Source organism: Salarias fasciatus, chromosome 14 (assembly GCF_902148845.1).
Source record: "Salarias fasciatus chromosome 14, fSalaFa1.1, whole genome shotgun sequence".
In the NCBI taxonomy this organism is placed as follows: domain Eukaryota; kingdom Metazoa; phylum Chordata; class Actinopteri; order Blenniiformes; family Blenniidae; genus Salarias; species Salarias fasciatus.
Genome location: NC_043758.1, coordinates 16,996,321 through 17,137,263, shown reverse-complemented (window position 1 = coordinate 17,137,263; position 140,943 = coordinate 16,996,321). Strand labels below are relative to the sequence as shown.

At 41.7% G+C, this 140,943-nt stretch overlaps 11 protein-coding genes across 18 annotated transcripts; 9 read left to right on the top strand and 2 right to left on the bottom strand.

The window, feature by feature from the left end:
- Positions 1-2,212: 2,212 nt before the first annotated feature.
- polr2i (RNA polymerase II subunit I) lies at positions 2,213-5,250 on the top strand. The gene is made up of 6 exons (XM_030108615.1): positions 2,213-2,382; positions 2,532-2,586; positions 3,291-3,364; positions 3,519-3,593; positions 4,380-4,431; positions 4,975-5,250. Exons 1-6 carry the CDS (start codon positions 2,321-2,323, stop codon positions 5,035-5,037), a joined length of 381 nt encoding a protein of 126 aa, XP_029964475.1. The 5' UTR covers positions 2,213-2,320; the 3' UTR covers positions 5,038-5,250.
- A 1,680-nt stretch (positions 5,251-6,930) lies between these two features.
- On the top strand, positions 6,931-8,017 carry pglyrp5 (peptidoglycan recognition protein 5). The gene is made up of 4 exons (XM_030108910.1): positions 6,931-7,072; positions 7,162-7,357; positions 7,453-7,571; positions 7,743-8,017. Exons 1-4 carry the CDS (start codon positions 7,057-7,059, stop codon positions 7,916-7,918), a joined length of 507 nt encoding a protein of 168 aa, XP_029964770.1. The 5' UTR covers positions 6,931-7,056; the 3' UTR covers positions 7,919-8,017.
- A 2,744-nt stretch (positions 8,018-10,761) lies between these two features.
- Positions 10,762-11,970, top strand: foxg1c (forkhead box G1c). The gene has a single exon (XM_030109107.1). It carries the CDS (start codon positions 10,762-10,764, stop codon positions 11,968-11,970), a length of 1,209 nt encoding a protein of 402 aa, XP_029964967.1.
- Positions 11,971-16,584: 4,614 nt separating this feature from the next.
- Positions 16,585-18,747, top strand: snrpd2 (small nuclear ribonucleoprotein D2 polypeptide). Its single transcript, XM_030108561.1, has 3 exons — positions 16,585-16,736; positions 17,695-17,874; positions 18,299-18,747. Coding segments are annotated over exons 1-3 (357 nt in total). The 5' UTR covers positions 16,585-16,734; the 3' UTR covers positions 18,474-18,747.
- Positions 18,748-29,298: 10,551 nt separating this feature from the next.
- vaspb (vasodilator stimulated phosphoprotein b) lies at positions 29,299-59,441 on the top strand. Of its 3 annotated transcripts, XM_030109150.1 has the most exons (15): positions 29,299-29,426; positions 29,731-29,800; positions 47,083-47,254; positions 50,311-50,491; positions 51,392-51,458; positions 52,766-52,863; positions 54,070-54,320; positions 54,507-54,634; positions 54,802-54,853; positions 55,247-55,274; positions 55,390-55,423; positions 55,608-55,667; positions 56,651-56,723; positions 57,895-57,952; positions 58,044-59,441. In XM_030109150.1, exons 2-15 carry the CDS (start codon positions 29,796-29,798, stop codon positions 58,076-58,078), a joined length of 1,242 nt encoding a protein of 413 aa, XP_029965010.1. In that variant the 5' UTR covers positions 29,299-29,426; positions 29,731-29,795; the 3' UTR covers positions 58,079-59,441. The 3 variants fall into 3 exon arrangements, with proteins under 3 accessions (XP_029965010.1, XP_029965012.1, XP_029965013.1); XM_030109152.1 differs by having other exon boundaries at positions 29,305-29,800; positions 54,510-54,634; XM_030109153.1 differs by lacking the exon at positions 55,608-55,667 and having other exon boundaries at positions 29,305-29,800.
- A 940-nt stretch (positions 59,442-60,381) lies between these two features.
- LOC115401019 (clathrin heavy chain 1-like) lies at positions 60,382-82,388 on the top strand. Of its 5 annotated transcripts, XM_030109148.1 has the most exons (35): positions 60,382-60,751; positions 62,565-62,772; positions 63,179-63,181; positions 65,577-65,845; positions 66,574-66,735; positions 66,870-66,983; positions 67,185-67,358; positions 68,244-68,441; positions 68,680-68,880; positions 69,256-69,408; positions 69,522-69,644; positions 69,799-69,936; positions 70,285-70,449; positions 70,581-70,761; positions 70,843-71,006; positions 71,096-71,221; positions 71,327-71,469; positions 71,827-72,061; positions 72,236-72,358; positions 72,452-72,597; positions 72,788-72,971; positions 73,132-73,324; positions 73,431-73,588; positions 73,703-73,867; positions 74,257-74,364; positions 74,988-75,155; positions 75,263-75,412; positions 75,531-75,662; positions 75,759-75,869; positions 75,988-76,158; positions 76,244-76,465; positions 77,356-77,376; positions 80,321-80,358; positions 80,470-80,545; positions 80,628-80,768. In XM_030109148.1, the coding sequence occupies exons 1-34, from the start codon at positions 60,710-60,712 to the stop codon at positions 80,498-80,500; spliced, it is 4,920 nt and encodes a 1,639-aa protein (XP_029965008.1). In that variant the 5' UTR covers positions 60,382-60,709; the 3' UTR covers positions 80,501-80,545; positions 80,628-80,768. The 5 variants fall into 5 exon arrangements, with proteins under 5 accessions (XP_029965008.1, XP_029965004.1, XP_029965005.1 ...); XM_030109144.1 differs by lacking the exon at positions 80,321-80,358 and having other exon boundaries at positions 80,628-82,388; XM_030109145.1 differs by lacking the exons at positions 63,179-63,181; positions 80,321-80,358 and having other exon boundaries at positions 80,628-82,388.
- Positions 82,389-84,540: 2,152 nt separating this feature from the next.
- slc37a4a (solute carrier family 37 member 4a) lies at positions 84,541-87,838 on the top strand. Its single transcript, XM_030109149.1, has 8 exons — positions 84,541-84,688; positions 84,916-85,148; positions 85,620-85,863; positions 86,230-86,388; positions 86,460-86,545; positions 87,236-87,349; positions 87,443-87,581; positions 87,672-87,838. The coding sequence occupies exons 1-8, from the start codon at positions 84,541-84,543 to the stop codon at positions 87,836-87,838; spliced, it is 1,290 nt and encodes a 429-aa protein (XP_029965009.1).
- Positions 87,839-88,227: 389 nt separating this feature from the next.
- Positions 88,228-91,729, bottom strand: trappc4 (trafficking protein particle complex subunit 4). Its single transcript, XM_030109154.1, has 5 exons — positions 91,521-91,729; positions 90,570-90,744; positions 89,278-89,381; positions 88,515-88,641; positions 88,228-88,431 (listed from the first exon to the last, which is right to left on the bottom strand). Exons 1-5 carry the CDS (start codon positions 91,693-91,695, stop codon positions 88,353-88,355), a joined length of 660 nt encoding a protein of 219 aa, XP_029965014.1. The 5' UTR covers positions 91,696-91,729; the 3' UTR covers positions 88,228-88,352.
- Positions 91,730-91,915: 186 nt separating this feature from the next.
- rps25 (ribosomal protein S25) lies at positions 91,916-94,921 on the top strand. The gene is made up of 5 exons (XM_030109155.1): positions 91,916-92,021; positions 92,581-92,670; positions 92,775-92,958; positions 94,685-94,783; positions 94,865-94,921. The coding sequence occupies exons 1-4, from the start codon at positions 92,019-92,021 to the stop codon at positions 94,777-94,779; spliced, it is 372 nt and encodes a 123-aa protein (XP_029965015.1). The 5' UTR covers positions 91,916-92,018; the 3' UTR covers positions 94,780-94,783; positions 94,865-94,921.
- A 4,695-nt stretch (positions 94,922-99,616) lies between these two features.
- Positions 99,617-112,515, top strand: sgcg (sarcoglycan, gamma). The gene is made up of 8 exons (XM_030109294.1): positions 99,617-99,869; positions 104,461-104,662; positions 105,222-105,326; positions 107,593-107,680; positions 108,360-108,479; positions 109,373-109,445; positions 109,667-109,790; positions 111,073-112,515. The coding sequence occupies exons 2-8, from the start codon at positions 104,468-104,470 to the stop codon at positions 111,238-111,240; spliced, it is 873 nt and encodes a 290-aa protein (XP_029965154.1). The 5' UTR covers positions 99,617-99,869; positions 104,461-104,467; the 3' UTR covers positions 111,241-112,515.
- A 1,288-nt stretch (positions 112,516-113,803) lies between these two features.
- On the bottom strand, positions 113,804-139,645 carry sacs (sacsin molecular chaperone). 2 transcript variants are annotated; one of them, XM_030107875.1, is made up of 11 exons: positions 139,612-139,645; positions 137,762-137,832; positions 137,458-137,563; positions 135,337-135,487; positions 132,045-132,135; positions 131,878-131,963; positions 131,120-131,231; positions 130,715-130,861; positions 128,407-129,892; positions 127,575-127,666; positions 113,804-126,203 (listed from the first exon to the last, which is right to left on the bottom strand). In XM_030107875.1, exons 3-11 carry the CDS (start codon positions 137,478-137,480, stop codon positions 114,655-114,657), a joined length of 13,737 nt encoding a protein of 4,578 aa, XP_029963735.1. In that variant the 5' UTR covers positions 137,481-137,563; positions 137,762-137,832; positions 139,612-139,645; the 3' UTR covers positions 113,804-114,654. The 2 variants fall into 2 exon arrangements, with proteins under 2 accessions (XP_029963735.1, XP_029963737.1); XM_030107877.1 differs by lacking the exon at positions 139,612-139,645 and having other exon boundaries at positions 137,762-137,996.
- Between the last annotated feature and the right edge of the window lie 1,298 nt (positions 139,646-140,943).

The following is a 140,943-nucleotide window of genomic DNA, read 5'->3' as shown; positions in this document are numbered from 1 at the left end:
GTTGTCAGCCACCATGTGTCTCCCTGCCTTCTGTAATATATCAAAGCCATTTAGTTGGAAAAGTTCAAATATTTACAAGCCTTGGATTTATAAAGTGAAAAACTATCTATGTTGAACACTGATGTGATTCAGTCATCAAAGTTTTACATATTTGAAGTTGCATGCCTTTATTACTGGCAATGCCCTTTGAAGATGCTGGTTTTTTGACGGTTGAAAGCAGTGTCAAAATTTTAAGAGATTCGTTTCATTGGTAGGGTTTTTTAATCATTAGCTACAACACCTCAGTTCATTTTTTTTTGTTGCACATTGCAACCTGAGAGACAAACTAACAGTTTTACTGAATCTTTATCACCGCATTTCCAATTTCCCAGCCATTCAACTGCTAAAGCAGTCACAAATATTTCACTCATTCTAAACATGCACTAGCGCCTCAACTAAGCCATTAAATGCTGTTGCCTCACATTATCCAGCAGATTTTGTAACTTTTGTCTCCATATTAGCATATTGAATTTTACTGAAGTGGGAATGACCATGTGTTCTCCTCCCACTGATCTTGTATAAGAAACACAGATACCTTTATTAAGCTGGAGAAATATGGGTGCACAATAAATGGTTGACATACTGAATTCAATCAAGCATGGAGGCCTTTCTTTGCACATATGGAGAACCTGTTTACTGATACCGCAGAGTGGCCACTGCATATATTGGTACACAATCCTATGTGATTTATTTACCTTTTCTGGATCTGAATTCCTCTTCACCATATGTAACAATTTAGTAGACACGACACATTGTCCCTCTTCATTGCCTTTGTTCTCAATCTTGAGTTCTTTGCTTATCTATTGTTTTGTATTCATTCATGACCCATAAAATACTCCATCCATCCATTTTCTACCGCTTGTCCTTTTCAGGGTCACAGGTGGGTGGAGCCAATCCCAGCTGCTGTGGGTGAGGGTTCACCTTGGACAGGTCACCAGTCTGTTACAGGACTGACGTATATATGTAGACAATAGACACAACCATTCACGCTCACATTCACACCTAGGGGCAATTTAGTGTGACTAAATAACCTGACATGCATGCTTTTGGACCGTGGGAGGAAGCCAGAATACTCGGAGGGAACCCACACACACACGGGGAGAACATGCAAACTCCACACAGAAAGGCCCAGAGCCCTGGCCAGTACATGAACCCAGGACCTTCTTGCTGTGAGGCGAGAGCGCTAACCACTGCTCCACCGTGCGGCCACATAAGATACTGAAACATATAATAAAGCACTTCAAACAGCTGCAAATTCAAGCAGAGAATAATGATGCTTAAGTAATCCGCAATATCAGCAATATGCATAACGGTACTCTGATTCATGAAATGTGGAAATAAAGACAGTGTGTTATTGGAGTCCAAGTGGTTTGAAAACATGAAAATCAAAACCTAAATCAAATTCTTATGTATGATATGTATATTTGTATGAATAGGTTGATTTGAATAACTATCATTTGGATTTTTTTTTTCTTGGTAAATATGTCAATAAAATTAAACTACCGAATCTGGTGCATCGATGCAGTATGTCATGTGATTCAGTGGATTAAGTATCCATACTAACTATTCTTTGGTTTCTCCAGCATCATTCTGAATCCTATATGACATGCCTGATAAGTTATCTGCTTACTTTCTGTCATTCTGTTTCAAAATTCTGATAGATCAGCAACCTGTCCAGTGTAACTCATGTCTTTCATGGTGAGCTGATATGACTCCATTTTAAAATTTATTGTGTGCAAGTTTAGAAAATCAATGACAAACATATAGCTTAAGTTGAAAACATGTGAGCACCTGATTGTGCTTTAATTTTGCTTTAAGAATTTGTCAAGAGAAACTTCACAGTTCAATGGGAAAGTTTCTGCTTTTGTCATATCATGTGATGAAACAGACGATGAAGACATGCATAAAATGACAGAATAAATTGAGACAGATGCGTACCATTTAGTTTCATTTATTGACATGCCTGATAAATGGTTTGACGATGTCTGATCTTAAAATGACCCTGAGCTGCACAACACTGAACATAAAATTCAAACTGACTTTTACTTTAAAACTGGAATATTTGTAAGCAGATTCTGCTCCATTGTGCAAAAAAAAAAAAAAAAAAAAAAAAAAAAATCCTTCAACTCAGCCTCCAAACCTCCAGGGGGCGCGCTCATAAGAAAAAGTCACGCATGCGCACAAGATCATGTTGTAAGACGCGGTCAGACAGCGGAGGAGACAAACGTTGGACCACAGTCACTTAAACTTTTAGTCTAGTCTTCTGTGAATATTTTATAAGATGGATTTAGACAGCGGGACCTACGAGCCGGGGTTTGTTGGGATCCGGTTTTGTCAAGAATGGTGAGTTTTCGGTTGTGGAGAGAATGGAAATGTTAGCCTAGCACGCTAGCAACGTGCTAATATAAGTACTTGCATCCATATCATTTCACAGTGAAACAAAAACACACGTTAGAACAAAATCCTAGTAACCATTTAACTTTTCTTTCCAGTAATAACATGTTATATCCTAAAGAAGACAAAGAGAACCGCATCCTGCTTTACGCGGTAAGTGTCAAGCTTGTGTGATTGAATGAATCTTGACTAAGTTGTAAACATTTTCAAAAAGATCATTACACCCCAAACAATGCAGACCAGCGTTCAAATCATGAAGGTTATCACCTACTTTGAGTCATTCAATCGGGGATGTTTGTTGTTGAGTCTGACTATCGCAACTGTGTTGCTGCAACAGTTATTTATTGTTATCTCAACAGTAAAGTTTGTTGTCCAGTGAATGTGGATCGTTGATCTTCTAATGTCAGCAGACACTGGGACTGCTCAATAAAACATCACGGTCATGTCTACATGACAACATATGTGGTCAATGAGACCCACTGCCCGAGGTTTTGTTGACAGCGGAGCTTATTTCACTTAATGTCTAGACAAGAGAAGCTGCACTATTGTTACAATCTAAGAACAGGCTTCAACATTATTTTCATATTATGGTATGGTGCTCACCGAATATGGTGCAACCTGTATGGATACCACTGTCTACATATATATGCACTGTTTATAAGGAGTTTTTATAGACTGCAACCTTTAACTTGAGAAAAAAATAGAGGCAATCCTGGAAAAGTTTCTTCATCTGCTCTGAGCACCATGTTCTTGTGCCCGTTGTCAGCCTTGTTCCCTTTGACTGATCTGTTTTGTGGAATCTTTGGTATAATAAACGTTTCTATTCTATATGTTTTCAACTTTGTCTCCATCTACAGTGCAGAAATTGTGACTACCAGCAAGAAGCAGACAACAGCTGTATCTACGTCAACAAAATCACTCATGAAGTTGAGTAAGTAACTGCTGTGCCTCTGTTTATTTATTCAATTAAATGAATGTGTTTTACTGCTTTAATGTGATGATATGACCGCTGGAAGTGAACTTTCTGTGTTGACTTAATAAAAACTGCTGCTGCCATCAACCATCTCACTCTCGCCATTTTCCAGTGAACTGACACAAATCATCGCAGATGTATCTCAGGACCCGACACTGCCGAGAACAGAGGACCACCCCTGTCCAAAGTGAGTTCCATCACTTGCGTTTGACCTCTGCATTACACTTGTTCTCCGTTGGTTCGGCTCACTCCTTGAAACAAAAATTACATTTTTAAAACTCTAAAATCATTTGTCAAAACAGTCTTGATGTTCAGCACAACACCACAGTTCACTTGCAATAGCTCACATCTCTCCCAAAACTGTTCACGCCACTGCCAAGGAAATTATAAACATTTTTCTTCACACACAAAGTAACTTCCATCCATCAGAGTTCAACATACTGTCATATAAACAAAAATTGAAACAAAAAAAATTGTATGTAGTCTACAGTGCTCTAAATTTCACTGCTCACTTCTGAACTGGTCCCCCTCCTCGCCCTCATGTAAACAGATTCATGTATGGTGTTCAGATTGCATTATGTTTTTGATTCATTTTAACAGTTCAACGACGATTTTGCAAGTGATGATTGATGCTTTGAAAATATGCCAATATGTTTTGGAGAATCATTAGACTGTCAATCAACCACTTTAGATCAACATGAAATGTTCGCTTGGAAATAGTGCTAAATTTAGCCTTACTGTGCTTCATCATTTGCAAAGATGTTCTGAGACATCGAGACATGTGCTGAGACATTTCAAATGTGATTAAATGAATGGAAAAAAAAACTGTTCTGTTGTGAGCCGTTGCAGAGTAGTTTGGAGGTTTGTCCATGTTGTTTTGAGAATGTAATTTCTGTTTCAAGAAATGAGCCAAACTAATGGAGGAAAAAAAAGAATAATGTAGTGTTCTCTTTTGATCTATTTTTCTCTTCAGGTGTGGACACAAGGAGGCAGTGTTCTTTCAGTCCCACAGTATGAACGCTGAGGTAAGGATTACGAATTATAAAATGCAGTCTACATGTTTCCAAGGTAGTTTAGCACCTTAACAAGGACAGAAGCATACAGACTGCATTTCAAAAGTGTATTCACAAAGCAGCCATCATTTTTTAATTAATACTTCTTCAAGTAAGAAACAAAAATGTTTCTTTTTTATTTAAATGTATATGATAAAATAATAATTGGTTCAAAGCATTTTTTTAATGTTTTTAACCTCTAAGTCATAAAAACGAGTGCATCTCAGGATATTAAAGTGATTTATCAGATGAGGATTTGCTTTTTTTCATCCAGAGCTCATAATAAATAATTCAGATTTTTAATGTTCTCATTTCAAAAATGTCTTTTGGATTAGACATATTTGCTTTGTTGACAGTTCCAGCACCTCACATCCAGATCATATATGAGATGATATGCTGTGATATATAATATTATAAACCAGTGTTATTTGTGGAACATTTTCTCTGTTTGGATTGAAGAATGAGCTGAAATCAGCTTTAAATTTGGTCTTTGTTTTCTCATTCTGTCTCATACAGGATGCAATGCGACTCTACTACGTGTGTACGGCTCCTCACTGTGGACACCGGTGGACAGAGTGAAGACGGACAGTTATGGAAATACCAAGCATTTCCAATTGTAGTGTTTATTTGTAAAAAAAAAAAAAAAAAAAAAAAAAGCACCACCACTCTATGCAGAGTTCAATTAGAGGAAGTTTTATTCCTACCATGCCAGACAGAGTCCAACACAAACTCATAATAATTTGCTGTAAAAAAAAAAAAATCATAAAAATACAACGGGTTTATGACAAAGCAGCACGTCTGACCACCGCGGTGACATTTCTCTGATTTCACACGGTGACTGTAATATGTGTCTTTAGCTATTGTTAGTTTCACTTATGTGTTGTAATAAAAACCTCAGCCTTTTTCTAATGTTTCCTGTTTTACTACCTCAACCATAAAAGATATTTCGACTGCTGTTTGTTTCAGTCTAACCTTAAAGGTACAGAAAGCCATCAGGACAATTCATAAAATGTGCACATAAAAAGAAAAAAAATCAGTGAACGTAATGAAGTGCTTGGTGAGGAAAAAAACCCTGTCATTTAATGGATTTGTCTCGATGACCAACCAAATGGTAGTAACATTCACTAAGAACAAACCCACTCTTCTTATTATACACAGAAGCGGTGCATATAATTTGAATAAAGAAAAAAAATATTTACCTTGTATTGAAAACCACAGTAAGGAACTGCAGTAGATTAAACGCCTCTTAAAATGTTTGTACATGTTAACCCTGTGGGGTTTATTCAAAGCTGGATTCCAGAATAAATATATTTATGATAAAAGTTCAAAAATACTCTTTTTATATGTTCAGAGTTAAATAATCAAGCTCGTTTGATGATATTCTGCTTCCTCCTCGTCGGCCTGCCAGTTCCTCCTCTGGGTGGGATTTGCCGTGGTCTCCGGTTCGTGGCGCTGTGGGGTTTTGGTGCTGTGAGCAGCTGTTCGGTTCAGAGACGAGCTGACTGACCTGCCTCCCGTTGCAGAAGGCTGATATTTCTACTTACACAAACACACACAGCAAGAAACTACACTGTAGTTTCAAAAGTCAGTTTTTTTTTACATATAAAATTGAGTAATTGTTAAGCCAAAAAAGTCACAAATAAGTACCCTGCCAACCACACATCTCCTTACATTGTGTGTTTTGCTGTTTGTTTTTAGAAAAGGACAGCAGTTAAAAACCGACTGGTTATTGTTACTCTGCCACGCCTGTCACCTTTAAATGGTTTCACTTTCCACAACCAGGTCTGCTGCCATACAACACAAATCAAGTCACTGAGCGAAAAGCCAGTGTTTAACCGACAAACACACGATGCTCTCAGGTGTTCCTGGGATAATTTTGGCAAAATGTCAACGCAGCTCTTAAAAGTCACTTTGGAATTCACTTTGCTGTGGGGCTGAAGACGCTATTTTTATTCACGACCTTGATGTATGAAAGTTGCACAGTCCAAGTAAAAAGTCCAACAGCCCTGAAATCCACAGTGCAACAAGATCCAACTGGAAAATACTGCAGTGAGTGTTACAGTGCTCCAGTTTGAATCTTGCAACTTCAGTCAGTCATCGCAAACAGCCACCAATCGGTCCTGTAATAGTAACAAAATTATTGAGAAATGAGGCACCAGGATGCAGCTGATCAAAAAGAATTGTCATAAAACATTTAAAATGGGTTTGCCTGTGGTTTTGTTTTGTTGTTTTTTTCAGTCTGGTAAGATAATTCCACCAGTGGTCAGTCAGTTTTCTGTGAAATGTGCAAAACTTGTCATTTTGTGTGTGAATTAAACTGCTACTGTATTTGTTGTGACTACAGTATTAGGACGCTGAACTATTCCATACTTCCTCCTTTTTCAGTCTTGTGTCTTCCACGTGAGGATGTGGTTAAGGGTTGGGCAACTGTGGAACTCAGATGCGTCAACCTGTTGGAAAAAACATCCGTGTTGATAAAAGGGACTTTGACATGTCACTGCAGAGAACAAGGAAGGTGTACTTCCCAGGGTCACGCCCTCTGTGAAGCAGGCATTTATAAGCGAGCTGCACAGTCTGTTGACACTCAGACGCTCAGCAATGGCCGGTCCGTCAGGTATGAATACGCTCGACGAGAGAATTACATTTTCAGGTGTGATTCGGGACAACCTGCGACACTGAGCGTGATTTTAATTCTGTTTTCAGTGAATTTTGTTTCAAGGGAATCCTGGGCTGCAGCAATTCCCCGAGCAACAACAGCTTTAACAGGTTCTGTGCAGGTTGTTATCATACATCACACTGCTCTGCCCAAATGCACCGACCTAAGAAAGTGCCAGGAGCAACTTGCCAGCATTCAGGCAAACCACATGGAAGACAGGTCCTTTGACGACATCGGATACAAGTGAGTATTGCCTGTTCAGCATGTTGAAAGAAATGATTGCTTGAAAAAAGTTTTGTGTGTGTGTGTTATTGAAATGAATTTTCTGTTTTGTTCAGCTTTCTGGTTGCAGATGACGGCACTCTGTTTGAGGGTCGTGGCTGGGGTGTGGTCGGGGCACATGCAAAAGGCCATAATTACAACTCACTTGGGATTGCTTTCATGGGAAATTATATGGGTAAGCGCTCCTTTTAGTGTCCTTACAACAATCCGAGCACGTCGAGTCAATGTATCAGCTCTCAGGACATGAAAAAACTCCAAATATCTGACTGTTTCTATTTATTCCAAGATGCACATTTGAGAAGTGTCATGCTTCGTGTAACAGTGATGCTGTTTGTTTTGTTTCCAGAGGATGAACCCAGTGTGGTTTCATTAAATGCAGTGAAAAAACTGATTCAGTTTGGAGTGAGCAAGAAGTTTGTGGATGACAACTATGACCTGAAAGGACATGGAGAGTTGACACAGACAGAATGTCCGGGGACCCATCTTTACAAAGCCCTATCACAGCTGAAGAGCACTTCTTAAAGCCAAAAGTAAAAAAAAAAAACAAAAACAATCATATCTACCTCAACGTCCTCAAATCTAATCGAAATGCTTGATTACTCTAGGTTAAACACTAACTCCCCTGTTGCTGCTGTATTTTCATAAGTTGGGCAGGGATTTCTTGTCATTTTGGAGTAATGTGAGTTTATTTATGGTAATATCACAGATCACTGTTCACTAACTCTGCCAGCAGAGGGAGCCATCACATGGGGGTAGGATCAACGCAATGATCACAACTGTCCCTCAGTTGACTTAAAGCTCGTGTCCGGAGTTTTGAAAGAGAGAGGGTTTTTTTTAATCCAACGTCTGGAGGTTCCGCCCTCCCTCTGCTTTCATGAGCGACCAAGCCACGCCCCTTTAATTGTGCACGCGAATTATTTGTCGGGTGAAAATGAGAGCCTCCGAGTCCTACAGCATCCTCCATGTTTAGCTGTTTACGGTGGATGTTCAGCAGACCATGGATATATCCGAGGTAAGCGGGCGGCTGCTGCGTTGCTAACTCTCCTCTGCCTGGGCGAGTGGCCGTGCTCTCTGGCTGCGCGCACACTTTGATTGACAACACGAGAATGCGGAAGCTCGAAATCTATTGGCTGACGCTGACCGGCGCTTTTTCGGATAACATGGGGGTCTATGAGACGAAGGCGGGGCTCATAAATAAATTTTTATATTGCTTTATGCTAATATTATGTTGTAGTTTCGAACCAGACTGACACATTTAAGCTCTGTTGAAAAATGATACATACATTGGAAACGAATGGAAACTCCGGACACGAGCTTTAACTAAAATAAAGGGATACAGATGAAGGCAAATACATTTACTTGTCAGTTTGAATGCATTGTTTTACAGTTTGTATAAACATTTTAGTGCCGTAAAAGTGCAATATTGCTCATGGCTGAAATTCATTCATGAGCTTTTAGTTCTTCATGGTGCAAGAAATATTGCAGTTATTTTAATCTTTTCAGTCTTTTATCACCACATCCATATCATCTGAAATAAATAAATAAATGAATAAAAACATTTACCAGAAACACTCTGACTGTTTTTATTTCCACTGTATTCATATTCTATTGTTGTTGCTCATCCCAGGACTGGTTTGGCCTCATTGATGTAGACTGTTGATCAAAAACTATTTGTGTAAGAGCTGTACCAGTGAGTTGTTTTTAAAATGTTGTCATTAAATAAACATGGCCTCCAACACAAGACAGGCAAACAAGCTCAAAATCCAGAGGGTGTTAGTGATGTTGAGACAACAAACCACCAAAAGTTTCCAACAAGAGCTTACTTGTAGATCAAATTAACTCAGAGAAGGTGTGGAGGTGTGACGGACTATTGTAGTTGTCTCGTCTGGCAGTTGGTCTCCGAACAGAGTATTACATGATGTTCCAGTCCAAAACAAAGATAGAACTTCACAAAACATAAACAGAGCTGCTTATGAATGTGCAAACTTGGACTAAAATGTTCCCCCATTAAGTAATTGTGTGTGTATAATTTCTTTTTCTTTTTCTTTTTTTTTAATTAAACTGGAACTGAAGTGCTTTATACATGCTTTCTTAACAAAAATACCATTTTCCCATCAGACTTTAAAGAAAATAAAAATGGGAGAAGAAACATCTGCAGCTTCAGACCTCCAGGTCACTAAGAGACGATACATAATCTGTAACATTTTAAACAATGCCAAATTAAGGTTTGTAGTGGCATTTTTTGAAAAGTGCTGACACAAGACATTGCCACACATTGTCCCCATAATGTCACTTTTCTCAGCATGAAAAAACAGGACTCCAGTAGACCATCGTTCTTACTATGACTGAAGACTAGAAGAAGTTTCACTTCACCACATCTCATGAAATCGCGTTTACCTTAATAATCATTGTAATTGTACATCGTGTATATTTACACAAAGTTACTTAGAATTGTTTCTTCTTTTGTTCTTGAAATGTGAGTATTTTCGAACAAATATGCATTGCATCAGGTTGCCGAAAGGCAGCATTGGACCTGCAGCACTTGATCAGTGCGGCCTTTTCCTCCCTCTGTGTGGTGATGCTGAGCCCAGGCCTGTCCTCCTGTCTGGTCAGCAATGCATCAAGTCGTGTAAGTACGCCTCTGAAGCTTTTTGAAACTGCTGGTGTTCACCTGGGATCATTCCAAAAGTTTTGGGCTGATACCGACCCAAAACATTTAGGCTCTGGCTCAATCTGATCTGGTGAGATTGTCGGTTAAGTTTACGCAGACAGAGCAGGGGAAAGAGATTTTAAAAGGAGCGAGGGATTATGGTGGCCCCAAGGGAACGGCGTGTGTGAGAGGATTGGATTTCGTGAGGCGCGGAAGTGTTATAATTGCACCTGAAAGTTCACAGATCAGTCACACAGATTGACAGCACACGTTTTCAAACGTCCCGCGACACGGAGCAAGCGCATGGAAAAATGTTGGCTTTGCTTTTTACTTTATAAAATATACATTCTCAACGACAAGTTTTTTTTTGTTTGTGTGTTTCACCACCGAAAACATATTTTAATGACATTTCGGCTACGTTGAGCAGAGTTTAGGGTACTTTTATAACAGGATAAAACTCAAATCAATGGAACGTGCGTAAATTACGCACGATGTGATTCACCTGCAGGTTATTGAGCAATGCGCTGTGCGTTTCGGGTAATGACTCCTGTGCAGCTTTGATCATGCGCATTTGTTGTGTCTGTTCAGCGGTCTTTGGCTCCCCACCGCTTTCATTCAGAGCGACTTTGCTCGGTGGGTTCAGTGACGCGCGCTCTCGCCATCTTCGGACGCAGCACCGAGAGTTGCAGGAGTGACTTTCACCCTCCGGGCGGAGATGGAGGACTTGAAAACTTCTAACCGACTGTTTCACAAGTCGTCGTTCAGCATCAGCAGCCTGTTGTGGAGGAGAGAGGGGGCGATGGGCGAGCAGGAGGCTCCATCTCCGTCCCAGAGACCGCGCCCCGCGCACACCGAAAGACACAGCCCAGAGGGAAACTTTTTCAACGAGAAGAACTGTGCAAACTTCAAACAGTGCGCTAAAATGGACAGCAAATCGACTGAGAATGGAGATGGGAATAAGGAAGAAGAAAAGAAAAGTGGAGGAACTGAAGAAAGTGTTAAACCTGAGAAACCTCCATTCAGTTACAACGCGCTCATCATGATGGCTATCCGCCAAAGCCCGGAGCGACGGCTCACTCTCAACGGCATCTATGAGTTTATCATGGGGAACTTCCCTTACTATCGACAGAACAGACAGGGGTGGCAAAATTCAATCAGGCACAACCTGAGTCTGAACAAGTGCTTTGTGAAAGTCCCGCGCCACTATGATGACCCTGGCAAGGGCAACTACTGGATGTTGGACCCTTGCAGTGAGGACGTCTTCATAGGAGGGACATCGGGGAAACTCAGGCGCAGAGCTGCACCCGGCTCCAGAGCCAAGCTTGGTCTAAAAAGAGGAGGAGGTCGTCTGATGTCCACTGGCGCCGCGGCGAGTGTTACTTTGGCCGCAGCAAGTTCTTTTTACTGGCCGGTGCCGCCGTTTCTACCTCTCCAGACGCCGGGGCGCACACACCTGGGCGCGGGGACCTACCTGAGCGCTCACCCCCGCATCTCCAACCACGCCACTTCGGTGGTTTCACAGCGGGCACGGCTCAGCGCAAGCGCCTCGGACACCGAGCGGTTCGTGCAGACGCACCAGGAGATGTCTTACATCGGAGTCAGCTGCGCGCAGTCGCGTGCCCATCAGATTGGCACGGCCTGCACCGCCTTCGCCACCTCCATCCCCGCCTGCACGCTGCCACTGTCGGATCCCTGCTCTTTTAACATGATTTCCGGGCAAGCCAGCTACTTTTACTCTCACCAAATACCGTGCGCCGCCGCGTTTAGTCCGTGCCAAGAGGAATGCGCCGTCTCCAAGACGTCTCCGGGACAGTTTTTATCCAAGAGCGGTCACTCGGACCTGGGAGTGTGCTGTAGTGACTTCCCAAATTACTACCCTCAAATCTGTTCAAGCCCTCCGTCGTCTTGGAATATAGAGAAATGAATCATCCCCCTCGCCGTGCAGAATTAATTAGATCATCAAATATGGAAAATTAAATGAGCAATCATATTTTACTCTTCAAATTCGAAATTGGGGTTGATGGAAAACCTATAAAAATTGTTAATTTATTTGTGCTACAAAGGAAACTGTCTGCAGCGAAAGAGGAGAAATTACAATGGTGCAAATTTGCGCATGAAATACTGGCCCAAACTAGAAAATGGGTCAAATGTCAAAAAAATGTAATTAGTGCCCCGCGCTGTCTGTTATAGCTGAAACTAGACTCAGTTCTTGTTACCCTTTCTTATTTTCCCACTTATAAGCTCATTACTGCAATACTGAAACATCATATTTGTGCACTTGTCGTTATTTTACGCCTGATGGACTTCAAAAAATATCTGCTAAAAAAGACTTTAAAGTTTGTTTGTTTTTTTTAATATATGATCAGGTAAGAATAACATTAACTGTGTTTGACTTGGTTAATTTAAGTCATGCAGCGGTTATAAACTTCAAATGAAATTGTTTGGGTAAAAAATGTCATTGGATTTGTGCGTAAATCCGAGATTACGAGATAAATTCGCCCAAATCAAAGACAGCAAATTAAACACATTTCCATTCTATGTAAGTTACCTCGGTTTGAAATTTAAATTTGCTATGAGACTAAAATACATGTTTAAATACTACTCCTGTGCTGCACGTATTGTCTTCCATTTCGATAATGTTGCATTTAAAATATTACATCCCTATTTTAATCACCTTACATGTAATTAACCAATAAATAATGCATTTTTAATTGTGTTTTCCTTTCAACTCATTAAAAGCCGCTGTTGTTGATTGTTCTTATTTGGCTGTGTTATTAAATGTTTGGAGGTTTGGGCCCGCACGGTGAGGACTGAACAGTGCGCGCAATACAGGACGTTTCCAGGCCCCCCTGATCTTATTGATCTGTCTTATGTTTCACCCTGCCCTGACATCACTGCCTGTTCAACTTTCCCTCACCTCTGCAAGTCGCCGAATTAATAGAAAAAAAAATAATTTATGGGGATCGAGATTAGAGCAGCTTTCTGGATGACTGCCTCCTTTAAACAAAAGCCTCTTTATATCAAAAGAGTGCAGCCAGTCGCCTCTCCTCCCAGCTCAGCCGGCTGTGGTTGAAGCAGACAGGTCCAGATCGGGTAACACCACTGTTGGCAAACTGGCTGTCTAAGACAGATAGGAAGATGATAATATTTTCATTTACTGCCAACAGTAACTGTGGAGGCAGTACAGAGAGCTGAATGATAAGAGCTGTGAGGCAACAGGTTCGTGGTGTGAGTTTTGTACCCTGGGGCAGAAGTAAGGGGATACTGTTTGCTGTTGAGTATCTGCATTTTTGACAGCTCTGCTCACAGGGTCATCCATCAGGCTGCAACACGTGGCTACGTTAAGGTGCTGATCCTTCTTATTGTCATCTGCTGGAAGTTTACAAGACGAACTTGCTAAGATATTTAGGAAGAATTTCTGGTCTTGATTGTCTAGGAAATGTATTTAAATATATAATCAGGCCTTAAAATTGATCTTAGGAGGAAAAAAAACCACTCAATTACAATGAAAAATTCAGCATAATAATGATAAAAAAAAACACTTTAAAAAGTCAATTTAATGTAGCATGGAATAAAATGTTGTGGTCCAGAAAAATAAATATGTGATGCTATGATATAAATGACAGGAGAAGGAGGAAGATGTGCTTTTTTTATTTTATTTTTTTAAGGGGGAGGTGTTAAATAATTTCAACATTCACTGAAATAGAGATGTTTTAAAGGGAAGATTAGTTCCACACAACTGAAATGTCTTGCTAATCATACAGTGTTCACAGTAAAAACAGACTAGAGGCCAAAAGAATTGTTGGTTTTTCTGTTATATTTTGTGCCAAAAGTCCAATGGAGAAACACAAGTTGTCAAATAAAAACAATTGGAAGATTTCTCCTTTAATTGCGATAAATTATAAGGACAAATAAACACAAAATGGAAGTGCTACAGTAAATTAAGTATGAGTGCTTTAAAGCCATGGTGGTGAAAAGAAGTGTTTAAATATAAGGCACAATAAATGGCAAAATTGTACAAAATTAGCAAATGAGTGATCTCTATCTTGAAAAGTTGTCATATCATATTTTTTAATGAGGCTTTAAATCTTTATGATGACAGATAATGCCTTCGTAGTGAAACCTGGTATTCTTCATAACAAATCACATTAAGCCATTAGTGTCTTTATGGTGTTTGAACCTCATTCAATAAAAGTACAATTAAATGTGTTGACTCTCACCTGTGCTTACTTATTATTGAACAGTGAAAGCATTTTTTCAATAAAACAAGATTAAAAATATGAAGTATTTGCATTAAACAGTTTCCTCCTTTAATTTGGCAGTTTCAAAGTGTTTTCAGATCACTTCTGCCCCCCCACCTGCAGGGGATTCTGAGTTTCCTCACACTAGGTGAGTCTTTCTGGCCAGAGTCGGTGCTCCTCATGAAGATCCAGTGTAGATCTGGAAATCAATCCCACACACTCACCTCACTCAGGAACACACAGGCTGCCTTTATCTGCAGCAAGTGGTTTCTACAGGTGGTTGCGCCACCCTTTGAAAGAAGGTGGGTGGGTTGTACACCCAAAGGCGTCTGGCTGTCTCATGACAGAAAGCCAATCCCTGAGCTTCTCAATGCTGTACACAGTGTAGCATGACACACTCACTTCCTATCTGACATGAACATCCTTTCACTCGTTTTATTGTTGTGTTAAAAAGTATTAAACAAAGACTTAATTGAGCTGCAAAAGCTTCTCCTGTGTTACATTGTTACTGCAATTACTTTAGCCTGCACTCATATTACAGTCGTGTAAAGAAGAACTCATCTGAATATTTGCTCTGTTGTGAGTAAGTTCCCCCCATTTTAAACTGGGGAAAAGCAACGCAAGATGCCACAAAACCAATCAATTCATCATCTTTTACACTTCCGTGCATCATTTTATCCAGTGTAAGGTCTTGGGGGGGCTGGGGCTGCAGAGTACCTTCTGGGCAGCTCACCTGTCATCTCAAGACGAACATAGAGAGACGGACAATGCATGATTTTGGACTATGGGAAGAAACTAAGGGAAAACTAATGCATGCACATGGAGAACATGAAAACACTGCTTGATGTTCTTGCTCTGTGTTTTGACTGTGAAGGTCAAATCTATGTTTCGCAGTGTTTTTGCATCATGATTCAATGACCCCTCAGGACAGGTAATTGTAATTCTAGAAGTGAGAAATTTGTCACGGGATAAAAGTAATGTGCACTGATCAACTGCTCTTGAAACAGTGTATCTTAGGGCCTAAGGCCTTTTATTTTTAATTCACTGAATCTCCTCGTTCAAGTTCCAAAGCATTTGAGCAACTCGCCCACCACCACCTTGTTACAAGAGAGGACTCCTAGACTATATCATGTTTTGTTCTTTTTTAAGCTTGTGGACGATTACGAGTGTGATGTGTTCTGTATTTGCATTGAGTCCTTATGGTGAGAGTGATCATATTCAATAAATTCCACACAACCATAAGTTCATAAAAGTCAGAGAAAAAAAAATGTGAATGTGTTTATTCCGATACTAAGCATACTGCCAGTGTGTCATATCTACAATATTTTTCTAACTAATACTACCTATAACTGGGATCCTATCACCTTTTACAGTGATAAATAGATAGCATTTATACATTTCCAAAATAAATAAATAAATAAATAAATAAATAAATGAAACACAATAAATGTATGTAGATGTCTGAAAAAGCTGCCTTTGAATGATCATCACTAGATCTCTGTCATGTCATATGACGCACTTTACACCAACACGGTTCCTTCTTTCTTTGTACAAGTTTTATGCTCCACCAGCTCAGCTGGACTCTGGAGGAGGAAAAATCAAGCTGAAAACGGTGAATTACGTTAGCAGAACCGAGCCTCAAATTATTGTCAGTGACAATAATGGCACTGTAACACTGGAAAAAGTGATTGGTTCGCTTACCCATTACTAAAAATAGTAGCACTGTTACTAACAGTGTTTATTTTAGAGCTGTTACTCTCATCACTGGCACTTGAGAATAAAGTTCATTTAACCTGGATATGCAAACGAGCAAGAATGCAAATTAGAAGATGACATAGTTTAGAAGTTTCCTGACTGAGAAGTTGGCAACAATGTATCAGTTTTAAAGCAACATTGTTTTGTTTTGTTTTGTTTTGTTTTGTATTATATTATACAACACAATAAAGTGCATCATATTTAATTTATTTAACAAACATTTGTAAATATCATTATTTCAGAGTATGCACATTTGATTGTAGCTGTTTTAGGTCTAAATATATAGGTGTGTGTGTGTGTGTGTGTGTGTGTGTGTGTGTGTGTGTGTGTGTGTGTGTGTGTGTGTGTGTCACTAATAACTTTTTATTATATCCTTTTTGAGCTTTGATCTTGATTTAATACATTCCGTTTGTGTTTCTGAGCTTAACAAAATCATCAGTCCTTTCTATTAGTAAAATAAATACAGATTAAGCACTATAATAGACAGTATGATCCTTTATTTAGACACTTAGGAGAGAAATTAATGAGTTTCCACAGGACGCAGTGACCCGGTAGTCTTTGGAACAAGCGCGGACGAATTGAACCGGAAGTGAATCTGTCCACGCTGGGAAACCAATCGTTGAGGAGACGAAGGCGCCGGTGGAGAGCAGACAAACGTGACCTGAAGAAACCGCTTTTATAAACCAAGAAACATGTAAGGACCCGTAATGATCGACCAGTGCTTTTGAACGAACGCTACATTCATTCGTCGAGTATGAACTCAGCACCGCAGAGGCTAATAGTTGCAATGCTAACGGGGTTAGCCTCGGTTAGCTTCTGTCGCTTAGCTTTTTGTACCTCCGGTCGATGCATTTTCTATTTGTGTTTACACGTTACTCAACTACTTCATTGTTATGCATGCAAACTACGTGTAGTTTTATATATTCAGTTGAAGAGCGAGAGACAAATTCCAAGGCATACAATTAATTAAACAGCGAAGTTGTCGAAGGCCAATACAGGCACGATACCGTGTGTTGATTCTCCGGTTCTGTTTCCTGACCACCTTCTTTTTCCAGCTACATTGTAGTTATCGTTCGTTTTGTTGGTTCATGTAATACAGTATGCGACATTTTGAGGGTAATATGTAAAAAGACTTCGAAAACAAATCCCAGTCCACTGATGGAATTATTTTCTTTCTGTTCGTTCAAAATACATCACGTTTTAGAAATGGGAACAAATTTTAGTGAAACAGCAGTGTCAACAAAACACATATGTTGCACAACGTGTGTATTATGTGCTGTAACGGCTTGGTTGAAAAACGGCATGTTTTTAAATTTTATGCATAAAGAACTAGTGTCCTGGACAAGGGATGAAGAGTAAAAAGTTTTCTAAATTTATCATCCAAAGGTTAAAACATAATGGACATAGCTAAGTTTTTTTTTTTTTAAATGTTTTAATCATCTGTAGCTTTTATGAAGTATTTCCGTGATTTTGCATATCATGTTAAAATGATCTCTTGGTAAGCCTCTATAGGTCATCAAAGTCCATAACATGTAGAGAATATGGTAGTTTTACCATCAATGTTGAAATCCATATGCATACTGTCCTAATGCCATCACACCATCATTCTCTACTCATGAAGGTTTACTGTGTTTGCTTGGTTTTATCATCAGGAGTCTGTTAACAAAGCCAAAGTCAGAGATGACTCCCGAAGAGCTGCAGAAGCGAGAGGAGGAGGAGTTCAACACCGGGCCTCTGTCGGTGCTCACCCAGTCGGTGAAGAACAACACTCAGGTCCTCATAAACTGTCGCAACAACAAGAAGCTGCTGGGAAGAGTCAAGGCTTTTGACAGGTACAAACACTGATTCACTGCTGGCTAGATTTATTATGTTGTTAAATGCTAGTTGATCATTTGTCTTGTCCTTCCTAATTTGGATGCCGTTTCATTTGATTTTACTTGATCTGATTTATTAAGATGTACCATTTAACATTCGTCCTGAATTGCAAGTTGAAATTAATCTCAAGTAGAAATTGTTGCAATATCAATTGGTTCTCACTGTGAATACTATGAATTGTATGATAAACTCACAGCACTTTTTCTGTGCTGAATTTAAATTGAAAGTTAACCTAATAAAATTTAGGCATTACTTTTTCTTAAATATTATGTTAGTAGTAAAATCACTGGTTGACTTTATAAAAATATCTTTTCAGGTATTTTTTTTTAAATGCTGTCTTTAATCTAATTTGAGCATGTCGTATCCTGACCGTCTTTTCAGGCACTGCAACATGGTTTTGGAGAACGTGAAGGAGATGTGGACAGAAGTTCCCAAGAGCGGCAAAGGAAAGAAGAAGTCCAAGCCAGTGAATAAAGATCGCTACATTTCCAAAATGTTCCTCAGGGGTGACTCTGTCATCGTTGTGCTGAGAAATCCTCTGATTACCGGGAAATGAACACTGGAGGCATCTACCTGAACAGCTGACACCGGCTTTTTTTTTCTTTCTTTTCTTTTCAAAGACTTGAAGTAGTCTATAATTGTTTTTTGTTTTTTTTTTTTTTTTGTTTTTTTCTGTAGGTGTTTTTTTGAATCTGTATATTCACTGACGAATATGTTGTCGGCATGTTGATACTGTTTTGACAGTCAGCTTGGCACAAACTGCCAGAATCTGCTTTGTCTACACAAGTCTTTACGTTTTTCATTTTAATAATAAAAGTAATAAACCGACTCAGATGTGTGACTTTTTATGGCTCCCTGCAGTATCTGTTGTGTTGCAGAGTTTACTCATGGTCTCATTTCGATCCGCCCTCTGTAGTCATGACTGACAGCATCTGTTTTTAGTATAGTTACAAGAATCTGGTCAATGACAGAAAATATTGAAGTGGAGTGTTGATCCTCTGCAGTATTCTGTGTTAAATTTGTCACTCGCTCACTCCACACCAGATGAGTTTTCTTGAGCTGTCTCCTCGTTTCGCTCTCCCCTGACAGCGTCTTCGGTGTCAGGCTTGATTTCAGTCAGCAGCAGCTCAATAAGTGACAAACTGCCGTTTAAAGGCGCGCTGCATTATTGATGAGACCAGATGTGCTGACTGTCACTTCACACCCTCGTCTCTCCATTTCAGGCTGTTCCTCTCTGCCGCTCAGCCCCTCCTGACCACTTTGTTAATTGTCCTAATAGCTCGACGGCTCGTGTCGCCTTACTTCTCTCAAGCAGTTGGCATCTAACCTCAGCTCTGTACTGCTCTCACATTTAGCAGTCAAAAGTGAGTAGATGAAATACTTGTTGCTGTGTTTTTTTTTAGTTTTTTTGTGGGGAAATTGAATGCCATTCATTTCTGTATCAGTGTGGCAATATATTTTATGAGACCTTATACACTGTATAAACAGAATTATTTAATTGTGAATGAAGTGGTTGAATCAGACCCCATGACACAGGTGTATAAAATTAAGCAATGTACCAAAACAAGATTTTAGACAATGTTCTGCTTTCAGCTTTGGCAGTGGTCTGTACAAACATGATTTGAGGAATTTGTAGTGTGGGAACTTGACTGGCTGGCATAGAGTAACTGATCAAGCACATTTAGAATGAACTGGAATCCAGATCATGTGCAAGGACATAACATCCAAAACCAGTCAACCTTAGGCTCTCCAATGAATGAGCAGAAAAACCTGCAGACGAGTTGGAGAATCTTGTGGAAAGCTATTGCTGCAAACCAGGAGTCTAGTTAATATTAAAACATATTTTTAAAACTGTCACTGCATTTGACTTTATCCTTTATGTTGTTCGAACATCTTGACGTCTGTTGTTTTGTCCCTTACCTTACACATTTCCCATGAGCGCCGCCATGCCCATGAGGCCAGCACCTGCGTAGTGTCTGTGTGTGTGGGCAGCCAGTCGTCCCTGATTTACAGCTCTCAGGTGAAGCCTGCTGGGTTCAGCAGGCGGACGGAGTCTTTCTGAACGCTGGATTCAAAATGCAGTCAGCTTTTATGACCTTCCTGACTAATACCTATTGCTGGGCTTCAGGCTAATCTTAACTTTCACGAAGCGTTGGAGGAGATCATATCACTGCGGGCTGGGAAACAGACAAGTCGTTGCATTGGCAGCCCAGGGATATCCAGCAGCTGCACTGGGTCACCATGAGGCCCCGAGATGAATCATCTGTTCACTCTTTCCACAATTCAATACAAGAGTATCTGTTCATGCTTTTCTATAAAATTTTTAACTAAATTATAAAATAACCTCCATGCATTCACAATCACTGTTGAACCTTCAGATCATGTACTGATAAACCATTTAAAGGGTTTTGTCTGTTGAGCACGTACTTGTACACGTCAGTGTGCTATTTAACCTTTGACCCACAGATGGTACCATCCACCATATCCAGGCCTGGTGATTTTATTTGGTAACATGATTAAAAATGTGAAATGACAGTAGTGACCCAGTATCAAACAAGGTTTACTTGAGCATCATTTTGAGAAATCATTTTGTTTTAAACTTTCCTCACTCTTTTTGCAAAGTCAACTGTCCATGCAAGTATTGTATGCTAAAGACATTTTGCCTTGAGTCAGCTGAGTACACGAAAGAAACCGCAGTACCAAGAGAAACAGTAGCCTGTCATAATCAATAATCAATATGCTTTTTCTCACAGCTAATCAATTTGATTAGTGTTGCACTTTTTATAAGTCACCTTTTAAATGTATAATAAAGCAGAATTTGACTCTTAGCTAAGCCCACTAGAAAAGTCATGAAAAGCATTTGCTGAATATTGATTAATCATGTGAAAGAAAAATTTATATCATCATGTTGATCTTGTTCAGCACACACACACAGGAAAAATGATTAGAAAAAGAAGAAGGTTCTTGTATGCTATTAAAACCAGAATAATTATAGAATGAAGAATTTTACATTTGGTAGTTAGTTTATGTTTGATTTCACATCGGCTTCAATAAAGACATAAGCTGTGACACTATTGATTGTCTGCTGCATTTTGAAAAATGCCAAATGATTTGTTCTGCCCAGTAAACATGTTAATTCAGCTCAAACACAATGTCTAAAGCATTCAAATGCAGTTTTCTTGCACATTTCGTTAACGAAGGAACATGATAAATCTACTTCCATTATTGCATGAACACTACTTCATTTCAAATTTGTAATTTAATCCTTGTACATGTAATCTACTTTTCTTTTGAAATCATAAACCATAGAGTGCATCCACAATTTGAATTAACAATCAAGCTTTTTAATGTGCATGTTAACCAGTGTCTCTCTTCTAGTCTGCTCTGTCACTCTCTCCCCTGTAGTCACCCCACCCCAACCCCCAAGTTCCCAACCCCTTTCTTTAAAAGAAAAGTTCCTTCCTTTCCTTATGCTTAAGCTTTCTCATGTTGAACTGTTGGGTTTTTATCTGTAACCTGCACAGAAATGGCTGTGTTGTACTTGTCAGTATATAAATAAAGCTGATTTAAATTGATCAATGAGTTATGTTATATTACAATATCATAATAATTTAAATGAAAGTACATAATGTGAAACAATTGTATTTACATTAAATGCTTCATAATTAAATAAAATGTAATGCATGCACTTTGTTCTGTCGTGTACCAAAAAAAAAAAAAAACGATGTTTCTTCAAAATTGATACATTGTTCAACATTGATACATTGTTCCTCACAGGATTTCGCAACAATGATTGTTGCGAAATCCTGTGAGGAACGTTCTAAATGACGTCATCGTCTAATTTGGAAAGCTGCTCATTTGCATATCTAGGTCAAATTAGATGATGACGTCATTCAAAAGCGATACAACTGCTCAGTCAGGAAAGTTCTAAATGACATCATACATTGGCGCAAAGTGTGTCGCGTGGCCTGACAGAGATACAGCCAGAGGCCTGATAATTCAATGGCAGCTAAATGGAAGTACAGACATCTATTGACATACATCTAATGTGTTTTATTATTCTTTTACAAATGTAGACATGCTATCAGTAATCAAATTTGATTGTTGTGTTGTCTCACATTATCACACATCTGAATAATTTACATTAAAGTGTTTCCTGTTTGTAATTAATTGTCAAGTGTCCATTCATTTCATTAGTCATATATTTAATTTTATAACAATAAATAACTGAATATACATGTAAAGTTTCATTCTCAAGATTACATATTACACAAACATATTTAATGCATTTGTTTAAATTAATGCAATAGTTACTTTGCCAAGTAGTTCGTTACTTTTAATATATTATAACTCAGTTACCAACTGAGTTACTTTTTAAAATAAGTAACAATTAGTTTTTAGAAGTAACTTGCCCAACGCTGTAGGTAATAATAGAGAAAATTCAACTTCATCTCTACATTATGTTTATCATAATGTCATTTTTAGGCATATTGTTGAGAGACGTGTTTTGAATGTGCATGTCAGGTGCAGGTAATTTGAATCAAACATCTGCCAAAACTTTAAAATAGAAAAAGTAATTTATAGCGCGAATAGTTTTTGAAAAGATTGTGTAGTGCCTTCTACTTTGGCACAATGCAGCAGTATCTGTGTTTGAGTACACATTTCCAGCACTTTCCCCCTTCTGCCTGAACTTATTTCGCATCAGGTGACTTCTCCCAACAGTGAAAGTCAGCTGCAGCGTCCCGGGACCGGAGCCGGTCACGGAGCTGGTGGCTCTATTTGGAGATGCCTGAGATAAAAACAACTTTAGGGACCTCATTTGTCGGGTATCATCGGACTCTTTTCTCATGTTACCCCGCTCATCCCAAAGACACTTCAAGAAGCCTCTTTTTCCCTCCAGATTTTGCGGAGGAGGGCCGGGGTGAGCGATCCACGGGCAGGAAGGCAGATGTTTTATTCAGTAGGTAAGCGATAAGAGGGGGGAAGTGTGATTATGATAGCGATCGGCCATGCATCGATACTCGAGGCTGCGCGCAACGCGACACCATGCGGCGCATCGACCGGGCTCCGGGAACCGCAGGGCCGCGGTGCGGGTGTCAGAGCCGCCGGGCCAGGTGTGGAGTGGAGGAGACCGGGGGGGAGAGCTGATGGAGGAGGTCTCCGCTCGGCAAACACAAACACTGCCTTCACTCGTCTCCCTTTAAGTGAGAGTGGCAGGACACATGGAGCAGCAGCCAAAACAACAGGATCAGGTGTATCTGACTTCACCTATTGACAAACAAGCTGCAGGAGGGAATGCTCTGCAGAAATACAAGATTACGAGATATTTCTCCATAAACTTAGGCTCTATTCAAACTATTTAAGGAATTATACGCTTATCTGTAATTGTGGGATTGGCTATATTTGATGGTAATGATGATGGTGATGATGATGATGACGATTATTGTTATATTCCTGCTAAACGGTTAAATGACAAAATCATTAATAAAAAAGACAAAAAAACCCAAAACAATTGGTATAAGGGACATAAAAGAACAATTTAACATCTTAATATGTTTGCTATCAAAAGAGGTACTTTATTTTGCATTTCAAGGCAGATTTAAGCCCATAATGTAACACATTTCTTAACAGAGTTGGAATCAAATAGACACAGAAAGAATCAGATTTTTAATCCTTTATATTTTCTTTAAAAATAAAAAAAAGCACCATGGAGACTGACTTAATACAATGTCTACATCAATTTTAGTTTTCAAATTGGGTAAAAAGTGCCATGCAGACCCACTTGTCTACTTGAAAGTTACATCTTAAAGAAAACGTTGCAACACTGTGCTGAAGCCAGTGCTTAGAGGTAGGAAACAACTTCTAAGTGTTAAGAGGAGTGAAGTAACACCATGCTTACTTTGAGAGATTGAATGTATCAGGTCATCCTTGTAGAAAAAAATGATAAAAATAATAGCACCATAGCAGAAAAAATCCCCACTTGAAATAACAGTAAGCAAGTGATCTCTAATTACACTGGTGCCACATTTGTTCTTCACTTTTGACAAACAGAACAGTCCAAAACTCACAGCCACAGTGATATTTGTGGCATTTTAAATTTTGAGATTCTGAACTGTCTGAGTTCTAATTTTCTTCTTTTTTTCTTCTTTATTGCCAACCATCTGATTCTGTGATTAATAATGATTTCAAAAATTAATATTTTGACAGTCATGGGGCTGTCATTAGTAATGAATAGTCATTACTAATCATGATTAATGCAAGTAAATGTGTGTGTGTGTGTGTGTGTGTGTGTGTGTGTGTGTGTGTGTGTGTGTGTGTGTGTGTGTGTGTGTGTGTGTGTGTGCCCCCTTAGGACCAGCATCTCTCCTCCCTGACATGTTTTCAGGTAATACATGTCTCTGTTTCCGCACAATTTGTGACTTCTGTGAATTTAGGTCATTTTTGAGGAACACTGGCCAAGATAACACAACAGGCAACATGGTAACAAGCAAGCTTTGTTTATGGACCTTAGAGGTGTCATTGAAAAAAATGGACATGCATGAGGCTGTCAAGGAAGTAAACCACACAGTTAATGCTTTCTGTTGTCATTTTGAGAAATGTCTTTTATAGTTTACTGTGATATCTGGACTTCTTTGTTCTCTGTATTGCTGGGATGGATGTGTGGAAGGATTGAAAGAGCTTCTGGGACCTGGCCTGTAATTCTGATACTTAATTATATTCAGGGGACTGGTTTTCATCTGAATCTGCTTTACCAGCACTGATTGGAAAACCTTTTATGTGACTGCATTATTTTAACAAAAAAATAAGTGACATTAAGCCCTACTTTAACTGAATATTGGCATTAGTGGAATAATCTTTCTTTAAAACAGACCCACTTTATGACATAATCTGTATTCACATAACATTATAATTATTATTTACTATGGACTATTGATTTTTTTTGCCAAGTTTCTATTGAACATCTGACTAAATCTGATTAAACAGAGGAGAAAGCAGCTTTAGAAATAAATGACAAATGTAGTTTTACTTGAACATTTGTACCTTGGATTATCTGTGCAATGCACTGATACCTCACAGTCTGTTATCACATAAGCTCTATTACTATTAATTTTAACTTCCGCTTGTTTACATGTCGTGGTTTTCAATTTTACTGCTGAACATCAGCTTATAAGTTTAAGACAGTGCAACAATGTGGCCCTGTCCTGAAAGGAGGCTTTCCAAGATTGGATTGCAGTAAATGTTCTATTTGTTCCTATCATATTGAGGTTGTGTCTCCATCTAGTGGATTACATAAGTAATGCACAGAGATTTTGTGCACTGCACATCTCGTCTATTTGTGTTTCCCCTGTGAAGGACTGGGGACTTATTCAGGGTGTGCAATTCCTTCTTAAATTATCAGCTGGGATCAGCTCCTCCCCCCCCCCCCCCCCCCCCCCCCCCCCCCCCCCCCCCCCGGACACTTATTTAGTTCTGTTTAGTTTGTGGAGGTCCAAATCCCAACAGATCCCTGTAGTCAGCCAATTTTCACATGAGGAACAATTCAGAACTACCACTTTCTGTTTGTTCGTCCAAAAAGTGTTCTGTGCAGTGCAGATTTGGAGTAAAGAGACTTTTTTTTTTTTTTCTGTACATACACTCGAAAATGTCTTCAAGTGCCATTGTGTAATAGCCCGAGCTTGTCTTGTGCTGAGTTCAGGGCCAGCATTTCAGGTCATGTCATTTGGACTCTCTAAAATCCATCTGCTGCCGTTTGCTTAGCTGGCCTGCAGCCCAGACCTCTTAATGAACAGTTGTGTCTTGCTCCCATTTACTGATCCTAGCCTCCTCCAGTCACATTCCTTCCCTGATGGAAAGAAGGGGGAGGTGGTTTAAAATGCTTGAACAATCCATTTTAATGACGGCAGTGTTCTCTTAAAGATGCTACCAAACTCCGTGTCATTGACAATGGTTACTTCACACTGTCACTGTTACTCCCTGACTGCTGCCAGCGCCAGTATGCAGACAGGCATTTGTTTCTTTAGCTGAAGATCAGCTGAGTAATTCCCTTTTATTTGTCTGCTGTTCAACCAAGACTGGACTAGGAGGCTTTCAGACGCTGCCTCAGGACTTTATGCTTTAGCAGGTCCTGGACTCTCTGATGTAAGATGGAACAGAAGTGCAGTCTGTTTACATAATAGTGTCTTAGAGCCAGAGAGATTTGTATTAGTGGAGTATGGTTTAACTACTTGGTTAAAACCAAGCAGCCTGGTGTTTCTTCGGCATCTTGTCCCCTTTTTACATGTCCTGAAGTTCCTTCACTCCCAGCAGCATCCACTGTAGCTCTGCTTCAAGTCTCAAGGAGATCTCTTTGCTTCTCTCAGCCTCTCAGCTGTGGGCACTCTTTGCCAACTGACATCAAGCTATGGAACTAAAGCTGTGGTAAATGGGAGGAGCACATAAGAAACCTAAAATTACTGTGTGACTGTTTCTAATTCTTTACAGACTACTTTCTGGGAACATTACCAACATTTTGAGCCTGATCTGCCACAAACATGTTGAGGCAGGAGCTCACACGGGAGCTCATGTTAATATAGTCAAAACTCGACAAGAAAACGGGCTTAACTCGCTGGTTAGAGCTTTAACCGACAGAAGCAGGGTTTAAAGGGGGACACGTGGCTAAAAAAAAAAACCACTGGACAAGCAGTTGCTCAGAGCACTCAGATGGTATGTCTTGCAGAGTGGGAGCAGTGAGACTACGGACACATAGCTTTCTGGGTGTTTACACATGCCATGCAGACGTAATGGTTTCCTTTCACATTCTCTAGTCGACTTCTGTCCTTGTCAGGAAGAAGGGGGGGGGGGCTTCTCTGTGTCTCCAAAACTGGGCCATGTGAGGCCTCACACCATCTTTTTCCATTCATTGTTGGGTCTCACCTAATATAACCTTTACAAAAACTTTCCATGGAGTCTACCTTTCATATCAAAGCAATGTTTTGTTTTCTTTTGCCACAAACATTATTCATCATGAGGTACAGATATTCTTTCTGCGGAATAACTATAAAAGCCACACATTTGTCAGCAGTAACCTGAAGTTACCCAGACAGCCAGTAGGGAAAAGCGGCTGAGCCCCTGAGTTGGACAAAATGCTGCGTTCACGTGTTGTCGGAAAATACACCTACCAACAAACACGTGAGTTGAAAACTGAGGAAATTCTGCCAGGGCCAGTTTATTAACTGTAGAGGAAGCATCTCCTGCCACCAGTTTATTTTGGGGGATATTTTGTGTCTGTTTTTGTTCATTAACAGTCGTTCTACTTGATGCCTATCCACGCTTCAATTTTCCTATTATTTCCAAAATCAAGTTTACACTTAACACATCTTTAAAACTGGGTGGAACATGATTTCAATTTCAGAACTGGTTTCATTCACAAAAGTACAGAAAACATTACTCAGAGATTAAACTCATTATTAACACGATTACACCACAGAGTTCCAGGACATATCAGCTGTTCATCTGTGATCTTAATCTCTATTTCCTCCTCATTCCAAAGGTGCTTTTTCACACTGAAAATTGATGACCGTGGAGACCATCTGAGCACTGAGTCAATGTTGTGAGCACACAATTATTGGAATTTTTGATGTTTGGTTTTAACATGATGTAATATTTTGCCATGTAAATATTAGAAGATAGAGTCATTGTGTTAAAGGGCAACATATGTTTGGACACAAGTTTCAAGCAGACTGGTGTTTATCAGAAATCAGTGAGGCGATCCACAGCTGTTCTTTGAGACAAACTGTGACGATGGGAAAAAATGTGGGAACCACTCTCCCACTTCATGGCAAAACCATCAGATTTAACCAATAATAGAAGGCATGATGAATCCTTGGCTTTTTATTTTTCTTGCCAGATTCTGATGTGTTGAAGTGAGTAGATGCCGTCTCGAACTCTGATCCTTGAGGGCCAGCGTCCTGTATGTTTTTAGATGTCTCCCTGCTTCAGCACACCTGAATCTAGTTTCAATGTGAGCGTTGAGCTTAAAAAAGCCCCCATTTAGCCCGTCATTGCAATCAAATGTGCTACAAATAGGAGAAACATGCCAAACATGTAGGACAGCAGCTCTCAAGAACCAATATTAACACGTTACCCTGTGTGTGCATGGGTTTCCTCCAGGTACTCCATTTCCCTCCCACACACCAAAAACATACATGTGAGGTTAATTGGTGACCTTAAATTGTTCATCGGTGAGTGTGAGTAATTGTCTCATTGTGTCTTCCCTGTGACGGACTGGCAACCTGTCCAAGGCGTACCCTGTTCCCACCCATAGTGAGCAGGGATCGACTCCAGAGCCCCGTGACCCTGCATAGAATAATCTCAGCATAGAAGATAAATGGATGGATTGAGACTAGTTGGTTAGATATTGTAATAGTTGAAAGTAAAATGGGTCCAACTGGTTGTTGTGTTGTGTGATTGTGTTCTGTAAATCCAAATATGTGTATTTGTTCATTATTATTTCTACATATGTCCAATTTATTATCTTCTATTTGTCACTTTTATTAATGCAGCAAACCACAACAAATGCATTAAAGGCCTGTATTGCCAAAAACTGCATTTATTTGTAGGACTGATGAAGGAAAATAAAGACTCTTCACATACACTAAGGCAGGGTTTGACAAACTGCAGCTCTGGAGCTGGCATCCAAGGAGTGACAGGTGGCCACTATAGAGACTTTCTTTTTACTGTATTTTTATTTTATTTGGTAAGACTGTGTTATATGATTCTATAACGTGGCTAAAATGGGGGTTAGAAAAAGATAAAATAGGTGAAAGTGGTTGAAATTGCCATTGATAAAAAAAAAAAAAACAGCTAAAATGACTAAGAACAACAGGCAGACAGGGACTGAAAGGAAAATAAATTAAAACACAAAGGTCGAAGCAACCGAAATAGCTGATATAGTGAAAATGAACTCCACTCAAACAGCTACAAATGGATGAAAACTTAAAAAAAGAGAAAAAGACAAACACTGAAATGAAGGTGAAAACAAGCTAAACAATATAAAAATGTAAAGTGTTTAGCAACAGTGTTAGAGTGACTGAATCCACTGAAAATGAATAAAAACTAAAAAAAAATCAAATTAAAAATACTGTCTGCAAAAGTCAAAACGTTTCTAAATGTCAACTTCATGAAGACAAGTATTTGTATTAATATTAAAACTATAAATACAACTTTATGAACTATATTTTCCTAATTCGAGAGTTTGGATGTATTTAATGTGGCTGCTGAATCATTTTATTTGGAGATAAGGGGCTTTCAGGTCGCGGCACTGGAGCGGATTTGTCCGAGCTGCACTTGAAGGCAGCACGGGATTGTAGCCTCCTTTGAAGCCGGCGGGTTGGGCCACACTCCGGTGAATCCACACCGTCCTACCGAGCGGCGGAGGGAGCGACGGAAAGCCCGGAGACGCTCTCTGTGTCTCTGCAAACCACAGCGGAACACCGGCCGGGAAGTCCGAAGGGAGAAGTTCTGCTTTTCGGTCGTCGCGCTTCTTCTCCTTTTTTTTTTTCCCGGCTTCGCCGCCCCAGTCGGGATAGTGATTGGAGTTGACAAGCTCGCTCCACTACTGTATCTACCCCCTTCCTCCTCCTCCTCCTCCTCCTCCTCCTGCTGCTCTCCTCCCGCTTCACACAACCAGGAAATCGTCGAGGTGTGCTCTTTATCCCGCTCGTGGCTACCCCGTCTGCGGGTGTAGATGCACCTTTTCCCTTCGTGATTTCCCTTTTTTTTTCTTTTTCCTTTTTTTTTTTTTTTTTTAAATTCCACTTGTGTGACTTTTGAAGCCGGGCTTTCCCCTGAAGTCAGCCGAAGTTGCCTGCGAGCAGAGGAGCTCCACTCTGGCCGAACAATGAGGTGGGTAAAGCGACTCAAATCCCTTCATCTTCATTGTGTTTCGGGTTTCGGCTGCTAGTTTCCACAAAAGGAGCCCGTGAACGCCTCTCCGGGTTCAGGCTGGCTGTTTAAAGCAGCTCCGTGTTTCTAATCGAGCTTCTCATTCACAAATATTTCCAACTTGTTCCATTTTTTTTGTTGTTGTTTGAGCTGAGCACGAGCATTTTTTTCTGTTTCAGGGAACGCGCAGACTTCTACCTGCTCCAGTGTGTTCCTCTTTAAGAAAATATCCACAAGTTAGGGTAGTTGAGCAGATCAGATGACAACAACATACCTTTGATTACAATGATTAACGGATTGATTAGACTTCCCCCGGCTCGTGTGTATTTTTCTCTAAATTAAAGCATAAGCATAATGCAAAAATAAACAATACTACCCCAAAATAGCCCTCATGCCCAAACAACAGGGCATTCATAACTGAGGTCAGAGGGCAGGTTGATTTATGGAGCATGAAAAAGGATTCAGTTTGTTGCTCAAAGGCACTCCAGCACGGTGGATTCGGGGCTTTCAATGGTGCTCCTTAAGCCACACAATGCTCCAGATGCATGTGCAGTTTATATCATGTCGCACATACCGCGGATGCACATCAGACATGCCCCTCTTGTACCAAGCTGCTCCTCCTGGGAGTGCAGTGGTTTGTACCAGCAACAAAATTGCTTATGTGGAAAGCTTGTGTCCACGAATTCTTGGTCTTGTCTCAGCCTGTGCAGCTGGCAATTACACTCTCATCATGCTGGGGCTTCTTCAGGCTAACTTTTCCCTACTTCTTTCACGTTTAAGCAGAATTTGTCTTTGCTTTAGGTCTGTGTGCGTGTGATCTTGGACTGTGAGGCGTCAACAGCGCGATAACCTGAGCGACTTGTTCTTTATCTCAGATCTATTGCTCTGCCCTTTCTCTGACAATATACCTCAGCTCTGGCGCATGGGTTGGTCCGGGGCTTGTATTTGTTTTTGCACACATTTCTGCCTGGTAACTTTTGATTACAGCAGGAACAGGAGGTGCTTGAGCCGCTTCAAATCCTGCCACAGTAATGCATTAACCCCCCCACCCCCACGACTACCACCACCACCAATGAGGCCATTAATTAAGTTAATGCAATAATCACCAAAGATTACTGTGGTAGCATACTTCGCATATGAAGCAGTGGAAACTATAGAATCAGCAGACGAGATGGCATCTGTTTTTTCTCTTGGATAAGCCTGTAAACTCAGCATGGACAAACAGGCATTGCCATGACAACACACTGTCCTGCCAGTATGGCACATCGTAAAAAATGTTGCACGTCATAACAATGAGATAAGCAAACTGCTTAATCATTGAATTGCTCTTGAAAAAGTTGTAACCAGAAACCACAACAGCAACCAGACCGTAACTGAAAAACCACCTCAATACAAAAAATGTTTGGATCAAAAATAAATCTCCATTCTTCATTTTGAAACAAATTATATTTTTGCTCAAGAGCTGCATCTTGTTCAAAGATTGTATTCCTTACTTTGAATGGGTGTTGCACTGATCGGCCCTCCATTGTGGTCGAAACCGTTCATGTCACCTTGTATAATAGGTAATGGCTGGTATGCAGCTCCACTCATGTTCATTGTCATTTGTCCCTGTGGAATGTAAATGTTGACACAGAAGTGCAGTCAGTTGGTCAAGAGTTCACCAACTGACCCAGATGAAAAGAAAAAAAAAACTTTCAGTGTGGCGTCCTAACTTAAAGATGCCTTTTTACTTTTGCAGTCTGTACAAACATCCTGCTTTTCCACTCAAGCAGCATTGCTGTTAGCGACGGCCTTCTCAGCACAGTTATGGGAGGAAAGCAGTTTACCCTGTGTGCAAATCAAGGCTTTGGTTAAGATGTAAAGAAGTTTTGTATGTTTGTCATTTTACCGAATGAGACTGGATTCACAGCTTTACTGCTGTCAATATGTAAACAAGTCCCATAATTAAAAACGGCACATCATTTTTAAATGCTTGCATTTGTACTTTTCTTGTCTTTAAGTCATCTGAGTTCAGATTGAGTTGATACCTGAAATGAGGATTTATGCTTCAGTAGCTTTTAACGCTCAGAGGCTGCCTGTTATTTTTGCACAGATGTACAACCCTATCAAGCTGCTACTTCAACTATTTATAACCATTTCACCCTACTCCTGATGTGTTGCTAGTATTTTAGTGGGAAAACTTCAGTTTCTTAGCATGATTTGGTGGGTACAGAAACCTCACTGTGACTGTTCAGCTTTGAGTAAGGATTGGTTAGGGGCGCCTTTCTTTGCGGAGCTTGCATCTTTATGTGCATGCTGCGTTTGTCTGTGTTTCTGTGTTTTCCTTTGGACCTGTTCCCGTTGGAGCAATGGCTCGGTTGAATGGATCCCCCATCTGTCCATGTGCCAAATTATTTTGCCAAAACCTCAACTCCAAGTTGAGCACCCTGTCACCCATAGTCAGCGGCGATTGGCTCCGGCATCCTGTAACCCTGAGTTGAACAAACTACTACAGTAAATAGATGAACGGAACTTTAGTCCAACTACACGGACAAGTTTGAAATAGAGTGGTGGTTGGAATTCAGGGTGCCTTCATGTACGTCACTTCTTATATACCAATTCAATCCAATTGTGGTTCCTGTAGTCCTGGAGCCAATTCTACCTTAGAATTTTTGGCAAGGTGCAGCCTTGAACCCGCTCGCACAGACAACATGCAAAATTCACATAGAAAGGAAATTTAATACTGGAAAAAAATTCATGAAGCAATGGAAAAATCCTTCTCTATGGACGTAAAAGTGATAACATCTGCATGAGCTGGCAACAACACCTCTTCAGCATTGTGAATGATCTCACAATGAAGAGGCTCCTTTCATTGCGTCACCGTTCCAGGTCGTCGTATCGCAGGTTTTGTCAGTGCAGGAAGTGCCTCCATCTGCATCATGACTCACTTCATTGTCAGCGGGTTGAGTCCCGTCTGTCCGTGTGATTCACCGGCTGGGTAGAGTAGTCCTGTGCTGTCTCACACCCGCGTCGTGGCTGCCTCCGGTTCAGGAATTAATACGCGTGATGGGATCATACGCACAGACAGGTGCAATGCAAATACTTAACACACAGTTTGCGTGGCCCGAGTGCAGTTTGCATGAAGCGTTACCGAACTGAGCTCCACCTCTTTGTTGTTTTTTTTTTTTTCTTCCGCTCCTCCACAAGCTTGTTATTGATTGGTCTTAAAAGCAAGAAAGCAGCCTTCCCCTGAGTCTCCTTCATGTCTCCACCGTAGCTTTTACTGTCTTGAGATAGGAATGCCTGTCCAACAGTGAACCTGAAGGTTTTGCTACCATATCATCTTCCTCTATTAAAATGATCAGCTCCATGACCCGCCTTGTCTCAGCAAGCTGGAAAGTGGTTATTTACAGTCTGTCGCAATACTCTTACATGTGTCCTCAGAAGGTTGCTGTTGTGTTGGGATTTTCAGTTTTCATGTCTGTACTTGCTGTTTTGTGTCCTTGCACCGTCAGGTTTTTCTCCCAAACTCTGATATCATTGGCTGAGGATGTGCAGCCTCTACTGCTAACAAAAAAATGTTGAATTAAAACTGTGACTAATTATCAGTCATTAATAAGTTTGGCATAGCCATCTTTTGCAACATGTAGTAAAGCAACTTAGGTATTTTTGAGCGCAATCAGAAACAGTCTCTTAAAGTAATTTATTTTTTTATTCTCGACACTTCCTAATGTCCTCGCTTCCCCTTTAGCAATAACAATTTGAGGTAATTGGGGTGTGCTTTTGGGATTCCTTATCTACAACGGATTAAAAATAATGGTTTTATTTCATGCCTCATAAGGGGGCTGCATGTTGATGCGATCTTCAAAAGGCTCCTCGGTGCGTCGCTGCACGGTCAGTATGACAGTGTGTCGAAATGATCACAAAGCCTGCGTGCTTCATCAGTTCACACACCGCGTTATTAAAAGTGGCCCTGCTTTGCTGGTCTTGTCTCTCACAACACCCAACCACTGCTAGCCCCCCCCCCCCCCTCCCCTGAAACAATTTACCCCTCTTGGTCCTCCCACTTCTCCCACTCATAAATAGGCCATTATGCAGGTCTGCCTCTCGGATTAGACGCTTTGCTACAAGAGTTGCTCAACATACAAAATCCTCTATTGTCTACTGGGTGACAAATCCAGTTTCCTTGGTGGCTGATATTTTTCGTCTTTAATTGTGCCTGCAGGCTTCTGCGTTCTGCGTCTGTTACTTTTTGTCTTATGGACTTGCTTGTTACAAATGTAACCTTTACCCTAACTAGTTTGTTGGCCATGTTTCATGCATATTAATGAGTTACTCCGTGAGGTCCCTGTTTTGAAAACAAGAGCTGTGGGGGGGGAGACTACTTGGAGTTTAATGCTTCCACTCTCTCTATTGAAATGCTATGTAATTGAAGAAGTAATCAAGATGTTGAAATCTATTTTTTTTTTTTTTTTTTTTGGAGGAATATCAAAGTTTGGAATGATTTGACGCTTGGGAGGTTCCCTTTGTTTAGGCGTTTTCACACTGAAACTGACCTCTGGAGTCAATTTTTTTTTTTTTTTTTTTTTTTTGAAAAAGAGAAAAGAAGGTCGGAGTCATTTTTCCACACTGACAGCTGACCTGGGTTCAAATCTGACCCGTCCCTTTCCCTGCAATTTGCAGCTAAATCTCCCCAGCAGAAGCTTGCTGTTTCGTTGCCAGTTCAGCACCGTATTTGCCGACTTTTCAAGACGTTCTGCTTGCTCCTTGGTATTGGCTGTGTTTAGATCGTGGTCGGTACACTCATTGATGTTTTTACATCTGTCGATGTTGGTCTGCAACATTTACTGGATCCGCTGTTCACACAGCTGCAAATTAGTAAATCTCCAAATTTGGTTGATCTTCTAGGCTCATTTTTTTGAGTTTAAAGATTTCACGTCAAGCTGTTCTAATAATTTGATACTAGTCAGATTAATTGTTGCAGTCTGGCTATTAAAGTATTGACATAAGTAAAATTAGCGTTTTATTCCTTTTTTAAGTTTTGTTCCTTATTCTTTTGTTTGTAGTCCTCTTAGATTTAGACAGTCATTGGCCTTAATAGCTGCCAGTTTGTCCCGTTTCTTTCCAAACATTCATTCGCTGCGGTGAACAAATCAATCCCTGTTGTGCTCCTTTCGTTGCTGCCAGCTCCTCCGTAATCCGTATTTATTTATCACGGGCAGAGATCGGTCACTGGGCTTTGTCGCAGAAATCAGCTAACAATGAAATGTCAAAATTGTGCATCTGAAGGTTCACAGTTCCTGCACTATGCTCAGTTTTTCTTGTTTCAGTTGGCCTGAAAAGGAGCTTTTTCACTTAAAACTCTTTCCTAAACCGTCTGTTGGAGAATGGCTTACTGTTTTTAGTGATTTCGTGGGATATTACAAAGCTGCTTCTGGCTGCTTCATCCCAAGGGCTCCAAAGGCTTTACTCTCAGCTTCAGTCAATAAATACCTCAAAGACCATGTTTCATTAAAAACACCATCCTCTATCAAGCTGTCTTCTTTTTTTTCTTTTTTTTTTTTTTTAAAGTGAGCTCACATTTATAAGGGTGAACAGTGAACTTCTATCCCTGATTCAACAAAACTTTAAAAAAAAATTAAAAAAAAATCTGCCAGCATGATCATGGTAAAAAACAGCAGTTTGTCCCGCTCATTCATCTGTTCATACTGTTCTGTTGATGAGGCTGGCGAGTATCAAGACACTTCCTGCATGGCCAAATGAGAATATGCTTTGACATATTTCCCTAATGTTTTATTACTGGCACTTGAATAACATGTTGAGTTAATGCCCTCAATTCCCCCGATGTGAAAGATAGCAGCGACACTGAGATGGCTTCAATATTTTATTCAAGGTTTTGACATCAAACTCGTGAGATATGTTGTATCTGTACTCCAGGGACGTTACAGCACGCTTAAACAAGAACCACTTAACTTTTTGTAGTTGCATCTCTCATCTGAGATGCGTATGGAAATACAAAGAGTTATTAAATTAAGTTAAACACACATGTCCAACCCTGCGGGCTTCTTTGCAGCAGTGAACCCAGTGATGTTGAAGCAGATGGAGAATCTGGGTGTAGTACCGTAGTGAAACCAAAGCTTGTTGTGGGCAGAAATGTTGTAGTGATAGACTGTTTGGTCAGCACTGCTAATGGGCCTAAAAGACACAGTGGGTTCATCTGGGGTCCACTGCTTAATGGGGCATAATGGACACCAGTTAGAATAAAAACAGCTTCATGCTGTCAGCCATTTTAAACATTTCTGTCTTTCAAGTCAAGGAAGATGATGCTGATGATGGTTTTGCATAGATGAAGGTAGTTTCAGGTAGAGCAGCTCAACCCAGCTCAGAACCCGCTTAAGCCGACTGTTGGACTTCTTGTCATTTTAATTGCAATGTTGAGAGCTAAGCAAGCACCTCATTGCCGTAAAAAGAAGTGGATACAAATTTCGAAAAAAAAAACAAAAAAACAGAAGTGTTAACAATGGCTGCATACATGGGAATGCTGAGAACCCCGTGGACTAAAGGGATACTTCAACATTTTGGCAAATTGGCCCTTTTAGCAAAATTCCTTAGTCATTTCGAACAGCATACTTACTTTTTTTTGTGAGGGCGAGCTATTGTTTATTCAGAGGTGAGTCAGGGAAGGTTTTCGGGATGGACACAATGGAAGTGGATGGTATTTTTGGTTCCCCTCGTCAAACTCATCAAATACAAAATCCAACAACCCCAAAACACTTTGGTGGACACGTTATAATCCGCACATTCACTACGCTGTGGAACACCAACAAATAATATTGTAGCTTTACGACACTGAAGCAAATACTGGGAACTACTTTTTCTTTTGAAATCACTACACCCAGACGCCATGTTTAGTAAGTAGTTCCGTCTTAGCAATCTTCACATTAACAACTCAATCTCGTAATTTTGCATTAATATTTCACAGCGTAGTGAATATGCGGATTATAACGTGTCCACCAAAGTGTTTTGGGGTTGTTGGATTGTGTATTTGATGAGTTTGATGAGGGGAACCAAAAATACCATTCACTTCCATTGTGTCCATCCCGAAAACCTTCCCCCGACTCATCTCTGAATAAACAATAGCTCGCCCTCACAAAAAAAGCAAGTACGCTGTTCGAAATGACTAAGGAATTGCGCTAAATGGGCCAATTTGCCAAAATGTTGAAGTACCCCTTTAAATGCCGTGCCACTTGTTGTCATTGTGCTTTTTGCAACACAGCATGCAGGGAATCATATGATGTGAACATTCAATTCAAGCTCCCTTTAGTTTTCCTTGTAGGTCCACTCAGTATCTGGTGTATACAAGGGAAGTGTGTTGGCCGATCCAGATGATGGTGCAGTAAATGTTTGCTTTGTCAGAGAAGCTCTGCTGAATTAGAAAAAAGGGAGTAGCACTCTCGGTTCTGCCTTTGGTTTTGTTGTCGGTCTACTCGCACCTTTGCAGCGGAACTGTTTACTACCGACTTAGTGGGCATGTGCAGTACTGCGCCTTTGAAAAGAAAGCAAAAACACCACTTTTCTCAGAGACTGTCAGTGCTGTTGCCATATAAGCAATCAGAACGCAATGAAGGTTTTCTATTTTCCCTTGAAAATGTTGAGTAAACAGGACCTAAGCCTCAGAGTATGTCTGCTTTCTGACTCGGGAAGGCAGTTCATTCTGTTTGAAAAGGTAAAAGCTAAATTTATGAGAACTAGATTTGGAGGTCAGGCGAATTATGTAAAAAGATTAAATTTTTGTCTAAGAGTCATCTGTTAAAAACGTTAATGCCAAGTGTTCAGCCATGTGTAAATATTGACCTGAATGTCACTCGTGCTGCTTTGTGCGGACATATTTTCGGTCTGTAACAGAATAATCATCGCTATGTGGTGAAGTCGGGTCATGTGGTGGTTGGCATTGCTGAGGACGTGCAGATAAGAAGATGGGCCTTCGATCACAATCTTTTTCATAATGTATCATTTAACTGGTGGATAAGGTTGAAGAATGCGAGCAATTTGATGATTTCAGTAAAAATAGTACAGTTTGTTCAGTATGTTGTGTGATTATTGTAGCGTTTTGCTGTGTTGCTTGTTAATAAATAGCTGCATGCCAGAGTTGTAATGTAACAGATATTTTTAGTCGAGGAGTTAAACACTTGACGTTACAGATGGATAAAGTCATTGGAAGTTAAAGTTCACATTAGGTGAACTTTAGGAATGTGTTGCCTATAAACTTGGCATATAACAATTGGTGGAATTTAGAGGTTAGAGACTTAAAAAAAACTTGTCTGTTTGAATTCAGAGACACTGACATCTTTTAGGACTAGTGGGAGGACTAGGATTAGAGATTACTTTAGATAGTTATAGTTGGTATTCTATACAAATTTGGGCTTTTGTAACCGTTACCAGTTCATGTTTCACTTCAGTGACTTAAACGAAAATTGTGCTGGTTGGAGGTTTAATTGAAACGAGGAAGAGACTTTAGTTTCCTGTCTTGGCGATAGTACCGGGTCTACCTGGTTACGACACGTCCTTTCTCTGTTGGCATCTACAGAAATGTTGGTGTTGGTGTTGGTGTTTGCACCTGTGAGCTAGCATCTCATCTCTGTTAACACTGCAGTTTGACTGCGAGTGTGTAGCTAATCCCTAATTTACAACAGGAGAGACCACAGTGTGATTCCGGCCATCCTGGGCAATGCTTGCTTATATACCAGATGTACCACCGCACATTGGAGACTCGAAGCACTTCTGTTCTCCACAAACTTACAAAGAAACATTAATTTAAAACTCTTATAACGGACGTGAAAACAAAACACATGACAGCAAATACAACCATGACAAGTACTCGGATGCCGATGAGATAAAGGAGGAGGAAAAAGAGTGTTGAAATGACAAAAGGCATTGCTTATGCAGAAGAAAAGGCACCTTCAAGACCTTGCATAATTGCAGAGATGCCACTTTATGTCAAAGCCTCCTTCATGTGCAGGGTCTGCTATGTCACTTTGAAAATGGTTTAAAGAATGATGTTTGCCCATAACTTATCAAACAGCTTCTCATTTCCTTTTAGTTTTAAAATTAAACCACTCCTTGAAAATCTCACCATACCTCTGGTTAATAGACGGTGATCAAGACTTAACTTACTGAGGAAGAACAAGAAGAAGAGAGAGTTTATTAAAGTTTTTGCAGAATATTTGAATCCATCCGCGGATGTTTTGATATAAGCTGGGTAGAGGCGATCATCCAAACACTCACTCGTCCTCAAAAGGCTGTGTGAATCTGTACATTTCCAAAATAAAGCAACTTGCGTTAACGAACAATGATATTTTCTATTAGTTTTGAAACATAACTATTGGGAACAGGCCCAATTCACACAGACGGTCCAAAAAGGACCAGAATGAACAAGAGGAAGATGGGCACTAATACATACTGTAATACAAACATCTGACATAGTGTTACTGTTGCTCTTGAAGTTATACTATCCTTGTGAGTGTACTACATTGAAATCTTTCTATTTATTCTCAGAAAGAGCTCCTTCATTAACAGCTCTTATGGAGGAGCCCATACAGTTTTGCCAGGAAAGTGCTCTCTGTAAGAGTGTTGAGGTTTGAATTATGAATCTAGACATTACATCTCGCTGTAATGCAACAGCCAGTCTGTCACTGCAAATTTTCTACCCTGTTGTCTATTTTAAATAATATGATTCACAAAAACTAAAAATAAACAATTGTAGTATGTCAGGTTTCAAGTGAACTTTTTAGATATCCTGCATCGGTAAGGTGCGAAGTATGTGCTATAGTAACGGCGAAGAAGCAGGAAGTGTGGTTGAGGTGCTATCTAGAGGTGCTATCTACTTTTATCAGTATGGAGCTCAAAGTTGATAAAATGAAACGGCCCGTCTTCCAAGGTAAAAAGATGTTAGGAGGATGTGCTCCAACCTGTAAAAGGAATTGAGCTCAGAGAGGAGGACAGAGGTGAGACGGTTCCAAATATGGGCATTTAGTGTGCCACTCATCTATACACACACACACACACACACACACACACACACATACACACATGCTAGAAGGACTTAATCTCCACCATTGAAGCGGTCTGACAATACAGTTAACTTTTTTTGGCCAAATGATCTATTTTCCACATTGCTCTAAAGACAGTGCCAGCCAAAGGATTAGCCAGCGGCTGAGGGGTCTTTCTTCGTACAGCAGTTTCGACTGGAAATGTCTGACTCCATTCATCTAAATGCATAAAGAGTTTAAGAATAGTTTAGAGATGGTATGGGTGAGTTTTTTCCCTGTGGGACTGAATCATAGAGGCAGACAGCAGTAGCCTGCAGCAAGCGTGTGTGCGTGCATAAGCATCGTGTTGCAACCTGTGTGAGAAGAAACAGGAATACAGAAAAGACTGAGGGCCGGATTCACTTAGAAGAATTAAAAACACGTAAGGCTAGCAGAGATATACATATTTTGTTCTGCTGTTGGTACAACCCTTATCCTCCATTGAGAACTGCCCTGGTGCAAAAGTGAAATGTATTGGGTTCTATTGGGCTTCGAATTTCAATTTTTTTTGTTGGTACTTAACCTAATTTTCTCCTGCTTCTCTTTTCACAACACTTAAGGTCTCAGAAAAGAAGTCCCTCTATTGTGAAACTGAAGCAGCATCCAGAATAATTTGAATAATCATCCACTCACCGAGTTGAAAGTGGAGCACCTCAATAGAAAGTTTGCACAGACTGAACGTTGGGCTACATATTAACATTTATGAGGCAGCTGTAGTTCTGAAGGCAGACTGTACTTTGCTGTTTGAGAGCTTATCTTGCACCTTGGGAACAGTCGGTTGACCCGTTCTCGCTACACGTGTTGTAGTTTAGTTTCACCAGTCATGTGGACCCGGCCGAACGTCACTGTCAGCCTTATACTACATGGCCTGGGGGGGTGACATGAGGACAGCATACAGTCAGATGACTTCTACCCAACGTCAACAGCCTTTTGTGTGGGCTCCCCACGTCCGAGTCTGCATCGGAGGTCAAGTGTTTAGCCATCAGCGTGACCTCAGATCAGAGTATATGTCACTGACTTTGTGAGTTGAATAATCTTTCTTTTGTTGATAACATAATTTTTACCTGTTTGAAACTGAGAGGTGACTAAAAGTGAAATTTGTTGCGGTTTGACCGCATCGCGCATAAAGAGAAGCATTCACATGGTGGCAGCTGCCTGATTTTCCTACATTGCCCCAATGATGATCACTTCCTTTTCTCACTTCTGTTTGCAGCTTTCTGTGTGTCTGGAACGTGACTTTCTCATCTTTCTTCAGTGGCACAACGTAACCCAAAATTAGTTTCACTGTATTTATGAATGAATTCTTATTATATGCTGCTTTTACAAAAGATTCACCTGACCTAATCCAAATCTCATAATCCCCAGGTTTCATTTTCTGAAAGCCTGAGGATATAAAAACTCATTCTCAGTTGACCATAGTATTAAGAAAGACTAACTCTGCCGCTATCTGATAATGTAATAATATATTTGAAATATTTCTGTATATTGTTTGAACTGTGACCTCCGTTTTCATTAGGCCAGAAAGTGCCATAGAGGAAGTGGTTGGGTTATACTCAGACATTAAGTGACTTATTGTCATTCTCTGTCTGGGTCGAGTGTGACGTTTAATAACATGCACAGTAGAAGATGAGTAATAACTGACTGACTCACCCTGAGGTGGAACAAAGCCACCTGATGCTTGTTTATTTGAATGGCACACCTGTTTCTCGTCTTGTTCCCTATTTACTGTGAGTTTCACATGAATCACTCCTCAAAGAAGTGAAAAACGATTTTAAAGCGCACAGAAGTGAACGAGTCTCATTGTCGGTCTGTTTTGCTTTTTTTTGCCTGAGTGTTGTCCACGAGGGACAGATTTCAGTTGTCTTTTGTCGCTACAACCGCAACGAGATGGAGACTTTTACTCCTGAGGGCATAAATAAATCACAAGCGCCTAAATGTTTACATATCGAGGTATTACGAACTCTTGAGAGACAAGAGACAGTTTAGTCATGACTGATGCGGACACAAATGTTAATCCTCTGCTTTGTGTGCTGCTGCTGTCTCAAGTCATCCTGATGACTGATGATTGTGCGTTGTTGAGTGAACATCACAGTAATGCACAATCTCAATTTGAGCTCAGTTATACCGATAAGTCAGATGTACTCATCCCCTCACCACCTCACTGTATTATGTAAGTCATATTTCCGCGGGGACGCAGACGAGAGAGAGACAGCTCTGTCCAGATTTCCTACTCGCCGAAGTCGTGTGATGTAGAGAGCGAGGAGAGGATGACAGAGCGGCGTGGTGGGAGGGTCAGGTATAGGGGGGGAGGGAAGACGCGGAGCCGGCGGGCCTGACCGGACTTGCCAGCACATTTGGAGAAAAGCTTTGAGAGCACGGCCATATACAGACATTTCCAAGAGAGCATGTGCCCCAGCCGTGCACTGTGATTTCCTGTTAACCCCTCGCTCACCATAAAGAACAAACTTCCTCATCTGTGGAGAGATGAGGAACTCATAGCTGTAATAACTAGTGAAGATGTACTCTTTTTTTTTTTTTTTTTTTTTTTTCTTTTGCTCATCATTGTAATGTTCATTTCTTTTGTACTGCTGGGAGTGTTTTTGTTCAGTCATGCTTCAGGGAGCAACAGCCGCTGACCCGTCTGCGCTTGTAGAGAAAACCTCCTTTGCTCAGCTGATCGCTGGTTGGCTTGTCCACATGGATCGGCTCGATGGCTGCTAACCTGGTGGTCTTTGTGCAAGGAGGGACAGGAATAGACTGTTTATGACCGTGCCCGTCGGTTTATTCCAGCACTTGGAACACAATCCAGACAAACCTCAGTCTCGATCCTTCTCCTGTGCAGCCTGTTATACCCGGTCGGCCAGGTCAACACGGACACTCGTGTTGGCAGGTTGACAGGTGGGGGGGTGTGTGAGCAAGCCCACGTCTCTATGCGCGTGTGCCGGACACGCTTTTAGAGTCTCGGTGTCCGACGTTCTATCAATAATGCAGCTGTTCACTCTCAGTCGCACTCTTGAGCCCTTGCTTTCTCTGCCATTAAATATGCATCTGTTTCCCAGTCCTGAGTCTCTGTCCCCTCCCAGTTCCCATAAGTCCTCTCTGCAGTGTACACCAACATCATGCTTGATGCAGATGAGATCAGGGAACATGCAACCTGAGGTGCTTTTAACCTGCTTGAACTGAAGTTCTTCAGACTATTGCCCTTGAAGAGTTTCTCACCAAAATGAAAACTTGGACTGTAATAACTTTGCCCATTCTTCCTTGTTTAAACTCCTTCATTTATATACCAGGGTTAAAACTGTTCTGCCGTAAAATACTAGATTTTTCTGTTTTATTTAAGTTAAAATACACAACTCTTCATGTTTCTGGATTGAAATCTGGCTTCTGTCTTTTTTAAATGTGTCATATTAATCATTTAATGCTTTAACACAAGATACGTGTTTAAGATTTTATCTGAGCATTGGGTTTTGAATTGCGAGTAGTTTAAACATCAATAAGAGTTGTTAACCTTAAACCACATAGTAATGCTGAAGCTTTGCATATATTAGGATTCTGGTTTATAGTCTCTTTTTAATCCGGCACCTTGAATACCTCCTCCATTATTGAGAACAATGTGCAAATTAAAAATAGACTTTCAGTTGGGGCTAACAGTCAACCATAATTTTCTCATTGCCTTATTTTTTTCAGTTATTGATGAGTTTTTTTTTCATATTTGGCATTAGTGGAAGAAATGAAGTAAATTAAAGCTAAGAATGAAGAGGTATACAGCCTAAACTGTGCCGGTGCCTGGCATCTTTCGTTGTCTTAGACAATTGATTGCTATGATTTCTATGACTGCTAAAATAAGTGCAGAACATCCATCATCGGCTGCCGAAAAGATGCAGACACAAAAAAGCAATTTGAGCAGCATTTAATGGAGATCCAGATCACAAGATGTCTTCCAGATAACACAATCACAGGAAGGCGTTTGAAACTGTATATATTAGACATCTCCGTGGTTGACTTCCAAGTTGCAACTATTTGCTGCAAAGTACAAAAATAAACCTGTTATACCTGACAGATCAATGTTTCTGTTTCTTGCCGACACACTTCTGGTCGTCGGGCTATTTGTCCACCTAAATATTTGAGTAGTACCAGCAGTCCGGACTGTCTGCTCCTGTCTTCGCTCTGTTTCTCCCTAAGCAACCAGCTTTTTTTTATTCACCAGGATGGAGGACATTCTTTTTTGGAGAAAGTTGGATTGATGTTTTGTGTGTGCGTGTGCGAGTTTGTGTGTCCGTGCATTGATTGTTGAGGCTGCAGCAGTCCTTATTAGGCTGTGCTGGCAGCAGGAAGTGGGTTGTGGCGTTCGGTGGCGTGTTGCAGGAAACGGCAGATTGTATCACTGGCGAGACAGATGGAAAGAGAGGTGGAATAGATGGATTAGGGCACTACAGGGAGTACATGGGGGCAATTAAGTACAGAGGGGGGTTAAAAAGTGTTTGCTCCTTCACAGGATATTAGCTGCATTTATTGGACTCTAGCTTTAAATGCCTATTGTTAAATCATATTATGTAGTTTATTGGAAGACGTGTGTTTATGTAGTTAACTGTCCAAACTGCCTTGTATCTTTTCTTTAAATTTCTGTACACGAGCATTATGTGGTGTAATTTTATGAGCAGTCTTACTGTTATTACTATGAGGCGTTTTGTCACACAAGTGTGTTTGTTTATTTCCAGCGCCTGTGTGTGCAATACAAACATGTAGGCACAGTCTTCAGCCTCACTGGTGGGAATTACCTGCACGGATCTATAAATGCATGCGTTGTCTCTGAGGCCTCGGAGCACATTGTGCCTGTTGCCATTCAAAGTGTGTGGAGGTGGAGGCTGACACAGAGCAGGTGGAGGAACCCAGCGCCTGGTCTGTTTGGCACAGCTCAACATGACTTCCTGTCTTTGTCGGCCTCCATTGTTGTTTCATTCCTCATTTTGTTTGGTATCAAACTAGCCTCTGTTTCTCTGAGCACAAATCAACACTTGACTGGACTTAATATGTGTTTTTCATGTGGACCCCATCTTTTTGTGTACTCTTATTCTTTGCACAGATGACTATTGCATCAAGTTATGTGATCGTTAATGTGCCCGGAGAAAACTTTAATCCATAAAGCCGAGTGTACTTTAATTATTTTAACCTTTTTTTTTTTTTTTTTTTTTACGAGCTCTCTAAAACAATTACTATTTTATGATCATGTCAATCTTGGCATGCTTAGAAAAGGTTAGATTGTGTGAGGACGGGTAGACGTGTCTAGATGGGCCAGCTTTCCTCCCTAAAATGGCTCTGTAATGGACTGCTTTTCATTCATTTGTCCGTCCGGTGTCTCCAGTTCTGCGCGCCTCCCCTTCCCTTGTGTTTACTTCCTCCATTCCAGCTGCAGCCCCCCTTGCATGCTCCACAGAAAAAAATCCAAACAGGTTTATCATCATTACACCTCATTAGTCTACAGCCTGACTTAAATACTTGGTGTGTTAATAATTAACTGAAAAAGCTTATTTAGACCGAACAAAAGGTTTTAAATATCCTTGGCTTCACCAGCAGTAAAGGCCTCGTACATGGTCCATCGCCGAGGACTTCTTGTCAGTTTACACCAGATTTCACAGTTTATTTTATTTAGTGCCACATTTCACTATCTCATCCTATGGTCAATTCAGAACCACACAAAAGCAGAAACCCTCATTGTTTTAAAGATGTGACCGCACGTTGGTGTAACGGTAATTTCACTGAAATTAGAAAAACATGATTAAAATTGTGACATTCACATGGCACAAGTATAAAGCCGTGGACATGTAATATTCCCACATTCTGGATTTTTACAGATATCATACAATTTATTTATTTATTTATTTATTTGCGGTTTAGAAAACACTAAATTCTATTGTTTGAACCAAGTACTCGGCGACCTTGACTCAATGTTCTAAAAACTCATCTGCTCTTTTCTGCTGAATCTTAAACACATTGTCATGTCAATGTAAACTCATTTCGCATCGTGAGCAGCTGTTGTGAAACTGTAAGCACTGGCAGCTATATGTGAGCAAAACTCACAACACAGATGTCATATTTTATACATCAGTCCAAACAAAACACACATGTTTGTGTGGAGGGGCCACATCGTGGAGTAGTGGTGAGAACAAGAACATCCCAGTTTGAGTGTCTGATGGCTTTTCTGTGTGGAATTTACATGTTCTTTCCATTTGCACTGGAGGTTAGTTGATGACTCTATTGCCTTTTGTTGTATCAGTGTGTGTGCTTGTGTGTCCTTGATTGTGTTTGCCCTGTTCAGAGTGCAATCTAATATGATATAAAATGTGAACAACTACAAGTGGTGCTATTGGACTAACTGGGCGTGATAAAAAGCTGGTTACAGTCTGTCCTGTAATCATGTTCGCAGTGCACTGATATTTCGTTATATAAACACACAGAAAAAACTTTCGGAAGCTTTGTTTTGCCCAATTTGTCCAATTTGTTCCTCCAGTTGTGCTCCTCTCTTGCCACTAATTGACACAATCATAAGCTGTAACAAATTGTTTTACAGTAATTGCAATCAAGTGCATTTTTCATATCGAATATTTTGTAATTCTAAATACACAGATTATGAATGCACATTACATGTAAGGATTTATATCCATTCAGTCTTTTCCAGTATATATCTTCTGCATGTTAGTACTGTGAATTCACAATGTGTAGTGTAGACCTAGTTCAGAATGCACATCCATCTACTGATGACGGTGAAATGAAGAGTCTGACTTTAGAGAATGAATTGAAGTGACAGTGATTATGTGTTTTTATTTGTTATGAAAGGGCTGAATGGTACAGAATAAGTTTGACAAGGCTATTTTTAAATTTACTACGGTACTTTTCTATTGACAAGGCTGTGTTATTATGCGGTGAATATATTGTCACTTGCTCTGTGTCGGAGCGTAGTTTGGCTGCAAACTGGTTTTCATAGTTTGATTTGAAAGTCTGCAATTTTGTGAAAGTAGTTTTATGTGTTGAGATTTTTGTTTTGGCTTTAGTTAGAAAAAAAGGTCTCTTTAAGGGTACTCGTGGGTTATGTGTCCCATGTGCAGGAGTGGAAGAGCTAATAAAAACCAAGTAACATTCACACTCATCCCATGTTTATCCTTGTGCTTTGTCTTTCAGTGAGTCGAGTATTTGCCAGGCTCGGGCCACTGTTATGATCTATGACGATGGCAATAAGAAGTGGCTTCCGGCCGGCGTTGGACCCCAGACCTTCAGCAGAGTCCAGATCTACCACAACCCCACCACCAATGCCTTCAGGATAGTGGGTCGCAAGATGCAGACAGACCAGCAGGTACTTCTGCTCGCTTCGGGCACACTGTGTCTCTGATGAACTCCGCACGTTGGCCGAGAGAGTGTGTGTGTGTGTGTGTGAGTGTGTGACTTTGCTTCTGGAAGTGTGAGTTGTGCGTGGAGTTGGTCTGTGTGCGTCATGTGGCCTGTGGGCGTCGGTGGAGCCTACGGGTGTCTGAGTAAGCGAGCGTGATGCAGTCTGTCTTTGTAAGTGAACATTCATTCACATGGGTGCTGTGGGTTTGATACCACACATAAAAACACTGTATTATAATTATGTGGAGCATTTACTGTAAATACTGTCAGTTTTTGTTGGAGATACGGTCAAGTACCTCGTGGATTTTAATGATTTTTATTCAAGCTAATGCGCATGTGACTGTGCGTAACACACTGTCTTCCAAGTCTTACAATATATATATATGAGCTATTCCACGAGAGGCAAAAGCCTGTAATCTGCTCTAATGTATTTTAGAGGTATAGTGACGAGCACTAGATCGGGGAAGACTAATGTAAGTTATTAGTCGAGACTAATTCTTATAGTAAATGACAAAGTTCAACCTGAGCAGTGAATCTTCAAAGTTGACTTAATTGCATATACAATAATGAAGCATGGCACCAACACAGTGAACTATAAGACAATATTTGTGGCACTATGAGACATCGTGTAAGATATTCTTTCATAGCCCTTGAATGAAGGCAATATTAGCTGCTGCTAAATCGGTCCCAGAATGGAAATATACACATTCACTTCTCTCTGTAAGAAAAACATGGATGCCGTCAACATAATCACCTCCACATTTATTACATGGGATTTTTTCAATGACTTCATATTAATTTGTGGTGGGGAAAAAAAAAAAAAAAAAACAATCCTGCCAATTAAATCACCAAACTGGTGGAAAATGTGTTTGCTAGTTGTCGTCGATCATTACGACTCCTCATCCCAGCCCTAGTTGGCTCTCTCTCCTACACTTCAAAAAACATCTACTTAAAATTACTCTTTAAAGTGACTCTTCGATTGTTCTTAGATGCGAATGTGAGCGTGTGTGACTGTCTGTGTTTACGCTGTGGGGTTAGCTGGTTCCATTGGTTTGCAGTGAGCTTGAGCCATTGTCTGAGCATGTGTCTGTACCACAGTTGTTTGTTTTAAATACTGCTTAACTCCGTATGGCAAGCTGCTTTTAAATTGCTTTAATTTGTCCGAACAAAGAGGACAGTTGTTCTTCGACACCGAGAAGCCGTGTGAATCGCAGAAGGAGAACAAGGAGGTTTTCTTGTCATCACGTTTTGACTGATAAAGGTGGGCAGGTTCTGAGTTAAAAAAGTCTAAACTGGTGCCGGGTGCTTCTATTCTTGACATCGGGACCGCTCCTCTCCCTGCTGCCTCGGTGTCTCTGTCCTTCTTTAAACATTCAGCACTCTAAAGTGTTCCCCACAGACGGGACTTAAAGTGGGAGATGTTTCCTGTGAGATAGTTGGCCTGTTCAACCATTTCCTGTGACAATTTGGGAAGAAGCGTGTGATACCCAATAAGGACTTTCTATTTGTGTCTGAGGGAGACATGCTTGTTTTAGGCTGCTGGTGGATGAGAGCAGCAGGGTGAGATGACGGTGGGGGTGTCACCGTTTTATCCCTCCTTATTTTGATGTTAAGTACCTTCTTCTCGTTGTTGCACTTGTGTTTTCAATTAGTTTTCTTCCTCTTGGTGTAATTGGATGATTTAGACAACGCCAATGAAACGGTGGCGTTAGGGTCGCCCTGCAGGCATTCCAGCTTGGCAGACACGCTACCTTTTATTACTCTGTTCCTATTCTCGGTGTGTTTCTGGTCACGCTCCTAGTGTTTGGCCTTTTGTTAGGATCGGGAAGAGTTTGGGAAAATACCACAGTCTGCAGTAGCAAGTTTTTTTTTTCCCTCCCCCAGAGCTTATTGCCCCCCTGCAATAGTCACCCTGACAGGGTCTCCTCTCCTCCCTCTGCTTTGTGGAATTCGGAGGCTGTTAAACAAATAGCCAAATGGCGCGTCAGCACATTCAAGCAGCAACACTCAAACCCAGACCCTTTTTTTTTTTTTTTTCCCCCTTTCTCCCGGTGCACGGGCTTCACGCCCCCTGCTGGGTGGAATATACACCAGGATAAGCCAACAAAAATAAATCAAATTCCATCATTTGTGCATCAGCAGGGATGTGGGTTTGTGGGCTTCTGTAATGGCTTTTCCAGTCTCCCAGTGAGGGATCCGGATTCCCCAAGCCACTGTTCACTTTTATGACCTGCTTCGTTTATTTATTATAAACTTTGAACTTGCAGGTTTTGGATTGGTCTAACAGCTTACAGTTTGATGTGTAGAAATTCAGCAGCTTGGACACGGTCAAGGGTTTGTCACGTTTATGATACTGTAGTAATAGATAGCACAACTAGATGAGTCTGAGTTTGGCACCTTTTCGTATTCAGTGTTCCAGATTATAAGTTGTGAAGTATTCTGAGAGTTTCATGGTCGAAGCAGAGTTTAATAAATGATCGACTGTTTCAAAACATCAACTCTTGAATTGAAGTATGAAAAATTTAGTTCAACAAAACTTTCTTTTTAGTTGTTCTTCTGTTTGGGACATATTTGTGGTTGAGTGTTGATTTCATCCTTTTGTGTTGTAACCCAAAGCAGATTTATTTTTAGTGGGAGTCTATTTTCTTATTTTACAAGCAGCTTTCAGTGTATCCTGTGTTCCAAACTATTCAAGTACTGGCGTAGCTTTCACTGCTCCCACTAAGCCTGCTGCTCCTGGTAAATGTCATTTGAACAGACTCTCAGCAGGACATTTTATGTTCATTTGTTGCCTTGAGAAAAGGGAAAAACATTCCCGTTCACTTTTGAAAATGACTTCTTCAAGAATATACCTTTAACCATTCTTTTTAAATATTGTTATGTATTTCCCTGTATAGTGCGTTTACTTTTTCTGATTAACTATGCAGTATGTCACACTCATGATGTTAACATTTGTTTAATTATTGACCACTGGTCTGTTGGAAGGATACCTGCTAATTCTCTGTTTTCTTCTTTCCTCAGGTGGTTATCAACTGTCCCATCGTGAGAGGTCTCAAGTATAACCAGGCCACACCCAACTTTCACCAGTGGAGAGATGCCCGGCAGGTGTGGGGGCTCAACTTCGGCAGCAAGGAGGATGCTGCGTTATTTGCCAATGGCATGAATCATGCTCTGGATGTCCTCAACTCCATGGCAGATGCAGGTAAATGAGTCCTGGAATGCGCTGATTTTGTTCAATTCAGTTTATTTCCGATTAACTTAATACTAAGTTACTCCAGTGTGGCTGTCTTAATATGGGCACAACTTGTGCAGTAAGTCACCACATACTAATACGTTTTTTTTTTAAATATCCCAGATCAGCTTGGTCAAAGTGCACTGCCATTCTGTGCATTAAAAAGAGCTATGGACATCTTCTGATCGCTGCTGTCTGCTGATAGTTTTCTTCCTCAGGATTAAGTAAGGCTGATGTAATTTAGCACCAATTTCCTGGAAAGTGCATCTAATTCCAGAGCAAACATGATTCACCACCTCCTTCGCACATGAAAAACAAATTAGTGGTCAGAGAGAATAAAACATGATGCATGGGAATGGCTCTTCCTGTTGTGTCTTTGGGAAGCATATGCTTTGTTTTATGTTGTGTGTTCAGTCTGTAATGACTGCGCCTATGGTTGTGCGTGGTGAGAAGCGTCATCAGTACTCTTTACTTTTCCTTTTCCTGTCTGCTTTTAGTAAAAGTTATTTTGGAAAGCCCTTTAATTCTCTATTCACCTCGGTATGATAACAAAAATCTCTTTGTCGGGTCTTTTAGTTCTTGTCCTTTGGAATGAATGTTCTTTACTCTGTATACAGACTTAAATCTGTTGGCTTTATGCTTGTTACCTTTTTATTTATACATTGTCTTTATTAAAATACAGTCTGATCTGTTGCATTTGACGTGCTGCTGGACCGTGAAAAAGTGAAACAGTTTTGTTGGACACATGTCAAGAACAAATTTCCAGCCTGTAATCCTCTGCTTCTCACACATGAGCGGCAGCATCTGAACTCATGCTCTCTGCTGTCTTAGACTGACATGAAGTGTGTTTCCTGTCCTGTGGTTTGGCAGGTTATGCGACTCTCCCTCGTCCAGTGTCAAATGGACCCTCTCCAGAAGAGCTTGAACAGCAGCGGAGGTACTTCCACTTCCTCTCAGAGCAACCCACTCTGATCCTTGCAGTCCACCATTGGATGCCTTTTATTGCTGTTTTATGGCCTCAGAGCTGACTCAGCCTAAACTGTAATGCTTATTGTTGATATCTTGGATTATACTGCCACCTTTTCAGTTTAGCAGGCTGGACTCAGCAGGAGATCCCACCAAATGTAGTTATTTTTTGGTGTTTGCCTACTTTATTGCGGTAAGCTGCACTGTGGAGTCATATGAACTTTATTTGTACCCAACAGAATCAAAAGTATCCCCTGGGTTTAGTTGCATAACAATCAATAGCAAGTCAAGCTGTCTGTGCTTTGCGGTCGTGCAGTTGGCAGAGTTTTGCACACACGCATATGTAGAGGATTTGATGGTATTAGCCTGACACCGCTAAACCCGCAGTCAGCCCTGTAGGTTAAAGGTTACACAGACAGCAAGGTGGACGCCTCTCAGATCAACCCCACCTTCTTTTCCTCCATCTAACTTGTTCGTTCGGCGAGACCCGCCGCTGTGACTCCATGCAAGTCTGCAGAGACGAGGCATTAACCTTTTAATCTCATTTAAACTAAGAGGTGATATGCTGCACAGCCAGGGAGGCTTTGTGGTTGGCTGCCGGGATTGTCTGTCAAATCATTTGCCGTCTTATTCGCTGATTGTGTCTCGTACCTTTCTGAGCCTTTAAAACCTTTGAAATCCAACATTAATGCAGTTGTTTGAGGTTGATATTTGCATTAATGCTCTGACGGCATTACTTTGAGATGTTTGTTTAAAAAAAAAACAAAAAAAAACAGTACAGTAAGTACAATTTCAAATGCACTGCTTAAGATTTAAATCGCAGCTCTGACTGTGTGTGTGTTTGTGTTATGATGTGTATTTTATTGTGTACAGCTGTAGTGGGGGGCAGATGTGACGAGGCAGACGGGAGCGAGCGATAGCAAAGTGAGCTAGAATTAGGCTGCCTCATCCAGATGCGGACTTCTTAGTCAGTAGGCTAATCAAATGCGATTTATTCTTGTCCTTTTATTGAGGAAAAAAAATAAAACATTGAATACACAACATGATTAAAGCTCTCCATTCAAATGTCATTAGTGTAATAGATTCTTGTGACACCATAGTCATTCTGTTATTCTCCATTACTACAATATTTATGCAGTTGCATACAGCGTAGGAGGTAGTATTGACAATGTCGGCGACAGATGACAGTCTGTTTACCTACCATGTTACAGATTTTAAATGATGTGATTTATTTTGGGTGTGTTTAAACATCACTGTAACAGATGTGTTTGTTTACAGGTTGGAGCAGCAGAGACTGGAACAGCAGGAACGGGAGCGACAGGAGCGGGAACGACAGGAGAGAGAGAGACAGGAGAGGGAAAGACAAGCCGCTGCAGGTCAGGAAACACCTGGGATCCTCAGCACTGAACTGCAGCTCTCTCCTCTCAAACCGCTGCTTTTCTTCACAGGAACTGTGACAGTTTGTCTTACACATGGAAAATTATGTGATATTTGGAACTGTTCTAAAACTATGATGATCATTAGATTTGTTAATGTCAAATGTACCGTTTTTTCTTGCTTTCTTAAGCAAACTAATGAACCCCGATACGGCTTTAACCCTTCATGAAGCAGGTTACCAATTTCGATAACTTGGATCTTTTTTTTATGTGTATTTTATATGATCTGTTCACATTAATGGGAACTGAGAATGCTTCCAGTCCATTTTAGACTTGCTTTTTACTGTTTATTCCTGACTTATCCAGCACGTGTTCATGTGGATGTAGTCTCAAAGATGGCATGTTCTTATTCATGTGTACTGAAGTTTTGTCGCCGACTCCGTTTCAGTGGAGAGAGCAACTGCAGTTAAACGTACAGTTAATTCCACCTCTCCCTCCACAGATATATCTATCCAGTGCAGAGTCACAGGGTGCTGGAGCCGATCCCAGCTATTTAAGGCCGAAGGCAGGGTCCACCCTGTAATCCAAGTCTCGCAATGTTGCAACTAATAAACGTGTAAAACTGCTAAAATCATCGCAGTCTATAGGAGCCAGTAGGGTAAAGTTACAGTGTTTAAAATTCTGGGCAAGAAAGACCTCTTCCCTACTCGGAAAAATAACCTCACCATCGTTTTCTAATTCACTCTGACAATCCAAACATCTTTTTTCCACTGTCTCCCTATATAAGTTAATGTGATACATCAAACTCTAAAAAGGGAACTTAGTCACACAATTAAGTATTTTAAATGTGGAATTGGGTGGAAAACTCCAGTAGCTTGTGGTTTTGAAGGTTGATTCAAGCATTTGTGGGTCCTGACATGAGAAACCTCTCTAAGTTCTTCAGTCCCAAAAAGGCTTCTATTCATTCTGAGTGTTCAGTAGAAAAAGATCAGGAGAAATAAAAGTTAAATTCTGGGAGCAGATTGACCAAACGATTGATTTTTTTGACAAGCGTTGTGGAAGGGTTTCTTTTTTTCCCTCTCTCCCCAAAAGCAAGTTCTCACCTCGCCAGCACGTCTCTGCTTCAGAAAGGAGAAACGCCGTGGGCCGAGGCCTTGAATAGTTTTTGAATGGTCACTGATGCTCCTTCTTCTCTTTTTCTTTCAGCCCATGTTCCTCCAGCACCACCATTGAATGTTGGCGGCGCTGCTCCTCCTCCAGCCCCTCCTCCACCCCCTGGCCCTCCTCCAGCTGCCGGCATCCCTCCGCCCCCGGGACCACCTCCCTCAGGACCTCCGCCAGCTCCGCCTCTGCCCTCTGGAGGAGGAGATGGCACCGGGGGCGGAGGCGGCGGAGGAGGCGGGGGCGGCGGCCTGGCAGCGGCCCTCGCAGGAGCCAAACTCCGCAAAGTATCCAAGGTGAGTGTGGAGCACATTTTGAAATCTGTGCGTCTTGTCAGCAGTGCAGCAGCTTCTGAAGGCCAGATTAACATAACAAACGGTCAGCGAATAAATTATGTGCAAACATGCAGATGGTGCTCTGCTGCTGTGTTGATCCAGCGTGAACCACTAACAGTCATCCCCGTGTTTATCTGCTGCCCCCAGCAGGAGGATTCGGGCCCTGCAAACTCAATAGCTCGAGCCGAACCCAGCCGCAGCAGCAACTCCTCACTTGGCGGAGGAGGTGGTGGTGGGGGTCTGATGGGGGAGATGAGTGCCATCTTGGCCCGGAGGTGGGCGACACCATGTTTACCATCATATTAAAATTATACTTATTCGTCAGTTTGCGTGTTAGGCGGATTTGATCTCCGCTGTTGCTTCGTGATTACATTCAATATTTTGATATTTGACTCAGCTTTGCCATTTATGATGTAACATAAAGTTACTCTCTTCACATCAGGAGAAAAGCAGCCGACACTGGAGAGAAGCCGCCAATGAAGACACAAGACAATGTAAGGTTCTTCTGAAGCATGGACAGACATGCCTCAATATTGAGAAATTGTTCATTTTACAAGTAATAGTATGAGGTGTCATGAAAGTTACTGCAATACTAGATTTGTTTAATGGTAAAAATGTAAACTGTTTGCAAATTTACCAATATTAGATATATAAATACCGTTTCAGGAAGATTCTAAGGTGCCATTAATCCTCTTTGCTCAGTCACAGTTTAACAGTTTAGGCAACAAAAAGGTCATTCTCACAAGCGAAGTTTCCCGTTCCTGGTCTATTGTTTAACAAACACTCAAACAGATAGTTTCTCCATGAGACTAAATGCTTGATACAAGAAAAAAGATAGTGTGAGGATGACTCACGCTTAACAGAAGGCCTTGTTCTTGTCTATGCAGGATGATTCAGAGCCTCAAGGTCAAAGCGGTGAGAACTAAAATCTTTATTTTTTCTTGTCAGTTGCATGCCACCTACTTGGTTGGAGTATTTTTTTTTTTTTTTATGAAATATAACTCATGTTTTTATTCATTCTCCCTCCCAGACACCTTGAGGAGACCGTGGGAGAAAGCGTCCAGGTAATCTCGGGCTCAGTCGTTTCTCCGCCGCCTCATGTTTGAACTCACCCTTCACCTTCAGCCTGTACACACACTTACGCCACCATGCTTCCATCTGCTTTCACCCACGGACATGCGTGTCTTTTAGTCTGTGAATGTCATCCATTTTCATTCTAAGAGACGAGTGTGTGTGTCTCACTAACAGGAATAACTCCATCGTAAAGAGCATGGACTCCACCCCTCCCTCACTGTCCCAAGCTTCCAGGTATACCTGCTGTCCCCATTCACCCATGACCTCCATGACCTCCACGCCCCCCCACCGCCTCACTTGTTGTTTGTCACAGGCCGACGCCAGAAATGTGCCAGAGTTGACCTGTTTTACAGATGATAGCACCCTCTATTGGGTCAGAATGGTGTGCATATGGGCAACTGTGTGGTACAGTAGATGGTTAAACATCAGTTTTTGGAGTGAAGTCTGGTACTGTTGCTGTAAATTCGACCAGCTCCTGATCCTGTTTTTTTCTCAGAGAGAATTCATCTCAAGAAATGGGGGGAAAAAAAAAGGCAGAGCCGTGAAATTTCTCCTGCAGTCAATTCAGTGATTTGGAATTCGTAGTATTTTACTTTTATAACGCATCACCTGACATATTGACAAGTTTTTTACTTTAATATTTAATTTTAGAGCATCAGTCAGAAAAAAAAAGAAAATCTCTCAGAACTTTACAATATTTTTAAGATAAGATGTTTTTCTGATCCCCCCAGGAGGCCACAGTTATAACAATTTCACAACCTTCAACATTCTGACTTTCATAAGTGTAGAAATAACTGACAAAACATTTCAATAGTTTTGGACAATTTCTTAAGATATGTATACAAGTACATCAACTTCGATGACGTCTATGTATTTTTAGTACCATGATTGATTTTGTTAAAGTTGTTCATGATAACAAATGAAATGACAAAGAATGACTGGAGAATGATTCTTATCAGCTTATATGAAGGGCATTTGTTTACATTTCTTTATTTCGGATGTATGGTGTTGGCTCACAAAGTTACTCCTTGCTCTTGTGCACCTTTTTTTTTTAATCAGCTGATATTCCATCCCTGTTGTATGATGACTGATTTTTTCCCCCCTGTTAGTTCAGTTTTTTTTTTTTTTTTTTTTTTTTTTTTTTGTGAAAGATACTTTTTTCTACTGTTGTCAATATTTCTTTTTTTTCTTCTTCTTCTTCTTTTTTGTCCTCTTAGGCCGAAACCTGTTTCCAACAACAACAATGATGCCAGTGGAATAGATGACTCCGATTTAGAGAAAATGAAACAGGTGATTTATATTTCTTCTTCACTAATCGTTTGTCTGGAGAGCTCAACGTACAGGAGTGTGACGACTGTAAACAACCAGTTGAAACTGTGTTCAGCATTAAAGTACTATGAAATCTTACGTTGAAGAAATAACTCCTGCAGGTCGGTATTGAAGTTTGTAACTGTCGCCACATTACAGCTTTCTGTAAGATTGCAGCACCTTGTGACTTTGAATTTCAGGATTGTCTCGTTTACGCAAGTGCTGCAGTTATCTGCACGATTTCCTCTTCTGTTCAATCAATTATCGAGAAACAACCGCTTGATTTTTGACAAATCACTTGGAGATTTCAGACTTGTAGATGTGATAGACAGGATGATACGGGTGGGCTCACTGGAAATTTGCTGAACAGACACATTAATGGGACTGTTTATTGAATTTTGATTCTCTTTGGCTTGTTTTCTCAGGTCTATGATTGGCTTTTTGATAACTCCTTTTTTAATTTAGGGCCATAGAGAAGTGGATTTGTACTCTGTTTTAGAAAAAAAAAACAAAAAACATTTGATCTTCTGTGTTTATTACAAAAGATTTTTTATTGACAGAGGTAGGAACTCATTAGGGCTGAACGATATGGGCAGAATTTCATATCTCGATATCCATGCCAGATATCTTGATATCGATACGATATATTACAATGGATTCAGTGAAAGTTAAGCATTTTTCAGAAAAATAAAAACATCATAATACAAAAGGATGTAAAAAAAAAATGCAGTTATATTTATGAGAACTCACTGCCACTACCACCAAACTCGTTTGTGCCGATTCTGCAACCGCCCTCTGCCATCAGCTGTCAACCAGTAAACGAGGTTTGTGGTTGGCTGGCCTTACCTGTGCATGGGCGAGCTGACATGCAGGGCAAGCAGGGGAAATCTTGATATCGTTGATTTTGAGAAACTAATGTCCTGAATGTTCATATCCCGATATCGATATAACGATATATCGTTCAGCCCGAGAACTCATTAAAGCAATAAATGGAATTCACTGATCTTCAGCACTTGAGCAGTGTCAAAGTGCTTCACAGCATTAGTGACCCTTTCACACACGCACGCACGCACACACAAACTACGTTCTCTGTCACAGTGATGCACTCTAAGACCATAAACTGACATTTTTCTTGTTTTTTTTTTTTTTCCAGGACATTTTGGAGGAAGTGCGGAAAGAACTACAAAAAGTCAAAGATGAAATTATCGGAGGTACGGTGATTTTCTCTCCAAAATGAAGTGTTTTTTCCCCTAATAGTGCAGTTCATACATAATGATTGGTTCTCCTCTTCTCCATTCACAGCCTTTATTCAGGAGCTTCAGAAGAGAAGCACATAGTTCTGCTGAGTGTCAGGTGTAACGGGGGGGATGCGAGGACCTCTCCTCCACTGTGCCCTCCTATGTAGCCCAGGGATTTCTCTTTCTCTCCTCCACATTTTCTCTTCCCTCTCTCTCCTACACAAATGCATGTGAGCATACTTGCATATTCACTTCGTGTAAATGATAACCCAGGGAAACTCCTCAGCGTCACCATCCGGCACTTTCTGACCGTCGCTCACCGCCGTGAGGCGGCGGCGATCCCCCTCTGCACCATCTTCTCCCTGCTCTGATTCAGCCACCCCGTCCCCTTTGTGTCCTCCATGTGCTCTGTTCATCTGAAGCTTATCAGAGCGCACAGCTGAAGCCAGACTCGCTCTTCCAGTTTGACATGATAACCCTTTCCGCTGCAGAAATCCTGCTCCTTGTGTCCTCTTCCTTCAGCTATCAGACACACCATTCACTGATAGAGCAGTATTCAGGGACAGTGTATTAGTCATATTTTTTACTGTAATAGCAAAATGCTGGCATGCTGGGATCCTTACTTCCTCTCATTCTCAGTCAGCAGAGATATCGTTGGGACATTTGCTGATAAGCAGTTGTCACTAATAGTAGTCTGAGGGGGGAAACCCGACAGCCGCCTCCACTGCAGCGCATCTCCATCAAGTGGACTTTAAAGCTCCCGGCGACGGCTGAGGACTGAAAGCAGCACAACACAAGCCTTCAGTGCTGCAGCGGTGGAGATGTCAGGAGGAAGAGGAGACAAGCAAAGGGAACCTGATGGACAACCTGAGTGCTTTGAAAGAGGAGTGTGTTGTAGTTTTGACGTGTGAGAAATGTATTCTCTTTGCATTGCACTTGTTCCAGAGGAAGTGTGTCTGTGCGCCACACTGCCTTGATAGACTATTCCCTCTCACTCAAAATGAGATATTATTTGTTGGCCAGTGCAGTGGTTCCTCTGTACACTGTGCTCCCCTAGTTGTTTTCTTCCATTCTAGATATTGTTTTCTAATTTTGAAACATGAAAAATGGCCATGATGAGGTCAAATAATTTGGCCATGACCAACTGCCTTGAGAATAAATATATAAATATCTATCTATATTATATATATATATAAGGAAAATATATATTTGTTTTGAGGGAAAATGTTAGCGAAAATGAAATGGTGTTTCTATTTTAATTGAAATGATTGGTGAATGGGGATTTCATTTCTTTTTTTTCTTTTTCAATGATTGTTTTCTTATGAAATGTTTTTTGGGGTTTACTGTTTCTTTTTTTTCTAATAGAATTTAGGCTTTTTACACTGAAATATAAAGAAAACAGCTTAGAGACACTGGATTAGAAATGCCTTTATAGTCGAATACAGCTGCTTCTTGAAATGCACAGCTTTGTCTCGAGTCGTCTTTTACATTTTCTTGTAAGATTCTTCGCATCCGGATTCAGAACCAAAATGTTATGAACTGTGTGCCGCAAGGCCATAAAACTCAAGTGTCATTAAAAACGTTTTTAAGTCCCAAATGGAAATGTTGTGGCGCAACGGTGGCAGAACTTTTCTGTGTGGCGTTTGGAGAGGAGACGATGGCGTTTGATCGACAAGTCTGAGTTGTGGGTATACATTTGTGACGTGTGGGTTTTAGTACTGTTCACTTGACATGGCTGCTGGGAAATTGACCAGAAACGACTCTTTGAAAGTCAGTGTTTTAAGGTGAACGATGTGCAGTGATGTTGGGACCCAAAGTATGATTTGTGAAGAATGATAAACTCCTCAGTGGATTGTGCTCATGCGTTATGTGGTCAGCCAAATAACAGTGCTTTCTCTTGCCTGTCATACTTTTGGTCAGTTATCCTTGAATTTTGTGTCTTACACTTATGCCGTGTTTCCCTCATGTATGAAATAGCTAGAGCTGTCAGTTCCTTTAGATTTTGTAATTGGTTAATGGCACAGTTTCTTAAATAATTGCTGCTAATCTACTTTAATCTGTTTAAGTGTCACTTTGAACATGCTGAATGCATGCAAACAATCTATCCCAGATGAGCCTTTCTCCTAAGTGTTGATATAGAGATGTGATAAATCTGAAGCAACAAATGTAATTTCATTGGTTTTCCCATTCTTTTCTAAGAGTAATACTTGGTGAGGTTTTTTTTTTTTTTTTTTAATTGTTACGGAACTGACGCACCTGATTGAATAATTAGTGGTTTAATCCAGATTAGAGGGTAATCTACAAAGGGTGAAATTGGCGTGATAGACGGGGTAAAGGGTAAATAAATGTGAGGGGCAGAGCGGTGTCCTTCCTCCGCTCCCCGATGCTTCCGGATGGGGAAGAAGGCTGAGAGCCGTTTCCGCCGCCATTGCGGATTTTGGACAGAAGATCAGCCGTAGCCACTGCTATCCATCGATGCAGTGCTGAAACCGGACACGCAAGGGGGCACAAAACCCGCGTTTCCATTGACGCCGGACTACGGAAACACGACTGCCTGCACCGTATTTCGTCTTTTTCGTCATTACTGTGCTGTTTTTTTTTCCTCCACTGACTGGCTCCGACCTACACACACCGTGAGGAGGTCGTAGCTAGCGCGGTGCTACTGCCGAGCCAGCCTGCTAGCTGTACGGCTAGGATTCCGCGACTCCGGAGAAGCTCAAGAAATCCACCATGGCTCAGATCCTGCCTATTCGGTTCCAGGAGCACCTGCAGGTACGTGCGGACACGTTAAAAAAATGTGCGCGACCTCCAGCATCCCTGTAATGTGAGGATTTCGTTTTGACAGCTTGCTAGCGAAGCTAACGATAAACGTCAATACCCGCAGCAAATGAATGACCTCCCCTCCCCCGTTTAGCTTCTCAGGCTAGCGCCGCTTATTCATCACACGGATGCTGCCGCCTGGTACTCTGGGCGCAAGCTCCCGTTAGCTGGCAGTCTGGTTCAGGGCGGAAGGAATAAACAATTCTCATCACAGCTGACCTTCAGCAACATTTTCCTCCCGTTATAACATTAAGACGGTAGCGCCGCTACGTGAAGCTAGCTTAGAGCCGGGGCATTAGCTCGTTCACGGTTCTGTGTCGTGAGGGATGCTGGAGTCACGTCATGTAATTTTAAGAGCTCTCCGGCGCTGACCTGGATACCGTCACAGCCGCCAGAACCAGCACACTTCGCCGCTGTTTTAAAATCAGCCGGGATGTTTATTTGTCAAGCGGGGCTCCGGCCAGTCGTGTGGCCGTTCGGAGCGGGGGGAGTCCGCGGTCAACTGCAGCCACGGTGCACCCTTTCCCGTTCCACGCCATACTCGAAGGTTATGTCACAACACGGCGTGTTAAACACCGAGATTATTCTGGAGAATCCTCCCACTGTCATCAAACACCAAACACCCTTCTATAGTATAGCTCGTCTTTGCTGTCCTTTCCACATGTTTATTGCCCCTTCACCGCAGGGACAAAATCACTCAATGTCACATCGAGGCAGTAAGTAACCACATCCCAGACCAATTAAATAAATAGAACATACAATTTAAAAGATATGAAGACCCTGGACGAACACTGCTCGTCAGACAGGGTTTGTATCTGACTGTATATTGCAAACATCATTTTGTGTGCACGTTAGGTATCTCCAGAATTTTGTGTTCACTACCAGTAGTTTTGAAGTGTTTTTTTTTTTGTATTTGATGGGAGTTTAATTAATTTAAGCCTTGATGACGGAGGTGTAAAATCCTGCTCCTCCACCTCATGCCCCCCTGCTCACACGCCATTAGAAGTGTGCAGATCTTCATGGTGAAGGTGAAATACAGGTGTGATGCTGAAGGATGGTGCTGAAAATGCATGGAAGTGCTCCTTCTACCTTACGATGTCCTGGATGATGGTGGAGTACACACTGAGGGACTAGTGTATTCTTTACCAAAGTAATGTGGAGAAAAGACAGCAATGTTTTGGTTATTATTTGAAGTGTAAAGGTACTTGGGTAATGAGTAATTTAGGACAAAATGGTTTGCGATCATGACTTCTGAACAATACACTTTTTTTGTGAAGAGACAGGGAAGCTTTGAATAGTCACACACTTCTTGATTCTTTAGCTTTTAGCATCCACCTGAGCTGAGTGCTGTTTTGTATATCTTCACTGTAATCATTTGTGTTTGGCTCACTCATAATGCTAGCAAAAAGGCTCTCCTGTTGTGGAAATCCCCCTTGGCCTGTTACTCATCATGATGCCTCGTGGACTCTTCCAGACAGAAGATAGTTTATTAAAATTTCCATGTTCTACTGTTACTGACATTTGAAGCTGTTATCTGATGATGGTATTAATATTGCATTCCTGCTGTGAGCATTGCAGCCTGAATGCCTTCTTTCCATGTTGCGTCCTTTTGTATTGATATTTTGCCTTGAATGTTTATTATTGTAAGTAAAGAAAACAAAAAAAAAGAATATATGCGTGCATGTGTGTATATATACATCATCGATGTCATTGTTTGTAGTAAACACTTAGGGCTGCCACTTAAGGTTTTGTACTCGTATCGCAGCTCCAGAACCTGGGAATCAACCCCGCCAACATCGGATTCAGCACTCTGACCATGGAGTCCGACAAGTTCATCTGCATCAGGGAGAAAGTGGGCGAGCAGGCCCAGGTTGTCATCATTGACATGGCCGATCCCAACAACCCGATCCGCCGCCCCATCTCCGCCGACAGCGCCATCATGAACCCCGCCAGCAAAGTTATTGCCCTCAAAGGTAAGCCCCAGCTGAAACACATGTAGCACTGTTAGTGTTTAGGTGTAACTGAGCACATGGACAGAGACAGTAACAGGGTTAAAGTTTTTGATTGGCCGTATATCTTTCTATTTTGATTTTTCTAACTCACTGGGTCTTTTGTGTAAAAATTTGTGTTGTCAGTCAGTTATGTAGCTGTCACAGTCTGCTTTTTTTCATTTTGATGTTCATATGTAGATCACCTCATTTGTGTTTGTCAAAAAGAAGTAGCTAAATTAGATGTATCCAGTTCAAATGTGAACTTTAATACTCCTAATAAATCGTAGCGGTTGTAGTGTTAGTGAAATGTCATGCTGTCATGAATATTTTGTCTATTTTGCTTGTTTTTGCTCTTTTTTCATTTCTTACTGCTTTCTTATGTTTGCAGACGGTGAGTTGAATTTTACATATCATGAGTTGTTAAAGTGATCCTGTATGCACTGTCTTGAAATGTGTGCACACTACCGATAGCAAGTTTAATGAATGCTTGAATATACGCCGCTAACAAAAGCAGAACACAGCAAAACTAAGTTCCTTATAAGAGTGTACTTTTTGTGTTGGTGTGTTTGTCCCGTTTGCTACACTGCACATATATTGTATACTATTAATGACCATCTAGTTACACTTCCCGTGCGTCACATGGACCTGAATGTCTTAATATTAGCCACATTACAAAAACCACAGAGCCCACATCAAATAGTGTGCTAATCACTGACTTCAGATCTGTGTGAGTTGCCTCGTAAATTAAAGTTTAACCTTCAGCATTTAGCTAGTCCTGGATTAAATGGAAAGTCGGGTGAATGTTCACAGACGTTATGAGCCGTGTAAAATCAAAAGTTGTATATGTCTAATTATTCAGTTCCTGATGTTTTGCAGAGATCTGCTTGAGTGCAGGATTGTTGATGTAGACAGTCTGTCTGAAGGCTTCAAATGCTGCATCTGAGGTGCTTTGTTTGGAGTCACTGGGACACGAGCTTGAAACGAAAGCTCGAGTAAAACTCATAAAAATGTAGAACTTGACTCTGATTGGAGAGTGTTGATGATCTCTGCATGTTACCCATGTCTGCTGGAGACTTGACACATTAACTGTTCTTAGAGCAGATAGAATATATTATATGTTTCTGATTGCACAATTGACAAAGCACATCAAAATAATGATGAATGAAAAAATAAAACTGAAGGACAGCATGTTATCTATTAGAGCTGGAAGATAGATAGTTTTTCTGGAAACAGAGTTCAAAATGACTTCAGTTTTCTACCGGATGCTGAAACATTCAGCGGCTCACCAGTTTGATACTCGGCTGTTTTTACATGGTGGACAATTGATCGTGGATTAACCTGTGACATCAGGCCCATCGACCCATTAAATGTGTCCCTGTTTTCATTAGCCCACAGCAGGGTACTAAAGAGAACAAAGCCAAACGTCAGCACTACTCCATTCCCCAAGTTTACCTTTTGGATGTAAATTCAGATCAATTTCCTGTCTGTTTTCAGAAGTTTCACAAATGATCACTACTCGGTATTATATTTTATGACTATATGTAATTAGCAATTATATTTATCACTTAGTTTCAGTTTGTTAAAGATTATAAATACCAACCTTAATTGAATTTAAAAATGATTTTTTTCTTAGTTTTCTAGTTTACCGTCTTAATTTTAACTTGGCTCACTCTATGTATTACATGTAGGTGGAGCCTTTTTTGCTTCACAATACACACACATCTTTTCACACACACATCTGTTGCTGTACTTTAATTCATATGTTGAATTAACTGGTACTCGTCTGATTTCATTTGAATGAGGCTTGCTTTGGCCGGATTAAATCTAAAATATATTTCTATATATCTTTAGCTCAGGCAGCTAGAGTCAGTGTGAGTGCATCTGTCCAGCATCCTTCTCATCATTACATCTGTTTGTGTGCTTTGTGGTCTTCTTTTGCTAATCTGCATTCAGACCCAACCCAAATTCTCACATCCCTCATTTTTAGGATTAAATTCCAATGCGACTCCGCTCAGAGCAGTGACTGGAGTTTCATCTCTGGACTCGGTGGCGGGCCCTCTCAGCTCACCAAATCCTCATTTGAACTTGCACAGAGCGGCCTTGTAATGTTTTTCTGCAAACGTCAGCCACTAAGCGATCTGGTTGTGGCTGAATAGGACGGTGGGAAAAAAACATGTAAAAACATTGTAGTTAATCACCATGGAAAGTTAGAGCCAGCTACGAAGCACAGACGGCATGGTAGTAATAGCAGTATTGTGTAAGTACTAAAATAGAACCCACAAAGGAAAATGTGACAAAATCCATCAAGGAAAAGCATAAACAAAACCAGCCCTGCAGAATCCTCACTGCAAGAATGAAATAATCACAAATGACAATCATTCCAGTTTCCTCTGCAATGATTGCAATGTCTGCAGCAGCAGCTTTTAAAATCTAAGCTGGCATCATTGGACGAGGCTTTAAGTCAAAGCGATCTCCATGAACAGCTTGTTGCATCAGGTCTAACTGAATGCAGATCCACCATTTAAGTGGTTGCTCCTTTTGTTGGTCTTGCACCTTGTTTTGAAGCTGGTACTGGCTTTTTGTAAAACCCCGACTGCCAGCATTTCTCCAGTTCCTGGAGTAAGTTTTCCCGAACAATGTGTTTCTTTCCCGAGTGTGCTGTGTGTCGTAGCTTTAGTCACTGGACTGGTTTTGTTGAATTCAAGAGGTTCTGAAGGGGGGTTTGTTGTGGGTCACATCTTTCCCGTGTGTCACCTCGTGTGAACTCGCCTCTCCCGTGTTTTCAGCGGCCAAAACCCTGCAGATCTTTAACATTGAGATGAAGAGCAAGATGAAGGCTCACACGATGACGGATGACGTGACCTTCTGGAAGTGGATCTCGCTCAACACTGTCGCCCTAGTCACAGACAACGCCGTCTACCATTGGAGCATGGAGGGTGACTCCCAGCCAATCAAAGTCTTTGACCGTCACTCCAGCCTGGCGGGCTGCCAGATCATTAATTACCGCACAGACGCCAAACAGAAATGGTTGCTGCTTATTGGAATTTCAGCACAGGTAATTCACCAGCTTGAGCTTTACATACTTATCTTTAAAACAGGTTATGACTTGTAGATTTATCGAACAAGTCAACAGTCAAAAGAAAAAAAAACATGACAAGTTCATGTCTGCTGTGCTAATTTTTTAACCTTTTTATCTGCCAAGTATTTGTCAAAAATGTCAATATTACAGTATATAAAAAATCTAATTGTTTGTTTTTTCACTTTTTTGAAAGTGATCAAATGTCTGACTCACCCTGCACTCGAGGCTGCTGCCTAATCCTGCCTGCAGTAGAAATGTGTACACAGCTTTACATGTCATCTTGACACTAATGGCGACAATCAGCTGCTGAAAATGTCAATAAGATGCAGAACTTGTCCTCTGTACTTTGAAATATTTTGATATAAACATGAGTATAAATGAAGGGTGTTGCTTCACAGGATAATTTAACCATTTGGGACCTAATCTCATTTAAATAAGCTTTCAGAATGTAACATTTTACCAGATCAGCTGCTTTCCCTCGTCTTAAAATACGATGCAGAATTAAAACATTGTGTGTGACATAAATTTCTATTTAACTGAAACCTAAGAAAACTTAAGATCTCATCATAAACTCACTGGTCCTGATGATACAGACTGCAGATGTATTGAAGAATCAGTCCAACTAAGCAAGTTCTGATAATGCACGGACACTCCTGACCTTTGACCCTGTGTTTTTTTTATTTGTTCGTTTCTCCCCCTCTTAGCAAAACCGTGTTGTCGGAGCGATGCAGTTGTACTCGGTGGATCGTAAGGTTTCTCAGCCTATTGAGGGTCATGCCGCCGGGTTTGCACAATTCAAGATGGAGGGCAACACTGAAGAGTCCACTCTGTTCTGCTTTGCTGTGCGAGGACAGGCAGGAGGAAAAGTAAGTACGAGTTGAGCTGCAAAAGACAAAAAAAAAGACTGTTTTGAAGTGCCGTCCATCCCAATGAACTACATTTGAGACCTTTCCTGAGACTCTGTAAGGCTCATTTTGTCTTCATGTCGTCTGTTGTCTAGCTTCACATCATTGAAGTGGGAACTCCGCCAACTGGGAACCAGCCGTTTCCAAAAAAAGCTGTGGATGTTTTCTTCCCTCCAGAAGCCCAGAATGATTTCCCTGTCGCCATGCAGGTGAAGAACCTTTTGAGGAAACATTTAAAACACCTATTTGATGTGTCTGTCACTCGTCTACGGGGATTAAAATAAAGACTCCCTTCTTTATCTGATGTTAAACAAATACTCCACCTCACCACTGCTGTTGTTTTGTCAAATTAAAAACTGCATGGATTTTGGAAAGCGTTCACTCAGCAGTCTTTCTTTCTCTTAATTTAGATCAGCTCCAAGCAGGATGTGGTGTTCCTCATCACTAAATATGGCTACATCCACCTGTATGACCTGGAGACTGGAACTTGTATCTACATGAACAGGATCAGCGGGGAGACCATCTTCGTCACCGCTCCCCACGAGCCCACAGCTGGCATCATTGGCGTCAACAGGAAAGGACAGGTGTGTTACTCATACTTTGAGTCAGTTTGTGTCGACATTCAACACACGACACCTTCATTAGCAATCGGCTCATAGCTCATGTTACATCACCAGTTTCTATATTCATTTTGTATTCATCAGTTCTTTGAATTATTAGACTTTTGGGTCAGTTAATGGTCATTTGAAGTGGGAAATGATTGCAATAGTGTTGAGTCAGAAAATCTCTTATTCACTAATGACAAACAAAATCACCTGTATAATAATTTCCATTGGTAAAAATAGGGTTTTATTTTTACATCTTAATTAGAAAATAAAGCTAAAGGTGAGTGACTTTTTAAAGATTTTATGTTTAAATAGTGGAAGCGATAAAGCAATGAACATCTGAATGTTTTGATCAAATCCTAAAAAAATGAATCTAGTTTTAGAAACAAATTGAAAATATTTGTTGCCGAGTCAGTGGCATTGTGAATTTGCTTCCCTCTTGTTTGGCCGTGACTCTTATTCGCAGATTGCCTTTACCTGTGGTGCTGCAGTATTTTCTCAGCGTGTTTGACCTTGACTGAGGAAATCTCTGAAAATATCAGGCTGAAGCAGCATCTTTAGTGTCGGGCGGCATGTGACTGTCACAGCAGGAGGGTTAATCTTGTCCAGGCAGGCGACACATGGAATCTAATCCTGTTATTGCTTTTGGCTCTCACCTGCAGGTTCTAACGTAGAGTTTAACACACTGCACGCCACGCATACACATGAAGCGTAACCCGATAAACAAAAACAGATGAGGTTTAATTCCGTTGAATCCATTATAGTTTGAGTAGAACTCATATTTGGCTTCAAATACAACTTAACCAATGTTATACTTGTCATCTTCAGTTCTGTGCAAATGATAAAGTGTTCAAATGTATCTAGGTGTTGTCGGTGTGTGTTGAGGAGGAGAACATCATCCCCTACATCACAAACGTGCTCCAGAACCCAGACCTGGCTCTCCGCATGGCCGTACGCAACAACCTCGCCGGAGCCGAGGAGCTGTTTGCCCGCAAGTTCAACACTTTGTTTGCTGCTGGGAATTACTCGGAAGCTGCCAAGGTGGCAGCCAATGCACCCAAGGTACTTTCAGTGTGCTCCAGCAGATTGGGCTCAAGGAACACAACGCATGAGTTCAGACCGGTTTAGACTGGCCTGATTTCTGTTTCGGAATTTAAATCGTGTTTGGATTTGCCTACAAATGTTTTGAATATGTTGCATTTTCAGTCAAACCACTACATGTTTATTTTGGTTTTATTGTGTAACAATCTTAAAAGGGTTCTATGATGACTACAGGTAACCTTTGGCCTTTCTTCTGTAGGGAATCCTGCGAACTCCAGACACCATTCGTAGGTTCCAGAGCGTTCCGGCCCAGCCGGGCCAGACGTCCCCCCTGCTGCAGTACTTTGGCATCCTGCTGGACCAGGGCCAGCTTAATAAGTTTGAGTCTCTGGAGCTTTGCAGGCCTGTTCTCCAGCAGGGCCGCAAGCAGTTACTAGAAAAGTGGCTAAAAGAGGACAAGGTATGTGTGCAGTTATTGCTTTTACTCCACCATAATCCCCTGATATATCACAGACAGAATGCTCTTCTCAGGCAGCTTAGTCTGTTTTCATTTTGGGTTTTTATTTCTAAATGGCAACATTAAGAAACTCTCCACACCTGTGCTGTGTTACAGTGGTATTGATCTACCACTTCCTCTACTTTATCCACATTGCTAGTTGGCGTTTGTGGTCATAACATGAAGACTGGTTTATTTACACAGTATCAAAGAAAATGAAGATTTTCGGGAATTCATTAACTTCCTATAATTTTAAACACTGCTGCTTCTCAATGTTTTTCAGGTTTAATAACTCGTCCTAACCTCATATTCACTTGATTCATTCCATTTGTCTTCCAGCTGGAATGTTCTGAGGAGCTGGGAGACTTGGTGAAGTCTGTAGATCCGACCCTTGCCCTCAGTGTCTATCTCCGAGCCAACGTCCCCAATAAGGTCATCCAGTGCTTTGCAGAGACCGGACAGTTCCAGAAGATTGTCCTCTATGCCAAGAAGGTCTGCGACTGTCTAGACTGTGTTGCTCTGTTGGTCACAGCTGCTTGTACATTACATGTTTTCATCACTGCATGAACGTAGATATTTTCCTTAAAGATCTGTCTGTGCTTCAGGTGGGCTACACTCCGGACTGGATCTTTCTGTTGAGGAATGTGATGCGCATCAGTCCAGAACAGGGCCTTCAGTTCTCCCAGATGCTGGTTCAAGATGAAGAGCCGCTTGCTGACATAACACAGGTAAAAAATGCTTTTGTGGTCGTTCCACCTCTTGCAAGTCGTCGACTGTTAAGGGAAGGTCGCAGTCATATTAATACGTGAAAAAAAAAGCGCTCAGGACAAATATCTTCCTAGTGTGACATTTTTTACCCATGTGTCTTATTTGTGCCCTCAGATTGTGGATGTGTTTATGGAGTACAACCTGATCCAGCAGTGCACATCCTTCCTGCTAGACGCCCTGAAGAACAACAGACCAATGGAAGGGCCGCTGCAGACACGCCTGCTGGAAATGAATTTGGTCCACGCACCGCAGGTACTCGGACACGTCAATGAGCCAGAGCCAGCTGCGCTCATCATCTCATTTGATCCAAAGCCTGAGTGACATGGCCATTTCCTTTATTTATCGCAACAGTAAAACCTAGACAACCACAGTTTATTTGAATGGAAATTATATCTGTATACATTTGGATTTTTTTTTTTTTTTTTGTTTTTCTAATTTGCCATTTTTATCACATTTTGATACCCTTCTATGCTGCTTCGCCTTCTGAAATATGTTCCTCTGTCTGTCTTCTTCCCTCTAAATAGTTTTATTGCTGTTCCTGCTGCAACACGTCATGTCAATAATGGTGTCAATATCAATGAAATTTTTTTTTTCTCATAGGTTGCAGATGCCATTCTGGGAAATCAAATGTTCACCCACTACGATCGAGCCCATGTGGCACAGCTGTGTGAGAAAGCTGGCCTCCTGCAGAGGGCGCTGGAGCATTATACTGACTTGTATGACATCAAGCGAGCTGTGGTGCACACACATCTTCTCAACCCAGAGGTACAACTCAGACTGAAAGAATATGCTGTCAAAAAGAAATGGCTGAATTACAGCTCTGATTCTGCTCCTGCATACATTTTTGTGTTTTGGTCCGTTATTGTTTGTCATGCTGACGGTTGATGTTTTTGCAGTGGTTGGTGAATTTCTTTGGCTCCCTCTCTGTGGAGGACTCTCTGGAGTGTCTGAGGGCCATGTTGTCCGCCAACATTCGCCAGAACCTGCAGATCTGCGTTCAGGTCGCCTCCAAGTACCACGAGCAGCTCACCACTCAGTCCCTCACGGAACTTTTTGAGTCTTTCAAGAGCTTTGAGGGTAAAACACTAATGTCTGAGCGATATTTACATTAATGCTCATGAGAGATATACTGGTAACACTTTAATTTTCTTCTTTTAGGATTGTTTTACTTCTTGGGATCCATTGTCAACTTCAGCCAGGATCCAGAGGTTCACTTCAAATATATTCAGGCTGCCTGCAAAACGGGACAAATCAAAGAGGTGGAGAGAATCTGCAGGGAAAGCAATTGCTACGATCCTGAACGTGTGAAGAATTTCCTGAAGGTCAGAATAAATATTTTTCCGTCAAAATATTGTTTTGGACTATTTCTGGAATAGTAGATTGAAACTTCTTGTTTTCCCCACCACAACAGGAAGCCAAGCTCACTGACCAGCTGCCTTTAATCATCGTCTGCGACCGCTTTGACTTCGTTCATGATCTGGTCCTGTACCTGTACCGCAACAGTCTGCAGAAGTACATCGAAATCTATGTTCAAAAGGTACTTTACCACACTAGTAAGAGTAAATAGAAACGTCTTTTCTTTACTCAAACAGATCTGTACCAAACCAGAAACGTGTTTCAATGTTTTGATCTTTCGTTCCAGGTGAACCCAAGCCGCCTGCCGGTGGTCATTGGAGGGCTGTTGGACGTTGACTGCGCTGAGGATGTGATTAAGAACCTGATCATGGTCGTGAGAGGACAATTCTCTACGGACGAGCTGGTCGCTGAGGTGGAGAAAAGAAATCGGTGAGAGCAAAACTCATTTGTAACTCAGAGTCACTGTGGTGTACTTTAAATGGAACCGGGGTTAGATAGAATTGTCATGTCTTCCCTCTCCTACTGAAATACAAGGATGGTGAAAGTACAAAGCAGGCAAATTAATTAAGTCTTGACAGCTTTGTAGAGATAAGAAGGTGTCACCTGTAAGGATATTTGCAGATTTCCTCAACCTGTGTGAGAAATGGTTGTACAGTCTTCTCAAGCTAAGCCTCACAGCTAATTTATTCCTCAGCGACTGCAGTTCTAGAGTATAGGCACGCTTAGAAGACACGTGAAAAATAAAAGAGGAACTCTGAACACTTCTGACAATGTCTCCCTCTCCAGACTGAAGCTGTTGCTGCCCTGGTTGGAGGCTCGTATTCATGAGGGCTGTGAGGAACCTGCAACTCACAACGCTTTGGCCAAGATCTACATCGACAGCAACAACAACCCTGAGCGCTTCTTGAGGGAGAACCCTTTCTACGACAGCCGCGTGGTGGGCAAGTACTGCGAGAAGAGAGACCCCCACTTGGCCTGTGTGGCTTATGAAAGAGGACAGTGTGACCAGGAGCTCATCCATGTGAGTTTGAACTAACATCTTTTTCTGGGTGGTGTAAAATGTTCCATGCATTTAAATTTTAGGTGTTCAAGTGAGCATTGTTTTTTTTGTTTTTTGTTTTTATGAAATGCTGTTGTTTGGATGATGTTGATTTTTAATGTTTTGATCTATATTTATTTTATTTTATTTTTTTAGGTCTGCAACGAGAACTCACTATTCAAGAGTCTGTCCCGCTACCTTGTTCGTCGTAAGAACCCTGAGCTGTGGGCAAGTGTGTTATTAGAGACCAACAACTACAGAAGGCCACTCATTGATCAGGTCAGGTCCTCTCTTAGACGCCAGCATTACAGACGTGGCCTGTTGCTCTGCAGGTATTTTAGGGCATCACATTTGTCGTTCCCACTGTCGCAGGTTGTCCAGACGGCTTTATCGGAGACTCAGGATCCGGAGGAGGTGTCGGTCACAGTCAAGGCCTTCATGACCGCTGACCTTCCCAATGAGCTCATCGAGCTCCTGGAAAAGATTGTTCTGGATAATTCCGTCTTCAGTGAGCACAGGTGAGAAAGTTTTTCAAACTCTCCCTTTTATTTTTCTCATGAAAGCACAGGGCCTTGTCCCGTCTGTTTTTCCTAGGCTTTAAAATCGGTCACTCTGCTGTTCTGCATTTCTTTTTGGCTGATATTCTGAAAGGTGTCGTGTTCGATGTTAGAGCAGATTTTTAGCATTTCCTCTCTTGTGTGTTTTTAGAAACCTCCAGAATCTCCTCATTCTGACAGCCATAAAGGCTGATCGAACACGAGTCATGGAGTACATAAACCGCCTTGATAACTACGATGCCCCAGATATTGCAAACATTGCCATCAGCAACGAGCTGTTCGAGGAGGCCTTCGCTATTTTCAGAAAATTCGATGTCAACACTTCTGCAGTGCAGGTGAGTCGGCTCTGTCTGCACTCTGTTTATAAAATCATTCACAGATATAAATCTTTCCGTGTTACCTTACACGGGCGTAAATCTTGAGCTAAATGATATTTTCCACCAGAACTGTTCTCAGTCTTGATATTGATGGATCTGGCTGTTTTCTTGTCTCCAGGTTCTGATCGAACACATCGGTAACTTGGACAGAGCCTATGAATTTGCAGAGCGCTGCAACGAGCCTCCAGTTTGGAGTCAGCTGGCGAAGGCCCAGCTTCAGAAGGGCCTGGTCAAAGAGGCCATTGACTCTTACATCAAGGCCGACGACCCCTCTGCCTACATGGAGGTGGGACAAGCGGCAGCCCAAAGTGGTAAGATGACTTGATGTATTTAGCTCCTGGCTCAGTGTGACTACAAGAGCAGTTTGATACGTATATTGTGGCCACAGTGCTGACATGAGCCGTTTACCGCCTGCAGGAAACTGGGAGGACCTGGTGAAGTTCCTGCAGATGGCCCGCAAAAAGGCCCGCGAGTCCTACGTTGAAACCGAGTTGATCTTTGCCCTGGCCAAGACCAACCGCCTGGCCGAGCTGGAAGAGTTTATCAATGGGCCCAACAATGCCCACATTCAGCAAGTAGGTCTTGTGAGCCTCACAGATGTCCAGAACGCTGACACGGGGCGATGCTTTCCTCTGTAAGCAGTCGTGTCTTTTCCTGACTTGACCTTTGCTTCTGTTGACCTCCCTCAGGTGGGCGATCGTTGCTACGATGACAAGATGTATGAAGCAGCCAAACTGCTTTACAACAACGTGTCTAACTTTGGCCGTCTGGCGTCCACTCTGGTGCACCTGGGAGAATATCAAGCCGCTGTGGACGGAGCTCGCAAGGCCAACAGCACTCGCACCTGGAAGGAGGTGAGGAATGTTACAACTCTGACCAGGTGTGTTCACACCAGTGAGGTTTGATCCCATTGAAGCGTCACCTTGGAGTGCGCCATATGCGGAATGTGTGTGTTGCCATCCAACCCCTGGAGGTCTAAATGCGGCAAAAACCAACAGCGGTTTGTGTTGTTGATGCTTGTGAGGGCTCAGCCTGTGAAAATACCTTGATAATCCAAGCAAGTTGCGATGTAGGTTATATCTATCATGGCAGCCTTGCAGCATGAGTTTTGTGTCGTTTGATCTGATTTTAAACTTTGGGAACGCAAGGTTCCCTTTTACTGTTTGAAATGTATCATCAAGCACCTCCGCAAGGCTCTCATTTGAGTTATTCACTAAGTTCTGTTTGATTTCTTCTCTTCCAGGTGTGTTTCGCTTGTGTCGATGGAAAGGAATTCCGTCTTGCACAGATGTGCGGCCTGCATATTGTCGTCCACGCTGACGAACTGGAGGAGCTAATCAATTACTACCAGGTACATCGCTGGCGATCAGCATGAGTGTTTCTGTCAGAAACACAGAATAATCTGTGGATCACATTCTCTTTAGTGCTGCTGGTATGAACAAAAATCTCTGTTTGAATTTTAGTTGCTACAGGTTTGAACTTTTAAATACAATTCAGTGATTGCATGTGTGTGAATGCCATGGTTATACACAGAAAATAATTGAATGTCATTTATTCAATAATTGTTGTTATTCTTAAATCCCTTCAAATGACATTTGGTCATTTTATACACCTTGATTTGTTTTAGTCCCACTGGTAGGTGGCTGATCATTTATAAAATCAAACTGGTGTGGGGTGTTGCAGTTTTAAAAATACATTAAAGCCTTTTCTAAATACCATCCGGCTTTTAACTGTGACGTCTGTGATATTTGTTTTGAGTGACAAAACTTTTTAACCAGTGGAGTCAGTGTTTCTGTCTTGCTGAGAACGGTGTGAGTTATAAAAATGTTTCTCCTGAATTGGACGAGTTAATGTGAAAGAAGCACCGTACTGAAATTATTTGTTTCCTTGAAGCCAAAATTGCCTTGAATTTAAATGCCAAACAAATCAAGTGTTAAAGAGTTCCTAAGCTTTGTGTGTGTGCGTGTCCTTCAGGACCGCGGCTACTTTGAGGAGCTCATCACCATGCTGGAGGCCGCTCTGGGGCTGGAGCGTGCTCACATGGGCATGTTCACCGAGCTGGCCATCCTCTACTCCAAATTCAAACCCCAGAAGATGAGGGAACACCTGGAGCTCTTCTGGTCCCGCGTCAACATTCCAAAGGTTAGCGTGGGATCAGAATGTTTGCTGTCGTCTGTTTCCCAGTCTGGATAAAGAAACGTTTCACCTGAGTTCATGAACTTATCGGCATCACCTTCTTTATCTGTAAGGTTCTCAGGGCAGCCGAGCAGGCCCACTTGTGGGCAGAGCTGGTGTTCCTCTACGACAAGTATGAGGAATATGACAACGCCATCATCACCATGATGAACCACCCGTCTGACGCCTGGAAGGAGGGCCAGTTCAAAGACATCGTCACTAAGGTGCGAAATGAACCAATCTTCAGTCAGTTGTAACGAGTCCGGCTGCAAACGGCAGAGGAAAGTCGTGTTAGTTCAAGAGAAACTGTAAATCTTCAGCTGAGTGCGTGTCATTTTGCAGGTGGCCAATGTGGAGCTCTACTACAAAGCCGTCCAGTTTTATCTGGAGTTCAAACCCTTGTTACTGAACGACCTGCTCATTGTCCTCTCTCCACGGCTGGACCACACACGCGCCGTCAACTTCTTCAGCAAGGTCGGGCTCTCTTCCTGCTCGCTGCGAACAGATGGGATCCCCTGTATGTAGTGATTGCTTGTGACAGTTTGCCTTTCCTCCTGGTTTTTTGTTCAGGTGAAGCAGCTTCCTCTGGTTAAACCTTACCTGAGGTCAGTCCAGAACCACAATAACAAGTCTGTCAATGAGGCCCTCAACAACCTCTTCATCATTGAGGAAGACTTTGCGGTACGATAGGATTATGTTTTGCTGTTTTTTGTTTTTGCTGCCTCCAGTGTGACGTGCTCAAAAATAGAAAATGTGATGCTTCCATCTCAGTCTCATCTTCCTCCCGTCCGTTGTGCAGGCACTGCGTACATCCATCGACGCCTATGACAATTTTGACAACATCTCCCTGGCCCAAGGCCTGGAAAAGCACGAGCTGATTGAATTCAGGAGGATCGCAGCCTACCTGTTCAAGGGCAACAACCGCTGGAAGCAGAGCGTGGAGCTCTGCAAGAAAGACAAGCTCTACAAGGTACGCAGCTCCTACAATTAACAGCAACCTAGAACTCTTCCACGGTTTTCAGCTCTGGTTAAGGGATCTGTACTTGTCGCTGCAGGACGCCATGCAGTACGCTTCAGAGTCGAAAGACATCGAGCTGGCAGAGGAGCTCCTCGCTTGGTTCCTGAAGGAAGACAAGAAAGAGTGCTTCGCCGCCTGCCTATTCACCTGCTACGACCTGCTGCGGCCCGACGTGGTTCTGGAGACCGCCTGGCGGCACAATATCATGGACTTCTCCATGCCATACTTTATCCAGGTCATGAGGGAATATCTCTCTAAGGTGGGTTGACCCGAGTGTGCCAGAGGTACACGTCCTTGTAAGAATCTTTGAGATGTGGTGGATCATTTGGTGAGGATAATTAGAATGATAAACAGCATATTGACTTTTTTTCGTCTTGTTGAAATGTGGAAAATTATTTGCAGACCTGTACTTTCCGGCTAGATAGCGGCACCTGAGGCTTTGTGTGACACAAAACCAAAAGAGACTATTATATCTTGTAGGTCCAAATTTGCTGTTGCAAATACTATTTGACACTAAGCAGTTTCTCCCTACATGGTGTCAAAGAAGGAAAGTCCAAATTCCCAGAGTACTGCCAGTTCTTTCCTCTATCCATGCTCATCCTCTCCATCATGTGTCGCCACCGGTGTTTTCCTTTTCATTTGGGTTTTCATCCCTCAAAGCTACTTTTCCATACAAATGTGTTACAGAGAAGGTTCATCAGTGCCATGTTGCCTTGTCATGTCATTTATCTCTGTTAAAAAAGCCAAAACATGACGCAGCTGCAGCTTTCATGACAGAAAGCAGACCCGAGGGAGGCTTGTCATGTGAGCTGCTACACTAACGTGCTAAATCAGGAAGCATTGACTAAATTGTAACATATTTACAGTAAATGGCTACATTGTTGAGTAGATGTTTTTACCTTTACCTTTAGAGCCTATTAAACTCTGTAAATTTACTCAAGGCGATGATTGACCAAATTAATCTCAAGTTTTGCATTTGTATCAAAAGTGGCGTTATCGACCCGCATCACTCTTAAGATTTTTGTGTTTCTTCTTTGAGTGACGAGTCCCGTTTGCTCTTTTTCTCTCTGTCGGTTTCTATTTTGGGAGATTCCCATTTGTTTTTTTTTTCTTTCCTCCTTAAGTTGCCTCTCTGAATTTCCTTTCCAGGTTGATGCGATAAAGGAAAAGGTGAAAGTCGAATCCATTTTCTAATCATTCTTTTTGACCCCTGTCTCCCCGTCCCCGTAGCCTGTAGTTTGGAGGAGTACAATTAGCACAAACTGCATGATCCCCCCCGTCCCCCCCCGTCCCCGTACCCATGTCACTCTGCTGCTTCTGACTGTAAAACTCCACGTCTTCACTCGTACCTCCTACCAACCCACGAAACTCCAGAGGGGGACTCTTCACACCCCTCCCATGAGGCCCTGCTCGGTTTGCTGGCCTCGGCCACAGCTAGGACATCGACAGCCTCTCGAATTAGACGCACGCCTCATAACAAGGAGGAAAACGTGTGAAAGTTCTCGCGGCAGTGTTTAATTCTGACGGCAGCTGTAGGGCTCAGACTGAGCCATGCGCTGCAGCCAGCAGGCCCATCGGCCGGCCTGGTGTGTGTGTTTGTGTGTGTGTGTGTGTATGTGTATGTGAAGAGTTCCTCTCTGCGCAGCTGCTTCACCTGCTGTGGTCAGGTCCTTTTCTCACTGATCAATAGGTGAATTTCAGTGTTTAAGCTGTCTTTCAACACCACTCAGCTGCAGTCTTAATGCTGAGCTCAACATTTCAGGAAGGTAAAGCCAATAATGTGGGACTTTTCAAAACGTCCAACATTAATCAACAGTCTCCAAAAAAGGGGGAAAAAAAATATATATACATATATAATGGCGATATTTAACTTCAGTGTAATGCTGCTGTATCTTCAAGTCCAGTTAATGTTATGCATCAATATTCCAGCAACTGAAAGGCCATTTTGCGTTCAGTGTTGCTTTAAAAAGAAACACCAGCAATGTGTTTTGTGATTCAGTGTTCTTTCCACTCCTACAGACTGTATCTTTAAGCAACCCGAGTGTCTGAGGAGAACTGTTTTGCATTTCAGTGTCATTTGCAGTTGCATTTAAATATAATTAGAAAAGCAATATAAAAGTAAATTAGTGACAAACACTAAACCCATACTCTCACTGCTGCTGCAAACTAAAAAAAGGTCAAACACACTACAATGAATGCAGTGCATTATTTAACATGGTTTCGAAATGGGCCGTCGCCATTCGGTAGTCCAGATCCATCAGCCGACGTGTCGACTGGGTCAGCCAATAGCTCAAGTTGAATCTAAAGGGCATCCCATATCACAGTTGTGCCAAATCCAACATTCGAATAATGCAATCATATTTTTTTACTTCCCTTATTCGGTTAAAATTAAATCGCTGCACATCCTGGTTGTTGACAGCAAAAAAAAAAAAACAAAAAAAAAACAGTTACTGAGATCTTGGATGGAATACTTATTCCTATTTATTTTTAATGATTCTGTTGTCGGGGGGACTGAATGTACCTGTTTACAGATGATGGTGGAGAAGCATAGACTGCAGTCTGTGAGGAGGACTTGTTTACAGTGACGGAGAAGCCACTGACACGTTACTTCATTATTATTTTATTTTATTTTAGACCTCTTGTTTTTTCCCTAATGTCCTTCCCATTGTAATTAACCCAAATACTCATAAAAGCCCAGATGAGGTGATAAACAAACACCGGCAACATAAAATTTGATGAAGGTTTCTCGTGATCCAGTATTCCTCTCCACTCCTGCAGACAGTCTCTTTAAGTGGCCCGAGTGTCTGAGGAGAACCGTTTTGCTGTTTGGTCGGAAAATCTGAAGTCCTCACACAGAGAATGAGCAGCATGCACCCCCCCCCCCCCCCCCCCCCCCCCCCCCGTAGCATCAGCAGCTCTCGGCCAGGCTAGGAGACGTCTCTGTTGGCTGTGCCTGCTTCTGGAAACCTTGAACTGGCTGTACAGAACCATCTCCCCCACCCCCGTTCTCACTCCCTCCACCACGGCTCTCTGCTGCTCTGCCTCTTCTCTCTCGTGCACTCCTCAAGACGACAGCGACCTAACTGCTGCTTCAGCATGTCTCTTAACCCTTTCTCTTCTCAAATGAAACCAACAAGCCTGTCTTCTCTTGAACGGCCTGCCTAACTAGACTGACTGTAGTGGCAAACCCCGCGCAGTATGTAGAGAACTGAACCCAAAGCCATCACAAGAAGGGAAGTTATCTCTTATCTCTTCGGCCTGCCCTCAGACTGATGAGAATAAAGGCTTTCTGCTGTCTGCTTTATTCTTTGATTTGTTCAATTCTGTCTGCTGTCCTCTTGACGTCGCTGTCTGCCGCTGAGCTGCTTAGCAAACGACTAAACTCAGACGGCTTCAGCAGCTCATTCGCAGCTTCTTACACTCTCCACAGAGCTGTGTGCACCAGCAGCGGCTGACTTTGAGCCACGAGGGACAGGTTGACCCATCAAGCCCTGGAAACACACTATTCTGCTAAAGATCTATGAAGCCAAGCTTCAGACTGTCATGTAGTGCTTATAGCAAGAGAATAAACAGGAAAAGATTTCTGTTTGACTCGATAGGAAATCCTTTGTGACGTCTTAAGAGTTTGAACTGTTGGTCACCCAATCTCCTTCATTTTCATGGCAGTGTTTGGCCTTGGATGAACATTTTGCACTGAATGACTCGTCTAGAAATACCCAGTCAGGTGTTGGTCTCTGTCTGTGAGAACTGCAGAACGAACGATCTGATGAGGCAGAGAAACATGCTATTCAGTGTTTTCACAGGCGAGGGGTTGGTTCTCTACATACTCTACATTTTGCATTTGTCCGTGTTGGGTGGCTGGATGGTGGGACCATTATTGCCCTGTAGCTGTTTGTCTTTTTCTCCCCTCCTTATTCCTTAACTCTCCACAAATAAGTGGGTAATTTTATCCGATTAGCCGCCGTAGCGGAGCTAGGTGGCGTAGCCAGTGCAGCTCTAGTTGTAGTTAACTCCTCTCACCTCATAGAAGGTCCCCGCCTCAGTTAGCAAAAGGCCTGCATCCTGCGGCCTCTTTTCATTTAAAATCTGGACTGTATTCGTCTTCGCCTGTCAGGAATGGTCCCATCCGTCAGCCAGTGAAATAACCCCGAGGTCAGTTTTTGTTTTTTAAGCCCGACGTCTTAGCCCTTTGCTCTTCAAGAGCCTCTTGAGGAACAGTCCACGCGGAGTCTTACATGGCCCCTGTTGTCGTGTTTTCCACAGGTGGATAAACTCGAGGCCGCTGAGTCTCTGAGGAAACAGGAGGAACAAGCTACTGAGTCTCAACCCATTGTTTACGGTAAAAAAAAAAATAAATCGCCCACAGCATTGTGACCACCGCCGCCCTGTTCGGACTCATCACGGGGGTCTTTGTGTTGCAGGCACACCCCAGCTCATGCTCACAGCGGGGCCCAACGTGGCGGTGCCTCCCCAGCAGGCGTACGGCTACGGCTACACGGGCGCGCCGGGCTACGGCCAGGCGCCGCAGCCCAGCTTCGGCTACGGCATGTGATCCTCCGGCGACCCCAAACCGCCACCTGACCCGCCATCCCCCTCCCATCTGTCCCTCTCTCTTTGTGTTCCTCACCAGCTTCCCATGGTCTTCTACTCACAACAGGGGCCACAAGCAAGCAAACAGCCCACTCTGGTTTTGAGTACTATTTTTTTATTACGTTGGCCTGTTAAATAAGTACACATTTAAATGCATTGAAGGACTTTTATTTGTATTGTTTGAAAGAAATTGGACCACATGTTTTGGGTTTTTTTTTCACATTCCATATTTATGACGACTTATTTAGATTTTTATGTGTGTTTCTGTTACTGTCATGTTGTTTTGTTGTTTGTTTTTTTTTTTATTGGTTTGTGCAGAAGTGGGCTTGCTAAAAGCTCAGCGATGAACCTTTGAAGTAGGTGGAGGAGCATTGGATTTTGCACTCATGAAGAAATCAATGTAGAGAAGCTCTTACTTTGAACGTACTGAACATGTGAACAGCTTACATCGTCTGGTTTGTCTGTATAATGCATTTCGTCATTGTATATTCTGAGGAAAAAAAAAAAGGTTACATATAATAATGAACATATATTGCCATTTCAATGGCTATAGCTAGCAACACTAAGTAATGATAGTATATTCTGCACAGGCGTGTAGCTTTATGGAGTTTTAAATGCATACAGATGTATGTCACTGTGTGACTGAGGGTGTGTTTGTGTGCGTGTCTGTATGTGTGTGTGTGTGTGTGTGTGTGACCTGAAGGTCTACATAAGAAATCTAAGCCCCTCTACCACCGGCCTGTCCGAGGCTACCTGACCCACCCTAGTAGATATTAGCTCTCTCTCATTGGCTCCATGTATTTAGGTGACCTCTTGTGCCGTGTACAGTGCTTGTGTGAGACTGTATCTGTGTATGTGCGAGGACGGGACCACAGCTCCCACCCTGCAGGGCCCTGAACTCTACCCTGTGTGTGCGTGTGTGTGTACTTACTCCGAACCCTCCCCGTGCTGAGGTCCGTGTATGCCAGGTGTTGTGGTGTTTCCCTCGGTCACCATTACTCTTTTCTTTTCTTTTCTTTTTTCTTTTTTTTTCTGTTTTTCTTTTTCTTGCGTGTACAGATGTGAACATGAAGAATTGAAAACTTTTAGATGGAGACCCCCCCCCCCCCCCCCCCCCCCCCCCCCCCCCCCCACCTCCACACACACACCGATCCGTCCGCCATCCCCACTCCACCTGTCCTGTTTCCTCCTACTTTGATGCTGAAATGGCAAGAAGGAGCAAAAGGAGGCCGAAGAACACAGGCTGGTGGAACCTTTGGTGTTCTAATAACAGCTCGATTAGACTCATAAACACTCCTGTAGGTTGTGTGTTTAGATGGTTATGATGAAGACATTTAGGTCTCCCTACATCCTGTTCTTTGTCAAGAATGGTATGAAATAAGAGCCTGTTATTTACCTTGATGTAATTAACTTCCTTACATGCTTTAAGCTGTGTGTGTGTGTTTAAAGTGTCATCCTAACCCTAACATAAGTTGAATTCCTTTCCGTTGTCATGCATATTGATAATAAAGGGGATCTGTCATTGATAAGTGGAAGATTATGACTTACCTGAAAGGGAAATAGCCTAAATAAAAGACTAAAAATTGTACCCATCCAGTGTGAAGTCACTCTGTTTGAGTCGGGTTGTGTTTTAAATCACTGGTGTCATTCAAAACACCAGCAACAGAATGGTGTCCAAGATCAGCACTACAAGGTACATTTAAGGAGGATTCCAGTCTTCGTTGCAGAGCAAATTCCTTAGCTACTGAATACAAATTTTCACACAGTATTTATTTTATATAGCACTTTTTGTACAATAAAATGCTTTACAGGTCAAAAAAATCCACCCACTTCCCCAATATGGACACTCTGAAAGGTAATTGAAACAGAAAAAGAATCATTTCTTGCATTCCAGTAGAGTCTTTGCATTCTCAGTGCTCGCACCCTAAATAATAACCAAGATAAATTCTATATCTTATATTTGCTACTTAAAACTGACGAAGATTCATGGCCTGTTGCACATTTACTGAGGTCCCATGATTTATTATCAGAGCTCTTTCATGGAGTTAGACCTGACATTCATAAAATATGAGCACGAGGCAGCTGCTGAACTGACTGAAACATTCAAAAATGGAGGAGAGTGTAGAAAAGTGTTCAGCCGTGGAAACTCTGTACCATCTTTGATGATGCAAGTTGCAGTAAAGTGTGTGTGAGTGAGAGTGTGAGTGTGTGAGAGAGCGAAACCGTCGAGCCCACCAACCGATGAAGCCACCTGAACACCATGCGCGTCCTGCATGCATGGCGGGATCATTTCCTACATGTGTCCACCAGAGGGCGCTCCTCTGCATCAACATCCGTTGGTCGCCATAAAATTTTTGACGTGTGGGCTTATATTTATTTGTTTTTGAGTCTGAAAACAAATTAATGGCAGATGTGTTACCCCCTTATTTACCACATATATCACCCAGAAGCTGTCATTTCACTGAAATTCAAATTCTAAACCAAAAATTAGTGAATTTATTTGACCACAGTTCAGATGCATTATTATTTAAAAAAAAACAACAAAAAATCAACAGATGTTTTATGGACTAAATACATTAAATATCTCAATTTATTATGAGCTTTTAAAATTAATACTTTTGTCTTGTGACTTGTGTTTCAACTTTTGTGATTTTTAATTTACGGACCACTTTTTTTTTGTCATTTCTATTTTTAAGTTTTCTAGAAAGATGTTTATGAACTGGAGAATTCTACCAAAGAGATGATAATTCTGCTAAAAATTCACACACAAACCCAAAGTTTTGAAAATGATCCAAAACTACTGTTTTTATCTTCTATAAAGCTCTTATGATAAACATGAATGCAGAGTAAATTGATTAACTATTTATTTGACAACATTTTTATTTATTTATTTATTTATTTATTTATTTATTTCTGCTTGACGTTATTTTCCCTCAGAGCTCGTGTCTGGATGAAGTTGCCTCCTCGTGCTGTCGAATGGGCGGTGCCACGTCACCCACATGACGCGGAAACTTTCCAATCTCAACTTGAGGCGCTGCTCCCTGATTCAGAAACGGAGCCAAAAAAGTATGCCGAAGCGAAGAGAGGTGCACAGAGAAGAGGAGCTGGACAGCTTGACGGTTTGGTCGTCTGAAATAGTAAGATGCTAGCCTTACTTGAACGTAAATGTCACAGCTGTATTTGTCACACTTTGTGAGATTCACTCGCTCCTTTGCAGACGTGTGATGTGTTTTCCTCCTCTGTCAGGTCAGTTCCTGATGTGGATCACTGCTGTCCCACCCCATCACTCCCACACCAGGCCCCCCCGGCGGTTCACTGCAACTATTGGACTCCCCAGTAAATGATTAAACACATCCCTGTGAGGTTTCCCTCCACACCGTCCTCACATGCTGCAAAGAAAACATGCAACAAGGTCATTTTTTTTTTAGAGTAAAAGCATTGCCAAAAGGAAACAACCATTCACTTTCATTTTTGAAGTCACAACCTGTATGATTCCCATTCCTGTGATGTGTCTGCATGCAGCATCTGCCTGGATTCGGTGGACCTCAGTGGAGAGAAGTTGACCATTAACCTCCCGGTGCTGATTGTAAACACCTCTCACACTTGTGAGCAGCTGCTTCTGTTCAGTGGATCCTGAAGCAAAGTTCACTGTCATAGGCAGACGCCAGGAGTTCGCTCCCTTCTCCGGACCGGCTGCTGTTTTTCCTTCTTTTTTTTTTTTTGTGGGACTGAATCTGCTCAACAATGGCTACAGCCAGTTATGGATACTACAGAGGGACTATATTTCTGGCCATGTTCGTGGGCTACACGCTGTACTACTTTAACAGAAAGACTTTCTCCTTTGTCATGCCTTCAGTCATGCAAGAAATCACGCTAGATAAAGATGACCTGGGTATGTGACGCTTGTGCAGACTCACTGATTGATATGTGTGTGTACTGTTAAACACTGACAGGAGTATTGATTGACTTTGTTCAAAACACAACATTTGAAGTTAAGCATGCACATGCTTTCTGTTATTTACGCAATTTAAAGTGTGTCTGAAGTTTGATAATATGCAGTTTTGCAAAGATATCATGCAAGATGATCAATTCTAACAGTGTGATTCATCTCCTGCTCAGGCATGATCACCAGCAGTCAGTCTCTGGCCTACGCTATCAGTAAGTTCATCAGCGGCGTGCTGTCGGACCAGATCAGCGCCCGCTGGCTCTTCTCCATTGGCCTGTCTCTGGTGGGAGGCATCAACGTGGTCTTCTCCTGGTCCTCCAGCGTGGCCGTCTTCTCTGCCCTGTGGTTTCTTAACGGTATCGGCCAGGGTCTGGGCTGGCCCCCCTGTGCCCGGATCCTGCGCAAGGTACAAAAAGAAAACATGTAATGGATGCTTTCATGTGAAAAATACACAGTTCAGGGTCCTTATTCTTTCTTTTTCTCACGAAAGACAATTGATAGTTCTTCTGGGGAAATTGAATATAATAGTTTAAACTGAGCAAACTTATACATAAAATTAACAGAAAATAATTCTCTCATTTATGGCGTGGTGTTTAGCAATCTTGTCTCGATGAAAGATTGTACCGGGCTCTATGTGGTGTTTGCATGTTCTCCCTGATAGAGTCACTCTAAAACACTCATTTGAGGTTATTTATTGACCCTACAGTAACTATAATTGTGAATGTGACTAATATGTTACTTGGAGAAGATAAGTTAAGTTCTGATATAAACTTATTGTTGGTTGTCTGCCACAACTCTATTGTAATTTCAACCATATATTTATGTATCAATCAGAAAGTAGAACTGAGTTTTCTGTTTCTCTGTTTTCCACCGTCAGTGGTTCGAGCCCTCTAACTTCGGGACGTGGTGGGCCGTCCTCTCCTGCAGCATGAACCTGGCGGGCAGTTTGGGTCCGATTGTTGCCACGGTGCTGTCCCAGAGCTACAGCTGGAGGACCATCCTGTCCACCTCCGGGCTCCTCTGCGTGGTCGTCTCGGTTGTCTGCTTGCTCGTAATCAAAAATGAACCCAAAGACGTGGGGCTGCCCAACATCGAGGCAGCAGCCAAGAAGAGCAAAGGAGGTGAGTGTCTTTTACCTGAAGACTGCTGATTACCAGAAGTGGGTTTTAACCAGCACCATTTTTTTTTTTTTTTTTTCTACTGAGTGTTTAAGCTGAGGCACTGTTCAGATAAGACCGGGCCGTGCATTGCCTGCGTGTGTATATTGTCATACAGCATGTGCCTCCGGTGGGGCGACTAAAGGTCGGCGAGTTGTTGGACTCTGCTCTCCGTGTGTCGCTCACATGTTCCTGATGTGCTTGTTGCCTGTGTCATGCACTGAGATCAGTAAAAGAGATGTTTTATGTCGGGATCTAATCTGAAGTGGTGACCTCTCACCTTGACCTCGACCAGGGAGTCACACCTTTAACAAACTGTTTTCCTGCCAGGATCCTCCAGCAGTGAGAGCACCCTGTCAGAGTTCCTGCTGTCGCCCTACCTGTGGCTCTTCTCCTTCGCCTACCTCGTTGTGTTTGGGGTGAAGTCGGCCTGCACCGACTGGGGCCAGCTGTTTCTCATTCAGGACAAGGGCCAGTCCAAGCTCATGGGTATGGATGAAGGGTACAGCCAGAGCACTGGGCCCAGCGCTTCCTGTCAGTGACTGTGTTCCTGTCCGCAGGCAGCTCATACATGAGCGCGCTGGAGGTGGGAGGCTTGCTGGGCAGTCTGGCTGCAGGGTATTTCACTGACAAGGCCGTGGCAAGAGTGAGTTTGCCTTTTATTTGCTATTTGATTTGTTTTTGGGTTGTGTTTGCAGAGCAATTCCCTCTGCAAATACACCGTCACTATCAGCTTTATGCATCACAACGTTATGCATAATGTTTTCGTATAGAGATGAAGACATCTCCATGGGGACTGATTGAAGAATGCACATATTTTTTTTAACATGCTGTGTGTCACTTGTATCTTCCAGTGAATGAGTAATGTGACATTGTCACAAACCAAATACTGACCATTTCCACATATTTTCCTTTGTTTTAGAGCGGGGAAGTGCGTGTGCGTTCTGTAAACTTCCACATTACTCTGATGAACAATGTAGAATGACTTTCTTTACAATATGAACTATAATGACAAATGCATATCGCTTGTCATAAATTCAACCTCAGATGTAATTTTGCAAGTGAAATAATCCGTTAGTTTTTCACTGCTGCAGTCTGCTGCTCATTTCAAGGGCTCAGTGATGTATTAGGAACCTCCAGGGAAAACTTATAAACAGAAGTTGATTTAATTATTTATATAAAGAAAGGTATGTAGCTGGTAGTTTACTGGTGATTTGCTGTTTAACCCAGGCTGTTTTTGATCTCACTATCGTCAACTTGACTTTCCTCAAAATTACACAGCAGCAGTAAAAGCTGAATCTTTGTTTGGCAATCACCTCACCTTCATGTTTTACAGCAAGGACTGAAAGTCTACGGCAATCCTCGCCATTTCACCCTGATCTCCATGATGGCGGGCATGTTTGTGTCCATGTACCTCTTCAGAGTCACAGTCACTCCCGACAGCCCGAAGGTGAAACCGACTTCCTTAATGTGCTGATCCTTCAAAGCAGCGTCACGCAGGTCAGACTTGTTGATCTCTCCTCTGATTTCATCTCTCTTTTAGGTTTGGATCCTCGCCCTGGGTGCTGTTTTTGGCTTCTCTTCTTATGGACCAATAGCGTTGTTTGGAGTAATAGCCAATGAGAGCGCCCCGTCCAACTACTGCGGGACGTCACACGCCATCGCTGGACTGATGGCCAACAGTGAGTCATCCTTCTGTACGGTTTCCTCTCATGACCAAACACTGATCTGTGCTTCCTTTTGTCTCTGTTCCACTTCTACACTGTTCTTAGTTGGCGGATTCCTCTCTGGACTGCCCTTCAGCACCATCGCCAAGCACTACGGCTGGGAAACGGCCTTCTGGGTGGCAGAGGTCATCTGCCTCGTCACCACAGTCGGATTCTTCCTGCTGCGCAACATCCAGACCAAGATGGGACACGTGCACAAGAAGGCGGACTAACAACACTATGCCTCCGGCCTCTGTGCCCCAGAGCCAAATACTGTCAGCCTTCATGCTATTTTCATTGTTTCTTGCTGTATTTTTTTTTTTTTGTACTGCAGTATTACTTAAAGCTAAATGAAACACTAGATGTTGACGTCATGTACAAGGTGTGTGAATTGAAGTAACTGGGGTCTCATACTGAAAGCCCACTCTGATAATTCACTGGCAAAAGCACAAAGTCCTGTTATATCTGTAAAATGAACCAGTGAATTAATTTACAAGAGATGCAATGTTGTTGAAGCAAAGCACAGTGTCCTCAGTCAGTCTTCAATAAACGATCCTTTATGTTCTGAAGTCACTTTCATGCTTTTTCTCTGTGCTGAACAGACCGCAGGATCACATGCTGCGGAGGATAGGCTTTCGTTTATTTACAATGTATTTACAATATGATGGGTGAGTGGGACAAAGATACAAAACAGAAATACACGTTTCCTTCCAGGCTTTGAACATTTCTGAAATATCCTTCTGTGGTTTACGATCCAACACCGAAGTTTCCGGCCTTTTCTGCGACCTCCAGCGCGCTCTTTAGATTCTGGTCGAACAGCTCACACCTGAGAGGCAGAAGAAATCCAAAACTCAATGTGTCGAACCAGCAGAGGATCTGAAATCACTCGATCCTGATGCTCTGTATTACCTGATGGGCATTTCCAGAGAATAGAATGGATTCTTCAGGGCAAAGTCTGAGTAGATCTCATAAATCTTCCTCAATAGTGCATCAATACCAGACTGTCGAGGGTCTGCCATCACAATAAACTTTATCCCTGAGAAAACAAAGAACAGCAATCAGATACAAGTAGCTATTAAATTTGAAGGGATTTATGAGTCTTATTGGCTCATCTGCTTTATTTTAATCAGTCACGACCAAAATGTAATAGTTGGTTCAGAGTCTCATACTGCCTTCAGCTAATCATTTATTATTCATTAAACTAAGAAGGAAAGGCTATTGTACAGCTGGCAATGCAATAAAACACATATTGAAAAATGGTTTTACTGCCTCATGGCTCCTAAACTGCTGCTCTGCATTCATAATAACTTTTAGAAAAATCACTTGTACATTTTATACATTTAAAGTGAAATACTCTGAAAACTAGATTTGAAGAAATACACTGCAGCTGCTTTAGAAATGTTCACACCAACAGATAAGTTGTCAAACTTCTTCTCATGATAGATTTTCATTGGATTCACATTTGAACTTCAGCACATTTTAGTTCCAGAACTTTTTTTTTTCGTAAGTTTCACTTCACTACTTCTCCCTAACTCTTTTTCACACAGCTGCCTGTGCTTCTACTCAGGAAATAATGTGAGAAATGTTGTCACCTCTACAGTTTAGACAGTTTGAACATTTTATCAGATTTAAAAAAAAGAAAAGCCTCTTCCCTCTGGTGTGAGACGCTGACCTGTGAGAGTCTGGAAGCAGTGCAGTTTGAAGACATCGGTTTCAAGCATCTCGATACCCGAACTGCCGACTTCAGGAGACAACTGGCAACCAATCGCAAACAACCTGAGGAAATAAACCAGGCTGGAGTTATTATGATGGGTTGTCCTTCATTCCTGTGATCCATCTCAGAACAGGACATCATCAGATCTGACCAAGATGCATTTGGGAAGGGTTTAGTTAACCAAGCAATGCATGTAAATCTTACATGCATGATGACCTTTTTTATTTTTATTTTTAAATTCTAACCCACATTTAAACAATTAAGTTTTAAACATGCATAAAAGCCCCTTTTCAGCTTGATCCATGCGAAACGGTGAATGTTAAACAGATTTCACTCACATAACACATTTTTATTGCTTGAGTAGTCTCAAAGTAGATGAAACTGGTGGTCACGTTCACCCATTCACACACCAACAACTTCCACGTAACATGGTTCACAAACTTCAGTGCAGTTTGGGATTCAGAGTCCAAAGACGGTGCAAAGGGGATCAAACCACCAGCATTATGCCTTCAAGATGATTAGTTCTAACTGGGGGGAAAAAAGACATTCCCTTCTGTTTTCTCACTGTAATGTTAGACCAAACAGCCCTGCAGATGCGATATCATTTGACCCGCCCCACTACAGAAGCTTTTACCCCTTCTGATTTCAGCAAACATGTTTTTCAAAGACTGCACATGAAGTGTTCCTTATTTTTTTGTCAATGGAAACTTCTGCTTGTGATGCAACCCAAGAAGAAGCAGGGACTTCCTCCAAGAAGGGCCAGAAAATGGGCTTATTGCCAAAATAGGGAAAATGATCAATCTTCATCATGAGAACAATGAAATGTAACATACAGTGTAGCTTTGCAGTTATTCTCTGGCTTCACACCAAGAGGAATCACTGGGGATTAATTGCAAAAAATTTTGGAGTATTGAAATGAAAAAAACAGTGAAGCTGTACAATCAGCAGCTATTTCATTGAGCACAGCATAACTTTCCCATTAATGAGGAGATGAACTTGCATTTTCTAAATTAATTTCCTGAAAAAAAAATACAACAAATCACATCAAAGTGTTAGAGGGAATTTTCTGCAGTCTTTTTTTCCAATGTTTCAGGCACAGAATGTTGGAGGAGCTGATGAAAACCTGTTTACCACCAACACAACTTTACTTTTATTTATTCAATTATTTCAGAGTGTGGTAAGTGGTATTCCTTTAAAAAAAAGAAATTCTTCTAACCATATTTTTCAGTTTACTGTTATGCACAACTCACGAGTGGAACATGGAGGCCAGCATCAGCTTCTCGTTGGAGCTGAGACGAGCCCGGCCAAAGCGGATAGACACCGGATAGTTAGCAGAGTCTTTCAGGTATTCGAGGATGTCTTTCCCATCTGCCGTGTTCTTTCCGATCACATCCACTCCATTGATGGACAACACTGCGTGGCCCACTGGGAAAGTAAAACACCAAGAGTTCAGAAGCGCAAACAGGGCTTGGAGTCTAGTCATGTCAGACTCAATCATTGTGTAAGGTTGCAAACATTTTATTCATTCATTCATTTTCCGAGCCACAAACGTTTTATTGCAATAATAAAAAAAAAACCCTTAATACTGAAAATAGTTTAAACAGGAATTAACAAGCCTATTTTGACTAAACCAGATAGTTTTCTTTTGAGAATATGCAATTTGTGCATCAAGATTCCAAAGGCTACAGATTGAAAAAATCTGGAGATAAAATCACACTGTTGAAGAGAAAAATGTTTCATATGACCTCTCACGTTTGAAATTAAAGTGAATGTTTATCCAATTTACATACGATGACGTCACGACACCACAGTGGGTTATCAATTTTGAACATGGGGCATTTATTTTAAACATAAATGTTGAGAGTTAAACATACACAATTGCACTTTCAACATTTTGTGTCTAAGAATTGGCGAGCATATCTGTTGGTTTCATTCGCTATAAAATCTGGGGGTTTAGCCCTGAATGCTGCTCCCCAGGATTCCCTTCCCCTGTTAGCACATCTGTACAACAGACTCACTCTGCAGCTACAATGAAGCGCAGCTAAGAAGAAGGCAGTGACACAGCAAAGCAGAAACAGCTTAGCAAACGCATCTAGTGTAAAACTATAACGAATAGAGTAACTAAACACGCACGCTCATTTAAATTATTCACTGTAGGAGATTGTAGCACGATGCTAATGGAGCAAGCTAACGGTGTTTACCTTTGATTCCGTCTCTTTGCCCGAAAGACACGACCACTTTCTCATCGTGGTGCTTTAGCACCAGGTCTAAAGGATAGCTGAAGGTCTTCTCCGCCTCTGCTCTCGGTACATAGTTGTCATACTGGTAAATTAAACCTCCGGCTTTATTCACCACGTACACACTGAAGATCACCATGTTTGCGGCGTCCTGTCCAGCTGACAGCGCAGTCACGTGACCGAGCCGTCACATTGGTCACATCATTATTATTCACTGAATAAAATAATACATCTAGTGAGTTGATGTTGTTTTAGTTGTAATAGTAATATCAATGCATTTTGATGTAACAGTGTTGAGATTAACGTGATAATTTTCAAAATGTTCTGCCATTAAAGGAAGGAACTACAAAACAATGAAAAACTCAAACTTCCATAGTTCCCTTCACTTCCGCATGTACGGGTTGTGTTAGGCGCTTCTGCACGGGCGAACTTCCTTTCGCTCCGACATCTTGACGAGGAAACATGGTGAGGGGAATTACTGCACGTTTACTTCAATAAAATCTAACATTTTCGCTGTAGGGCCGACATCTCCGGTGCTGTAGCAAGTCGGAATATGTTTCGCTAAGGCTGTGTCGTCCTACGATTTGCAAAATGACCTGCGAATAAAGCAGAAAGTACCGTCTTTATATCCGTTAGCTGAGTTAGCCGGGTTGCTAATCCCACCACGCTTTCAGCTTTCCTGAGTTCACCGTTCATGACCCGAGTATAGCCTATGAGCAAGACATCCAGACCTACAATAAATTACGAAACATTATTGATAATAATTCTCAACCAAACAATACTGTTTTATTGTTTACGGTTCAGTATTGATGACAATGTGACACCCTGGGTGCATAAGGCCGTCTCATGTCGGTCTGGCCAGCTCCTCTAAACCGGCTGGATGCTCTTCAGCTGTACATTTTCACCCCGACTCTATTCAAATGAAGCGTATTTATCTCGAATTTCAGTTTATCCTGTACGATCACGTTATGTCGCCTGAATCCAGTCCTAACAAAGATTTGAATTTCCTCCCTTCTGTTTCCAGCCTCCCAAACCAGACAAGAAGAAGGACTCTGGAAAGTCCAAAAAGGACAAGGACCCAGTCAACAAATCAGGAGGCAAAGCCAAGAAGAAGGTATGCACTGCATGATTGAATGACTTACCAATAACAGCTTAACAGTGAAACCGCAAAACTGTGCTGTTGAGCTTCTCTGATCTTGAATGTGTGTTTCTGAGCAGAAGTGGTCCAAGGGAAAAGTGAGGGATAAGCTCAACAACCTGGTCCTCTTCGACAAGGCCACCTACGACAAGTTGTACAAAGAAGTTCCCAACTACAAGCTCATCACACCCGCAGTCGTGTCTGAGAGGCTGAAGATCCGTGGCTCCCTGGCCAGGAACGCTCTCCAGGAACTGCTCGCCAAAGGTGATCATCTCAATCACGGTTCAGAGATCCATGGTGTGCATGTGGTGTATTCATGGCAGCAGGGGCAACAGCTTAGCTTTGACAGATATGTTGAGGCTGATAATTGAGTGAAGTATCCGACAGAAATGTGGTTTATCTGAATCAAGCTGAATTTCTGAGAATGAAAAATGGACAGACACTTAAATGTAAATGTTATGATAGACACATTTCATGACACTTACTACTGAATGTGACATATGAAAGAGATAAATGCTAATAATTCATGGTCATTTTTAAAAGTTATAAATATTGAGATTTTGTAGGAATTATGAAAGATAACAAGCTACATTATATTAAGACACATATAATCCAAACAAAGTACTCAAAGCTTTTGTGTAGTTTCTTTAAAAACCAGCTGAGGTTGCATGTCTACTCCTAAAGCCTGGTACACACTACAGGCTTTTTTAAATTTTCCCTGATTCAGAGATCACACACTAGAAGACAACAGAAGACGGATCGCTCAAGATTTTCCTCTTCTGATCTTCTAGTGTGTGCAGTCGACTTTGTGCGGTTTCCCTTCATTACCGTGCTTACATTCATGTCCACTATGAATAAGCAGAGAGTTCATTCCCTCATATTCATTCATTCAAATCAGCTTCGGTCCTTCAGCCCGATTATCCCGTAGTGTGTACTGGCCTTAAGGCATTTAAAGTTTTAGTTTTAGATTGGTTTGCTAACATAACTAAGAATATGATAAATTATATCTTGATGGTGAAACATGGACTTGACTTAGTTAGACTTAAGATTTTTAACAGTTAGCTTCTAAATAAAATGACATCTTTGGCTGCTGGTGCTCAGAAATATCTTAACTTAATAACAAGTAACTGCAGAAGATTCTAGTGAACGTCACCTCTATTCTGCGGCCCTGCCCTCTGGGTACCTGTCTCTGTGTGACCCTCAGTAAAGAGCATGTTGCAAATCCTCCAAACGTGACTGAAGGTCCCACCACACACACCTCTACTGCCTCAAATAAGCTGAATTACTGAGCGAAGGACAATTACTCTGCAAATGAGCGCTTGAAAAAATGTTTCCATCAACTCTCCTGGAAGGCCTCATTTCTTTTGCGTCGGAGTTGGAGCTGATTGGAGCATTTATAACAATGCAGCTTGTCAGCTGAAAGAACAAAGTGCCACATTAAGCTCGTTCGATGAACATTTCCCAAAGTCATCAGCAGACTGGCTGTGTGGTGTTTATAGGCGCACACTGTAAATGCATCCAGGCCAGAGTCGCTCCTTCGCTGTTCGTTAGTTTCAGTGACACTGATGTTCATTGTTATGCAGCGAGCCTGCTTGTAAGATCATTCGTTCTTCGTGAAAGCCGAAAACTTCACTACAGTAGTGGCTGTTTCTCAATGTCATTTTGTCACATGTTAGAGTTTTAAGTGTTGGATATCAGCAGCATAGACTCATTATTTTAAGATTTATTTTCATCTTTTACTCAAACCTGCTCATAGATTTAAATATTTTACATTTCGCTGTCTGAGGATTAAAACCAACTGCAGCATGACTTTGTTTTCACTGCAGTCTCATGAAACAAACACTATTCGTGTGACTTCTGTTGCACCGTCTAGTAGAATATTTTGTTGAATTGTTGCCTTTTGATGTTTTGGTCTTTATTTCTGCATCAGCTGAAGTTAATTACCTGGAGGAGAAGCAGTTTGATAGCATGCGTCTGTTTTGTCTTCCAGGCATGATCAAACTGGTGTCCAAACACAGAGCTCAGCTCATCTACACACGTAACACCAAGGGAGGAGACGAGGAGGCCGCAGCAGAGAAGGCATGATCAGGTAATTCAGAGCAAACAGCCTGTCTGTTCGTTTTAACTTCCGCCCCGACGGCAGCCATTAACATTTATTCTTTTCTCACAGGTTCCTCAATTGGTGTCCTGTGATGAGCTGTTTGTAATGAAAGGTGAATAAAAAATTTAAAAAACACAAGCTCAGCTTTTTCTTACTTTTCATGTGTCAGAATGATATTTATGAGGTACAAAATCTTCAGAGTGGTTTAATGTGTTGATCTGTCATGTTGCGTGGATCAGAAGGCGTCTCAATAGTTCTTAATATATTCAGCAGCAGAGGGAAATTGTAACATCCAGCTTTTAGCGACAGCAGTTCCTGAAAGTGATCTTAACAGGATCATGTCTGTGTCGCTTGTCATGAAGAGGCAGGAACATCTGGATCAGTTTACATCCACAGGAGATGTGTGTAGTTTTAATACAAGAGTACTCAAAAGTTTCTGGTCGCCTCTTTCGGTGCACTTTGTTACTGCTCGCTCGCCTCCTTTTTGTCAGAGGCAGAAATTTCTTCATGGGCTCCAAGGTTCCATGTGGTGTCCAGTCAGAGATTGTTGTATTTCAGTTTCTGGAATATTCAGATCAGTAACTTCCACAACATGTTTAATCATTTAATCTTTTTTCTTCCTTTCCCATCCTTGGTTTGAAGCTTGTGTGTTCCACAACATGAGTGTTGTGCCAAAATGTAGAACTCCTGCCACATAGTTTATAAAAACTCTGGTTTGTCCAGAATACGCAGAGATTAGGGTTAAACAGTAAATTTTCCAACTGCAGGTCAGTTTCTGTCTCATCCTGTGTCGTGACCTTGGGAAAGACTCTGAACTGTAAACTGCTGAAGTACCTTTGATGACACTGTTGAGGTGTGACTAATAGTGCAAAGGGCTTTAAGGCAGCAGCAAATGTACTACATGAGGGTTTTTTTTTTTTCCTACTCCCATTTGCACACACTAGAAAAAGCAGTTCATAGCTTAAATAACAGAATATTGTTTCTGTCAGATTAAAGTTCAGCTTCCAGAGTTGGACTGCTAAGGATGCTTTCATTCAAATTAGTCATGTTGTTTCTAATGCTCCCCAAATGGTGAAAACTGGAGACAGAAACTCTGGATGTTAAAACCGTGGTAACAAATCACATCTTCCACTTGTGCATTGATATTAATAAAGGGTAGAGATTATTGCTTCAATAAAGATCAGAAGTTTAAAGGTGGCCATTAATGTTGCTGCAAGATTCATGCTGATCCAGATTAATCTCAGTAATAAAGCTTTTAACAGCCCAGTCTTAATCTACCTGGTGTGAAAAAGGGGTTTTAACTCATTCAGCTGATATTCTTCCTTTCAGTGTGAACATTAATATTGCACCAGTATAAAAGCAGGATACATGCACACCACCTTTAGTGTGATGCCTTCACTTCCTGTCAGTAATGGAAATCTTCACTCCTCATGCAGCGCTGCTCGGTGTTGTCACCCTGACTCCACTGATCCAGTTTCTGGATTTCCAACTGTGTTTTGAGAGATTCATCATTTATGCTCTCCGTTTGTCTGCTGAAAGCTGCAGGCATCCGAAGGTTATGAGATATTGATAAGAACGGCGCTAAATGAAGGAGCTATCTTTGCTGCCAAACGTCTGCTCAGGGCAGGGAGACGCGCTGCAGCGTCGTGATGGATGCTGTCAGGCCGTCGCTTTGTCACAGCAGCACCTGAAGCGGCTCCAGCAAAACAAACTGCAGGTTTCACGCCAGCGACAGAGACGCCATCCGTCAGCCCGGGAGAGAACAATCACAATCCTATCGATATGCCTCACCAGTGGCTGTTCAGGAGCAAAAACTCTGACTCGGAGCATTAGGCGGAGGATTCCTCATTTCAAAGCCCTGTGTGTCTATATTCAGCTGTAAAGACACTGAATTTGTATAAACTTTCTTCACAAGTTCTTTTTTTAATGTGTCTGGGTTCAAGTACGCAGCAAGATTGTGTATTTTTTTGCACAGAAAGTAATAATGCATGAAAATCACTTCATGCAGTGTATCAAAAATAATTCATGAGGTTTTTTTTCATGTAAAACAATGCTATTGTGAGAAAAAATGACAAAAAGATTTGAAATGTTAAAAAATCCAATCAGAAGTTTGGATGTGTATCAAAAGCTTATAAAATATAAAAATGTATATTTCTTTATAAAAGCATTTTTTTTTTGTCCTTTGTAATATTAGGGTAAAAAATGTTAATATAGTGCAGGTAATAAAATACAGATTTAACAGAACAATAATCAAGTATTATCCACCTTAGTAACTTTTCAAAATGATACTGTATTTAAATAGAGTTGTAATGTGGATCAAAATGGCACTTTGGTAAAAAAAAAAAAAAAATGCTTGAAAATTTGAAAACATTTATATCACGTGTAAAGTGCTGAATTCCAATCATTTAATATGTTATTAGCAGAAAAAAAACTAAAGCAGTGGATGATGACTGATAAAGGTGTCAGAGTGGGGGGGCCTCAGACAATAGTATTATGTAATATTGTTTAATATTTCCCTTATTTAAATGACAGTTTAGTATCATGTCAGTCAAACCAAATGTGAAGAGTTACAGTCACCTCACAGTTAATCATGTCAACTACAGCTCTGTTCTTACTTATTTCTTGAATTAATAGAGTTTCTTGCTATATCTTCCGTTATAATTCAAAATTAGTAGATTGAATGATCTACTTGTGAAATCCTTCTGCAACTAAAGTCAGTTGCAGAAGGCTGTTTGAGTTGAAAGTGGCCCACTGAGGGGCAGAATGATTAGTTTAATCTCTGCTGTGGCTCTGAGCCAGCGTCTGATGCACCAGCAAAGGCACGACACAGGTGAGAAGGCATTAACACACACAGTAATAAGGTACAGGTTGCATTTAACACAAAACCACCGGCCAATTAAAAAAAAAAAAAAAAAAAAAAAAAAAATCCGACACCAGGTTGTCTTAGTGAGTTCATGTCCTAATTTACTAAAGGAGGGCTTGTGAAGGGAACCATAGGGGATAATGACATGTATTTTTCACATCCAGTTCCTTTAATTATGTTGTGTTTTTAGTTCTCTGAGTGAAAAAAAAACTTACATATGTTTGCTGAAAGGAATTTAAAAAAAATCCCAACTCATCCCCTCAGACCTCCCTTCAAAGCTTCAAGACACAGAACTGCAGCTGGAGCCGAGTTCACGGCAGACAGGACGCTGCTGCCATGTAAACAGAGGGACAACCCCAGCAAACAAAACACATTTTCAACGGTCCAACAGAAACCCAGCAACCACAACAACCAGGGTGTGACTTTTAAAGAAAAGACTCACACCCCGAGAAGCTCACAAAAAAGATGATAATGTTTGTATCTGCTTCATGTAATCTTCCTGCTTTTCCTCTTTATTTTTCACTCTTTGCATCTAGATGTAGTTTCAGATTATATCAGAAAGCTTTGTTTTTGGTTTTCACTTCCAGAGTGCTTCCCACTGATTTAGCATCCCCCCAGCACTTCTCACTGCTTATTCATTCATCCATTCACACACAAGGACACCCAAGGACACTTTGACATGTGGGTATTGGGAATTGAACCAGCAACCTTCTAACTGACAGTCTTTTCCAACCAAACCGCAAGAAGCACGTTGTCTCACCGTTTTTGAAATGGGTGTTTTCTCTAGTTTGCGTCTTTCCTCACTGTAGTCAGTGTAGCTCAGCATTGCAGAAACGTGACTGTTTCCTCAGAAAAAGCTCAGTAGAGTCTTCAGTTTATGGAAAAGTGAAGAGTTTAACGTTTGTTCTAGCATTAGCAGAAGCTAATCTTCATTCAAAGCATGTGCCGGCTGGTGAGTATACTTTTCTTTTGATTTAAATAGAATATCTGGAAATAGAAACACTTCTATTGCTGTAGTTTTATGGTTAAATAGTAATAGCGCCTCAGCAGTTGGTTATTGTAGAAATGAAGAGATTTAAAACAAATCATTGTTAAAGGATTTTTATATTAAGATTCGTGTTTATTACATTATATACAGTTTATTATATTTACTATACATGTTTACATTGTGAGTAATAATCATATACCTTGTGCGCTGAAAAAAGTCTGTGGTGAGCTGGAGTTTGCTGGTTTGAATCCCTACAGGTTTCATTAGGAAAGACATCAACGTGAAACATGTTCCAAATGAAACTAACTAGCATCAACACCATTAATTCAATGGTGCTACTTTGTGTTCAGAGATGACTGGAAAAAAGGAAATGAAATTCCTTTATTGTGTATTGTGTATTCACTAAGGAATGCTTAACCGACCTTCAAGTTTAAATAGGATGAGCAGGTCACCTTGAAAATACTCCACACTTATAGTCGAAGTTGTTATCATCTTACTGTGTCAGGTAAATTACAAATACACATGATTTAAAGGGATATTCATGAGTCACTGATATTTAATCACTCAGTGTCACTGTTAGTTTCAAAGTTTAAAAAAAAACATAAAGTGATTGATATAATTCAAAGGCCATAAAACAATTTCCGCGTTGCTGTGTTTGCTGAACGTCTCCTCCTCTGACTGACAGCCCGCCCTCCTCAAGGTCCACCCGTGGATAAGTGAAACCCCGCTCTCACTTCATGTAGCGCCCCGACTGGAGTCTGAAATTAGAGCAGTGGAAGGGACTCAGTGAGCCGCATGACAAACTACTGCCTTTGTTCATCCTGGGTGGATCTGAGGGTGTGACACCGATATTAAACCTCTGTGCTCATGAGAAACCCTTCCCCTCTGGCTGGGTGTTCCTCCCTCTCTCTTTCTCTCTCTCTCTCTCTCTCTCTCATGATGATGATGATGATGATGATGACATTTAGGTGTCTGCAGGATGGTTGAAAAGGCAGCGGCGGTGAGAGGGACGCAGCCAGAGTGGGGTATGCAGGGGAGTGGGAGCGCCGTCTCGTGGAGATTAGTCGGGGCTCTTCCAGGGCTGGATTTATGGCACGCAGCTGTTGAGTGGCTGACAGACGTGTGAGCAGCTCAGGCACTGCTGCCTCTCAAGCTGCCTGTGCCGGCTCCAGCTCCGCTCACTGGTGCGTAGGAAAGGAGGACTGCCGTGCCTCGACACAACGGTGAGTACTATTCTTCCCCGTCTCCCACAAATATCCATTTATGTCTTTTCTAACTCCTTTGAAGAAGAAGTCAAAGTGTTTTACAAGGCACAACCTTTCACCTACTCTGCATGCTTTCATGCTGTACGTCTTATTTTGTGTTCTGACCTCTTTCCCGTTTCCAGCACATGTTGTTTGGACCTATAGCAAAGTGTGTTTTCAGGCAACTTTCAGTCAGCCAGCTGCCGGGTGTTTTACCTTACATGGCCAACAATGCTGAAATACAAAAATAACTTGGTAAAGAGCTCCTCATTAATGTTGTATGTGTGTAATGAGTGAGACTTCAGGGTGCTGGCAGTGTGTCTGAGAGTTATATCAAGGTAGAGTTATGTGTCTCCGAGTGTTTCCTCTGTGGCTTTTTTAAATTTAGTTCACAATGTTGGGTCCTATTTTTAGAAGTTCAGGAGTGGTGGAGACTTGATGCCGGCCACTCACCAGACAGACGGACAGACGGACGGACAGACAGAAACTTCAGCAATATACTCAGTTTTCCATCACTTACGACTTGCCCTGCGAACATCCTGCACTTTAACAATTTGTGAGCCTTCACCGAATCGGGTGGTGTCCGCTTAGGTCAAGCCTCGGCTCAAAGGGAAGCCTGGATTCTCAATTATAGCCGGACCCTGCGGATTGTTAGGCTCGCCCAGTGCAGCTATCACTAGAATTCAGAGGTCAGAGAAAAAAAGGAGACAGGGCTTCACGGCGAGATTTACTTGTTTGGGGTTAATTAAGCGGATGCTCCAGGATCAAAAGCCTTGCTTACAGTGCTGAACCAAGTCATCTTCATCTCAGACCGCAGAGGATTTATAGTTCTCTGTTCTGTGCAGTAGGATTCGCACAGAAGCCTGAAAAAAAAAAGAAAGAAAAAAAGAGGCATAAAGCTATTTTCTCTGTGAATCAGATTGTATTTGAGCATTCCTGGCAGTGGAGCGGCAGCCCTGCTCCGGGAGTGTTTATTTGGGTTGCTATGGAAGGATCTGCCTGTGGCTGAGCGGGCCGCTGGTAAAAACTGAAACCAGAGCTGGAGGACGCCTTTAAAGATCCAACCTCAAATCTTTCCTGCTTCCTCCTGCTGTCACTTAAGTATGGAGGCCTGCTAATGGTTTTACTGAAAGAGATTACAGCAAGTTGGTTAAAATACATTAACATTATAATGAAGAAATGAGGAGCTTTTTCATCATCTCCACTCATGTGCTCAACATGCAGGGTTCAGCTGATCTGCATGGAAACACACAAAAAATGTGTGCTTTCTAATAGATTTTGGTTCGGGTTATTGCTATCGATCACTTTAATACACTTCAGCTGACTTTGTTGAACTTTGTGGGAGAAAAGAGAGAAGAGGCCAAATTCTCAGACCTGGCTCCAACCCTCCCTCAAAATCTCTGTAGCTCTGCAGAGTTGCTTCAATCCAATCAATCATGAAGACAACTTCTTAAGAATATGATTAATAACTCTAAATAAAATGAGGCACAAGCAGAAACTGAGTACTGTACATTCTTTTTTTTTTATCAAGGATCCTCTCCTCTCCCCTGTGGAAATATCACAGTCATTATTTGCAGCTTTCTGTCTGCAATATTCATCCGTTTGCTTGTACAATAAGGGGCATTCATCACAAACCAGGAGCCAGGTGCTCTGGAGAGGCAGATTTGGTCATAGAAATTCTTTTAGTCTTTTATGCCACCACTCCTTTACACCCATTTTTCTCGCAAATGGCGAGAATTGACCGGTGCCCCTTCATTATTATTTCCTCTGAAACGTCTTCTACAGAACTTCAGAAAGCTCACATCCAAGCCCGCCAACGTGCTTGCTTTTATTCAGTGCCCCTCGGCGTGAGACCGGGGTGATGTTTACCTTCATTATTTACAGAAACTCAAAGTATTTGAGTGGCTACATACAGTTTGGCACCATCTGTCCGCTCCCTTCCTCAGCTCGTGTCATTGCCGGCCCACGGGAGCTGCGGTGGAATGACGCGCTTGGCTGAACAGCTGTTTATGTCGAGTAAGAATGACTTTTTGCTTTGGAAAGTGCCTCCTTTAACATGATGGAAAACACCTTCACTGTGACAGTAAGATGCAACATCTGTCCCGTACGGCTACGGGAGTCCGGTTCAGAAAGCAGCACTGCGACAGCCAGGAGACGTCTTTGTTCAGATTGCTTGACTCAGCTCAAGAGAATTGATTAAGACTTGGAGAAGTTTGTTGCTTCAAGAAATCTGCACTTTGCTGCTGTATTTTTCTGCTTGTTTTGCTTATTTTTGGACCCACAATAATCTACGGCTGACAGTGTTTTCCTTCAGGCTTTGTTTCTCTCTGCGTGTGCGCTGCTCTCCGCGCCGTCGTCCAGGTTATTAATGAAGATCAATCAATAGAAAGCGACACCTCTGCAGCCCTGTGAGGCTGAGCGCTCCCTGGCTTCACCGTACTCGAACACACACTTCCCGTGTTGCTGTGAAATGTGTCCCTGATGTTCCCTCTTGACACTGTCAGATGGTCAAAACCTGCTGACTGGCTCGCTGCTCTCCTGCTTCGGCGTTCGGTCTGCCCTCAATGTGAACTGAATACAGAAAATGACTGTTGTGTCATAACTTACAGTGCACAGCGGTTTCAAATGTGCTGACGTTCATTGACGTGTGTTTTGTGGTCACTGATCACCATCTGCTCTGCAATAAGTAGCGTTTTCCTTTTGCCTTTCTTGCAGAATGGTTGGAAATTCACTCAGTTTTTCCACTGGCAGAGTGAGCCAGATATCCACCGGATCTGTGCAAGAGCTGTGGGCTCATGAATCAGATCCAACCATGTGTGCAAACAAGACATTTTACAGACATGTTGTTACTCGGGTTCCATATATTTAAAATATATAAGTCTGAAGTTTGGGAAAATATGTGGCGTAAACACAAAACTTGTATAGGACAGGATGCAGTTAGTAGCAACAGAAACCCACCCAATGACTCAATTCACCAGGCAGAAAGACAAACCACACCCGAATGAAGCATCCACTGGTTACCAGCTTTAGTTTGAGAACATAATAATGAATCAAGGATATTTACCTAGAAAAAAGAAAAATGTATGTATCTGCATGCAGAATAGGGTTTGACTTTCTCCTCTGGAGCTCAGAGATGAGGCTGTGACTCTTGACAAACTGCACATTATGTCAAAATCTCCCCAAACACAAATAGTTTGGTTAGGAGCAAAAACTACTGCTGCTTAATGACAGCTTTTTAAAATAATTGTTGCACTGTGCATGTCATGACTGCGTGAAGCGCTGTGATAAGAATACTAATAACAAACAAAACAAAACAGCGAAGCCTGAACAGCGCTGTGTTTGCCTTCTGGGATGTTTAACGCTCTTTACGGCAGCGGTTCTCAGAGTGGGAGAGCGATCCCCCTCAGAGAGTTTAAACAAACCACAACTCTCACACAACACGTTTGTCAAGTTGTCGTATCTGGTTGACATTATGAGAGTCAGTTGTTCATAACTACCTTATAGATCGGGCAATAAAAAGCGTCACTCTTCCTGTTTCAGCAAGAAGTTCTTCAATTTGAAATCTGCTGAGTATGGTTTCACCATAAAGCCTATTTTTATTCCTCATTATACTTACAAAAGTCTGCTGTAACAATGTGTTTTTCCAGAGTTAAAGTTTTACACCACAATTGATTAATTTGATCAGGATTTCATCTAAAGGATTGCAGGGCAGATAAATCTCAGGTTGTGTGTTTTCCAGAGCTGTATAGACCGGATCACGTTCGCATCCATTCGGTGTGAGAATTAGTTTGCATTCAGCACACTGAAACGTACACAAATACTTACAAATAAAAGGGGTTTGAGAAGCTGCAGCAGCCAGGTGTGTTCCAGAAACAGGCTCCATAAAAGATGATTTTTTTTTTTTTTTTTTTTTTTTTCCTGAATGAATAAGCTGATGAAGTTACACGATTCTCAGAGTGCAGCCACTTGGTTTATTTTATTTTTTCTGCACCGGTGTGTTATCGGTGACTAAAAGGGCTTCTTTGTGAACGCTGTTAAAAACGCTGCTGTCATCAATATTTCAGGCATAAAAGAGTTGGAAAGAGGCACGCGTTTCAGTGCATCTTTGCGATTCCTCCCAGACACACGAAGGTGCAGCTCCAATCCCACTTCTATAGATGTATTGCTTCAGAAAGGCTTTGTCAGAAAGAAACCTCTGATGACTCACGTTGCACTGCGTTCTCACGAACACCACCGAGTTATAGCACAGTGGATTACCTGTATCTCACAATATTTAGCTGGGGAAGAACTGAAATTGACCCTAAAATGATGCAAATACTGCTTTAGATTTGCAAAATGTGACCGACTCTGTCACTTCTAAAGGCTTGAACACATTACTCTCTCGTGGCTGTGTGAACTTAAAGTTGCAATATTGGTACATAAATTCATTTTAACGTTTAGTTTAGCTTAATATCACTGCAAAGCATCAGATAAATCATAGAGCGTTTTATTTTCTCAGAATTTTCTTTGCTGCTTCTTTCATTTGCAAGTCGACACCTGTTCCAATTGCCCCTTTTCCTGTTCCGCCCAGCCAACAGATGGTGCGGGAGCAGTATGTCACCACCACCGAGGGCAGCAGCACGCCCAGACCGGCGCCCGACGACGTCTACAAGATCGGCATCTATGGCTGGAGGAAGCGTTGCCTCTACCTGTTTGTGCTGCTGCTCATCGTCATCCTCGTGGTCAACTTTTCCCTCACCATCTGGATCTTCAGGCTGATGTGGTTCAACTCGGTGCGCATGACGTGCATCGACAAATAGAATAGCCATTGAAATACACACTCTTATGTTATATTCCCATGTAATCTGGGGACTTTGCATGGATTTTAAATGCTGTTTACTGCACACAGATTCACTCTAAATTCATTCAAAATCATCACTAAAGGGACCTTAAACCAGCTCAGTCCAATCCCAGCGATATTTAGGTTTTAAAATGTAAATGGCCGTCTTCCTTTAGACTTGATATCTGACTCCACAAAGATGACAAGTTGTTATAATGTGAGTAGATATGTACCTGGCAGTGCACATATAAAAACAGGAATACACACACATTCAAACAGACTAGAGCCTGAAGCAACTCTTTCATTATGCCATGATCCAGAGTGATACATCAAAACTTCCCACATGTGCCTCAAACCTGGAAGACTGAAATTCCTCACCTCTTAACTTAAGCATATTTATATTTCCTGCCTCGCAGCTGTTGGAGCTGTTTCATAATTTACAGCCAAATCATGTTTTCTCTGCTAAATCTTGTGTTTTTGCCTAAATGAAAGCCCTGTCGCTGTCATTCCAGGCGGGGATGGGACACCTGCAGGTAAACTCGGATGGGGTCAAGCTGGAGGACGGCGAATCTGAGTTCCTGATGCCCGTCTACGCTCAGGAGATCCACTCCAGAGAAGTACGACAATCGGGAACACACACTTTCTGTCAATCCTTCTGCTTCTTTTTCGTTCTCCTCTTCCTTCTTAACGACTCTCCCAGCTGATTTCAGGCTGTTCAGTCGAGCGTCCGGGCAGCCCGGCCATCATTTCATCTCATTGTTTACCAAATCTAAACTTGAGTGCCAGTGAGCAGACTGTTATCATCTAAATGTAATCCCACTCAGACACTCGCGCATTTTTTATGCAGCTGCAGCGACTGAGCTGCATATTTCTGACCGTAATGTTTTTCTGGGAGAAGTGTCAGAACAAACTGGAGCTGGCAGTCCCACACAGCGCACGTGGTGGTGCGCGCCGAGCTTCCCATTAACCCCAGGGATACTTGTGGCGGAAAGCGGTTTATAGCCTGCCTGCTAGCAGCAGATGGGAACACTTTGCTGCAGTTGTTTACATGTTATGGCTTTTATTGCTCATAGCAGCAATTTTTTAAGCATTTTTCCTGACTTCATGGGCCTCATTAAAAAAAAAAAAAAAAAAAAGACAATGTATTCCTCAAGTCATGGACCCCCAGATTCTGTAATGTGGGCGATGGGTTTCTAATGAGATTCAGAATTTAGTGAGTCGCCCCGTCGCCTTCGAAATGAAAAGTTAGGCTCTTAGATCATTTTTACAAACATGTCGTCCTCACAGCTGCGAGGGAACGGGAGCGATTTACAGCTCAGCTGCCTCATTTAAACATTTTATGAAACTGTACGCCTTCCGAGTGTTTTTGTGATGTCTGCAGATAAAAACCCCGCTGTCACATATTGTGCAAATACCTTTTGTAGAAAAAAAAATATAGTAGCAGTTTTTTGACGAGGTGTTTTTGTTCAGAATTTATAGGCGGTAGCATCAGCTGCTTGATTCAGCAGTGTTTTCAGAGGGCTGGCGTTCGGATGCTTAACAAAGCTCACTGCACAATGAAAATTTACCAAGTCAAAAATAATTTATGTACTTGCTGATGTCTTAGAATATGGAAAAAAGCTGAGCTCATTAAGCTAAAAGACAAAAGACTCAAGTGCAATTCACAAAATTCACCAAAAAACTTCAAACATCAGATATAAATGGGACGATGGAAAGTGAAAGCGGACTGCATAATGAGGCAGTGGTTATCACTCTCACTGCACAACAAAATAAACAGATAAATGAATAAACCTCACCCCATTATTTCAAGATTTTGTTCAACAAAATTTGTTGGCAACCAGTAACAATGTGCAGGTCTGAAACATTCATGGAGTGAAGGAGGTGATGCCAGAGAGTTAGGCTTTCATTAGCAAATAACAGTGAATGAGCTGAAATCAGCAGCAGCATTTTGTACCTCCTGTAATCTGGAGGGTGAATGACTGATATCAACATGACTGATGCTACAGGAATCAAGGAAAAATAACAAAATAGTGGAAAGGAAGAGTTTTTTTTCCCTACACAAAACTATGATTAACAGTCAGTGTTGTATGAGACTTGGATCTACTCTGTATGTTCAGTAACTCAGTTATTATACACGCAGCCTCATTCGAAGATATCATATTGCTTAACTTTCACTGACTGTGTGACTGAATGAGAATGCTGTCAATGTTCGTTTTGCTCCAGATGGACTGTATGAATTCCGAAAGACCGAAACAGACTGCTGATGGAAGCTTTACTTTCAGAAAGACTGTTTCACAGTGAAAAATCAGTCTTGTGTGTCAAAAAAGTCCTGCGGCCTTTATTTCTCTGAGGACGTTACATCCAGCTCAACGTCAGAGGCAACTCGGTATACGGTACACAAGTCCATCACAGGGCAAACCCGCAGAGACAGCCAATCACACACACTTACACTCACATCTATTGGTAATTTAGAAAGACCAATTAAGGAAACCAAGGAGACCGGGGTCCTCCTGGCAGTCATATGAGAGCGCTAACCACGAGATCAATGCCAGGCAAAGTCGAACTGCAGCTGATGAGCGTGTCAACCACATGGCCATCTCACAAGAGAAAGAATTAGATCATAAAGGTCAATCAAGGTTATTTTCTGGCAATCAGGAATCTCATCACAGTCTATTCAGAGGTTTAGATTTTTCACACAGGATGTGCAGCCAGCATGGCTAAGACTCTCACAGAAGCCACGTCTGCTCGGCTAGAGGAACAGTATTCTTCCAAATACAGAAAGCAATCTTTATGTGTGTGTTTGTGTGTGTGTGCTTTGAGGAATTTGTACAACATGGTAATTTGGTGAACTTACTTTTCCTCCCCTTCTTTTTTCCCCCTCAGGACTCTTCACTTCTAGCGCACTCATCAGAAAAGGTTTCCCTTAATGCCCGCAATGAAAACGGAGACGTTACTGGAAGGATCTCTGTGGGTAAGAGGTCGCGTGTGCTCACAGGCACTACAGCACTCGCACGTTACATCCCAGTGATGTATGGGGTCTGTAGTAAAGACATTCATGAACTTGTCCTGCAGGGGTTTCTCATCCAACATTAAAAAGAGCCCATCTTTCAAATCATAATCTCTTAGATTTCCATTTGAAAGCCATTAAATGCAGCACTGCTTTCTCGACCATTGAGCCCGGACCGTTCTGTATTACACAGAGGGCCCGGGGGCCTGTGGAGGATCATATTTTTGCGTCTTTTATGGCTCACCAATGGCCAAGTTGAGGTATTTTGTCATAATTAAAAGGCCAGCAAATGACCCAGCTAATTGTTGTGTTCCACAGTGCAGTTATGTGTCCTTGATCATTAAGCCGTAAAAAGCATAGCCCGCTCGCTCACGGCCCTCTGCGAATAAAACTGTAATGCTTGTTAGGGAAGGCTTCGTGTCGGCTCGCAGTCGCTGTGAGCTGAGAGCGGTCCGGACTGCTCTGCCTGCTGTAGATCTGCCGCATACGGAGCTTTGAAAACTGACGGAATGAAGGTCAAAGTGGAATAACCTCAACAGCCTCATGGATTCCTTTTTGAGAACACCTCAAAACATGAATGTTTTTTTAAACAGCACAGTCACAAAAGCATTCTCAAATACGTTTGCTGTTCCTGTTGTTACAGGTCCTAAAGAGGCTCAGGGACACACTCCAAGTCTGCTCATTAACTCCCAATATGACAACATGCTGTTCACCGCAGATGGCGACCAGGCAATGATTGGACCAGACAAACTGCGAGTCACAGGTACAGCAGCCGCCGCTCTGAGCGCCTTCCTTACGCTCACCTGTTGGCCAACACGTTTTGGAAAACAATAATACGAGCAACAGATGTGAAATCAACAGGAACTGTTTGGTTCGAAGGCAAAAATCTGGACAACAATCCAGCAACCAAGGACAAAGGCGTCTTCATTTCTGTTTAGAATCATTCATGTCTAACAGCAAATTGTGGAAAATCTCTTAAGTGCATCTCTCACACTTAAATGTGACATTCCAGTTCAGATATCAAAATGTGAATTTGCATTAAGGTAACAGAACTGTGCGGATATCTCCTAAAGCTGCACAGTTATTCAAATGACTGAACAAAGAGCTGAAGGGTGGAGTATTTACCATTTCCAGTGTGCGCACCGATGCCTTGTTCCCCATCACACACTGTGAACACTGATTATTGTTGAGCAGACTGTCAGCTGACAGCTTCATTATGCCCGAGGTCAGTTTTTCCCACAGAAAACAGCAGCAGCAGAGCCGTTTTCATCAAATCCTGGAAATGAAACCTCCTCTCCCACTGTGTTTGCCGAGGCGTTCCATTCATCACCGTTGGAAAGTGACACTGAGAGTTCATTGCATTTGGCTGTTTGGCATGAGTGGAAAAAAACCAAACCGATTCTCATTTTTGAATTCTCATTCAAATCAGAATTTTTAAAGACATTACATTTATTGTTTTCACATATATTAAAATCCCATTTACTTACAAAAGAAACTTCTTGAACACCGATTCAGGAGGATGTTCAGACCAGCTAAGAATGCTGAGGATGGATCGTGTGTGCACATCATGCTACCTGACGAAAGCAGGTTTTTTCTAAAACGCTCTTATTCGTGTGTGTGGTTGCGTGTGTGTCCGTCTGTCCGTCCATCCTGCAGGTCCTGAGGGGGCTCTCTTCCAGCATTCAGTGGAGGTGCCACAGCTGAGATCTGAAATTCTAAAAGACCTGAGGTGAATCTGACAGTGGATAACAATAGTGACAGTTTCATTTTATTAGAAAACGGTGCCATTTAATGTAAAGTCTTTGTAGAACATTTACTTATTTTGAGCCGGCCGTACCACCTGTAAAATGACTGTGTACATTTAGTACATTTGAAAGATCCTAAATAATCGTTGACAGATAATTTCAAGCTATTGATTAGGCTATTTCTAAAGATTCTGTGTCCTCACAGGCTGGAGTCCCCGACTCGCTCTCTCAGTATGAATGCTCCAAAAGGTGTTCATATCAAAGCCCTGGCAGGAAACATCGAAGCAACTTCCAGGATGGACGTTATTCTTCAGTCAAGCGAAGGACTGGTGAGAAAAACCTGAATATACAGTGCATGCTCTTTATGAGGTAGGATCTCATTCACTATTTTAACATCTCCAATAGCCATACATGGGAGCTCAAGTTCATCTTACGAGAGTTATGTTTAGGAGGAAAATTATTAGGTGTGATAGTGACGATTTACTAGCATACAAAATGACATAATGCTATACCGTAAATTAAAAGTATTATAAGCATCAGAACAAAAGGAACATATGACATGATAGAACAGGATGCAGTGTTACCATCACTGAATTTGCAAACTAAAATTGCACAATACCACACAATTTAATGTCATTTGATATAATCAGGGTGTGATTTGCCAAGAATGAAGGATACACCCCTCTGCTCATGAATCCCCCTCTCACTGAATAATTTTTATTGCTGTGTGGGAGGACTTTATTCTTCCCCTTGCAGGGATCAAAGCGATGTCACCAGCAGACCAGAAAAAAACCCCCACATTGAATAACTATAATTTAAGTCAAACAGAGTGGAACTCTCTCGATTGACTCTGGATTCAAACTGCACATCATTTGACTTCATGTAATCTCATGGATTTTTATAGTCCAGCAGCTGGTCATCTGGCAGTAGTTGACTAAACAGAAGTTTATACATTCACTTACATAGATGAAATAGGATATGACAGAAGCTGATGTTATAAAAATTATATATGTTTATGTCAAATTTTGCAATACGATGTGTATATTTGGATTTTCAGAGGGATTTTTCAGTTTTTTTTACCCTCTTGGAGTTTCCACTGAAGAAATTAAAAGATACTCATCTATGAGCTGAAATGAGTTTATTGGTTTTTGAACTTGTGGGTCAGTTCTTTGTGGTGGAGTCATTCTCAGTTCCCATGCTGGAGTCGAGAGTGACTTTAAGTAATTGGTTGTGGCTGAATCGGGTCTCTGTAATTGCTGCGGTGCAGCTAAGTGCCTGAAATACATAAATAATTTGCATCACAAGCACTTTTCTGACCTTTGTGAATCAATTCCAAGCAGAGCAGCACACTCATACGACAACACCGCTTTAGGGTGTAACACACCCTCATCTTTCTTTTATTGCTATTGTAAGAAAAGCTGGAAATTAATCTGCACCGCACTGTCTGTCACTCACACAATCTGTGAAGCTTCATATGCAGGTTTCTTCTCACTGTGTCACATTGCACACGCGCACCCAGCCTGGGTGAGAGTCAGCGTGATATTCCTTTTGTCGATTTAATGAAATGCTCTCCTTTCTCCGTCCTTGCTCCGCACGCCGCCTGCTCCGCAGCTGGTGCTGGATGCTGAGACAGTGCGCATGACCAATTTGCCCGTGAGCAAGGAAGGGGTTTCTGGAAACGCTCAGGGTCTCTACGAGGTGTGTGTCTGCCTCAGCGGAAAGCTCTTCCTGTCCAAGGCTGGAAGGACGTCCACTTGCAGCGACAATCAGGAGTGCTAGCCAGACTCTGATAGGGTCATCGATTTTCCATCTCTCAGATGATGCATCCTCCAGGAGGCAGCAAGCACAACCGTTTGTACGCATTCAGTTTTTACTTTTCAATCTCAATTCCACTGTGGGTCTGAGTATCCCACAGGCACAGCGAGGCTTATCAAAAAAAAAAAACAAAAAAAACCCAATACCTGCTGGCATACATGATGAAGATGTAAAAAGCATGCATAATTTCAGCTGCTTTTTAAAGAATTCTAAGTATTCAAATTAAACAAATTGGCTCAGTACCACAATTGTCTGCATCGGAGTTTGGTGGAGAATTATCACAAAACACACACACACACACACACACACACACACACACACACACACACACACACACACACACAGTATCATGGCTGGGCAATGAGGAGCTGGTAACAGCTTACATCCTATGCAATATTATCTTTGGGTGCAATAAATGAAATTGACACATATCAAGGGCTTGGAAAATTGAAAAAAAAATCCCTCAAATGGCAACAGAATTTATTGGAAATATTTATTTTTGGCTTCATCCTCCAAGCCCTTGGTATGCTGCATTTGTGTTTTGGTGTTGAAGTTGTCTATATTTAAATGTGAGGGAAACCATGAAATGTTCAAATATTTTGTCAAAGTCATGAGTAAGAAATTAATTTTTGTTTAGCCTCGAGTTCAGAAACAAGTTCACTACACACTTGGTTCTGTAGGATTCGAATACAGTATGTTCCAAGCCATTGTGGCACTACAAAGTGTGTGTCATGCCGTGCGTGTATATGAGTGTGCTCTTTCCAGGTTTTAAGTCTATGTATGGGTGAGATGACTTATTTTGTTTTGAAGCAACAAGCATGTAATTCCTCTGACGCAGGAAAGATAGCTTTTTTTTTGTTTTTCTAAATTGAAGCCAGATGTTCCGTTTGTACAATAACTTCAATGAAAATAACCAATAAAACCTTCTCTTCTCACACACACAGTGGCAGTAAAGCAAACACAAGCAGGCTTTGAAAAAGACTGTTCTGTGCAGAAACATTGCCTTGACTTCAGTTTCAATACAATATGCATGAAAGGCACTTGACGGCTTTTGCCATGATTGCTGAATGAGTGCTCCCAGGTGAGCATATTTACAAATGGTTGCACCACCTCCTTTTGTGACATGACTGTATGACGGTACTTTGGTTTGCAGTTGTCATCTCTGTCCTGGCTGATTTTGATAGTGTGAAATGTGTATTTATTCATTTTGTATGTTGAATAAACTTTGTGCTATTCTTCTATGTGTTTGAAACATTTAATGCTTATTAAGATTGAGGATGGAGGCCGTGCACAGTTTGAACAGCTCCCGACTCTCTCACGCCCTCTCGTGGAAACCTTGAGCAGAACTCAAATTCAGCTGTGACAGAAACTTCAAAATCCCTTTTTATAAAATTATTAATGTGTTTTATGTGACTTTGCGAAGATGTAATCCATCTTTGGGTACAAAAATATTTCTCAATAGAAATAAAATAATGATACAAACTTTCTTTTGCATTTTAACCAATTATAACGCGGCCTCACACTGTTAATGCTGATGCTTATTTTTCAGTCCTAATAGGTTTAATCTAGAATAAGGCAGTTTCATATAAATGGAGTTATTTATGTTTAGAGGCTTGCCTAAATACGATGAAGATATGTTTTAGTTTTTTTTTAATGTTTTATTATTAATTCAATTATTTGAATTCAGAATAATTATTGAATTTCTTATTTGATATTTTCTGAAGATATTTACAAAATTGTATGGATCACCATCAAACATGTCTATAGTTGAAGATGGCTCATGTTTTAGAGAAAAACACTCATGCTGAAATTACACCCAGGACATAATGAAACTTAACTCAAAAAGAGTTTACATTTATTTAATTCTGCATTGCTTTTCTTGAAAAGACTGACATAAAACCAAATCCTGCAGTGTAAAGTGAGTCCTTCTCAAAACAGTTTAAACACAAGCCAGGTCTGTGTGTGTGTGTGTGTGTGTGTGTGTGTGTGTGTGTGTGTGTGTGTGTGTGTGTGTGTTATCCATAATTTTCAGTCAGTCTGGAAGGACAATCGGACACAGTTCATCAGAGGGGGATTTATTCGGCCTCGCTATGGCACAGTGTACATCAACAGGTATGACATACAGTCATGTTCAAGGTATGTTGGAGACGCCCTCGACTGAGTCACCTCGAGCTTGAGGTGTAATAAGATCACAGATACTAAGAAAATTTTCAGTTATGCTCCAATATGACTCTTACAGCATGTGGTAAGTGTGTTATATATTTGTTCATTTCAAAGATAAAATAAAGCCTTAAAAAAATCATCAGCGTCAGATGATGTTTTTTCAATCTGAAAAGTTTCAGTTACCAAAAAAAAAAGTATGAACATGATGGCCTGCTAAAAGGGTGTTAAGAAGGTGAAGGTTGTGTGTGATTACAGCATAATTATGGCTCTTTAGTTCACAATGTCTTACTCTCTTTGGTAAAACAACCCCCCCCCCCCCAAAAAAAAAAAAAAAAAAAAAATCATCAAGGTGAGATAACAGCAGGATGTCTGCTCTCCAGCTCTGAGCAGATGTGATTCACATAAACACACGATGTACGATGTAAAGAAACCCCCCAGTAACAAACAAACAAACAAACAAAATATATTAGCAACAAAACAAACAAGCAACCTTGTTTAAAGTAAGAAAAATGTTTCTTCTTCAGAGTTGGGATTCCCAAACTGCCGAGGAGAGAAAAACACTATTAAAAATGCCAGTACATACATTTTTTTTTTCATAAAAGTGCTTTGTCCATAAAGAAATGACTGGCTTCATTATCCAGAGATGTTCAACATTTACAGAAATTATATGAAAACAACCATAAAGATACAAAAAGTAAAATGTACAAACATGATTGTATTTTCTCTGCTGAGCAAACAGGAAATCTTGCATGACAGAAACAGCAGTATTTGACAGAATTGATCTATTTTACTACAAGCTCATCCTTCATGTACACTCAACAGGTTTTTCATTAGCAAGAAAATAGAGTTAGTATTTGTTTTTTCTATAAAAGATAAAGTAAAAAAAAAGCAGCATTTTTTTCTAACTCAAATACCGTAAAATGTGGGGACTTTAGTAAACAAAACATTACTGAGGCATCGATATGTAGAGCATATGTGTTTTCACATCTTACAGCAAATGTATAGGACAGCCTAATAGGTTATAATAGCCATACTTGTATTTATCACACTTGCATGGGCCACAGTAACACAATCACGTGTAGAAACTGCATATGTACTTTAAGCTGCCAGCTTGATATTTCAGTTTTATTCGAAGTGGTACATATGGTCTGTATTGCACACAGCCAGAGAGGTGATCTATTTCACAGAGGATCTATGCATACTCATTTAACACAATCATATTTTTTGCTGCACAAAGGTTTCGAGCTTTATGATAATCCGTGCAGTACACTCCATCACCCGCATTGCCACTTCAGACGTGAATCTGTCATTAGGAATCTGCGGAAATGGCAGCAGATCTGGGTAGCGAGTTCTCAAGCTGTCGACACCATATCCTTCGAGGATCTGAACATCATTGGAAAGGCCCGCTAGCTGAGGGTTGTACTCTTCAACTTTCTGAGCAAGGGCAGTTGGTTTCACATCTTTATCCGACTTCCCTCTGACTGCATAGTCAGCAGCTATCAGTGCAAGCTTTGTGGCCAGGTAGCATTTGAAGCAGACCCACTCATTTGCATTTTTATGGAGATCATTACGAGCAGCAGAATAGTTTGCTCTGGCTTGTCTCAGCCACCTGCGGGCCTCCACAGGGTTTCCGACTGTTTTGAAGGTTGGGGGCACAAAGAAACGATGGGATTGTGATGAACCTGCATAGCTTGTATGTTCCCTGAAATGCTGCCTTTCTGATTTGTGACTCGTCGCTTCTTGGTTCCACGATGAGTAAAACCTCTGAAATGAGAACTTCTCTGATTGGAAGCGGCTTGATGATGTGGAGTAAGGTCTCCTGGAAGCTCTGTCTGTGTTAAGCTGATCAGCTAGAGACTGTTTCTCCATCCTATTGATCTCGTTCTGTAAATGCTTGAAGACTTCTGTCGCAATGTCAAGATTCTCTGCATTTTTGTCTGGGTGCCATTTAAGATACAATCTGCGGATTATCTTTTTCCTCTCCGTCTCTGACAGCTTCCAAGCTTGCTCAATCACTAAGGTCACTTCTTTCAGAATCTCAGGCAAAGCATTAAGCTTGATTTTCTTGGGAGACTGTTTTTGGGGTGGAGGTCTGAGGTTTTCTTTGCCAGCAAAAAGAGGAGGAGTCATTCTTAGCCCAGTGGTACGGCAGTCTGGGCTTGTGGGGGTGGATGGGGCACTAGTGTCCCGTACATGAGTGCTTTCGTCCTGTCTTGAGAATTTGTACAAATCGAGTGAGCTGACTATTTTGTACTCGCTATAGCCAATGTCAATCTGGAAGCATTTTCCAAGGAAACTTGTGTTTTCTTCCTCTTCTCTTTCCACTTCCTGAACAATGATAGCATAGGTGTAAGTGGGCTGGTAGGATCCATATATATCTCCTCCCTCAGAATCGACGAGATAGCCAACATATTCCCCTGGATAGAACACATTCAGTGGGTCCATTAGGAGCGTGTGATGTATTTCAGCTGGAATAGGGGTTCCTGGCAGGGGGAGCTCAAGTTGTGAAGGCTCTGTTGAGTCATACTTCACACCAAGGTTATCCAGCTTCTCTGTGATCCTGTAGATGTCATTGCAGCCCAACATGGCTATCAGATAGGATGTGTCAGAAATCAAGTTGTCCGTAGCTGACTTTAGAGTCATAGCCAGTGCCAAAAGAAAGTTAATGTCTTTGCTGTCTGAATGCTGGATGTAGAGGTGAATCACCGCTGTCCCATATCGCTTGAGGAAGGCTAGAGTTTCACTGCGACTGTGTGGGATGGGACTACAGCCTTTTACTCTTAAAGTTGTCTGAAGCTTTTCAAAACAGGAAACTTTCAGTCCCTCGCAAAGTGCTTTGCACAGACGAATGGCTTTTTCTTCATTCACAAGGTATGCGTTGTCATTTTCATGCTTCATTATTCTGATTAACCCTGTAATGAACTGCTCTGATGACAGCAACAGCTGAAGGCGACCTTGAAGTGAACAAAGGGCTCCAAACTGGCACATTTTTGGAGAATCCTCATCAAGCTGCTCTTCAAGAATGCTACTCAACAGTCTAGGTCTCAGTTTTTGAGGAAGTAGCATGATCAGCTTTGTGTGGAACGAGTGATCTTTGCCAAGGTAACACTGACTCATGTCTACCAGCATCTGAACCCCAACATTGCCTTGAATTCTGCTCTTGTAATGTGGTGCATCATCAAACACCAAAGTATTAGATTTAGCTAATCTGCCATCATGGCTTGGCAGATAAAATATCAAATCTCTGAGACTCTCAAGGTCTTTGCGAATTTCAACGGGATCATTATGAAGAGATTTGAATAATCCTGAAACAACCCTTTTCACAGTTCTCATTTCATTAGGGTCAAGCTGCTTACCCTCTGAACTTCTGTAAATTCGCCACAGCACTTCAACATACTGTTTGGTTGACACAATGTCTTCTGTGCCCAAAAGTTTGAACAGCTGATGAAAGGTCCCAAGTTCTAGGGGTAATTTGTACAAGTAAGGTTTGAAATCAGATTCATTGTCCAAATTAATGACCACTTCTTCAGGTTTTAACAGTTTCCAGCCATCTTCAACCATGACAAAAGCCACTCCACGGAGCTGATAACGGAAATCTCTCTTATCAGCATTGAGGAATTCGTATGTAGATCTTAAAACTTTGTTCCTGGTTTTCACCATTTCATCATCTGGACCAGATATGTTGCAGATGTTTTTGCAGTTGCTTATGACTTTTTCGAGTGGTGGGTCCAAGTTGACGCCTAACATGTTCAGAACTTGGTCCAGTTGTTCCTGTCCAGTTAGGGTGTTCTCCTCCTGGTCCTTTATACTTGATGGTGTGGCCTTCTCAGGCAGAATTGGACAAGATGTCCAAAGCAAGTGAATGATGTCCGTTTGCTTGAATTTTGGATTGACTTGAGACCCACTGAAACGAATCAAAGGTAGTGTGCCACTCATCTCTTGGTACTGAGAGTGAAGTTTGACAAGTTCTTTGGGTGCCCTCTCAGGACACAAAAAAGGTATCATCGACAGTTCTTTCAGAAATGTGCCCTGAAACAGGTCCGTCCTCTCTTTGAAAATATGGTTCAAAAGAACATCAACTGTGGTTTGCACTTTTTCTTTGGTCCAGCTCTCAGTTTGAGCCTTGATACTGACTTCTTTAGCAAACTGAAGAATCTGCTGCTGTGACACTTCATGCTTGAGACCAATATTTCGGAGGAAGGCTATCCATGATGACAATGATAGAGACCCATTCTTGGGTTTTGACACTTGCTCCACTTTCTTGAAAAAGTCATTTGGTATGAATGACTTTGCAGGCAACATAACTTCAAACACCTTCACTGTTTCATCATAGAAAAACTTGGTTGGCCTGAGTCTGCTTGAATAGTCATATATGAATGACAATCCTTCCAATTTTTCATAGAGCTGATCCTTCTTTTTGCATGATTCTTCCATTGACAAAAGTATTTCCTTCAAATTGACAATGTGTTCCACCTTGGCATCATGGGAAAGACTCTCAAACTTCGGCAGGAGATGCTGAAGGTAAATTTCCAAGTCATCAATTGGCACGCAGCCAAGAAATGTGTACAGCTCCTTCAGCTGTGGATTATCAGCCAAAAAAGCACAGGAGGTCGTGTGAGCCCATTTTTCAATGTCTGCAGTAGGAATGCTTTTTGCAAGAACATAGTTAGTCCCATAGCTAGCAATGCTGATGTACCTCCCACTAACTGATCTGAAGCATGGGAGAAGTTTCAGACTCTGTGCGTCTTGCTGTGTAAGGTTTGTGAGGTTGCAGCTGAAGTACAACAGGAGAGCCTCAATGTCCTTCTCTGTCAGGTTTGCAGATTTGAATGTAGAAGTCTGTATCATGTACTCCACAGCTTTCAGAACACTTGATGGGTTTTCAATATTTGCTGTGTGTTGCCGAAGAAAAGTCATGATTGGATTCTCTTTGACACAAATTTTGTTTACTGCAAGTTGAATACACCCTGCTTTCATGAGAGTATGGAAGACTTTGTCGTTTTGGCCTTGTGGAAATATGGCAATGTTCATCAAGCTCAAAGGTAAAAGCACATCATGCTCAGGTAGAACAAGCCTTTCTCTTGCCATGAATTTTGTGCCAGGTAACAAAGCCCAGTCTTTCAGAATGTCAATCACGGTGTCAAAGCTGGGTTTAATGTCTCCCTGGTCCTCTTTAAGAGTAATATTCTCACTGATAAAGGTCCAGACACTTTTCAACCATGAGTCACTTGCAAAGGTGTCTCTCCATTTTACAGGTGTCTTTGTTCGATACTCTCTTGGAAGAACAGAGCCCAGTAACTCTCCAAAGCTGCTGATGTCGAACATTTTTGCAGCTCCTGCATTCAACAGAAAGCTGCTGTACCTGTTGTACAGTGTATTCATGAACATCTCTTTCCTTGATGATATCAGTTCATGATGTGTTGTCAGGAACTTGGGTCTTTTGGAATCAAAAACCTGAAGCATGTTGTCCATTGTTATCAAAAGAGGCAAACCCTCAATGTGGATTTCATCCATGTCAATATCTTTGAAACAGTAGTCAACAAGAAGCTTTAAGTTGTGAACTAGCTTATAGTTTGACTGTTGGAGACGGCAGGGAAGCTTTCCAACATGGCAAGTTGTATCTGGTGATGAAAACGTCAGGAGAAAGTTACGGACATCACTTGGTGTAACGTAACTGACAGGAATACCTGCATCTTCCAAGCACAAGTAGAGACTTGATGTTTCATCACAGCTGTGAATCAGGTTGAAACCAATATCCAGGAGCAAGGTTTTCAACCGATAGATATTTTCAGCCACAGACTTCCTTGAGGTCATGTTGTACTCTGTGTTTTTCAAATGTTGAAGCTCATCTTGCAGCAGATTATCAAAGAAAGCTCTACCCTTGTTTGCAGTGGATGTGTTGACCCATGAAATGTAAATGACAGAGTGCACATCAGAGCTGTCAACTTGTGCTGTTCTGACAACTGGAAGCAGACGTTTCTGATCTGTGTGGATACTGATGTATATGGCCTTGACCAAGCAGTACCAGTCTGGCTGTATGTCAAGTCTGTTCACCGGGAAAAAAAACAGGTACTTCCTTAGTGTATCCTTGACAGCATGAAGTGGTGTTCCTTGTAACACAGTCAAGGTGGGATCAGGACCTGGGAAGTATCGACGTTTAAGCTGAATCAGCAGTTCCACACAGGCGGGGCCTATAAGGGACGTCATCAAGTTGTTATTCCAGTCGCTCCTCACACCCACACCATTGTCATCTCTCCACAAGTTTCTCCTTGCAGAGTCCAGGGCAAAATGCCCGTTAACATGAAAAGGTAAGCCAGTCTCCAGTGAAAGGGGTAAAAAACAGAAGGCTCTGTGAGGTTTTTTGTAGTTGTGGCTTACACATGCAGCTACCCCGCCACGTGGAAATAGAGTAATGTCTTCATTCTTATGAGCTGAGATCACACTTTTAGAGACATTCTCAATGTTTGGAAAGCCGGACCTGTTGCAGATCATCCATGTAGTTAAATTTCCATCAGTGTCCTCAATGTCCAATGTGTAGGTTATCTGCTGGGCAGGAATAGCAGTGAGCGGTTTCTTTTTGGTGACACTATCAATGACAGAGGCATGAAACTGTTTACGTTTTAGTCGATCGCCATCTGTTATTTTCGCTGTCACAGAATACAACACTTTCAGTTCCCCAGATGCAGGATCAATCTCACAAATTGATATTTTCTCCATGTGGTTAAGAAACATCAGAAGCTCTGCTCCATCAGTTTTCAGCTTATCCAGAAGATTTTGCACCATTCTGTCAGATGCAGAGAAAGAACTGATTTCTGATGTCCTTGCCATCTCTGCTGAGCGGATGGGGAATCTGAACATTGTGCTGCGTTCCAACTTGAAATGAGTTCCAAGGTAAAGATTTAGAACATCTGAAAACTGGGATCTGAAGTCTGAATCCAAGTCTCGAAACATCCTTCCAGGACTAACAGATGTTGCCCCAGGTGCATACTGTGCATGCGGATCAAAGATACACAGAATGTCATTGTTTGAGATGAAGGATGGGCAGTCAGTAATGTGATACACTGAGTTGAATCCTATGCCATACTGGCCAGTTTTGCCTGGATTTGCCTCTTTTGTTCCTCTTCCAAGATTCTGAATACCTCGGATATCATCTTCTGTGAAAGGCTGATTGTTGTAAACACAGAGGGCCGGGCCTTGCATTGGAATCCATTTGTCATCAAATATTCTGTCAGTGGGGTGTGTCCTTGAATCAAAAACAAAATATATTTCTGTGGCTTTGGCATCATCTGCATTTTGAAGCAGCTCTTTCAGCATCTCTTTTTCTGATGGGTAGGCATTAAGAATGCTTTTGATTCTGCTTGTCAGTTTTTCTTTCTGACCAAACTCACTGCCAAGTGGTGTAAAGCATACATTTGAGGCATATCGCTCTAGAGCTTTGTGACGTTTTGGAACAGCCCCCAGTTTCACAGCTACCTCTCTTGGAATGTCCGCATGACAGTATTTTACAGAAGAATCTCTGACCTTGATCCAGGGACAGTCATTATAGCACAATGATTTTGATGGCTTCAGTGTCAGATTGGAGTCAGGTAACAATATCCCACCATAATTTGCTTGACAAAATTCTTGATTCTTGTCACGTATTAAGCTCCATATCCCTTCACTGATAATTCTGCGACACAACTGGAAGTTTTCCTCAGTAAGTCCTTTTCGCCCACACTCGTCTTTCACACTTTCAAGAACTGCTGCAAAATCGTCAACTTTGAAACTCGATTGTACCCCAACATTTTCAAAGAGCTCCCTGCAGCTGTTTCTGTATTTGTTAGGAAGTTGATAGAGATGTGGAGCTGCATCAAAATTCAGGTAGAATCCAACCTTGGAAGGACTGACATACGTGTTTTCCACCAGGATAGAGTTGAACGCTTCCAGTTCCTCGGCTATTTGGCCTTTTGCATTTTCATCCTGTAGCATTTCCTCATGCAGATACTTGTAACAAGCATTTGTAATGTTTTCCTGATACAGAGTGACTCCATCAAATGACTCCGATAGCTTTTTTAGCTGACTGATTACCAGATCAACTGAGGGCTTCCTTATCAGACCAAGACAGTCCTTGACAGCTAGTGACATTGCGCCACAACCTTTAAAGGATGGGGAATTCTCATTAAGGATTGGCTTCATGAGACAGACTGTGTCCTGGTGTTCAGTTGTGAAGAGTTCTTTAGCAGAGAACAATGTGGTTGGGGAAAAGTTGTTTCCATGCCATGGTAGAGAGAAGCCTGCTGGCCTCGTCAGGAATGGAAGGAACTTGATGTCCTGCAGTTTTTCCAGATGCTCAGCGGTGCCAGAGTCTCTCATTTTTAGTTTCTCATCAATGAGGCTGAGTAATAAACTGCTTCGAAAGCATGCAGCTGTATGGTCATTCTCATTAAGGTCAATCACAGAATGTGCACGTTCAATCAGGTCCTCCCACGAGAGATCATCTTTGACCATACCTAACTGCACCAGTTTCACTAAACACACTGGGTTCAGATAGTCTTTAGAAGTCCCTTCTGGAAATCTTCCATCATCACATTGGTACAGTTTGGCAACTCTTCCTTCTGGGTGAATGAGTTTTGAAGGTAACACAAGTTCCTTTTTGGGACCAGAGCATGGGATACAAGGAGTAGCCATGATGATTGATGCAAAATCTTCAAGTTTCTCATTCAAAACATAATGCATCAGTGGATCTCGAAGCTCTTTGTCAATTTCCTGGATGTGAGGGAAAAAAACATCTGAAAAGAACTGCTTCTCTGTCAGAGTGTTCTCCATCAACTTCCCTTTGCAGCCTGCATCATCAAAACCCTCCTTCACCCACTCAGGCAGTTCAACAGCACAAAGGTTTTGTGCGCCACTTTTCTTGAGGTACTTCAAGAATATCTTGAAAGCAGCAGGGCCAATGTCTGGGCGGCAGAGTAATGCATCATCAAGGAATCTGACATATTTGATTGATACCCAGGTTTTTCCGTCTGAGAAAACCTTTGCTTGTTCACTGTCGCCGCCTTTGGCTATTTCTTGGTAGACACCCTGACTGATCAGGGTAAAGTCATCATGCACCTGACTTGGATCTGGCCATGCTGCGTAGTAGTTGTATTCAAGCAATTCTCCACTTTCAGCCATCGATCGAAGCATTGTGAGTGCTGCTAAATACGCCTGGACGATGACATGTCTCATGAACACAGAGTTCCACTGTCCTTTAGTGTCAGTCTTCCAAATTTCCTTCCGGTTGGAAGTCACTGCAAAGCAGCCATTGATATGGACAGGCAAACCTGTTTTGATTCTTAGAGGTAAATAGCAAAAAACCTCTCCAATCGGTGTGGTACTTGTCTTTACCGTCCATTTCCGATTCTCCTCTTCTGAGAGATGAACAGCCACTCCTCCACAAGGCACTAATCCAAGTCTTTTTCCACTATCACTGAGGGAAAACTTTAGTGCCTCGTTTACATCCATGCATGAACAGATGAGCCAGTTGGTGATCTCGACTGCTTTCTGGGGCATTTCATCAGTCAGTCTTCTCGTAGGACCACCTTTAGCAGCCATCTCAAAATACTGGTTAGGATCTTCTTCTGAGCCTCGAAACAACGGGGAATGAAGATCAACAATGCGTTTGAACACGTTATGAAACTCCTCCACCATAACGCGTATAATGCATCCGGACTTGGGAACATCGGCAGGTACCTTATTGGTACTCGCTACTTTCTTCATAACCTTTGCTGCAGACTTCAGGATACTGAGAGGTCCATATGATGCTTTGGATGACCACACACTTTTGCTGATCACAACTACATCTTGTGCTCCTGCAGGGTTTGGTTCCTCATACTTGAGGTATTTTAGAACCATGGTCCCAACATGCTGTGTGAACAGAATGAACCGGTGGCCACAAATGCTGAACTCATCAACAAGAGAATAGATATCTGTGGTGTTGTAGTAAAGACTACTGATTTCACTGACTGAAGCCTCTTGCTCTGTTCTGAATGGGAGTCTGAACAGTGTACCGTTGTACTTGTATGGTGAGTCCTGGGCCAATGGCAGCTGACAGTTGAAGACATTGATGAAAGGTTTGAACTGATTGGGGAATTTTCTCAACCTCTTCTGTTGTTTGCTCCAGTTGATTTTAATCCCTGGATTAGATTTGTCTCTGATGTGCTTGCTGATGTGGTTGATGTTTGGATCAAACATGATCATGAACTCCCTGCTCATTATGATAGGAATATCAGTAATATGATAAACAGAGTTGAAACCCAAGCCAAACTTCCCAACTTTGTCTGCTTCACATCGCTTTACTGATCCACCCAACCTTGTAATGTTCAGAAAGTCTGTGTCTGAGAAGACAGCATTGTTGAAAGACCACAAGGAGGGCCCATGGCAAGCAATCATGCCAGGATCAAGAAGATTCTCTCGAATGTCAGCATTTTTTCTCATGTCAATGAGAAAACTGCACTCTGTTGCACTTGCATCATCAGCATTTTGGAGGAGCTCTTTGAAAATGTCTGCTACTGATGGATACTCCTCTAGGATATTCTTTATTCTCACTGTCAGAGGTTCTTGTTGGCCTGACTGCTCAAAGCCAAGATTTTCAGGGTTTATCAATCTTGTACTCAAACATGGTACCTTCAGCCACTCTGCAGTTTTCATTGGGATGTCGTCATGAACCAATATGATTGGCTCTGAAGCGTCTTCAAGCAAGTCATGCAAATCATCAACCTTTATGTCACAGTAGGTGCATTCCTGAATCGGCTTCATTGCTAATTTGTTTTGGTCCTTATAACAAAGGATGGGCACATACATGTTTGTCTCTATGGGTATCTGATTATTGTACAGCCATCTCAAGATATTGATCAAAAGCAGAATATCTCTTTTGCTTTCCTCCTTGGTCATTTCTCCTGCACATCTTTGCTGGATGGTGAAAATGACTTGAAATACATGGCTTGGGACAACCTCTTCAACAGAACCACAAAACTTGAAGAGTTTGTGAAACTTTCTAATAGTCTTTGGCAGTGAGTACAGGTAAGGCTGCAGGTCCAGATCAGGGAGGGGTTTCAGCACTGTCTGGCCTGGGGATGAGAATGTCTTTCCCGTCCACACCCAATCAAAAGGCAGCGATTTCATTGCTTCTCTTGCATCCTCAAGATGAGCCTGCATGAAACCATAAATCTCAAACAAAATCTGCTGGAATTGATACCAATCTTCTGTGGTGAAAGCTTGTGATTTATGCCAGTCATTCACAGCTTTCAAATGCTGTAAAACTTGATCTACCTGTGGCTCTATTGTGAGTTTGAGGGCTTTTTTCATACCTGCAGATGTGTGTTCAACCACTGCAACTGAAGAACCAACAAGGACTGCATGGGACATTTCACACATCTCTGACAAAGAGCAGATATTGAGGCTATCGCCAACCCAAGCAAGGGACTTGGGATAAGTCGGAGGTCTTTCTTTACAGACAGGTACCCATTTCAGCTTCAGCAACGACGTCTGAGCTTCAGCTGATTTTACCAGCTTTGTTTGTTTGTTTAGTATTTGCAGAAGGGTTTTTGCTTTTTTGATAATGAGGTCCCAGTCAGGTTCTTCACTGCACTGTAACTCCTGTATTTTCTTTGCAACTTGAAGTGCATCTTTTTCAGTGAGCTGTACCTCATTTCTTAGTCCCAGCTGTCTGAGGGAATGGAGAATGTCCGGAGATGATGTGAAAGTGCTTGTGGGAAACCGAACTTTCTCTTCCATGTAGAACAGATGTTGTAAAATCTCAAGTTCAGGATCAAAAACATCTGAGGCTTTGACTAACTTCCCACAAGGCAACTGAATGAATTTAAGAGCAGAAAGCCATCCAATCACTGATGAGTTTTCATTCTTCAGAAAGGCCAGATGTTTAAGTGCCCAAAGCACAATTTGAGTCATCTCCTCTTTTGTGTAGAAACCGCTCTCAATATCCTGAACAATCATCTTCAAACACTGTGTAGTTTTGATTTGTTCAACTTTTAGCATCTTGATGAGACGGATTGATTCCTCATCACAGCACGCAGCAAGATTTTCAGATAATTTGACTTCTGGTGGGAACTTGGCTCTGTGATGTAAAGCTCTGGCTCCTCTTAGTGATGTAAAAGTTACTTTACCTTCAGAGCAGGTTCCCACTTTCTCAAAAATAGAAAGTTCTAGCAGGATATGTTTTTCTCTCTCTGTAATGTCTGACAGCCCTGCAAGAAAGTTTCTGAGAGCAATCTTCTCTTTGACTGAGAAAGACGCAACTTGGCTCGACAATCGTTGTGTTGACAATCTGTCCATAATCTGCAGAAGAATACCTGGTGAGGACGGGTGGATGTAATTCTTAAGCAGAGGGTGCTGCAAACATGGATCCAGCTTTTTTATCACCACTCCTCCAAGCTTTTCCATGATGTCGAGAACTTTCTCAGAAAGTGGCGCTTCTTCTTCATCCACAAAAATTATAGGAGATGGAGTTTTGAGACGCATAAGCTGAACTACATCCATATCTTCTTCAAGTGGCACAAGTGGGATCAAAGGCATGTCTTCAAAGGTATTTAAATCATCAGCGAAATGTATGTAGAGATGTTTCCAAACCATTTTTAACCAGGAAACTGTAGGATGCTTGAGCTCCTGGCTTCCAGGTTGCCACTGGACACTAAAGTCTCGAGTCGGCCAGGCTGTTGAAAGGATCTCTTTGATGAGTCGCGCTGACCGTTCAGAGTTCATAACTTGTAGCTGAGTACAGGGTCTTCCTGTCATGAGAGAAGGACATTTTAATTAGAGATGGTTATTTTTGTTTTTTAGACACAAGGAAATGTTCAAAATCAGACTGACTCAATGGATTACTGCATAATGTAAGTAAAAAGTTCAATAAATTCATCCTTCAAATGCAATGTGTGCAAAGTTCTTTTTTTCAATATGTGAAAGATTATCTTATTTTTTTGACTGAAAGTGTTTTAAGTATGACAAAGTTTCTTGGGACAGAAGTCATGCAATTTAATTCATTTAGTCACAGTTGTGCTCGATATCAAACACAAGGCATGACTGTAGCAATTATGCAGATGTAGACCATGCAAATATCTTGCTGTACACATGTACACAGGCCAGCGATCAGAAAACACAGGCAGGACATTAGAGATGAGAGAAACATCATGCAAGTAAGTAATAAAACTCGGAACGAAAAACCACAAGAATCCTGTGAAAATAACTCAGAAGGATGGTCAGTCATCTTTCTCTTGTGTCTGATGTAAATATATGGCCTGCTTGTTATTGCTTGTCATATCAGAGAGAATTCTTTGTTAAGAGTTACCAGGGTGAGTATCTAGTGTCACGCATTAGTTGTTGTTAATAATATTAACACTGTTTAATTTGTGCCACACAATATATAACCTACCTGAGCAACCCCAAAGAAATTGTTGCACTGAAATTGAAAGTGCAGATTTAAGAAACTTAAGATTAACTTTCTTTAGTGCTTTTCATTTGAACTCCTACACACATCAAACAGAGAGACATGGGGAAGGCGAAGCCAGGCAGTGTGGGGCCTGAGCAGGATTCCTAAATCCTCAGCAGAGGTGGGCTTGGAAAACAGATTTTCTACTCAGCAGGGGATTATCACAGTGGTAGTTGAGTATCACTGCGGATGCACTCAGAATCTGATCTTGTGGATCAAGTGAAATGTGCAGCACAAAAGTAAGTCATCCGTGAATCAGTATTACCCTCTGTCTTCCCCATTCTGCCACTCACTCCTGAAGTATCTGTCAGTAAAGTGCTGTATCACACTGAATTACCTGGCACTATGATTTACATAACCTCGTGTTTAAACAATATGAATGAACTCAGATAACCTATTCAGCATAGCACAGATCTGCAATCGTGGATCAGCAGAACCACTGTTTTGCAAGTTTCATAATGTCTTCCAGTTCCAACGCACTTGAGTCACATAAACGGGTCATTATCAGGGATCTGCGGTTTAAAGCAAGACCTTTTTGTCTTTCTTGTCTTTTCTTCCTCTGTCTGTATTGTGTAGCAAAGATTACAATAAAATATATTTCACTGTATGCTCACTGTTGGAATGAAGATTATGTATGCACATATGGAGCTGTAAAAATTCAAATGTTTATTACCTCTGCTTTTGGCAGCTTTCTTCAAACTGCCCATCACTGCTGGCTTGATACTCTCAAGTATGAAACGATGTTCCAGTCCTGGGTAGAGAGATCTGAGGATAAAGCAAAATTCAATGTCATATGTACGCAGCGTTTCACTTCCAGACACACTACTGGATCTACAGATCTATAACGTCTGTATGTGGGAGCTATGAATATTAATAATGCTGCTGGGTAAACACAGGCAGCATTGTGGTTTGTGCTTGAGCCTTTTTGATCGGTTTTGATTGTATTTTGAATTACCGGTACACTGATTCTGTTACAGAGGTGTGTTACCAAAATTAATCATTTACCAATGTATTTACCTAGCTGGAGGCAACTAGGATATAGGGTGAATGGATGGGACGGCATATTTTTTCCTTAGTACAGTTTGCGTACACCAATTATGATAATTTATTTAAAGTCTTATCAAATGTTCTTATGTAAGTGAATGCTGCAACAGTCAGTTTTTTTTTTTTATTGACTCTGCACATACTTTTGTTTCAGTATGTCAGACAACGGCACCCTTTGTTAATGTTTTTAATACTGGTTGGCACACTCATGCACTGAATTCAGAAAGGCCAAATACATGTAAATTCACTGTTTGTCAAATTTGAGTGCATTAAAATCACAGTCAACCATGCCACCAGTCAGAGGTTTTCTAACAGATCATAAAACATTACAATTACACATTTTTATTCATAAAAATACTGATTTATATTATTTTATTTAAGTAATTCAGTCTTAATAAAACTGAAAGTGCAAATTTGGCTGGATTGTGCGAATTAAGTGAACAGCAAATAATTATCTTTACCTGGGGTATTCGTCAGATGCAATGTAAATGGAATCCTTCTCACTGACAGAGGATGAAAACGTAGTGAAGGTCTCATCTTGCAATGGCAGGAGCTCAAGTCCTATCAGGTCGCTGTAGTTGGCATCACTGAGCACAAACTCCAGAAGCAGCAGCTTCTCCTGTGAGGGACCTTTGTGTTTGCACTTTCTGATGACCTGCCGCAACAAAGAGGGCGTCACCTTCTTCACTTCGTTCGATTCTGTCGTGTAGGTGGACAGGACAGAATCCACTGCAGCGGGCACCTTCGCCACTTGTGTTCCTGAGCTTTGGAGGTAGTTGATCACAGTCTCTGAGATACCCTTGTCCGCGTCAAGCTCTGAGAACACGGCCTGGTCCACCTTGATCCAGCTCTCACTGAGGGAATAGATGACTTCCTGCTGCAGCAGGTCTTGAAACAACGGCTGAAGAATGGGTTTCCAGCGAGATTTGACCTGCTGAGGGTCTGGCCAGGCCCTGTAGGTCCCTGCAGGAGACAACGGAAAATCTTGGTCCTTTTTTGTCTGCAGCCGTTTTATGGCCTCAATTACAAGAGTGAAGTAAGCCCTCGGGATGACGGTGACGATGAGCAGCTCATTCCACAAGGCGGCTGGATCCCTCCACTGGTCCACCTCTCTCCACTTGATGCTCCGACGGTTGTCCGTGAGGCCGAAGAAGCCGCTGACGTGAACCGGAAGCCCGGTCTCACTCTCCTCTCCGGGGGGAAGAGGAAGGAAGCAAAAGGCTCGTCCTGAGAAACCACACGTGGCGCCTTTGTCCTCTTGGTTGGGCCGAGAAAGAGGCAGTGCGATGCCAATGGTAGGCATGAATTTCAAATCATCTGCCAGAGAGTCCAGCTCGGGGCACAAACCTCTCCCTCCAACTCCATTACAGACCAGCCAAGACATCCTTTGAGTTTCTTTCGCGGTTTCGTCCTGAGTCTCTATGTTGACCTGGTAAGTGACACACGTGATGGTGGAGCTGGGGACGCCGTTGCTGTAGCCATCTATAGCCTGACCCAGAGTCTTCAGTGCATTTGGTCTCTCTAGCTTATCGTCGGTGTTCTCTGTTGCTGTGACCTGAAACAGCATGCGCTCCGTCCCGTCGGACTCGCGCACGTGCAGGGAGATCTTCTGAACACTCTTGAGGAAGAGGAGCACGGTGTCTGCATCCGCCTTGAAAGACTCGAAGAGCTCCAGCACTTTCTCTTTGTTGTAAATGTTGCTGCTGAGCTGGGATGGCTTCATGCGCAGAGGGAAGCGGAACAGAGTTCCGGGAAAGCTGCCGTCCTTGATGGTTTTCTCAGAGCTGCCGAAGACCCCAAAGTAGGGAGCAAACTGGTCAGCCAGCTCTGTGATCTCCTTGCTGTCTGTCTGTAGGTTCCAGCACTGCCCAGACTCGTTCACTCCAAACAGCGTCTGATGAGGGTCCAGCATGGCGATCTGATCTCCACTAAATATGCTGGGAACATCTGGAACATGAAGACAAGTTACACTGATTAGAATGCAAATATGAAACTTCACACTTGTCGAGATCCTCAAAGGAACTTTTATCATTCAACTGGGCTTGGTCATATGTTCTGGAAGATATTTTGCCCTTTATGTGAATGGCTTCGTCAGCTGATGCAGTTTCCTGGCTAGTCCAGGTGACTCAACTCTATTTTCCTTGGGATGACTCCTCCCCGGACAAAAGTCTTGACAAGATGTGAGATTCACATATATATTTGGTGAATTAAACATAAAAATGAAATGACGATCCAACCTTTAGACAGATTAGATTCCTGGATTTATCCAGGCAATAAAAAGGCATGGATCTGAGAAACCACTTCAAACTGTCCTGTCAGTGTGTGTGTGATGAAGCTAAACTAGATTACTGCATGACACCATAGTATTTGAACATCTGTTTGAATTACATTAGTGTAATATGTTTAAATTCTTTTTTTAAAATTAAAAAAACCCAATTTTCTTCTTCGTTAAGACATGCAGCGATACCTATCAGTAAAAATAAGAGTGAAACTTTCATTAAGATTCAAATTTATAGTGATGTAATATTATTGTAAAACACACATCAATTAGTTTTATCTGTACTTGTATGCATCGATGTGACAGTGATGTAAAGACAGGTGCTTGGACAACTGAGTAAATACACTAAAAATACTTGCGAAGTTGTGAGTTTTAACATCTCTGGCAGTTTCACAGAATAAAGAACTCTTCAAACAGTGATTACACACATAGGAAAACCATAAAAATACAAAATGTTACATTATAATTTGCACAATTAAAGCAATTCTCACCTGTGATGTGATACACTGAATTGAAGCCGATACCAAATCTTCCAACTTTCAGGGGGTCGTCTCTCTTCCTGCTCCTTGCAATCTCCTGAATCCCATTCCAGTCCTCCACAGTGAACACAGCGTCGTTGTAGACATACAAAGCTGTACCTGTGGGGAATAACAATAGCTAAAGAAGGTCACAAATACAAACACGCACAGCTTATAAGTTATCAGGCATAATTTGCCTCGCTCTTTTCACTGCATTAAAGAGAGAGAGGGAGCAGAGGATCAGCCACAGAGCAGCTGCTGGACAAAACTTAAGCAGGACGGATTCTTGCCAGGATGAGGGCTTGAACTTGTGGCCTCTGATTAAAGAACTTATCATTGGACAATCCTGCCGTGGTTAACTCGTCATTAACCACTAACCTTGATGCTGAGCCATGTCAGGCGCCCATAGAGACTCCACGCCATACTCCGTCTCGTCGTACATGAACTTGACCTCTGTGGCTCCAGCATCCTCTGCATTTTGAATCAGCTCCTTCAAAATAAAAAGGCAGAGGAATGTTATTCACATATAGGAGACAGGATCTTCAGAGTAGAGTGCAAAGGGATATCAGCTGACTGGGTGGATGCTTTTATCCAAAAGCCTCTTGCACAGAAATGGGAGCATAATTGGACTACATGGACCCATTAGAGATTCGGCCGTTCAGGCTGCAGAGTGCAGCGTCATGGTAATACAGCTGACAGCAGCAAGTTCAAGCAAAAATGCGTCTTCCCTCTGTTTTTGTGCAGGCTTGACAGATTTTCACAGTCCAAATCTCACAGTACTCTTTGCTGTCTGCAGACAGGTTTTTCTTGAAGAATCTCTACCGAGTGATTGATATAGATGTGTTCATACAATATAAACAGGGGGAATAACAAATTCAAATGTGCTGAAACTACATCTTTTCCCCCTGTGTTTTACAAAACGGTATCAACAGACAACAGACCTGCTGAGCTTTTTCATACAAGCACTTCCCTTGTTTGTCCACTGGTTACTTGTTAAGACTGTTGGGTTAATGAATGATTGCACTGAATAAATGAATGACCGCATGTGAAAAAAAAAAAGTACTCCTTAAAAACGAGAGCTTTTTGTCTTTTCGGTTAATCAAAACACTGAAGTAACAATGCAGCATGGTGCTTACTTTCAGAATCTGTCCACCTTCGGGGTACCTCCTCAGAATATCCTTCAAAAATTCGACTAACGGAGGTGTTGTCTGTCCAAACCTCCCTGTTAGGGACAAACAATGGTTACGCTTTACTGTTACATAAACAGAGTTAATGCAGACATTGTGCTGGTTTGTAATCTCACCTCCTCCCTTCAGGCCTCTTCCCTCCAGAGTGACAGGTATTTCTGGGCTTCCTGCAGGCACCAAGGTGCCAATCTGCAGCCTGTCATCCAGCTGTTGAGGATTGATGTAAAGACAAGAGTATATAGTAACACACAGCCAGGAGGCATTGCAGCAGTGTGTGGCGTATATTACACGTAATGAAAACAGCATGTGGAGACAAGCAAAGATCACATAAAACTTGCAGAGCTAATCCAAACTTCTGAAATTAGAGTGCGCCAGGAGACAATGATGTCCTATAAAGACATAAATATTGTGATATATTTAGACAACTCCCTCCATAAACAGCTTTATTACTCATAAATGTATCTCACAAGCCAACCAGGGTTATAATATTTTATGAGAACTGTTTACTGACTCATCTTTACACTGCTGCTACTGTCCATTAGCTAACAGGCTTGCCCGGGTGCACGTTTCAGGATCAATGCGGCCAGGAGTCGCCCCGCGCTGCTGTTCGGGGCCGTTCAAGGTGACCCTGCAGCCCGCTGCACTCAGCGCTGTGCGCATGAACATGCTGGCTGGCAAACTGAGCTGTGCACAAGAAAAGCCCTCGGTCATCACCTTCATTATGATCACAGCAATGATCACCGTATGAGTCTGCAGCATTAATATTTAATGTGCGTGCAACATACAGCGCTCACTCCTATTGTCGTCTTTGAAGCTTTAAAGCTTAGTCATTCAAGACCGTGAGGCTTTTTAATACAAATAGAATACTGTGCTGAATTATCTCAAGTGAATCAATTTAAAGTTGTACATCGCTTACTCTATTCAAAGGCTAAACTGGCCAAAATTTATGCCAGCATCAGTTCTAAATCTCACAATGCAGCCGTGATCCAGTTACACTGGGCAACATGTTTTGGTCATGTCAGTGTTTGAGCAGCTTTAAGACTGATGTGTTTTTGAGGCTAAATCTCACATAGGTGTTGTCACGATACATCCTGATCCAATAACTGGCATCTCTGGAACAACAACAACAACATACAACTCCAAGGTCAAGTAAGTGCCATCGCTTTAGATTCTTATTTGGCGAGATCCTTCTCATGTAAATGCAAGGTTAAGGAAGCAATTTCTGTAGAGGCTAAAAAAACTTGTTGTAACAAGCAAAAATGCAGATTTAATCAAAGCTGGACACCCTTTATAGAGTTTATTGAGAACACATCTCTTACCTGACGACACAAATACAATAACCTCCCATGGAAAAACCAGCTAGATGTGATGAGCTGACTTGGAGGGTTATACCTTCTAAACCAGATGAAACCAAATGTTTTTTGTTTTTTAACTTTATTGTGGTGTTTATTGTCTCTGTCAGTGTGTATTTGAGTACATCTATACAATATAGCCATATACATGCAGTTGTGCATATTTGATTTGAGTATAAGATGTGCACATATTTCTCTTTTTTTACTTTTTCTTTTCTGGCATTAAGGCAGGAGTGGGTGTGTTTTGATTGGTTCATTTGTTCGTGTCTGTATGGTACTAAAAAAAGGTTTGTTAAAAAAGATTGTAAAATATAAATGGAACATTTTGTTAAGCATACAAACTATTTATTAGACATTTCTATCCTATTAAAGTCTTTCTGTGGGAACTTTTATATACAGTTAATGTGCTTTTTAGGATTTGGCCGCTGGATCTAAAGCTTCATCTCATTTGAAAGAGTTTACTGATTTACAAGGAAGAAGGTTTAAATAACTGACAGAGAGCAGAGTGAGCTCCTAGACAGCATACCACTCCTGCACATCTTTATTTCCATCACGCAGAAAGAGCAGTGACACTTTAAATAAACACACGTTCTTCTACAGGGCATGAGAGAGGCATTTATTTCCCGAGAAAGTATTTCCTGAAACTGAACTTATGAGCAGATGATAATTCAAAACAGAGACATTTATTTGACGTGTGTGTGTGTGTGTGTGTGTGTGTGTGTGTGTGTGTGTGTGTGTGTGTGTGCGTTCTTGTATTTCTATCCTTGTCGGGGCCAAATGTCCCCACAAGGATAGCAAAACGTGGAACGACGTGCCTTGTGGGACCTTTTTCCGGTCCTAAGTAGGAGAAACAGTGTTTTCTTGACCATGTTGTTGTTACTGAAAAAAGTAAAAGTGCAAAAACATTTCTTTAGGGTTAGGCTTTGTTGTGGTGTGGGTTAGGGTTAGGGTAAGGGTCAGGGTTAGGGGCTAGACATGAATGGGAGTCAATGGACGGTCCCCACGAGGATAGAAATACAAGACTGGGGTGTGTGTGTGTGTGTGTGTGTGTGTGTGTGTGTGTGTGTGTGTGTGTGTGTGTGTGTGTGTGTGTGTGCGCTGTTGCTCTGTAGGTGTGGCTTGCAGCTAATTCCTGCGAATGGGACTGTGGGGGCTGCCACACACTGACCACCAGCTGGTGCTTTCCATCAACTGCTCCCCAACACACAGGGTCAACTGCAGTCATGTCGGGCCAGTGAACTGTCACCAACTACAGCTGTAAATATTACAATTAACATTTCTAATATGACTGTTTCTTTTTTTGAGGACAAACAAGTCTTTTATTAAATAAACTAACCTGTATGAAGACATTTAGATGCCAAATTCAATCATGTGAGTTAGTGTTTTTTTTTTGTTTGTTTGTTTGTTTTATTAAACACAGTGATTATACACAGATGATTTCCTGACAATATACTTTGTTTAAAACACAATGATAGCGAGGTCGTGTTGCCCGGGGTATGAGTCAGATCACTGGACAGCCGCCATCTGAGCTGAAGCTCGATTACATGGCATTAGCCAGACTCAGAGAAACAACACATTACAGACTGAATAATACAGGGGCGGACTGACAACCGCAGCAGCATTCGGCAGCAGCCGATGAAGGCCATCTAAAAAATCAGTCACAAGATCAATAACACTGAAAGGACTCGATCTTTTAACAAAATATCTAGTTATACGGCAAAGAAAGTCCACAGTACTCCTAACAGTGGAGGCTTTGTTCGCAGTTTCTAAGACTGTCACAGCATCTGTCCTGCAGCAAAAACAAAAAGTCATGAAACCAGCCTGTTCTCTTGTTTTCACAGTGAAAAACCTTCCTTCTTCATCGTCTCTGTGTATCGTCATTAGTAATGTAATCTGAGTACCAGGCAAACTAAAGGACGGCCGTAAGGAAAAAAAAATAATGATTCTAAAAGAGCTTAACAAAACAAAGATAAAGTGACACAGTTAAATACTGAACATGTGAGGAACTGGAGGATAACATAAACAACCATAAAACAAAAACAGAAAGTGCGCTCACCGTTCTCCCATTGTGAGTCAGCCGTTGCTCTCTGACTGGGAGGTTTGTCTCCTCGAAGAGCAACTGTTTGACATCTCGGACAGACGTGCGGGGAGAGAGCTGGTAGGACCGCAGGCCGATGCACTCATGACGAACTGTCACCCATGGCAACCTAATAAATAACGGAAAAATACAAAGCATTTTCAGATCATTAATCCATCTACTCGCAAGACTGCAAATGACAGTTTCTGTAGATCAGCGGTGGAGAAAACGAGGCGTCACATTTAATCTCCATGGCAGAGGACACCAGACTAACTTTCACCATTGATCGAGGTTCAGGCTTTAATGAAACACGAGAGCGAACGCCTCACCACGTCCATCTGTTCATGGTCCATTAGAGTCGCTCTCAGTCCATACGGAGCAATACCTTTTGATCTCCAGTACATTAAAATGTACAGTTTAATGTGCAGTGAGTGCAGCGGGGTGACATGCTGTCCTCAAAGCCAGTCCTCTTCAAACTGATGTCAGATCGGCTTTAAGGAGGATCGATGGCCCCTCTGAACACTCAGGAGGGGGAGGGGATCACAGTCACAATGGTTTCTAAAGAGCATTTTCTTGGAGGGGGAAACCAAAGGCAGTGCCAAAAAATGCTGTAATGACAAATGAATATGCAATAACTGTATCTCTATTTCATATAAAATAGTTTCTGGCAGGTGTTGCAGAGTAGAGTCCAAAATGAACACGAAAACTGTATATTATATGTAAATGTTTTAAAAAGTGAGATTATCACTGACAACACAATTTTTTGCTAAGTATATTATATTTGTTGTTATTTTCTTTGATTATTTAGATGAAATGTTTTGCATTCTTATGAAATTTTTGTGTCTCTAGTAGCCACCAATTCACCAACTAACCGTGCACAAAAGCTTTAATGTCTGTTACTGTGACACACCAGATGGCTCAAAACGAACCTTGATTTCAAACAGCTTGCTCAGATCAGGGGTGCCAAACACATTTTAGTGCAGGGGCCACAAACTTTAAAGTTTGTTTTGCTGTGGCTCACAGCATACATGATGAAAATATCTATATTTTTGCAAAACCAATTACGACTGAAAAGTACTATAATGTCAATATGAAGCCAATTTAATGATACCTGTACAATACAGTGAAAAGTTAAAAACAACCTCTCTTATTGCTGTTGCATTATGCATGTTTTTAGAAATTCGTCCTTAAAAACATGGCTTTGAGGTAAGTTCGCAAGCAACAAACAAGTAGCTAGCTTTCATGGCAGCATCACCGATATAGCAGCTCAGTCTTTGTGTTGTGTTTTATCAGCTCCTTTTAAGAAATTTGCTCATTATTTTTTTTTTCTTTGCTACAATTTGCTTGGCGGCTTGGCTGTGAGAGATTAGAGCCTCTTACAGACTGGATTTTGTTCACAGGTCTTATGTTTGAAGCCCCCTGATTTTAGACTTTATGAATAAATACTCACAATGGCATCAGAACACAATCACACTGACACTTCTGACATTATAACATAATGTTGTGTAATAACACATTTTATTATTATAAACAAAACATAATATCAATTATTTCACGATTTAAATGACTTTTTTTTAGTTAAGAAACTAATCTGTTTTTAATCAGTGCCTCCAATTTAGAGATGGTTTCTTTAAAACTGATTTCTGCCTTCATCCATGAGTGACCATCACACTTAGCAGCTTAGCAGCAGTGGGTGGCTATTTAGGGGGCACAACATAGATTTCCACTTATGCAAGGCAAACTTGTAAATTAACCTGTCAAGGCGTTAGCAGCAATAAAACAAACTATTCCTGCTGGTTCAGCAGCAGGAGCCCTGGACTCAGCAGCACAGGCCACACTGCTGCATTGACTGGAGCTGGGTGGGTGTGGCAGCCTGCTCCAGCTCCAGCGGAGGATGGACTGAGAGGATCCTCTGCAGACAACAAATTCATCTGGATCATAGAAATCCTAATGTTTACGAGACAAATAAGTGAGATGTAATGTAATCATAGTTCTAGCTGTGTGCAGCCGGAATAACTGAGGCGTCCGAGGGGGGTTCGTGAGCTGCAGGCATGTGTTATAACAGGCTGGAAGATTTCCCAGCACTTATAATAAACTCACCACGGGTCTGGACAGTGTGCCATGTCGCCGCTGTGTTGTGGCCCAGCTCAGAGACGCTCATTGGACTATCTTCTCCTCTCAGCGCAGGGATACTCCGCCTGGAAAGCTGCCGCAGCAAGGCGAGAAAACAGCGTCAAAACACCTGCTCACTTCGAACTGGACACTCACGCAGTAACTCATCCGAGGTCAATCAACCCTGATGGGATTGATGAGGTGCAGTAGGAGGGACGGTGCGGCTCCGGGTGAGCCGTACATCCCCGGAGCCGGTGTTTGGGTTTAGCCTCTCTGGAGCTCACACACTCACTGGTATCTGTCCGCCGCGCTGCCTTCACGGTCCTCCCAGAAAGATCACACATTTCACCACAGCCGCTGTTCCTGGAAAAAACGACAACAACGGCGAGTGACATGGCCGGTTTCCCTCCAACAACACAGCGAGTCCTTCAAAGGCGATGTTCTAATAATAATGAATTACACACCGGGACGGGAGGAGAGAGGGAGAGGAGCGCAGCGGAGACGAAGAGGAGTGAGAGGATTCCCCCCTCCGCACCTCCGCGTCGTCTTAAATCCTCTCAGGGAGGATAAACAGTCCAGAATAATACGAATCGTTTGACAAAGAGTCCAAAAAAATACGCAGAAATGAAAAAACATGTTTGTGATTTTTATTTTCTTAAATCCTTCAACCTTCTGTTAGTTTTTAGATGACTCAGCTGCTCCTGAGGTCAAGATATAGTTTACAGTTCGCGCATGCGCAGTAGATTATTTTAATCAATCTCTTAAGAAGATTCGTTGTTTCCTTCCTTTAACTTGTTGCTAATTATATTGCAACAATGCAAATATGCATTAAATAGCATGCATACAGATATGTAATTTTCATTTGATTAAACTCATACACCTGGGCTCCAAAACAAGGACAATTATCAATGATCATAAACTGTAAGCTTTTTTCAATCGATTTAAGTCACAGAAATATCTTACAAGAGAAATCAAAGACATTTAAACAACAATCCTTTTGTTACTTGTTTTTTGTTTAGGTTTTCATTCAGCAATTACAGTGTCATTACTTAAATGATATCCTTCATGTTGGTGTCCTCTTGTGTTTTCTAATCAGTCCATTTCCCCCCTTTTTCTTTGAATTGTGCTTCTTATAATCTCTGTCTGTGTGACAGTTTCTCCATTATTATATCTTTTGTCAAAGTATCTTACTTTACAGTTCTTGTTTAAAACACTTTAAGGCTTGATGGCCATCAGCTTTACAATAATAATTGACTTTTGGGTAGCCGGTTAGAGCACATCCATTCAATTTTGCTAAGTGGCACCCTTATCCTTTTGACCCCACAAATAGAAGCTCTCAGAGGAGATGGATAAAAAAAAGTATATTATTATCATTACCAGCAATCAACTCCAGACTTAGGAGTTAAATTTACAGTAAACACAAATGCACAAAGCCTGTGCATACTAGAATGAGCACAAGACTCAAAAACACTGTTGGGGCAACATTAAAGGTCAAGGTATGCTGACTTTAGTACTGTAATGTGATCGGAAAGGGATTACACTGTGAAAGTGAAGTCATGTTGTTCTGCTGTGAGAAGTGTGATGGCTCATTTCTGGTGAATTGTGGGAGCTGTAGCCTGCATGCAGGGATCTCAGGCGCCAGCACACTGCAGTCAAAAAGGTACACGCATTAACTTTGTGGATCAGAGACCAGGGCCTGTCCCACTCTGTAGCATCGCACTGGGTGTGTTAAAACCTGACCTCACACCATTACAAATCACATCTAAACTCTGTGCATGCTGGTCTGTTTTCAGATTAAATCCTGATTAATTTTCATGATGTCATTACAGCACAGATAGCCTGCAACATCATGGTTTACAAATCATCACTGGGGCAAGTACAATAATTCTGATACTAAAAAGAAAAGACTAATTACAAAAATGGCATCACTGCTTGACAGTCAAGGACTTTCAGCATCTTTAAAAGAAAACCGGGGCTCTTAGGCTCTGTCGTGAATTTCCAGTGCATGTGAACCAAACTCAAGTAAAATTGACTGTTTGCAGAAGAGAGAGAGAGGGAAAAAAACATGAAAGTCATAATAATGCCGGTATAATAACCCCAAACGTGACAGGCCTGTCTGACAGCAGCCTACGCCAGACTTACCAGAAAATGAGGATTTTGTCTCTCGGGGTTGAAAGAGAGATCCACCCCGTCCTCGCGGTCTTACAGGGCACGATCATTGTATTTAGACATCTTTGCGCAATCCCTAAACATCCCCTGGAGTTGAGCTGAATTTCCAGTGTCCCGTCGCCCCAGAAGAGTGCGTCTCTGTGCCGCAGTAGAGAGAGAGGGCGATACTTACACCAGGAAGACAGCAGCAGCAGCAGCAGCATCAGCAGCAGCAGCGCAGCATCCTACAGCTCTGCAGGGGAGGAGAGGAGGAGGAGGAGGAGGAGGGAGGGGGCGCACACAGCTGACTGCCCCCTCTGATGGCAGCTAAAAGTGAATCAGCCTTATGATGCGGTTTAAAAGTGTCGTGAACACCTCTGGACACTTTCACACTGCAGGTTTTGTGAGGCACGTGTCTCTTAAAGGGACAGAGAGGAGCTCTTCAGCTCCTGATTGTGGGATGGGCGAGGAGCAGAAAGTCACCAGCAGGGGAAAGTGATCCATACTGTAATATTGCAGACTGCAGTCAATCCAACCCCTAATCCTCACAATGTCACTCAGAAAGTGATCAGGGCCTGCTGCTTTTTAAAGGTCTAATAGGTTGCAATAAGTCTGTTTCTCACTAAATGAAATAGCAAAGTGAAATGGCGAGATGTCACTTATCTAAAACAACATTATGACATGACTTTTAGGTCATCTGCAATAACTAACATGAGCTATGTTTTCTGAATTTGGACAGACTTATCTGCTATTTTATATTTTAAAACTTAAAAATATATTGTGTAATTTGCATTCAGCATGAGTATTAATGTAGTGAAAATGTACACATGAAGGTGCAAGTACCCTAAAAACCTTATTAAGTCATGAGAATGTTTATAATTCATAACTTATGAATTATAAAGACTGGTCACAGTGTGCAGCACAGGTAATGTGCTGCAGTCAGGTAATACTGCATGTTCCCAGTTTCCACATTAACAAGAAAGCCAACATATTCTATTGCATAGAGATGCATTGCTCCACTGAACGTCCCCAGTTCACACCCTGGCTGTGCTCGGGCTCTTTCTTTCTGAGGGTTTTCATCCACAGTATGCTGGTGACTCTGACTGAGTTACCTGTCTGCTCACCTTTGTCCTTTGACCTGTCCAGATGCTCTCAGCCTTCATGGTCAGCTCGGTTCAGCTCCCATCCTGAGTGGAATGAAGCAGCAACAAAGATCAATGGATGTTAAATATCACCCATTGGTTTGTATTGTTTTTGACAGGAAAAATTCTGGATTCATGACATTTGCACATAGTTGCATCCACATTACCACAATTTGCATAAATT

Coding starts and splice junctions, on each gene's coding strand:
- pglyrp5 (XM_030108910.1), top strand. Junction 7,358..7,452: donor TTTGACGACATCGGATACAA/GTGAGTATTGCC, acceptor TGTTTTGTTCAG/CTTTCTGGTTGCAGATGACG. Junction 7,572..7,742: donor TTTCATGGGAAATTATATGG/GTAAGCGCTCCT, acceptor TTTTGTTTCCAG/AGGATGAACCCAGTGTGGTT.
- rps25 (XM_030109155.1), top strand. Junction 92,671..92,774: donor GAGGCAAAGCCAAGAAGAAG/GTATGCACTGCA, acceptor GTTTCTGAGCAG/AAGTGGTCCAAGGGAAAAGT. Junction 92,959..94,684: donor CCAGGAACTGCTCGCCAAAG/GTGATCATCTCA, acceptor TTTGTCTTCCAG/GCATGATCAAACTGGTGTCC.
- foxg1c (XM_030109107.1), top strand. CDS start 10,762: ATGGAGGACTTGAAAACTTCTAACCGACTGTTTCACAAGTCGTCGTTC.
- vaspb (XM_030109150.1), top strand. Junction 51,459..52,765: donor GAGCTTGAACAGCAGCGGAG/GTACTTCCACTT, acceptor GTTTGTTTACAG/GTTGGAGCAGCAGAGACTGG. Junction 55,668..56,650: donor TCACTGTCCCAAGCTTCCAG/GTATACCTGCTG, acceptor TTGTCCTCTTAG/GCCGAAACCTGTTTCCAACA.
- sacs (XM_030107875.1), bottom strand. CDS start 137,480: ATGGCACACTGTCCAGACCCGTG. Junction 131,232..131,877: donor AAGGTGGACAGATTCTGAAA/GTAAGCACCATG, acceptor TTTATTTTGAAG/GAGCTGATTCAAAATGCAGA. Junction 126,204..127,574: donor GAAAGCTGCCAAAAGCAGAG/GTAATAAACATT, acceptor CTCTCATGACAG/GAAGACCCTGTACTCAGCTA.
- trappc4 (XM_030109154.1), bottom strand. CDS start 91,695: ATGGTGATCTTCAGTGTGTACGTGGTGAATAAAGCCGGAGGTTTAATT. Junction 89,382..90,569: donor CTGGCCTCCATGTTCCACTC/GTGAGTTGTGCA, acceptor TTATTTCCTCAG/GTTGTTTGCGATTGGTTGCC. Junction 88,432..88,514: donor TCTCTGGAAATGCCCATCAG/GTAATACAGAGC, acceptor TCTGCCTCTCAG/GTGTGAGCTGTTCGACCAGA.
- polr2i (XM_030108615.1), top strand. CDS start 2,321: ATGGATTTAGACAGCGGGACCTACGAGCCGGGGTTTGTTGGGATCCGG. Junction 3,594..4,379: donor GAGGACCACCCCTGTCCAAA/GTGAGTTCCATC, acceptor TTTTCTCTTCAG/GTGTGGACACAAGGAGGCAG. Junction 4,432..4,974: donor CCCACAGTATGAACGCTGAG/GTAAGGATTACG, acceptor TGTCTCATACAG/GATGCAATGCGACTCTACTA.
- slc37a4a (XM_030109149.1), top strand. CDS start 84,541: ATGGCTACAGCCAGTTATGGATACTACAGAGGGACTATATTTCTGGCC. Junction 84,689..84,915: donor GCTAGATAAAGATGACCTGG/GTATGTGACGCT, acceptor TCTCCTGCTCAG/GCATGATCACCAGCAGTCAG. Junction 86,546..87,235: donor CTGACAAGGCCGTGGCAAGA/GTGAGTTTGCCT, acceptor CATGTTTTACAG/CAAGGACTGAAAGTCTACGG.
- LOC115401019 (XM_030109144.1), top strand. CDS start 60,710: ATGGCTCAGATCCTGCCTATTCGGTTCCAGGAGCACCTGCAG. Junction 65,846..66,573: donor TTATTGGAATTTCAGCACAG/GTAATTCACCAG, acceptor TCCCCCTCTTAG/CAAAACCGTGTTGTCGGAGC. Junction 68,881..69,255: donor AGTGGCTAAAAGAGGACAAG/GTATGTGTGCAG, acceptor TTTGTCTTCCAG/CTGGAATGTTCTGAGGAGCT.
- sgcg (XM_030109294.1), top strand. CDS start 104,468: ATGGTGCGGGAGCAGTATGTCACCACCACCGAGGGCAGCAGCACGCCC. Junction 105,327..107,592: donor AGGAGATCCACTCCAGAGAA/GTACGACAATCG, acceptor TTTCCCCCTCAG/GACTCTTCACTTCTAGCGCA. Junction 109,791..111,072: donor TTCAGTCAAGCGAAGGACTG/GTGAGAAAAACC, acceptor CCTGCTCCGCAG/CTGGTGCTGGATGCTGAGAC.
- snrpd2 (XM_030108561.1), top strand. Junction 17,875..18,298: donor AGAGTCAAGGCTTTTGACAG/GTACAAACACTG, acceptor CCGTCTTTTCAG/GCACTGCAACATGGTTTTGG.